The 139,926-nt window shown below is 46.9% G+C and overlaps 6 protein-coding genes, 1 long non-coding RNA gene and 1 other non-coding gene across 9 annotated transcripts; 3 read left to right on the forward strand and 5 right to left on the reverse strand.

The window, feature by feature from the left end:
- The first annotated feature begins 2,384 nt into the window (after window positions 1–2,384).
- Tmbim1 (transmembrane BAX inhibitor motif containing 1) lies at window positions 2,385–18,660 on the forward strand. The gene is made up of 12 exons (XM_048344769.1): window positions 2,385–2,517; window positions 10,566–10,806; window positions 12,644–12,744; window positions 13,497–13,561; window positions 13,691–13,744; window positions 14,246–14,296; window positions 14,892–14,931; window positions 15,231–15,268; window positions 15,454–15,541; window positions 15,816–15,911; window positions 16,676–16,729; window positions 17,284–18,660. Exons 2-12 carry the CDS (start codon window positions 10,605–10,607, stop codon window positions 17,428–17,430), a joined length of 936 nt encoding a protein of 311 aa, XP_048200726.1. The 5' UTR covers window positions 2,385–2,517; window positions 10,566–10,604; the 3' UTR covers window positions 17,431–18,660.
- LOC125350314 lies at window positions 8,697–26,899 on the reverse strand. The gene is made up of 3 exons (XR_007210714.1): window positions 26,889–26,899; window positions 25,689–25,697; window positions 8,697–8,837 (listed from the first exon to the last, which is right to left on the reverse strand). It is a non-coding gene; the product is annotated as an uncharacterized LOC125350314 (long non-coding RNA).
- On the reverse strand, window positions 19,880–22,592 carry LOC125350313 (probable hydrolase PNKD). The gene is made up of 3 exons (XM_048344771.1): window positions 22,389–22,592; window positions 21,394–21,559; window positions 19,880–20,240 (listed from the first exon to the last, which is right to left on the reverse strand). The coding sequence occupies exons 1-3, from the start codon at window positions 22,453–22,455 to the stop codon at window positions 20,051–20,053; spliced, it is 423 nt and encodes a 140-aa protein (XP_048200728.1). The 5' UTR covers window positions 22,456–22,592; the 3' UTR covers window positions 19,880–20,050.
- On the forward strand, window positions 22,787–29,926 carry LOC125350309 (angio associated migratory cell protein). Its single transcript, XM_048344766.1, has 11 exons — window positions 22,787–23,023; window positions 23,492–23,647; window positions 25,201–25,320; window positions 25,854–25,993; window positions 26,220–26,364; window positions 26,579–26,662; window positions 26,763–26,878; window positions 28,152–28,255; window positions 28,402–28,492; window positions 28,651–28,805; window positions 29,423–29,926. The coding sequence occupies exons 1-11, from the start codon at window positions 22,903–22,905 to the stop codon at window positions 29,496–29,498; spliced, it is 1,308 nt and encodes a 435-aa protein (XP_048200723.1). The 5' UTR covers window positions 22,787–22,902; the 3' UTR covers window positions 29,499–29,926.
- A 98-nt stretch (window positions 29,927–30,024) lies between these two features.
- Gpbar1 (G protein-coupled bile acid receptor 1) lies at window positions 30,025–32,730 on the reverse strand. The gene is made up of 2 exons (XM_048344768.1): window positions 32,516–32,730; window positions 30,025–31,328 (listed from the first exon to the last, which is right to left on the reverse strand). The coding sequence occupies exon 2, from the start codon at window positions 31,281–31,283 to the stop codon at window positions 30,300–30,302; it is 984 nt and encodes a 327-aa protein (XP_048200725.1). The 5' UTR covers window positions 31,284–31,328; window positions 32,516–32,730; the 3' UTR covers window positions 30,025–30,299.
- A 7,631-nt stretch (window positions 32,731–40,361) lies between these two features.
- Arpc2 (actin related protein 2/3 complex subunit 2) lies at window positions 40,362–77,020 on the reverse strand. 2 transcript variants are annotated; one of them, XM_048344772.1, is made up of 11 exons: window positions 76,894–77,020; window positions 76,595–76,676; window positions 66,780–66,814; window positions 64,676–64,788; window positions 57,667–57,712; window positions 52,911–53,097; window positions 51,997–52,090; window positions 46,003–46,129; window positions 44,391–44,491; window positions 44,023–44,123; window positions 40,362–40,806 (listed from the first exon to the last, which is right to left on the reverse strand). In XM_048344772.1, the coding sequence occupies exons 2-11, from the start codon at window positions 76,666–76,668 to the stop codon at window positions 40,782–40,784; spliced, it is 903 nt and encodes a 300-aa protein (XP_048200729.1). In that variant the 5' UTR covers window positions 76,669–76,676; window positions 76,894–77,020; the 3' UTR covers window positions 40,362–40,781. The 2 variants fall into 2 exon arrangements, with proteins under 2 accessions (XP_048200729.1, XP_048200730.1); XM_048344773.1 differs by having other exon boundaries at window positions 76,595–76,677; window positions 76,885–76,941.
- On the reverse strand, window positions 60,682–60,813 carry LOC125350925. The gene has a single exon (XR_007210835.1). It is a non-coding gene; the product is annotated as a small nucleolar RNA SNORA63 (small nucleolar RNA).
- A 36,483-nt stretch (window positions 77,021–113,503) lies between the features above and the next one.
- Window positions 113,504–114,669, forward strand: Cxcr1 (C-X-C motif chemokine receptor 1). The gene has a single exon (XM_048345734.1). It carries the CDS (start codon window positions 113,504–113,506, stop codon window positions 114,575–114,577), a length of 1,074 nt encoding a protein of 357 aa, XP_048201691.1. The 3' UTR covers window positions 114,578–114,669.
- Window positions 114,670–139,926: the final 25,257 nt, after the last annotated feature.

The following is a 139,926-nucleotide window of genomic DNA, read 5'->3' on the forward strand; positions in this document are numbered from 1 at the left end:
CCACTGGCCCGGCATTTGCTGGTTGTCTTAAAAAGTCTTAAGGGTTTGTCTGCCTGGGCTGGCTTTGAACTGTGTATCTTCAAATCTCAGCCTCCTGAGTAGCTAAGATTACTAATGTGAACTGTTGGTTACTAAGCTACATTTCTCTCTCTTTTTTTTTCTTTCTTTTTTCTTTTTTTTGTCCAGTCCTGGGGCTTGGACTCAAGGCCTGAGCACTGTCCCTGGCTTCTTTTTGCTCAAGGCTAGCACTCTGCCACTTGAGTCACAGCGCCACTTCTGGCCATTTTCTGTATATGTGGTGCTGGGGAATCGAACCCAGGGCCTCATGTATATGAAGCAGGCACTCTTGCCACTAGGCCATATCCCCAGCCCTCTCTTTTTTTTTTTCTTTCAGTCGGTCATGGGGCTTGAACTCTGGGTCTGGGTGCTGTCCCTGAGCTCTTCAGCTGAAGGCTAGCACTCTACCACTTGAGCCACAGCACCACTTTTGGTTTTCTGGTGGTTAATTGGAGATAAGAATCTCATAGACTTTCCTGCCAGGGCTGGCTTTGAACCGCAATCCTCATATCTCAGCCTCCTGAGTAGATAGGATTACAGGCCTGTGCCACTGGTGCAGGGCTACTAGCCTACATTTCAATGAGAAATTTAATAACTGCTCTGTGACTTTGTAGCCATTTCAGTTTGTGTATGTACATTTTGAGATTTGCACAAGGCTGAACTCTCTTAACCTAATGTGTTCCCATGGTTAAGCCACCTGTGACTAATTGTAAGTAGAGAGTTTAGTTCCCATGTCTATGTTTGCATATTTGTAGTTTTGAGGGTTTTTTTTTTTTTGCCAGTCCTGGGGCTTGAACTCAGGGCCTGAGCACTGTCCCTGGCTTCTTTTTGCTCAAGGCTAGCACTCTGCCACTTGAGCCACAGTGCCACTTCTGGCCTTTTCTATATATGTGGTGCTGAGGAATCGAACCCAGGACTCTTGCCACTAGGCCATATTCCCAGCCCCCATATATTAAGTTTTAAACTTGAAAAATATATTCATCTTAAAAACATGGAATTACTGAGGCTGTTCATCACATATTAATTTAAAATAACATAAAAATGGGGAACAAATGTCCTCTGGGATGAAATTATTTTAGAATTAGCATATCCACTTGCTGCATTAACTCTCTTTGTTTTGGCTGTGCTGAGATCAGACCTAGGGCCTCAGCTAGGCAAGCTCTGTGCCACTGCAAGCTCTGTACCACTGCAAGCTCTGTACCACTGGAGGTATACTCTCAGCCTTGAAGTGGTGCTTGTGGGTGATGAAAAATGTTCATGATACAATGTTAAGTAAGCTGGGCGCAGGTGGCTCATGCCTGTATTCCTAGCTACTCAGGAGGCTGAGATCAAAGGATCACAGTTCAAAAACAGCCTGGGAAGTAAAGTCAGTAAGACTCTTATCTCCAATTAACCACCAGATAATCGGAAGTGGTGCTGTGGCTCAAGTTGAAGAGCATTAGCCTTGAGCTGAATTGCTCAGGGACAGCAACCAGGCCCAGAGTTCAAGCACCACAACCGGAAGAAAATAAAAACCCCACAAAAAGTTAAGTAAAAGGGGGAAGAAGGGGTGTTAAGGCAGGAAATTATGGAGTTCCAGGCCAGCTAGTCCTCTGTCTAAAAAAATAAAATAAAATAAAAGAGGAGGGGGGCAGGGGAGACTGGGAAGTGTGCAGGCCTAGCATACATGAGGCTCTGAGTTTGATTCCTTGGTACCACATAAACCAAAATGTGTGTGTGTGTGTGTGTGTGTGTGTGTGTGTGTGTGAACTCAGGGCTTGGGCTCTGCTGTCAGGCTGGTACTCTACTATCCTTAAGCTATTTGACCCACAGCTCCACAGCTGGATATTTGTAAGGTTCGCTGGAAACCAGCACATGGTGGGAGAAAAGGGACTGTGTTGAGCCAGATGCGGGAGCTGACCTCAGAGGGAGGTAACTGCCTCCAGGTGTGCCAGCTACTTAGGTAACTCAGGTGGGGGCATCTGCATGGGGCCCTCCTGGGAGGGCTTACAATATTTTACAGTGCTGGGCGTGTGTAGGGAAGAGTGTTTTCTTTTTTCTTTTTTGGTGCCCGTCCTGGGGACTGAACTCAGGGCCTGGGTACTATCTCTGAATTTCTTTGGCTCAAGGGTAACCACTCTTACCACTTGGGCATGTTATATGGTACTGAGGAATCGAACCTAGAGCCTCGGGCATTCCAGGCGAGCACCCTACCTCTAAGCCACTCTCCGCGGAGTTCGTGGTGTTCTTCCGTGCTGTGTGTGCCCGGCCCTCTCGGGCTCACGGGCGGGGAGGGTCACCGAGGACCTCAGCGCCCCCTGGCGGCGCCCCGAGGCCCCGCCCCAAGAGGCTGGCTGTCGACAAGGCGGGGCGCGGAGCCCAGCCCAGCCCCGTCCTGTCCCGGACTCCAGGCCCGAGCGCACCCTGCGCACCCAGCGCACCCGGGCACAGCACCGCGCCGCACCGTCCGGAACCACGCAGGCAAGCCGAGGGCCGGGGTGGTGGAGGAGGTCCCTGCGGACTGGCGGGGACCGGGCCGGGGCGGCGCCGCGCCGGGGCGCCCAAACTTTGTTGGCCTCTTCCGGAGTTGGCTTGGGGCGGGCCTGTTGGGCCCTGGGATCCAGAACGCGGATCCTTCCCCCGGCCGGCTCGCGCTTGGCTTTCGGGGGCGCCTCTGGGGGGCACCGGGTGTCTGGATGGAGGCGGGAGCCGGGCGGCGCACCGTGGGCATGGCGAGCTGGCCCGGGCCTGATCCCACGGGTGGCGTGTCTGCCGCGGGGCGTGTCCACCACGCCGGCCCGGTGGGGCCAGCTGTGAGTGGGACGGGGGCTGTCACGGCCCTCGGCCGATGGAGGAGGGGTGGAGCCAGTCCAGAGCTTGGCGCCTGCCCCGGACTGCCCTGCCTGGCCCGCACCACCAGCCTGGGTAGACGGGTGGATGCGTAGCTGAGTGGCGAGGGAGGGGGTGGACGCCCCCAGCCTGTCCACCTTCCAGCCCCTGGACCGGGTTCCGTGGCTGCTGGGAAGAGCCACCCCCCTCACGACCTCTTCAGGTCAGTGAAAACGAAATAGGGAAATGGAGAAAGTGCGGGGGAAGACCAGGAAGGAGCCAGGGAACAGAGGGAGGAAAGAGAGTCTCTCCAGCTGGGGTTCTTCCTAGGCTCCTGCCCATGGGCCGGGGCTTGACCTGGGCACCCTGATCATAGGATGAGTGGGGAGAGCTGGGAACCAGGGACAGAACCCCATGTCATGGAAGGCCCATCAGGTGTCCAGTTCTCTGGGGCTCTGAAATATTCATCCTACTGGTGAGCTTTGGTTTCAAAGCTGGTGCCTTCGGCCTGGCTAGTGGTGGCAGGGGGAGCAGCTGGGGCTGCTTTGTCTAGGTCAAAGTGGGAGCCACTACTTCCTCCTCACCTACCTGCTCTCCCTGTCTCTCCAGTCCTGAAGCCCACTCAGTTTATACAGGCTTATTGGAAGGGGTGTGAACAGTGCCAAAGACTCTGTCTTCTTGTGGCATGACCTCAGGGCCTCACTTGTAAAAATGAACACATCAGAGAGGTAATGATGGGTTCCCTCTGTGCGTTAGGAGAACCTCATGTCATAAGCTAGGGTAATAGCCACCTTGGCTGAGCCTTCTCTCACTTTGCAGACAGAAGCTGTCGATTTCTGAGCACCTCCAACCCCTGAATTCTCATCCTAGGCCCTTTGGAAGAAGTGCTGAGCATGGTGGTGCACATGTGTAATCCTAATGCTCGAGGATGGAGAGTTCCAGGCTCACCTGGGGTACATAGTGAACTCCATGCCAGCCTGGATTGTAGAGCTACAGGGTTTTTGTGGGATTTTTTGTTTGTTTGTTTGCCAGTCCTGGGGCTTGAACTCAGGGTTTGGCCACTGTCCCTGAGCTGCTTTTGCTCAAGGCTAGCACTCTACCACTTGAGCCACAGTGCCGCCTCTGGCTTTTTTCTGTTTATGTGGTGCTGAGGAATCGAACCCAGGGCTTTGTGCATGCTAGGGAAGCACTCTACCGCTAAGCCACATTCCCTGAGCTACAGGGTTTTTGTTTTTACCTCTATCTAAAGACAACAACAAAAGAGCAGAAGCCACAGCAAAGGGATGCATATACCCGTGGGTCTTTAAGAGTGCTGCACTGGGATGACCAGCGTATGGGAACTCACACACCACTTTGAGAGGCTAACATGGCTAACACGTCATGGGCCTTCGGGTTCTCTTGAGAATACTGAGAGGAAATAACCTCTTCCAAGCTAAGATTCTAGGCTAAAATCTAGCATTTGTTTTGAAGTAGGAATGATAACCACAGATCTCCAGTGGTTAGAGGACATTCCTATGTTGGTCATGGAGGAAGGTTGGAGTCTTCCCTCTTAGACTGACCTGTCCTTTTCCTGTTCTATAGAGGCAGTGTTTGGGGCTGCTTCCTGACTCTGTGCTGCTGGAGATTCCTTCAGTGCCATGGCAGTGAATCATGAGTGGAAGTTACGGTAGCAGCAGGAACTGAGGTGGGGTGGGGACCTGTAGCTGACTCCTCCAGTGTGAGTGAGAGTGTAGGTGCATGCCTGCTTCCTTGTGAAGTTTTTCTGAGAGGCAGGCTGGGTAGAAGCACGGGATGAGGTAGGACATGGAATTTTTTCATAGTAAGGTCTATCTGTGAAATACAGGTGATCTGGATCAGCACCACACAGTGTTTGAATATGTGTCCCTGGATGAAAGTTCTGGGCTGGAGGAATGCAAAGCTAAACATAGTTGAAAAGGGGATGTTAGAACAGGACCAAGCCGGGTGCTGGTGTCACACCTGTAATCCTAGCTACTCATGAGGCTGAGATCTGAGGATTCAAAGCCAGCCCAGCAGGACAGTCTATGAGACACTTTCAATAAACTACTCAAAAAAAAAAAAGCCAGAAGTGGAGCTGTGGTTCAAGTGGTAGAGCGCCAGCCTTGAGCAAAAGAAGTTCAAGAGGAAGTGGCGCAGGGACAGTGCCCTGAGTTCAAGCCCTATGACCGAGCCAAAAAAATCCAAACATTTTGCTGGGCATCAGTGGCTCACGCCTGTAATCTTAGATACTCAGGAGGCTGAGATCTGAGGATTGAGGTTCAAACCCAACCCAGGCAGGAAAGTCTGTAAGACTCTCATCTCCAATAAGCTATTAAGAAAAAGCTGGAAGTGGTGCTGTGGCTCAAGTGGTCGAGCACTAGCCTTGAGCAAAAAGAGCTCAGAGACAGCGCCCAGGCCCAGAGTTCAAGCCCTAAGACTGGCAAACAACAACAACAACAACAACAGGACTTTTAACACACCATTGGGGCTTGGGAATTTACTACCAGAGAACACGGATGCTTTCCATTTGCACACTTATCCACTAGTATCTTCTGCCTGACCAGAGGTCTCTGCAGTCCCTGGTAAGCTCTGCTCCTCCATTGCACATAGACTGGTTTAGGGGCACAGGGGGCCATCTGCCTGGATTCCCATGGCTAGCACAGGAGCCTAGCCTCTTGAGCCCTGCCCCATCCTCTTCTCTGCCACATTAGACTATCTCTGCAGGCTGGTGGTGGGGGGAGCAACAGAGGCTGGCCAGAGGACCTTTAGGGCATTATGGGAGTAGTTTGGGAGTTCTGGCCACAGCCACACCACTGCACCATGCCTGTGCAGTCTTAGTGTTAGGGTGCATGTCACCCGCAGCTGGGCTATGTATTCAAAGCCAGAAACTGGTAGGGTGGAGTGGACCTCCCTCTTTCAGATGGGAGGATATGAATCTTAAAGATGTAAAAATCAAGTGTGGGGATGGAAAGCTGCCTGTCCTGACTCATGCACTGGAGTCAGTACCAAAGCCAAGACAGGAATTGGTCTTTTCCTCCTAAACCCCTGCCCAGCATCAGATGACTTCCTTAGGAAATAGAGTGGATCTCAACAGCATACTCGCTCTGCTTCTTCCTGGCCTTTTTGCTCTCCACTGGCTCATCCTGTTCTTCTGTGCTTCTGCTCCAGGCAGGTGTAAAAGCACAGGCTGTGAACTTGAAAGAAAGCCTCAGCTTTGTTCAAACCCATCCACACTGTTTGCCTGCTGTGGGCCTTAGAAATGCTTTTCTTCTGAATTTCAGTTTCTCAGTGACCAAATGGGATCTTGTGTGAGCTTCAGAGGTGTCTTAGTTGCTACTGACTTAGTTTCTTAGTAAGTCCCTACTTGTAAGTGCTTTCCTGCCATCCCTGCCTACATGTGGTTTTCCATTGTGGAGAACTATCTGCCTCATTCCTCTGCCTCTCTCCCCTTCCAACTTGGCAGTTCAGCTGAAAGGCAGGAAAGTTAAACACAAAGGAGGTGATAGGGGCTGTGTGTCAGAGGTGGCAGCAGCCTTGCTAATGGCTTCCTTTTTTTCTTATCTGACTGCTGACACTGCTGGGGTCTCTGCCCCCAGAAACTTGGGGAAGCTGCCATGTTTCCAGGGGTGACTTGTCTCCCTTGGAGACTAGAGCCAGCCCTCTGTGGATCTGGAGAGAGGCCACCTGGCCATGAGACCGGGCTAGAGGGTGACGGAGCTGGGGAGTTGGGGAAGGAAGTAATAGGTTGGCACCCTGAGGTGGAGATCATGAGGAAACTGGGGGGTAGGAGGCTTCTTGCGGCCCCTCCCAAGAGGTGTGCATGCTTGTTCTGTCCTTCTGAGTTCCCAGACAGAGGGCAGAACTGAGAAGGGAATTCCCCAAGCCACGACCAAGAAGTGGGCTGGAACAGGAACTTTCTTGGCTTTGAGGTTTCCTGGTCTGTCAAATGACCAGATGATCTCTCAAGCCCATTCCGGCTCTTACATTTCCATTTTTAGGCCCGCTTCATGTCATTTCTTAATCCCAGACAGGCCAGCCAAAGGGTATAGAGTACATTCTGAACCCCTTGGTCCAGAATCAGGCCCAGACACTGTCTAGTCTATCTCTAATTCCCTTGCTCCTGTGGCTTTGCACTGAGGGAGGAAGAGGGAGAGAAGGAGCTAGTCCGGGGGACCTAGGCACAGTGGGTCGGGTGTGTTGCTGTGCCTGCTGGGTGGGGCTTCCTTCCATGCACACTTTGAGCTATTCTTTCCATTCTGTTCTGGGCATCCGTTCCTGGCAGGCAGGAGGGCAGGCTGCCTGGACCAGTCAGCTGCTTCTTTCTGCCCCTCCCTCCCTCTCAGAACACACACTCCCTCCTGCTGTAATCCCAGTCGCTCCTCCTCTTCTCTTCCAGAGTCTTAACCCTTTACACAGCCCCGGAGAACCAGAGGGAGTGTGACCTCAGCAGGCTGCACATGTAAGGCCATCCTACTGAGGTGCCTGGGGGTGAGGAGCTGCTCCCCCAACTCTGCATGTAAAAACTCTTATCTACCAGTAAATCCTGCTATTTGGGTCCAGAATCCACCTATGTCTACTGCCACTGTAGGATTGCTAGAGAGGGGAGCACACAGATGTAACTGCCAGGACAGGGCAGAGCACAGCTTAACTTTGGTCACAGGCATTATAACGATTCAAACTGCTTGCAGGCATTTGTACCAGGTAGAAGCTGAATGCCTCCTGGACTTCCAGAAAATCTGGGCTCCCAGTGGGTGCCTCGTAGGCCCTCACAGCCACCAGGAGAACGTAGAGGACCTGACTTCTAGGCTTAGGGCTCCTACTCTGTTTTTCTGGCCCCCCTTTCCCAGACTTCCTGTTCCCCGCTGTTGTTCTTCAGCCCTGATGTCTAGGCATGGCTAGGGAAGTGGTTGGCGTCTTCCCTTCCCCTCCTCCCTGGGCGCATGCCTGAGTGGAGGTGTGAAGTGGGAGGACCCTCTTGTAGGCCCTGTGGAAGCTGGGACAGGTGCAGAAGTCACCACCCAGCAGCCCTGGGCACCAGAGACTCCTGCTGAGTGTGGCAGAAGTTGGCACCCTCCTGATTGGCACTGACATGAGAGGTTTTCCTACTTGCACCAAGGACCAGGTAGCTTGGATTGTGTCCTAGCCCTAGGACCAGCTCTATGACAAGGACGGGTCACCATCTCATATCCTGTAGCTGTTGAGTTGGAAAAGGCAGGGGCAGCTTGGCCTTAGGTAAGCGAGTGATCTTGTCTCTGTCTCTGGACCTCATGCCCACAGATGGGAACAGAGCCCACTCTGCAGGAACTGATGGGATGGTGTCCACTCACACCCTGTGTATACCTGCCAGTCTTCACCAGTGTCTAGATGGGAAGCCATGGTAACAGGGAAGGGAAGTTCAGGTAGACCGGACGTATCAATGAAAGACTGTAGTAGAGGGACTCAGAGAGGATCAAGAGTCAGGATTGGGGCTTTACTCTCGACTTCAGCCACCCGAGTGAGGTAGCCCTGGCCACAAGACTTCATTCTTCCAAGTCTCTGTCTTCCTTTGTGAGTGGGAACAGTAACAACTATTTACCCTGCTGGGCCATGTAAGGAGTTAATGATATCATTACCGCCCACTGCCAAAATGCGCTTGGGTCAGGCATCATTCTGAGTGCTCTATGTGTGTTTTCTCTTTAGTGTTTACAACTCTGGGGAGAGGGTGGGTGGCAGTGACTAGTGTCAAAATCATTTTGTAGGTGAAGACACCTGGGCATGGTGAGGTGGGGTGCTTGGTGGTGGTCTCTGGTGCAGCTGAGATGGTGACTGACTCTCTGGGTAAACGGCTTGTCCCAGCAGGCAGGTCTACTGACGATGAGCTCTAAAACCAGAAATGCCACGGGGCGGGACCAGGGAATGCAGGAGGGAGGCTGGTGAATCAGCAGTAGCCTGCTGAGTTCAACCAGACTCTGAAGCCCCATCCCAGGCTGACCCTCCTTCGCTGTGAGTCACATTTCCTCGTCAGTCTTGAAAGAGGGAGGGACGTGGTCTACAAAGGGCAAATGTCACCAGGTAATGGTTACATCATGGTTTGGTGTGGAGCCTTTGGCTCCAGACAAGGGAGAGGCACATACTCTATTCCTTTCTTTCCTCCTCTCCAGAGGCCCCACATATCACAACTACTTGTGGTGATCTTTCTGCCTTTCCATGGTCCTGGACATCTCCCACGCCAGTCACTGGCTCCCATTTCTCTGGGCGCCACACTGCCGTACCACCGCCCCCACATGCTCGCTCTCCTGGTTTCCCCCTCTCCTGATGCAGTCTTGCTCTGGTTCTGTTCCATCTGCCCAGGGGAGATGGAGGAGAGCTTTCCTTCAAATAAACCATTCAGAGACTTGGCCTGCTATTCGATCCCTGCCACCACCCACTCTGAATCACCAGAGTTGTCCTGAGAGAAGACAGGCCTTTATCTAATCCCTGAACTGCACTGGTTGTCCTGGAAAGAGAGGCCGGGCACTCCTGCTTCCAGCAGTGCTGTGAGGGTGGCTGTTGACCTCAATCTGGGGTGTCCTCCCCGTGGATCCTCAAGATGTGTTCTGGGCGATGCTGTGGGCAGGGCCGGCCCTGTCAAGGGGCTCAGACTCTGGAAAGGGCTGCTCCCAATCCAGATACAAGGATCTTCTCCTTAGCTCTGTCCAGACCCTGGATGTCACCTTACCTGGGGACACCATGTTAGGGGATATGTCTTTGTCAGAGAGGAGGCCTAAGGAGAACAGTCCACCAGGAGGGACAAGTGCCCAGCATCCTAAAGAATTTCATTCTGGTTGTGCCACTAACCTGTTAGTTCTATGCTCCCCTGATCCCAACTTTGACACTCACCCCAAATGAGCATTCAGGGTTGTTCAACTGGAAGGTCCCTTCTGCCTGCCACTCAGGCCTCCCACATAGGGCTTGCCTTGCTACAAAGGCCCTTCCTTACAGCCTCTGTTTACTCTCCTCCCAACCAGCCACTGCCCCAGAGGAGACTCCAGAGATGCCCTCCCAGGGGGCTGTCGGGGCCCTGGGAAGGCCAGGGTAGAGAGCATGGGCCACAGGCCACCTCTGTCTATCTGCCAAGCTGCAGCCGTTGTCTAAGGGAAACACAAAGTCCTGCCTCTCACCCACACTTTTGCAGGGCCTCTAGCTTCCAGCTCAGCCTGCCTGGGGCCTGGGAGGGCCTTTCCTCCTGGGGCCTGGCCACTGACTTGTTTTCCTCTTCCTCCTCCCTGCTCTCCTCTTTGAGCCTTGGCGTCACCCCAGCTCTGACTCTCTCTGGCTTGGTGCTCTGGCCAGCTGCTGTGGGGGCTGGGCTGACCCTCCAGAGGGTCTCTGCTAGTCCTGGGCCTCATTAGGTGACCCTGCTTGGGCCATCTAGCCTCTTCCCTGGTTCTGCAGCAAAGCCACCAACACCAGGTTTTTGTCACTGAGAACAGGGAGTTGGGGGTGGGGCCTTTTCCTTGTCTGGCACCCCTGTGGCCAGCAAGCTTGCAGGGAAGGGAGGACTCTGGGGAAAAAAGCTAGTCTAAAGGTAGGAGGGCCAGAGGGGCTAGGTTGCTGGGGATGGCCTGCAGGCAGTAAGGGACATGTGTGGTCTGGAGAGAAACAGGGTCTCTTCTTGGTTGGGACATCCTGAAGGGGACAGGGTAAGCCATGGAGCACTCCTGATGGCTTTGTTTCCATTGCAGATCCTGGCAGCTGGGGTTTCCCTCGTCTCTTGAGTGGCCATGTCCAAGCCCACTGCCCCCCCTCCGTATGAGGACCGTAATCCTCTGTATCCTGGCCCTCCACCTGCTGGAGGCTATGGACAACCATCCGTTCTGCCAGGTGGATACCCTGCCTACCCTGCCTACCCACAGCCTGGCTACGGTCACCCTGCTGGCTACCCACAGCCAGTGCCCCCCATCCACCCGATGCCCATGAACTATGGTGAGTGCCAGAAGGGGGCAGGAGGTGGGGGGAAGGAGGCAGTGCTTAGGGCTGAAGTCACCTCCTCCGTTCATTCTCCTTCTCACCTTCCCCTCTGTCCCTTTCTTCTTGGTTTAGATCTCTTTCCATTTCCTGTCGCCCTCACTTTTTACTTCTCCCTCCAGGCCTCTTCAGTCACTTGCTTTCCCCGGTATTGAGCAAGGAGACTGAGGCTATAAGACACATGGCAGAGCCGGGTGCCGGTGGCACACGCCAGTAATCCCAGCAACTCAGGAAGCTGAGATCTGAGGATCATGGTTCAAAGCCAGCCCAGGCAGGAAAGTCCGTGAGACTCTTATCTCCAATTAACCACCAGAAAACTGGAAGTGGTGCCGTGGTTCAAGTGGTAGAGTGCTAGCCTTGAGCTGAAGAGCTCAGGAATAGCACCTAGGCCCAGAGTGCAAGCCCCATGACTGGGGGGATGGGGGGGGGAGACATGTGGCAGAGGAGGGAGCTACATAGAGGCTTACCCAAGTAAATGTTTCTTAGCAAGTCCCCCCTGCCCAGGTGCCATGTCTTCCTTACGAACTGCTTCTGGACACCTAAATGCTTTTTTGGTTTTGTAAAATATCCTGGAGTTGGATGCATCCTTTTCTATTAAGTAGAGTCTGATTTTTGCAACTATCCCAAGTCATTTAGAACTTCCTTTGGTAAATGTTGAGGTATATCAGGTGAGATTAGGACGTAGGGAGCCTCTTCTCCTGGGGGAACATTGATTTTGTAAGTTCTCGGGTTTGAGTTCAAACCTTCACACTTGCTAGGCAGACACTCTACTACTTGGTTGGGTTTTTTTTTTTTTTTGGCCAGTCCTGGGGCTTGGACTCAGGGCCTGAGCACTGTCCCTGGCTTCTTCCCGCTCAAGGCTAGCACTCCGCCACTTGAGCCACAGCGCCGCTTCTGGCCGTTTTCCGTATATGTGGTGCTGGGGAATCGAACCTAGGGCCTCATGTATCCGAGGCAGGCACTCTTGCCACTAGGCTATATCCCCAGCCCCGGGTTTTTTTTTTTAACTGTATTTTTGTGTGTGTTTTCTTTTTTGGTACTGGGGATCGAACCCAGGACGTTGTACTTGCTAGGCAAGCGCTTTGCCACCGAGCTACATCCCAGCCTGACACTCTACTACTTGAGCTATGCCTTGAGCCTGGGGAGGGGAGGAAGTGATTAATTTTCTATTTTTTTGGCACAGAGTTGAGCCTAGAATTGTACACATTAAACAGGTACTCCACCTCTGAGCTGCATTATGGGTAGATTTTGCAGGTAGTTCCCAAAGAGGCGGCATCCCTGGGATATAGGAGGCCTGCAGCAACTCTAGCATCATGGAGCCAGTGTATGGCAACTCTCACCTGGACGGGTGTTCTGATGCAGAGCCTAACACAGCCCTCCCACATGAGAGTCATGCAGCATGCCCTGGGAGGTGTGCTGAAGTCCACAGCCCTCATCCCATATCCCCTGCGCACACACCCACACCCACATGTGCAATGTTCCCTCCTTTTTTCAACCCTCCATCCCAGAGGCCACTGCTCTGCCAACCCACTCTGCTCTTGCCTGGCTTCCTCAAAGGGTAAGGCACCCTGAATCCTCAGCAGATATGCCGATGGAACAGCTCTCATCTAAGGCAGGCCAGCTGGGTGCTCTGGGGAATCTGCAGAGCCCTAGCTTGGGAGTGCAGTCCTTGCGTAGTAACACCTGTCTCTGGGTTGAAGATACTTGAGCCTTTGTATGAGGCAGTGTCAGCAAAGCTACAAAAGGGAGACCTGTGTCCCAGGTCTCCAGTTGATCCCATGTAACCTGCCTCCAGGCCCCGGCCATGGCTATGATGGGGAAGAGAGAGCCGTGAGTGACAGCTTCGGGCCTGGAGAATGGGATGACAGGAAAGTGCGACATACCTTCATCCGAAAGGTGAGATGGTGGTAGATGGGCAGACCAGTGGCCTTGTGCTAGAGGGGCAGGGAGGGATGGCTGTATTAGTCCTGGCATGGGTGTGCAGTCACATGTAAAAACACTGGCTGACCACCTTCCCTTTGGTCCTGGATGGTCCTCCACAGGTATTCCTGGCTCCTCTAACTCTAATGTCCCTCTCCTTTCCATCCTCTCTTTCTTGACCTCGTTTTGGGAGGGCAGAGTCAGTCTCTGGGTTCTTCCCAAGTGTGGCCTTCTCCAGATTCTGTTCTGTTAGCCAGAGAGCAGCTGGGAGCTGGAAATATCCCACTTACTCCTAATCCATCTTCCCTTGCTCCATCTGCATGGAGCCCTGCTCGGGACAGACACACAACCTGTCCTGCTGAACACTGAATGAGCACAGGCATCACCGGAGGTGCAGGGGCAGCCAGGCAGGGTGAGGCAGTGGTAAACTGAGGCTGGATGCTGGACAGGAGAGGGATACCCTGGAGCAGTTGGAGGGGGACAGAGGAAGCAGTGAACCAGGCTCCCGACTGGGGTTACCTCTACGCCAGGCTCCCATGGGGGAGGAATCTTTGAGTGACCACAATAGGAATAGAACCTTCAAAATGAAAAACTCCTCATGCCACAGGGAAGAGCTAGAACCCCGTATCCTTTGGGCTCCCTGGTTTCGGGCTGGCTGCTTTCTAGGGAGAGCCCAGGGTGTGTGTGTGGGGGGGGGTGGCCCAGACACCTGGCCATCTATGTTCCAGGTCTACACCATCATCTCGGTCCAGCTGCTCATCACAGTGGCCATCATCGCCATCTTCACCTTTGTGTGAGTCCCCGGGCCCCTGCCTACCCTTCCCAGTCCCCAGATCTTGCTTCCCCGCCGGGCTGCCTACACAGCCTGGGCCTGGAGGCAGAGAAGCCATGGTCTGACTCTCTCGTCCTTCCCTGCTCACAGGGAACCTGTCAGCACATTTGTGAGGAGGAATGTGGCCGTGTACTACGTGTCCTAGTAAGTAGGTGCTGTCTCTGCTCAGGAAGGAAGGAGGGAGAGGACAAGGAGGGCTGGCTGTCCTGCAGCTAACCAGCTTTGCTTAGGGCTAGGGTCAAGATGCTCTCTGAGCATCCTTCCCCATGATTAGGGTGGTTCCTAGGCTGGAGAGTGCACCCAGATGAAGAGGAGCAGGATCACAGAATGCCAGGGTAGGGTGGAGAAGGATGGACAGACCGTAATGGCAACTGGTAGCCTGCAAGGTGCTCCCTAGATTTTCTTTAATCGATTTCTGCAGGCTCCCTAAACCTTCTTCTGGTTAACCCCCTGAGTTAGAGCTCTCAGGGCCCCTGACTGTAGAGTAGGAGGGGTGGAGGCTGGGGTCCTCAGGCTGGAGATGGGGAGAGACAGAGAATGTCCTTGCTTCCTGCTAAGTAGCTGGTCCCCAGACTTCTGAGCAGCCACGGGGCTCAATCCCCAGGCTAGCTGAGAGGGCAGCTCATCTCTCTCCTATCTTCACAGTGCTGTTTTCATTGCCACCTACCTGACCCTCGCCTGCTGCCAGGGACCCAGGTGAGTACCACAGGCTTAGGCAGTGAAGAGTGTAGGGGGTGGAACAAGGACCAAGCTTGGGGAAAGTGGGATTTCTCACAGTGGTTGAATGGACTTACAAGAAGTATTTATAAGGATGATGGGGTGATGGCGGCTAATGTTTAATGTACATAAAAGTGCTATGTATGGGGGAATCTATGTAGCTATCAGTCTGATTGGTAGCAACCTGCAAGATATGTAGCATTTTAACTACTTAACAAATAGAGAAGAAGTAAAAAAAAGAGGCGGGGGAGGGGGTAAGGGAAAAGGAAGAAGTGGGAGGGTACAACAAAAACAAAACCAAGAAAGCCCAATCAGGAAGAACTCTAGGCTTAGGGAGGCTGAGCGGAGCAACTTTCTCCCAGTCCCCCAGGTAGTAGAAGGGCTGCAAACAAGACCAAGTTTTTCTGGCCCCACAGGACAGGTCTGTCCTGTGTCCCTGTGTAAACACCTGAGCAGGTACCAAAAGCCATGTGAGGGTCCCCTCTCCAGGAGCAAGGCTTACTCCTACAGGCACAAGAGCCAGGTACCTCAGACTGCCTCCAGGCACATAACCAGGGCTTCTCTTTCTCCTCAGACGCCGGTTCCCATGGAACATCATCCTGCTGATTCTCTTTGTAAGTCTATGAGGGTAGCAAGAAGGCTGTCCCAGTAAGACTGGGGACACCACTGTGGAAGGATGGCTCTGGATAGCTCCCTCCCCTTCCGGCCTCCTGCTAGTGGTCTTCTCAGTGACTGTTCTTTCCAGCTCAATCACATCTCCCCCGGACTCTGGCAGACTACCATGGCTGCCCCCTAGGGCCTTGCTGTTGGCTTTTAAATAGATATAATTTATGGAGGTGGGGATGGAACCCAGGGCTGATTCACCCCAGCCATACCTTCTTAAGAGATTCCCTTATTTTTCTCTTTCCCTCAGACTCTTGCCATGGGCTTCATGACGGGCACCATTTCCAGGTATACTTGGGGATGGCCTGCCACGCGCTTGGGAGGGTGAATGAAGTAAAGGGAATGGGTTGTTCTTGAGTTGGCAGTTATCTGTGGGAGATGGGGCCTGGGAAGGATCCTTCTGGAAGTGGTGAGTCTCCAGTCATCTAATAGCTTATACTTCTGACCTCTCTTCCCTCCTTCTCCCCCTGCAGTATGTATCAAACTAAAGCCGTCATCATTGCAATGATCATCACGGCTGTGGTGTCCATTTCCGTCACCATCTTCTGCTTTCAGACCAAGGTGAGGGTCCGGAAGGCCCTTCTATAGCCAACCACCCCTTTCCTCTATACAGCTGGCCCTTTGGATTTGACACTTGAGCTGGCCTGGGAGGGTCTAGAACCCTGCAGACCTAATCCTCCCCCGCCATCTGCATGTGCACAGCTGCTCACTGTGCCTCTCCTTTGCATGTCATGGTCATTGTCAGGAGGCAGCACTGGGCCTCCCCGGCAGGGGGCAGGGCCAGTCTGGCTGTTATGGTAGTCATCTGACGGTGCCTCTTCCTCCCTTCCTGTAGGTGGACTTCACCTCGTGCACAGGCCTCTTCTGTGTCCTGGGAATTGTGCTGATGGTGACTGGGATTGTCACTAGCATTGTGCTGTACTTTAAATATGTGAGTGTCCCATGGGGATTGGGGCCAGTAGGCCCAGTGCTCAATGCAGACTTCTTGTATACAGCAGGGCCCCTCCTGGACCCCAGGCCCCTAGGAAGGCTCCAGAACATCTCCCTCAGCCAGGAAAGGTGCTATTGTTTTCAGTTAGAGTATAATTCATTTCTCTTTGGAGACAGATGGCCCTGGGAGCCATGGCACCTGGAGCCCTAGACAGGGGCGCTGTCTGATAGCTTAGACCACCATCTGTTCTGGGAGACAGTGGGAAAGGAAATTGAAGGACTGAAGAGATGGGCCTCGATGGAAGGGACTTTGGGAATCCCTCATTCTGGTTCCTTCTTTAGTTCTAGTCATCTGAGGTCAGTGTCCTGACCGTGGGGGAAGGGAGCCCCTCTTTTTCAGCCTGTCCCTCCTGGGATGAGTTTCAGGAACCAGGAGACTGCTCTGCCTGGTCTACTGAGTGCTGACCATAACTCGGGCTGTAACTCAATTGCCTGTACCTTGACTAGCTTTGAAGATTGGTTTGGCTAACGGATGCTATGCTGGTTTTATATGGCCATTGTAGGATGGCCTCTGCTTTTTTTGTCACATTACCATTCTTGATTTCTCCCAGGATCTAAAAAGGCATGATCCAGGCTCTTGGACAGCTAGCTTCCTCGAACTCCCAACTCATGCCCAAATCCCAAGAGCTAAATGGGTCCTGAGGGCCTGCCTTGGTTGTCTTCACTCAGATTTCTAACACTATCCCCCGTGTCCTTCTTCCCCAGATTTACTGGCTCCACATGCTCTATGCTGCTTTGGGGGCCATTTGTTTCACCCTGGTAAGTCCCTGGGTCCTTTGGGAGGGGACAGAGATGGAACTAGATGGCTTGAGAGACAGGAATGGGTGGTTCTCTTTCTTACTGTCCAAAGGAGTCCAGTGACTTTCTAGGATCCCACGGTCTGCCTGCTGCTAGCACATTTGGCAAGCTGTATTTACAGACAACCGAGTGTCTGTCTCTTTTTTTTTTTTTTTTTTGGCCAGTCCTGGGGCTTGGACTGTCCCTGGCTTCTTTTTGCTCAAGGCTAGCACTCTGCCACTTGAGACACAATGCCACTTCTGGCCATTTTCTGTATATGTGGTGCTGGGGAATTGAACCCAGGGCCTCATGTATATGAGGCAGGCACTCTTGCCACTAGGCCATATCCCCAGCCGGTATCTGTCTCTTCTAAACAGAGACCTGCTTGAACCAGAACCTGTGTGCCACCCTGGTCATTAGTAAGTCCCCTAAGTATGCTGCATGGCACACAGGCTCTCAGGACAACTCTGCTGACCAGAAATGAGCTTTGGCCCCTGGGGCCCTGGGTGCTCACTTCTGTTTCCCTGTCCCTGCAGTTCTTGGCTTACGACACGCAGTTGGTCCTGGGGAACCGGAAGCATACCATCAGCCCAGAAGACTACATCACAGGCGCCTTGCAGATCTACACAGATATTGTCTACATCTTCACCTTTGTGCTGCAGCTGGTGGGGGATCGCAACTGAAGCACCCCATTCCATACACCCTGGGCATTCCCTTCCTTAGAGGACTGGGCCCTGGGACTTGGTACTGGTCCTCAGGCCTCTTCTTACCCCTCATGTAATTTGTCCAGTTTCCTTTCTGTCCTAGAGATGGGTGGCTTCTAGCTGTGAATGTATGGGAGCCTGAGGGGTGGGAGTTGCTAAGAACTCTTGTCCTTGGTGGGCCCAGCAGGGACTAGGCTGAAGTTCTGTCTTCTGCTTTCCACACAACACAGCACCAAAGTCTTATGAGCTAGGGATATGTGTGTGTATGTGTATGTGTGTGACAGGAGCTTCTTTTATTGTCAAAAGGGAATATGCACATGGAAGGGCCTTCAAGATGAAGAGATTCCTTTTGCCACAGCACCCTAGGCCAGGTGGCTGGAGCTGCTTTCTCTCCTAAACCCCAAAAAGCCACACATGCCTTGTCCCCAGCCACTGGATGCATAGGCCTCTACACTGAACTCCCTAGGCTTGGCACCTTTTAGATCTAGATGATAGAAGAGCTCTGCACTCAGGGGCTCTGCTACAACTTCATGTTTCAGTAACATGTATATATTGTTTATCTAGATTAAGGGTGGGGGAAGAGAGAAAGCAATGTAGAACACAGGCCCACCCCAGGGCAGTATCTGTCCTGGGCTTCCTTCAGGCTTGGATGGTGGTAGAGAGGAGCCACTGGAGCCATCTGGGTCCTGTTCTTCAAACCTGCTTGAGGGCTGCTGAGATCTTTGCTCTAGGGGCCTCTTTCTCTGCTCAGTTGCTCAGAGGAGAAAGTGGGGGAGGGAGGCTGAAGGTCAGCAAAAGTGGCTTGTAAATCTGGAGTATGACTGGGAATCAGGGTGAGGAGACATGGTAGGAGCAGGGAAAACGCCTTAGCATCTGCTACCTGGTCTGAGAAATTCTGAAGCTCACTACGGTACCCAGGGAGACTTGTGTGTCCTTCCCTCTGCCAACCCATGAAGGACCCTGGGTGGAAAGTGTCCTTTCTCTCTGTTCTGACCTTCAGCTGGCCGGCTTTAGACTGAAGCCCTGACTCCCACCAGCCACTGCTTCCTTTGTAATACAAGTGCCGTGCGCTGGAATGGAGGTTGGGGACAGGAACCACATCAGCACAAGGACATCATTAGACCTTCTCTATCGAGTAGTTGATCCTAAATATATCGCATGAAGAGACATCCATCGAAATGTAATACAGTCCTGTGTTTAGAAGTTAAATCGTGTGGTTCTAGTTTTCTTCACTGGATGGTGGTGGCTCTGGGAGTATCATTTTTTTGTGTTAACAAAGCCATCTTTGTGTTAAAAGCTATCTGTTTATATACAGTTTTGAAGATGGGGTGGGGAACCCCCCTTTAGATCTTTAAAAATCCTTTAAAACCATTTAAAAATCTCTAGCTGGTGGCTCACACCTGTAATCCTAGCTACTCAGAAGGCTGACATCTGAGGATCATGGTTTGAAACTAGCCCAGGCAGGAAAGTCTATGAGACTCTTGTCTCTCTCTAACCAGCAGAAAAGCTGGAAGTGGAGCTGTGCCTTAAGTGGTAGAGTACTAGCCTTGAGGAAAAAACCCAATGGACAATGTCCAGACCCAGAGTTTAAGCCCTAGGACTGACAGGCGTGCATGCACATGCATACACACACACACACCTACAGTCCAAGCCAGGTGCTGTGTATCATGCTTGTAATTCTCCTTTCTCAGGAGGCTGAGATCTGAGGATTGAGGTTCAAAGCAAGCCAGGGTCGGTGAATCAGGGAGATATCTGCAATTAGCCAGCAAAAAATTGGAAGTAGTAGAGAGCAAGCCTTGTGCAAAAGGGAGGCCCTGAGGTCCCAAGTGCACACTGGTATACACATACAAAACCCCCCACAAAACTCTAGGCCAGTCTCTTAGGAATGAGTAAACTGGGCTGGGAATATGGCCTAGTGGCAAGAGAGCTCGCCTCGTATACATGAAGCCCTGGGTTCGATTCTCCAGCACCACATATCTAGAAAACGGCCAGAAGTGGCGCTGTGGCTCAAGTGGCAGAGTGCTAGCCTTGAGCAAAAAGGAAGCCAGGGACAGTGCTCAGGTCCAGAGTCCAAGCCCCAGGACTGGCCAAAAAAAAAAAAAAAAAAAAAAAAGAAATGAGGAAACTAAGTCCAGAGAGATTGAGTCATTTGGACTGGGCTAAGAGCAGTGCTTTTTGCCTCCACACCCTGAATGCTGCTTTTGATTCTCTTTATTATTTGTTTGGAGGCTGAGTGGGTCCCTGCCCTCTTGGCTGCTAATTCTGAGGGCTTGGTCCCCAGGGCTGGGCCTAGGCTTGTTGCTCTTAAGTCTGTGGTTGCTCCTCCATCTGCCAGTAACATAGCCTTTCTGTGAGAGGGAACACACATGAGTAACCAGCCCCGCCCTCTGCCCCTCCTCTCCCAGGGGACTCAGGAACCCAGACCTGCTTCCTTTCCACCACTCAAAAACTTTATTTGCCTTTAGTGGGCTCCTCTGTAATGGGATAGGCAGGGGATGGCAACAGCTTGGGCTTCACACGCCCTCTGGTGGACCTCAAAGGCAATGACCAGAGTTGGCCAATACAGTCAAAACAGTCTAAGGGAGGGTTGCAGTGCTTTTCAGGCCTGAGACCCAGATTTAACTTCAAGGGCTGTGGAATGTTGGGAGGCCCTGAACCTTGGGCTCTCATACTCGCCCATGTTGGACGCCCTCATGTTCTGCCGAGCCTTCATTTGCTTCAAACGGTTCTTGTCCACTTCCCGCTTGGTGAAGATGAAGAGGAGGATACCACAGGGGAAGCCGATGGCCCTAGGGGTGGGGAGATGTGCACGGGATTTGGGCAGGAGCTAAACCCTAAGTCAGAGCTATTGGGGGAAATTAATCCAGCCTTGCCAAATGCATGAATGCTAAGATACCTCTCCATGTCTACTTGTCTTCCATGCTGGCTGCTTGAGGAACCCACACAAATAGATCCTGCTGCTGCCCTGCTTAAGGCTCCACCACAACTCTACTTCCTTTCCCAGTCAAGTCCAAACTCCCAGGCGTGGTACAAAAGGCTCCATGTGGTTCAGTCCCTGCCTGCCTGTTTACTCCTTTTCCCCATGGCCTGATACTTATCAGCATGAACTCTGCCATACCTGAGTACCTATGCATGTGTTTTTAGGCATCCTAGATTTTTTCCTCTGGGGTCTGAGCAAAGGTCTCCTGTGCTTAAATTGTCCTACATCCCTTCCTACATTCACCTCCTCCTCCTCCCTCCCTCCCCACCCCCCTCTGCTATGGACTAAACACAGCATTTCAAGTATGCTAACCACATGCTCTATCAGTGAACTACAACACCAGTCCCTCCCTTTCTTAGCCTGAATAATTGCTACTAAGGGGGGTGCTTCAGACAAAGAACACAAAGTCTCAACAACTGGAGAGAAATCCCAGCCCTGAGTCTTAGTTCCCTTCTCTGGAATGAGAGCACAATATTTATCTCCAAAAGCCTAACATTCCATAGCAAAGTACTGTTACATTCAGGTGTGCTGAAAAAAATGTTACTCTCCCCTCCTTTCCCTTAAATATTGATCAACAGTATGTATAAAGGTCAGGATCAGAGCCAAATAAGATCTAGAACAATATGTAGCTACTATACAATGAATACAACCCATCTTCCATGATCTCAATTATCTAATTACTGGTACCTGGATCTCATCCCAATCTCCCAAAACGGAGGATGAGGCTAGGGAACTAAATCTGAATCAGCTCAAGCTCAGCTTACTCCAAAGAAAACCCCAATTCCACATACTTCCCCACCTCTCTTGCCCCACTTCCCTGAGATTCCATTTGAGGAACCCAGCAATTTTGTTCCCACAACCCTAGAAGATTCAGCTCACCACCTGAAGCAGAGAGGTTTCCAGACCCTGTCCTCCCCTAGATGCGCTTTTCATTAGCGGATGAAGGGGTATTTAAAACTCACCAGGCGAGTCCCACAGCCTTCATGGGATTCTTGGCCCTCTTTCTGGGAATGTATTCCAGCTCAGGGGGCAGAGGCTCAGGCTCCTCCTTGCACTCCGATGAGCTGTGGCTTTGCAGGGCTCTGGTCCTGTTTTGGGAAGCCTTATTAGTGGCTCCTGAGAGGATCCCTGGGGATGAAGGAAAGGAAAGTCAGTCTGGGAAGTGAGGAGAAAGCCAGCAGGGGTAGGGGGATGTGGGGTAAGTCAGGGCTGGGAGGGAGCAGTTGAGATCTGAGTATGCTAAACGGACTGCAGTTCAGAGTAACAAGTGCTAGGGAGAATCCAATAAAAGAAAGAAACGAGAAAAATCGCCATCTAGGTGACACCTTGGGAAGCCACTTCCACGTCACTGCGGGCTCACCACCCTGGTGCCAGGAGAGCCCCAGCTTCGCCATTCTTCATTTCGGACGACAGGATGGGAGGGACTGCGGAGGACCTCACAGAAGACGTAGGAGGGAAATCCGGAGAAAGGTGTTTGTTTTTTTAATATAAAACTGCAGGACTGGCAGGGAGCTTACAGATAAGTCTACTCCAGCCCCCACTCCCCCCCCCCCCCCATTCCATAGAAGAGGAAACCGGAGCCCAGAGACACGAACCGCTTCGCCCAAGGTCAAACCGCTAATTACCCAAGGCTAGCCACCCAAGGCTCCAGAAGCACAGGGCTCTTTCCTCTGCACTGCGGTGAGTGTGAACCACCTGGAGCGCGGGAGTCTAAAGGCTTCCTCCCGCAGCAAGACCCCAGAGCCGTCGTGCCACCCGAACGCAGGGGCTGGGGTGGGGGGGGTAGGCGCCGAAGTGACCTCCACAGAGCGAGCATCTTTCCACCCCCAGACTCTAAGACCCTGCAGAGAGGGGTGGGCAGAAACTGGCGGTCTTGACCCTCGCAATCTCCGGGAGGAATGTGAAAGAAAAGCCATCTCCTAGAGTCCTGCCCTCGCCCTAGGGTCCCTCTCCTTACCCCTGAGGACGCGGGCATTTCTCGCCCCCCGGCCCTTCAACGCCGTAGCTGCTACCACCGCCGCCATGTTCAGATCCCACCCCCCCGTTCACCGCGCTCCCCGCCGGGAATTGTAGTTTGCGTAAGGGGCCTCCCCCGCTCCTTCCGTCCGGCCCACAGACCAGAAACTACACTTCCCAGAAGCCCGCGGGGAGACCCGAGAGAACTACTCTTCCCAGGAGACCCCGGAGGCGCGCACGCTCGCTTGTTTCCCTCCTGCTGGGGGCGGGGCCAGGATGGGCGGAGCTCGGGCTCTCCCGCCACGCCTCTGCCTCGTCTCCCAGCTCTCCCCTGTGATTGGTGGCTTAGCTAATTATCCTCTCTGTCCATTGGAGGGCCGGTCGTCGCTCTTTCTGCCGGGAGTCGCCGACTCCTACTTCCTCTCGGGAGGAGGGGCTCGAGTTCCGCGTCGTCGCGCAGAGCTGACTCTGGGAGGCGTTTGGGCCCAGAGAAGTGGTTCGGCTGCCTGCGCCGCATGGAGTCCGAATCGGAAAGCGGGGCCGCCGCTGACACCCCTCCGTTGGAGACGCTGAGCTTTCACGGCGATGAAGAGATTATCGAAGTGGTAGAACTGGATCCCGGCCCGCCGGACCCGGGTGAGAACTGCCGCTGTCCAGGCCACGGGATCGGAGTTGCTCACCCCTGGCCTCTGACCCCTGCTTCGTCTCCCCCACCCCCACCTCCCTCCTCACCCCACCGGCCATTTCCACCGACCTTGCCTTCCCTCCCCGCCCCCCCCCCCTTGCTTCCTCCCCTACCCCCACACTTAGTTCTCCGGCCTGGCGGGGTGGGGGTTCCCTGACGCCTCCCCTGGTCCGTCCCCTCACACACCCCCTTCCCAGCATGCCCTCCGTCCTCGCTTCCCACCCGGTCGCCGGCCAACCCCGGGTCTTCCCATCTCGCCTGCCCCCTCTCCCTGCCCTCTTCACTACTCCCCTTCTGTCGGAGCCCCCCTCCCCCGTCCCCTCTGACTCTGCCGCTCACCCCAGCCCCGTCCTCCTTCGCTTCTCCCATCTTCCCCAATGCCTTTCGAGCTCCATCTTTTAACGCCGTTCTCCAAGCAGATGATCTGGCTCAAGAGATGGAAGATGTGGACTTCGAAGAAGAGGAAGAAGATGAAGAGGGCAATGAGGAGGGTTGGGTCCTGGAACCCCAGGAAGGGGTAGTCGGCAGCATGGAGGGCCCTGATGACAGCGAGGTGACCTTTGCGTTGCACTCAGGTGGGCGTTTGAGAATCGTGAGACAGTGATGGGGAAAGATGCTGCCCTGTCCTGCTGGCAGGATCTTGTAGTAGTAGATAGGCAGTGTGGCCCAATGGAGTCAATTGAGACACAGGTTCAAATTCTACCTCTGCTAGTTATCAATTTACCACCTTTACTAATCTTCTGGCTCTGTTTTCATTTAAAAAAAAAGTTATCCTTGATGAAAAGTTACCAGGGTGGAAATTAGAGGTAATTTACACTTTAAAAAAAAAGCAACTGTGTGTGTGTGTGTGTGTCTGTGTATTTTGTAGTACTGGTGTTTGAACTCAGAGCATCTGGCTTGATAGATGCTTATCACTTGAGCCATGCCTCCAGGTCATGTGTGTGCACATGCACGTATTCAATTCCTGGGCCTTAGACTCAGGACTTGGGCATTGTCTCTGAGGTGTTTTGGTTTTTTCTTCATCTTTTTCCTTTTTGCTCAAGGCTAGCAGGATGCCAGTTGAGCCACAGCTACACTTAATGTTTTTTTGGTAGTTTATTGGAGATCAGAGTCTTAGGAACTTTCCTGCCTGGGCTGAGTTTGAGCCATGATCCAGATCTCAGACTTCAGCTTCCTGAGTAGCTAGGATTATAGCTGACTGTGATCCTCAGATATCAGCCTCCTAAGTAGCTAGGATTGGAGGCACCAGATACTGGTGCCTAGTTAAAGTTGTTTTTCTCCCCCTCATGTTACTTTGTTGTTGTTTTTTGCCAGTCCTGAGGCTTGAACTCAGGGCCTGAGCACTGTCCCTGGCTTCTTTTTGCTCAAGGCTACCACTTGAGCCACAGCACCACTTCCGGCTTTTTCTATGTATGTGGTGCTGAGGAATAGAACCCAGGGCTTCATGTATACAAGGCGAGTACTTTTACCACTAGGCCATATTCCCAGCCCTGTTGTTAATATCTTTATTTTACAAAGTGAAGAAAGATGCTCTGAGCAGTAGAATAAGTTGCTCAACTTCACAGTACTGGAATCTTGTTTTTTTCTGACACTACCCGGCTTTGTGTTTATTTTTTTGAGACAGTCTTGTTACTATAGCCCAGGCTAACCTGGAACTCAACCATCTTGCCTCACTTTCCCTAATGATGAGACTATAGGAGTATGTTACCGCATCTAGCTAAAAATGTACCTTTTGAACATATTTGTTGTAATTATCACAAACAATAGCTGTTAGAAGAATCCAGTAACGCTATGTTTGTGTCTATTCATACCTAGCCTAGTAACAGCTTATGCTGAGAGCCATAAGTTTGCACATTTATGACTACCTCACGTCCGTGGCCTCAGAATGGGGTGATGAGGGCGAAGAGTAGATGGATCTGCCCTGAGGAGGATTTGAGTTCAGCAGACTTGGGAAAGAATTTCTCCTAACAAGCTGCTTCTTGAAACCCAGAAGAACTTGGATGTGTACCCTTCTTTTTCAGTGGGAAGGATACTACTTTGGGTGAAAAAAGGCGGGCTTCCTTCGGGTTCTGGGGGACAGAACTCTAGGTGGGAGCCTTGTCCACTTACGGAATGTTTGTTGGGACAGCATCTGTGTTTTGTGTGAGCCTGGACCCCAAGACCAACACCTTGGCAGTGACAGGGGGTGAAGATGACAAAGCCTTCGTGTGGAGGCTGAGTGACGGGGAGCTGCTCTTTGAGTGTGCAGGTGAGTGGGTTTGTGTTCCTTTGTATCTGGCAACCGTTTTCTAATCTCTGTTTTGTGCTAGCTCTGGGTTGGCCCGCAGGAACACGGGAAGGTTCATAATGACTAATATGTAGATTCCTGTGCAGTAGGTGCTAATTGGCCAGTGGAGTTTAGGAAAGACTGAGAAGAGGTGACACTGGTGTAGGACTTAAAGGGCAGAAGGAAGGATGTGAGGGTTTCAGGCAGAGGCTCAGGGGACAGAAGAAGAAGTATGGAATGGCACAGGAGGCCTGGGTTTTGACTGGTTGGGGGCAGGCATCAGTGTCTCTTCTGGGGAGATGTGGGGGGTGGTTGGTTCCTAGAGCTGCAGTGAGCTTGAGGCCCACAACCTCTCTTTCCTAGCTGGTCTTTTTAGGAGGCCTCCCACCCAGGTCATGTGTTCTCAGCATTAGGTACGCTATTGCTTTCTTGTGTTTTGTACATTTTTTTGAGACAGGATTGTTTTGTAGCCCAAGCTGGGCTTGAACTCTGTATCCACCTGTTTTTCTTTTTAGGCCATAAAGACTCTGTGACTTGTGCTGGTTTCAGCCATGACTCCACTCTAGTGGCCACGGGAGACATGAGTGGTCTCTTAAAAGTGTGGCAGGTAGACACCAAGGAGGAGGTCTGGTCCTTTGAAGCAGGAGACCTGGAGGTGAGAGCTTCCTAGTGCGATTCAATCCCTGGGACCTCAGGTAGGGGCAAGAGCTATGAGAACCAGTCTTTCCTCTACTGGACAAGCCTGCTCCAAGCCAGCGTACCCAATGCCATAGCACCAATGTCCGCACATGTTCCTGGGAGGTTCCTAATGATCCCTACAGAGAGGGAAGCGGGATGGGGCTCGGGTGGCGCCTCACTGCTGACGGTTCCTCCCTTCGCAGTGGATGGAGTGGCACCCCCGGGCACCTGTCCTGCTGGCAGGCACGGCCGACGGCAACACCTGGATGTGGAAGGTCCCGAATGGTGACTGCAAAACCTTCCAGGGCCCCACCTGCCCAGCCACCTGTGGCCGTGTCCTCCCTGACGGTGAGGGGCTGCTGCCCTGGGCCTCCCTTCCTCTGTGTAGAGGGGGACTCCACCGTCACACGTCCCTGTCAAGGCCGGCAGGCTCAGGCCTGCAGTTAGGCCCCAAGCCACCAGCACCTTTGCCTGACTCTGCTGGGCAGTGTGGGTGCCCTTACTCTCCTTCCCTCCCCCCGCCCCTGGTTGCTGTGTTGAGAGTGTGCCCTCTGGCCCTTAGGGAAGAGAGCTGTGGTAGGCTATGAAGATGGCACCATCCGGATTTGGGATCTGAAGCAGGGAAGCCCCATCCATGTCCTGAAAGGTATCAGAGTTGGGGGGAGGTGTTCACAGGTTTTTTTTGAGGAGGCCTGAGCACCAGAGACAGGACTCAGAGCCTGACCTCTTCTCCTGCTCCAACCTAGGCACTGAGGGTCACCAGGGACCTCTGACCTGTGTTGCCACCAACCAAGATGGAAGCCTGATTCTGACTGGTTCTGTGGACTGCCAGGCCAAGCTGGTCAGTGCCACTACTGGCAAGGTGAGTGGACCTGGAACCTGGCTAGGGCCTTCTGCTTTCCCTTTTTCTTGTATCTGGGGGGGTGTTGAACTCAGGGCCTCCTACTAGTGAGGCAGGCGCTCTACCACTTGAGCCACATATATCTCTGCCCTTTTGCTTTAGTTATTTCTCATGTAAGTCTTGAGTTTTACCAGACTGGCCTGGGCTCTGTCTTCCTATTTATGCTTCCTGTGCATCTGGGGTGATGGGTATATACCACCACATCTAGTCTCACCCTCACTAACATTTTTACCTGGACTGGCCTTGAACAACTGAGACTTCCTCACCTCTGCCTCCCAAGTAGCTGGGATTATAGTTGTGAGTCTCTTTGCCTAGCTCCCCCCCACCCCCACATATACTGCATATACTGTCCCCTAATATACTGCAGTTTGAACTCAAGAGTTTTGTGCTTACCAGACAAACTGATCTTCTATCATTTGAGCTGTTTATTCAAACTGTGGTTCTTTTTGCTTTATTTTTCAGGTAGAATCGGGTACTTTTTTTTTTTTTCTTTTGCCATTCCTGGGGCTCAGGTCTCAGGACCTTTAACACTGCCTCCGGCTTCTTTTTGCTCAAGGCTAGCATTTTACCTCTTGAGCCATACCACCACTTCTGGCTTTTTCTGTTTTTGTGATGCTGAGGAATCAAACCCAGGGCTTTATGCATGTGAGGCAAGCACTCAACCACTAAGCCACATTCCCAGCCCCAGGGTCGGTACTTTTAACCTGGCGTTGATATTGGACCCTGATCTTCCTCTTTAACACTTACCACAGAGCTGTCCCCAGGAGTACTGACCACCACATCTGGCTTGTTTATTGATGTGGGATCTTGATAACTGTTTTGCTTCTACCACCTTCTTCCCAGTTTCTATCTCCTGAGTAGCTGGATTATAGACATGCGCCACCACATCTGGCCTGAGACAAGGTCTTCCTGTATAGTCCAGGCTGGCCTGGAACACTTTGTGACCTGCACTGGCCTTGAGCTCTTCCTCAGTGCTGGAATTCTAGGTGTGTGCCATTATACCCAGCTCACATAACACTCAACATTAACTAATTCACTTTTTTTCCCCCTCCTTTTTTTGGTAGTGCCTGGGTTGAAACACCATGTGCTTGCTGGCAAGTGCCTTACCACCAGGCTATATGTCCGGCCCCAGCCTTGCCTTTCTTGTTCCCCTCTCTGACTCCCCTCCCTGCTGCCTTTCCTCTGTAGGGGACCAGGAACCCACATCTCCTCTGATCTTTTCTCTTGCTGATAGGTGGTGGGTGTGTTCAGACCTGAGACTGTGGCCTCCCAGCCCAGCCTGGGCGAGGGGGAGGAGAGCGAGTCCAACTCAGTGGAGTCCCTGGGCTTCTGCAGTGTGTGAGTGTCCATCAGGACCCCTCCGGCATACCCGAGGGTGGGGAGAGGAGAAGGCGTGGGGGAGGGGCCTGGCCTGGGGGACCGAGGAGGAGGGAAAAGAAGAGTGCAGGGTTTCAGGAACCTTTCTGGTGCTGTTCACTTCCCAGGATGCCTCTGGCTGCTGTTGGCTACTTAGATGGAACCCTGGCCATTTATGACCTGTCTACACAGACACTCAGGCATCAGTGTCAGCACCAGGTAGGACGGTGGGGACCGGGTTCCCAATGGGCGATGATCATGGCTGAAGGGAGCACCTGCCCCGTGCTTGGCTCTCATGCTTGGGTCTTTATGCCTCCCCTGCTCCCACTGAGGAGGTTTCCCCTCTGACCTCCCTCCCTCTGTCGCCCCCGGGGCAGTCGGGCATTGTGCAGCTGCTGTGGGAGGCGGGCACCGCCGTGGTGTACACTTGCAGCCTGGATGGCATCGTGCGCCTCTGGGATGCCCGGACTGGCCGTTTGCTCACCGACTACAGGGGACACACGGCCGAGATCCTGGACTTCGCCCTCAGCAAGTAAGCGAACTGGGCAAGGACTAGGATCTCTGAACATTAGGGTATGGGTGGCAAAATGGGGTGGCAGGGGTTTCTAGGAAAGCACAACCCCCAGGCCCAGTGGTAGCCCATGAATGAGGCAGGAAGGAGTGCTGGGAAGCCTGTGAAGTCACCTCGGATTCAGCACATGTCTGTTAAATGGTTGACAGTGACTTTCCTGGGGTCCCCTTCCCTGGAGGTCTCTCCCCTCCCCTGAACCACAGCTGTTTGTGTTTGCGTCAGCACCACTCTAGGCACTGGGGACCTAGAATAGAGTATGGGAAAGGGTCCAAGTTCTATAGTCCTCTTGTCCCTATGCTTTCCTTTTTTTTCCCTTTCTTTTTGTGCCAGTCCTGGGGCTTGAACTTGGGGCATGGACACTGTCCCTGAGCTTTTGTCCTCCAGGCTAGTACTGTACCACTTGAGCCACAGCTCCACTTTTGGCTTTTTCGGTGCTTAATTGTGGAGGTGGAAGTCTCTCAGACTTTGCTGCCCGCACTAGCTTCAAACTGAAGTCCTCAGGTCTCAGCCTCCTGAGTAGCTAGGATTACAGGGGTGAGCCACCAGTGCCAGGCTGACCCTGTGCTTTCTGTCCACAGAGATGCCTCCCTGGTGGTAACTACGTCAGGAGACCACAGAGCGAAAGTATTTTGTGTCCAGAGGCCTGACCGTTAATGGCTGCTGTCTCTGGTGTGGTGTCTGGTGTGGCGGGGGATGAAGGGAGGATTCTCCTCCACCCCTCCACCACCACCACCAGCAGAGGTGTGGGGTACAGAGAAAAGAGGGGAGGGGGCTCGGACTACTTTGCAACCTCTTCAACTGATCTGTCCCCTCTCTGTCCTTCTCTTGAGACCCACCCTTGTCCTGCGGCCTCCCTCCCTCCCCACCCCTGTCTCCATTGCCCTTCGGGGCCCTTCCGGGGAGGGCAGACCTCTTTCTCTTTCACTTTCCTTTGCTGGTGTGAGCCATGGGGTCCGTATTTGTATGTGGGGAGTAGGTCTTTGAAGTTCCCGTTCTTTCCCTTCCCAAGTCTCAGGGGATGGAAAGGAGGAAGAGATACTAGTTACAGATTTTAAAAATGTAAATAAAATATACTTCCCAGAGGCAGTGTCTGTGTGGATTTTGTGGTGGCTATAGGAACAAGGAGGAGCTAGCGAAGGCCATGTCATGTCAGGGTGAGTTCCTCCCCCAGCACGCGGCTCATGTCATGATGCATCCGCCACCTCCCCAAGTTAAGCGGCAGGGACTTGCTTCTGTGGAGTTGGCATCTCCCCTGGCACACGATCTGTCTGTAGCTTCTTTCCAGGGGCTGCTTCCCATGCCCCTGTTTCTGAGATGGCTACCAAGAACTCTTAAGTGGCCAGAGGAGTTTTATTCCATCTGAGTGGGCTCAAATAGGGGCAGGGCCTTTGATCCAGAGCAGCACAGAAAATAGCTTCGTGGCTGAGACGGACAGACGGACGCTTGTAGGCCTTTCTAGTTCAAGTCCAAGTCCACCCTGCTTTGGGTACTGGGGTGGTAGGCAGGGCTGGGGCCCGGGCTGTCCCTGGAGGCCCTTCCTCGCAGCCATCTCTGGACAGCCAGCCTCCAGGGGGCTGTGTAGCGCTGGTCACCCAGACCCATGGCTATCGGCACAGCCGCTGCACTGGCACTGCCCAGTGAGATGAGGGACAGCAGAGTCCCAGGCCCCAGGGGTGGGCGGTGCTCATAGGCCAATACTGACAAGAGCAGAGTGGCCACGTAGGGTCCCCAGCACAGCACAAACAGCAGCGTGGCTCCAGCCTGTGCCCTCGCCTGCCTCCAGGTGAGGGCCCGGGCAAGGGTGGAGGGCGCGTCACGGCGCACTGCCCGCTCCAGCCGGCGGATGCCCTGCAGTTGGCGGTGGGCAGCCACCAGCACCCGGGCGGAGAGGAGGGTCGCGGCCCCCACCGCGGGCAGCAGGAGGCCGTAGACTTCGAGGTAGAGATAGGGGGCCGGGAAGACAGATTGCGAGCTGCAGTTGGCACCAGGGCTCCAGTGGTTCCACCCCAGGGCAGGCAGGCTGGTGAAGAGCAGGGGGCCTATCCAGGTGAGGAGCAGGGCCAGCTTCTTGCCCCCGTGGGGTCGCAGTGGCTGCAGCACCGCCATGTAGCGCTCTCCGTGCACCAGCAGCAGATTGGCAAGCAGGGAGAGGAAGGAGAAGTTGGGACCCAAAAAGAGAAGGAGGCAGGACCAGTAACCCCGACGACTCTGGATCCACAGCCCGGGCAGCGTGGGCAACGCCAGGCCCGTGAGCAGCCCGGCCAGTAACAGGCTCAGGAAGAAGCAGCCGGCGGGTGGGCTGCGCAGGTGGTGGTTTCGGACGATGCCCAGGGCCAGGAGCAGGTTGGCGGCCACAATGAGGCTTGCCAGGGCCAGGGAGAGTCCCAGGGCACCTGCAGGAATGGGGCCCTGTACCTCCCCGGTGCTGTTAGATGTCATCTTGGGCCTTGGGGTGGGGAAGGCCTGGAGCTGCAGCTGGCATGCCTGTATTGAGGAGGGGGAAAGTTACGATGGGGTCCTACTACTCCTGTCAGGACGGTAGCCTGCGCCGTCATCTAGAGGCTGCAAACCCGTGGACTGTGGGCCACAGCTATTTTATATTCGTTCCCTTGGAAATCAGGTTTGGCAACACTCACATTCTGTGTGGTGGCTGCCACTTGGGCCATTCCTCCCATCCCGGCAGGCAGCTTTACCTGTTCGTGTCTGCCTGCTTCCTGGGCAGCTGTGTTTATGCCTTTGTTTAGACTGAAAGGCGAACACACCCCAAAGCATCCCGTCCCTCTGTCCCACTCATGGAGGTCTCATGATGAACAGGCGCTATCTGGATGGAGTGTGTTGGGGGGGGGATGCCTGTGAGCTAGATCTGGAGCACAAGCCAGGTGTCCTGTGCCTGCACCCCACCCCCACCACACACGCAGCCTGTTCCAGCTCAGTGAACAGCCTCCGGGTAGGACTTCCAGCCCATAAACTTGACATGGTCCACGCTGGCAACAGGCGCTTCCTTCCTGGGAACTCAAGGGAATAAGGGAAAAGGGGGCAGGGAGGTGCGTGGGGCTGGGCCCGGAGGACCGGGAGGAGGAGCTGGTGGGCAGGGCCTGGCCTCTGGCTCTGATCTCTCCCTGTCCCTTCATTGGGATCCTTGGTCGCAGTCCCCCAGCAACATGCTGGGGAGGGGGTGGAAGTGGAGGGGGTCCTGCCCCTGTCAGTAGGGGAGCAGTTGCTAGAGCCAGAGTCAGTAAGGAAGTATTCCTTCTTCCCCTCACTGGCTCCCTCTTCCCTAGGGTCACAGTCAACCCCAGGAAGACAGGAAGGGAAGGAAGATGTTCCCCTTTCCTTCCCCACTGTCTCCAGGCCCTGAAGGGAGGGAGACTGCCTTTCCCCCCTTCCCCAGCCCATTTCCTCTTTCTCAGCCTCCCCGAAAGTCTTCTACCCAGGACATCTCTTCCTCCTCCGGCAGCCCCCAGTTTCTCTTCCTCTTTCCTCCCCACCATTCTCTTTATTAAACCCCATGAGACGTGATCTGTTGTTACTCCATACCAGGCCTGATCTTGGGATCCCTAGTCCTACCCTAGGGATGGGTCCCCTCAGAGTAGCAGGTGCCACCCACCCACATACCCTGGTTGCTCTAACCACGGCAAGGATGGGGAGGAAGTAGAGGACTAGTTACTCACATGGCTGTTGGGGACAGGTGGCACTTGCTAGCCTCTGTGTGTGTGTGTGTCAAGGAGTCACAGCAGTCAGGCTCACAGGGCTTCCAACTGTTTCTGGCGTCCCGGCCACCGAGTGCATGCTGCCTCCCCTCGGGGGACAGCAGGGCTGCTCAGGCTCAGCCGCTGCCTGAGTTGCCTGGGAGGGATGGAGGACTGAGGTTGGCAGGCGGGTCTCAGCCTTGGCCCCGCCCCCAGGGGGTGGGGTCAGGCACATCCTGAATTGCAGCTCCTGAGAGACACAGCTGTATTTCACTGTCTCCTTGGTCCTCCTGTGCTAGTGACCTCCTTCCCAGCTGCCAGCCAAACAGGGCCACCTAGGCGGTGGCCCTCTTCCCTCTGGAAGTCTTCTCGCCTGCCACTGCCTAGCTAATCTGGGAAATGCATCCCAGTTAATGAAAGATGATTGACTACCCCTCCTCACCCCAGCCTCAGCTATTCTATCTACACTCTGTGATGATTACACACACCTTAAAGCAACCCAGTCAGCCAACTGCACAGCCAGTTCCAAACTTCTGGTGGCCCATCCAAGGGGTAGGGGTGTGTGTGTGTGTGTTGGTACTCCTTGGAGGTCTGGAGCCTGGGGAAATTCACTGCCCTCCATCACATTAGAGGGTCAGCTTTGCCTTTCTGAATCTGGGGGTCATCTGCACTTTCCTCAGCTGTTTTCTGAGTTAAGTTCTGGACTGTGTATAAGTTACAAATAGCTTTGAGGATGTGGCTTCCCTCCCCTGCACACCCCTACCAGTACTGGGATTTGGACTCATTGTCTCATGCCTGCTAGGCAGGGGCTCTACTGTAGAAACACAATCCACTAGCTTTTATTTTTTTTTACTATTTTATGTATTTATTTTTGGTGCCAGTAGTAGAACTTGAACTCCTTGCTTATATTCTTACCATGCCTTTTTGTGTGTGTGTGTGTGTGTGCTAGTCCTGGGGCTTGAACTGAGGGTCTGGGTGCTATTCCTTAGCTTTTGTGCTCAAGGCTAGAGCACTACAACTTGGACCACAGCTCCATTTCTAGCTTTTTGGGTCTTAACCAGAGATGAAACGTCTCATGGACTTTCCTGCCTAGGCTGGCTTTGAACTATAATCCTCAGATCTCAGCCTACTGAGTAGCTAAGATTACACACTAGAGCTACCAGTGCCAGACTGACCTTTTCTCTTAAAATTGGTGCTCTACTACTTGAGCCATACTTCCCACTTCCAGATTTTGCTGGTTAATTGGAGATATCTGAGATTTATCTTCCCTAGACTGGCTTCAAACAGCAATTCTCAGATGTGAGCCTCCTGAGTAGCTAGGATTATAGATGTGAGCCACTGGTGCTACATGGTTTTTTGATGTTGTTTTTTGTCAGTCATGGGACTTGAACTCTGCCTGGGCACTGTCTCTGAGCTCTTCAGCTCAAGGCTAGCACGTTCTACCACTTGAGCCACAGCACCACTTCCAGATTTCTGGTGGTTGATTGGAGATAAGAGTCTCATAGACTTCCCAGGCCAGGCTGGCTTTGAACTGTGATCCTCAGATCTCCGCCTCCTGAGTAGCTAGGATTACAGGTGTGAGCCACCAGGGTCCAGCTTTTTTTTTTTTTTTTTTTTTGATAGGGTTTTGCTTTGTGCTCAGGCTGGCCTGGATTGTGATCCTTTTTGTGCTTCCTCAGTAGGATGACAGACATGTGAATCTCATCAACTTGTGTGTGCTCATTCTGAACCATCATCTCCCCATACCTCCCACTTCCCTAGTAATTAGGATAGTAATTAGGATCACAGGCTGGTGCCACTATACTTGCTGGCCAGATGTGACCGTTGGCAAGCTACTGCTGAGCTTGTCTTCCCACCTGTTAACTGGGAGCAAAAGAAACTACCTTTTGGGGTGGTGGTAAATGTCAGGGAATTATGGTTACCGCAGTGCTGGACAGCAGTGAGGCAAAGTCATCTCAACAAGTGACTCCTCCCTCTATGGTGGGTAAGAGGCGGGCACTGGTGCTAGAATGAGAACTTGCTGCAATCCCATTCTTTAAGCTGTGTGAACTTGGGCAAACTTTTCTTTTACTTGTTTCCTCATTTGTAAAATGGAGTTCCAAACTGTAGTCACGTGTATGCACGTGTGCATGCGTGTGCACGTATGCACGGGCACTGAGGCCTAAACTCAAAGCCTCTCACTCTTGCTTGACTTTTTTGTTCAAGGCTGGTGCTCTATCACACCTCCACTTTTGGCTCTTTGCTGGTTAACTGGAGCTAAGAGTCTCTCGGATTTGTTTGCCTGGGCTGGCTTTGAACTGGGATCCTTAGATCTCAGCCTACAGAGTAGCTAGGATTAGAGGCAAGTCACTGGTACCTAGCATGACAGCTAATATTATCATTAGTATCATTAGGGATTCTGCCTCTTTATACGTCGTCCCCTCCAAGAAGCAAGAACTCTGTTGAGAGTCATCCTATGAAAAGGGAACTGTCACTTCTCCACAGGAAAACTGAGGAAGGGGAAAGGAGGGCAAGCTCCGGGCAGGGGAGTCCAAGTGCAGCTTTGGGTGGAGGAGAAGCTAGCCATATCCCTTAAGTCTAGAAATGGGAGGAAATAGATGGAAGTTGAAGCACGAAAGCTGGAGCTGGAAGCCAGGTGCCTGTAATCCTCAGGAGATTGAGATACAAAGATCGCAGTTCCAGGGAGGAAAGTGTGTGAATCTTATCTCCAATTAGGATATAAAGCAGCAGCTTGAGTGGCAGAACACACAATGGCAGAGCACAAAAGCTCAGGCCCAGAGTTCAAGCCTTGGGATTTGGGGGGTAGGGGGGAAGATGGGAGTTGAAATGTGAGAAACACCATCCTCAAAGGCATTAAGAGGCCAGGCACTGGTGGCTCACACCTGTAGTACTAGTTACTCAGGAGACTTGAGGTCTGAGGATCACAGTTCAAAGCCAGCCTGGGTAGGAAAGTCCATGAGACTCTTATCCCACCAATTAACCACCAGAAGACTGGAAGTGGAGCTGTGGCTCAAAGTGGTAGAGTGCTAGTCGTCAGCAAAAAAAACAACAACTCGGGGACAGCTCCTAGGCACTGAGTTCAAGTCCCATGACTACCCCCCCCCCCCGCCCCTGAAAACAAAGCAAGACTTCTGTGGGCTCTTAGGATTTGCCAAAAGGGCTGGAGGGCTCAGGACTCTGGCAGTCACCTCTATACCATCATTGGGGACCTGGGGAAGCAGGGTTTCTTTCAGCTGGGACAGGAAGCCTCTAACCCAGCCTCCAGCAAGCTAGCACACAGCCTCCAGGCTCACACGGTCTGGTGGGGCAGAGGTCAGAGGCTCTGGAAGAGTTCAGCCTGGGGTCTGGGCAGAAACCGTGTGGGGCCCCTCAGATACTAGACTGCCAGGAGTAAACAGATGGCTGTTTCCAGCCCTGGCCTCTTCCCTGAGGCATACAGGATGTCTGTTTCTTCTTCACTTCTGTCTAAACACTGTGTGGCATGACGTGTGAAGGCGAGTGGGAGCCTGGGTTCTGTCCCCCTTTTCAGCCCCTTCTTCCTTACCAGAAAGTCTGGTTCTTCTCCGAGTCTGGAACTGACTCATCATCCCTGGCTTCTTCCTTCAGCCCACAGGACTTCGGTCCAAGCTTTCAGTTGACCCATCGGTCAGCCATGTTTTGGCCTGCTGCTGTCTTCCTGGGGAACATTTGTTAGGTGCCCAGTCCAAACTCTGGTCCAGAATCCTCCTGGGCCTCCTCAATCCACTGCCATTCACTTATGCATTTCTCTGTGCCAGGGAAGGCAGGTGAGGTATCCACTCACTTATTCAGGACCAGGGAGGCACCAGTGGGATGAAGCTTTCTAGACTCTGGGTGGTTTTCCACTGTTGCTGCTCAACAGGTTTAGACAGGATTTCGCTAGGTAGCCCAAGCTGGCCTAGAACTCACACCTCCAGAATACTCGATTACAAGTGCTTGACAGTCTACTCTTAGGAACTAGAGTAGATGAACACTTCAGATCCTGTGACAGAGATTGACCAGAATCCTGACAGAAGAAATCCTGTTCTCTTGTGAGGTCTACATGGCCGGATTGCGCTTTGGCAGCTCAGTGGCAGAGCACTTGTGTAGTGTGTGTGGCAACATCCCTGCCCTCTGACCCCAACAGATGGCTGTCTGGGTCAGTCATTACCTTAGAGGTACAGAAATGGCAATATTTTCACTTACCCTCAGAAGTGTGCAGGATTTGGGAAGATGGGGAGATTATTTGAACTCCACCAGAGCCAACAGGACCTCTGATTAGGCCTGAGTTAGTAGGTCAGGATGGGCACTCGACTGTTGGCAACCAAATTTAAGCTCCCACTCTGATGTCACAGCAGCAAGAGGTGTTTCTTTTCCTGGTTTCAACACCCTTTCCCCTTCCTGTTTTTTTTTTTTTCTGTTGGTTGTAGGGCTTGAACTCTACGCCTCGGCACTGTTCCTGAGCTCTTCAACTCAAGGCTAGTGCTCTACCACCTTGAGCCACAGCACCTCTTCTGGTTTTCTGGTGGTTTTATGGACTTTCTTGCATGGCCTGGCTTTGAACCGAGATCCTCAGATCTCAGCTTCCTGAATAGCTAGTATTACAGGTGTGAGCCACTGGTGCCCGGCTCCCCTTCCTGTTGTAATCTCATTTCCAGCTAAACTGTTAGCTTGTCCTGACCCCACACATCATCCAGAGCTGGGGATTCCTTCCCTTTCCAGCAACATCTTTCCCTGGCAGTTAAGGCCACCAGGCAGAAAAAAGCACTACTATCCTAAAGGAGGCCTAGGAAACCCAAGACAAAGGAGGCTTGCCTTAAATTACACATCTTTTCTGGTCCTATCACTTCTGATCCCCTTGAGTATATAATATAGAAAAGGAACTAAGAGTCATTCATTCACTCATTCATGCTGCTTCTGGGGCTGGATTGCAGGACATTACATTCTCACTTGGCTTTTGTTGCTCAAGGCTGGCATCCTACCACTTGACCTACACCACCACTTCCAGATTTTTTGCTGGCTAACTGGAGATAATGCATGAGGTGTTGGGTCCTATCCCTAGTGCCACAAATGAGTGAGTGAATAAATCAAACTCATGTCTGTCTATGTATGCTGTGACAGCATCTTATTTATTCTCTTCCTTTAAAAACTTGTGAGACAGGGGCTGGGGATATAGCCTAGTGGCAAGAGTGCCTGCCTCGGATACAAGAGGCCCTAGGTTCGATTCCCCAGCACCACACATACAGAAAATGGCCAGAAGCGGCGCTGTGGCTCAAGTGGTAGAGTGCTAGCCTTGAGCGGGAAGAAGCCAGGGACAGTGCTCAGGCCCTGAGTCCAAGGCCCAGGACTGGCCAAAAAAACAAAAACTTGTGGGACAGGTAGTATGTCCAACTACAAAAAAAAGCCCAATGAAACTTTTGTCTCAGAAAAAGCAACTTGGTGTCATGGAACTTTCAAATAGCAGAACTATATTCAAACCAGTCCCTCTCAAACCACTTGTTTTTGCCAGTCCTGGGGCTTGAACTCATGGCCTGTGCTCTCTATGCTCAGGCTACTGCTCTACCACTTAAGCCATAACACCACTTCTGGTTTAAAAAAAAAATATTTTATTGGAGATAAAGAGTTTCAAAAACTTTCCTGCCCAGGCTGGTTTTGAACTGTGATCCTCAAATCTCAGCCTCCTGAGTAGCTGTGATTACAAGCATGAGCCAGTGGCACTGGGTTTCTCAAACTTTTTTATCTGCACAGCTCAAACTCAAAGACATTTCTGTCTCCCAGGTACAGGTGACTTTAGGGCAGGGAAGCTGGACAGTAATGGATACTAAGTCATTTTTCCAGCCCATGTTTCTCTGCACAACCACTTCCTGCCCTCCCTCTTGTTCCCCCCTTTAAGCCTTCAATGGAGTTATAGCAGACATTTCTGCCCACAGAGGAGTATCCTAAGAGCCCCATGAAATTCAATGTGTCCTGGAAAAAGGTGAGAAGGATAAATCTGGATAAATCAAGCCTCATGTATATCTGGTGCCGATAATGCTTCTTAGGGTTTACTACTGGAAAACAGTTAATGGGGATGGAAATGTGACTTAGTGGTAGAGTGCTTGCCAAGCATGCATGATGCCCTGGGTTCAATTCCTTAGCACCACATAAACAGAAAAGTGCTCTTGAGTGCTGTGGCTCAAGAGGTAGAGTGCTAACCTTGAGCAAAAAGAAGCCAGGGACAGTGCTCAGGCCCTGAGTTCAAGCCCCAGGACTGACAAAAAAACAAAAAATACGGTAATTTTTAGGCCTTTTGTTTTCCTCTAAATTTCCTAATTTTGGGGCTGGGAAGGTGGCTTAGTGGTAGAGTGATTGCCTAACATGCATGAAGCGCTGGGTTTGATTCTTCAGTACCACATAAACAAAGTCAGAAGTAGCACTGTAGCTCAAGTGGTAGAGCACTGCCTTGAGCAAAAGCAGCTCAGGGACAGTGCCCAGGCAGAGTTCAAGCCCCAGGACTGGGGAAAAAAAAAAAAAGTACACACACACACACACACACACACACACACACTATGTATCTTAATTTTGAAACCACTTGGCTTTGCCAAGTCAGAACTCTGACTCCTACTACTGGTAAGATAGCAGAAGGGGTTCCCATCTACTAAGGGGTGAAGTGTTACAGCAGCACAAGCTGTGGTCCCCAACTCTCTTAAGTAACTCATGGGGTCTCAACGCCTTCTATTTAGCCCCATTTTCACTTGCTGATATAGGTGGCCAGGGGAACTGATGAGCTTCACACAAGCCCATTTCACTGAAATAAAATGAAGTCTGGCTGGGTGCTGGTGGTTTATGCCTATTACCCTAGCTACTCAGGAGGATGAGAGCTGAAGATGGCGGTTCGAAACCAGCCCAGTCCATGGAACTCTGATCTCCAATTCATCACCAAAAACCTGAAAATGGAGCTGTGGCTTAAGTGGTAGAGTACTCATTTCCTGACCGTGGTAACTGTAACCCCTCTGTAATCACCTTTATTATAATAAAAAAAATTAGCTGGTGTCTGAAACAAAACGGGAAAGCAAGAAGGCACATAACATCAGGACAAGCTTCAGACCAGGTGAATCCTAAAACTCTCCAGATAGTATTTTACTATTTACTTTGGGGATCAGCATCCTGGCTAGGGGACAGGGTGCTCAGCTAGACTCTCTACTGTTAGGGTGGCATCTCCCAAAGTGAGCTTTGTGCAGTAAGCTTTGGGGATATTGTACGAGTGAGATGAACTGTGGATGAACTGTGGCCTGCTGGTCTGCATTAGCTCCACCCCTAAAACCCTCTGATGTCCTACAATACCACACACACCATGGAAGACAGTTTTGGAAATGCCATATATTATTCATAATAAAGGAAGCCATAAACACTAATTTGTATGTCACCATTAGGAAGTTTTTCCTGGCCAATGAGGACAGGCTTTAAGTCTCAGCAACCAAGCTTTATGGGAAGCATGTTCAGGTTTATAGCTTAGATACTGGTCATGGTGACCCATATCTGCAACCCCAGCACGTGAGGGGCTGAGGCAGGAAGGCTGAGTATTCAAGGCCAGCCTGAGCTACAGTGAAACCCTGCTAAAAGAGAAAAGAAAGGGAAAAGGGCAAGGAGGGAGAGGGGAAAGGGAAAGGGAAGAAGAAAACAAACAGGCATATAGCTCCCTAGCTGGATGTTCTTTCCTCTAAGTGGGAGCCGCTGCTGACCACATGGGCTCTTGAACCTATGACCTGTCCAGCTCAGGCCTGGAGGTTCAAGGCCACTGCAGGTCTACCCTTACTTTTTAGATTCAGTCTAGAAGCCCAACAAATTCTCATTTAAGATAGAAAGATTTTCTTTATTAATGACCCCAACCGTATTTCTTTAGATACAGGAGTTTTGAACTCAAATATTTAGAAGAAAACAAGATTGCATTATCTTGCAATTCATTACCAGTAACATATTGCAAAGCAAAACAGCTCAGAAAAGAGGGTGGGAGGGAAGGGGAACAAGGGAGGATAAAAGAAAAGGAATTAAATTGATCAAGTGGAATTCTTTTTTTGTTTAACTCTTGGAACTATGAAGTCCTTGCAAGCACAGCTCGTTTCTGCAGATTATTTTCCAAACGTGTACAAAATGGAACCCAAATGGAGACTCCCTTAAGAACCTGGAGAGGTGCAACATGAAGGGCTACGATTATCCAGTGGCAAGCGGTCCAGCCTTCATTCGCCAGCGCTTCCTCCTCTGTTCCCAAGAGTTAGCGGGATGAAAACGTCTTCCCCCTTTAAAAACAGAATAAGAGTGAAGATTGGTTTTCCCTTTAAAAATAGAGTAAAAGTGAAGATTGGTTTCAGTGGCGCTTTCCTTCTACCCCACACACCTATACTGGTAGTGGGATATCAAATGGACAACAAGCAAAGAGAAAGAGATCCCCTAGGCAGAGCTACTGTAACCACAGGGCACAGAGAAGATCCAGCCTTTATAGACTGGTTTTTACTATGCTACCCTGTTTTGTACTTCCAAGTGTTAGCTAACATCTGTGCTAGGTCATAAGGACATCAAATGTACCTTTAAATTATTGGCATTACATTGTCCATAATTTCTAGATGGCCCTGATGAACCTAAAATTCAGCTACTTAATTAGTGTAGTCACAACTCAGGCCCCTCCTATCCAGCCAATCCTGTTTAGATAGCAGTTCCTTAGCCCTCCCCTTTCCTTAAGGAAGGGCACTCAAAGCAATCTTTACAACTTCCAGGGTGGACAGGCACTGGTGGCTCATCCCTGTAATCCTAGCTGTTTCAGGAGACTGAGATCTGGGGATCACAATTTGGAGCCAGCCTAAGCAAGAAAGTCCGTGAGATTCTTAACTCCAAAGGAGACTCTTATATACCCAAAAAGTTGGAAGTGGAATTGTGGCTCAAGCAGTAGAGTGCCAGCCTTAAGTGAAAAAGCTCAGGGACGGGCTGGGAATATGGCCTACTGGCAAGACTGCTTGCCTCCAAAAAGCTCAGGAACAACATCCAGGCCCTGAGCATCATAGCTGCAAGACTAGCAAAAAACAACCAACCTCCATAGTGAAAGACTTCCTGGTGTCATGTGGTAACTCACTCTGGCTTACAGAACACTTGCCTAGGTCTGGGATCCTGAGCTGTGGGAAATTGCTACACCCATTATTTCCCCCAAAGGGACTGCTTCCCAAGGAAGGACCCTGTAAATGATGTTGAGTAGACAGCAAAGATAAGGGCCATTTTTCTCTCCCAAGCAAGCCTTTGATTGCCTTTCCCCTGAGGTGGAAAGGCGAGTCCTGAGGGGTGCTCACTCTCAACGTCAGACTCAGGGCCTGGCTTCTCACAGCAGGCCCACCACCGTATTACACCTGTCCACACAGTATAATTCCTCCTGCTCAGAAGCCCTCCCCTCCTCCTGTGGGAGGCCTGGCTGCTGCTCACGGTAACCCCTACTCATCATTAGTAACATGGCCTTATTTCCAGAGTAGATGTGGCCACTTTCCTCCCTCTTTTCTTTTCTGAGGCCTACCCTTGCCAAAGAGAGATCACAGAATTGAAGACAAAGTTGTTCTAAGTCCCGGCATGGGATGGTTTGTTCATTTCAAGGATTCATCTTTACCCAAGCCCCCCACCTCCTCCTCAATCAGGACAGCAAACTATTCCTGCTGCCCACTCCCATCCCTTAACTGACCACCAAGGCCACATGCTGGTGGGTGGCACAACGCCTGAATAAACAAGCAGTTGTCAGGGCCAAGTTAAGGCAGGTACCCAGTCCAGCCTTCCTGTCTGTCTCATTTTAAGGCTGCCTTCTGGCTCCCCCACCTCCATGTGTTTTTTTTTGTAGCACTGATATTTGAACTCAGGGCCTGCTCAGGCTTTCTATGTTGGCCTGAGCTACACTACACCTTAAGCCTATTTTGTGGCTAGATATTTTTAAGGTAGGGTATTACTTTCTGCCTGGCATATGCCTGAGCCATGATCTACCTTTTTGGCTTCCTGTCACTACTAGGACCACTGGTATGAACCACTGCGTTGGTCTTTCTTTTCATGAAGATGGGGTCTCACAGACTTTCCTGTTGCAGATGGCCTGCTACCTTGATTCTTCCAATTCAGCCTTCTAAGTAGCTTGGAATGACAGGTAAGTGCTCAACTATAAGTTGAGAAGGGGTTTTGTGAACTATATTTTTCCCCCCCAGGCTGGCTTTGAACTGTCATCTTTCTGTTTTCATCCTCCCAGGTAGCTAGGATATAGGTATGAACCACTGGTGCCCACTTTGGTTTCATTTTTTTAAAGACAGTCTCATTAGTGTTGCCCAGGACCTTCCTACTTCTGCCTCACAAGTAGGTCACCTACAGGCAAGGGTCACCTGGCTTCTCTGCTTTGATGGTTGACTAGGGTAAGCTTCCTTTTGGCGGTACCCAGCTGCCAGTTCCCCTGGCCACTACTCAACTGCTGTCCTGATCCTGGCCCCTAAAACTGGCATGAAATCAGCTTCCTCACACTTGAGGTCACCAGAGTGGTGCTTGGTGAGAAAAACATTGCTGTGATGAGCAAGCAGGGAAGGGAAGGGTGGAAGCAAGGATGTGAAAGGCGAACAAGAGTATGTGAATCCTGGGCACATCCCTGTGGGCACCTTATTTGTTGATATCCTGATGTTTGAGGATATCCTACGAAGCTGCCACTTGACATGGCTGAACACCATTAGGCTCTGGATGAAAGCACAGAACTAATAATAGAAAGGCCTCTACCAAAGTCAGGGATGACTTCCCCTGCTTTGTTTAGCTGCCTGATGTCCCTATGACCAAAAACTCTCACCAACTGTTGAGCATTCAGTCAGACACTGCTCATCTTTTCAAATGGCGGCAGAAACTAACCTGGTTGTAGGGGCTTTATATGCCAGGGGAAGGAGCTTGAAGTCTACCAAAGACAACTTCCAGGCCTCTCCTCCATATTGAGCCACACTGCTTACATACAGTTCTGCTCAAGGTTTTCATCCCTGACTAAGGCAGCCCTCCTCCCCAGGCCATTTTCCTGCTGGGAAGTAGAGCAGGAAGGAGGGAACACTTTGAGAGTGGTTCCAGGTCCAAACACAACTAAATGTCTTTGAGTCATTTTCTCTATTTCTCCAGGAACAACTAGAGGACAATTCAAATCCAAAGAGCGTAAACTTTTCTTCTCTCTCTCCTTTTTTTTGTCTGTCATGAGCTTAAACTCTAGACCTGGGCATTGTCCCTGAGCTATTCAGCTCAAGGCTGGTGCTCTACCACTTGAACCACAGCGCCACTTCTTTGAACCTTGAGACTCGATCTCAGCCTCCTGGGTAGCTGGGATTACAGGTATAAGCTACCAGACCAGCTACTTCACAGGAATCCCCATACTGCTGGCCTCACTCATGGCATTGCCCAGACACCTGGAGGGCCAGGATACCAGTACTCACTACTTACTTCTGGTTTAACTAGGAAGGAGAAAGTGGTCTTGCTCTACTTACGTGATTGTTTTCATTTCTTTTTTCTCAGCATCTGGGCGTGCACGGTTGAGCACCTTGAGGAAATCTGATGTTTTTGCCCGCATACGTGTGTGAATATAGGCCTGGAAGCAAACAAAGCCGTCATGGGCTACAAGACAACTTTGCTTTCATTAGCAAAAGCCACTGGGAAAGCATGGGAATATACTGTGGGAATGGACCCAAGTTACCACATAAGGGAAGCAGGAAGGGGAAAGAGGTGACTATGTGCTCTCTCTCTCTGATAGTACTGAGAATTGAGTGGAGGCCTCAAGTCTGCGAGGTGAATGTTCTATCACTGAACTATATTCCTGACCACGAGCTGATTCTTGAGGTGCTGGCAGGCTCCTCACCTTGGAGCACTTGATGTGGTAGTGCAGGTAGTCCCGGAACGTGTGGATCAGATTGATGGTATTGTCTCGAGCAGTGGCATTGGTGTGGCGAGGGAACAGCACTGAGGGTGGAGGAAAAAAAGGCATCAGGAGAGCTAGAAGAACAGTGTCCACAGTCAACCTCCCCCTCCTCCTTCATATAGGCAATGTTCTTGCTTTGCCACTCCCTCAACTTGGACAAGGTTTTGTCTTTTGAGACAAGGAGGTAGTAAACAGCATGGTCAGGGTGATGCCAATAAGCACTTGGTAGAAAAACAGGGTACGACCCTGAGCAATTAATTGGTCGAGGCCTGGGATTTGTGGCTGTTTGTCATCACCTACTGGCATCACCTTTGCAGTTAGGCAGACCCTGTGACCTTAATAAATAAGGAAACAAAGCTGCTTGCTCTATTGCATAGAGTATGCATTCCGAGAAACTAGATTCCACTGAATACCCAATACACTTGCTGTGAAAAACAGACCCTAGGGTTTAAGAGCTAGAACCCTGGGGCTGGGGATATGGCCTAGTGGCAAGAGTGCCTGCCTCGGATACACGACGAGGCCCTAGGTTCGATTCCCCAGCACCACATATACAGAAAACGGCCAGAAGCGGCGCTGTGGCTCAAGTGGCAGAGTGCTAGCCTTGAGCGGGAAGAAGCCAGGGACAGTGCTCAGGTCCTGAGTCCAAGGCCCAGGACTGGCCAAAAAAAAAAAAAAAAAAGAGCTAGAACCCTTTAGACTGGCCAAGCTCTGACCACCTACAGACCTGCATCTTCCCTTTCTCCCAGGCTTTTTGTATTCTACTCACTGGTCAGACACTGAGTTCTATGAGGTTTCATTAAAATGAAAAAGAATAAGAAGGAGTAGGACTCTTGCGTTAGTTTGTCCTGGGCTAAATAGAACATTAGGATAGGAAAACTATGTTTTAAACAAGTTAAAATGCATGTAACTGTAGGTTTACCATGATTTCATGTACCATAAAGAAAGAAATGTTGTCAAGTAAATTGTGACACGCCATGAGACGAGCACTTCAACTTCAAGGGTAGTAACTATGAAGGAAAAATGTATAGCTTATATTTTTAAAATATGGTAAGTCACCTCATTTATTACCATAAAGGTGGTACATCGTCAGCTCAAAGCTACATTAAAACCTCACAAAACAAGCCATTTTAGTGGCATTAGGTGTGGGGCGGGAATGAGCTGCAGCTATCATTATCTACTAGCACACAAGGCTGATGCAACTGAAGAAAGAAGAGAGTTAGCAAATCATGGCTGAGCTAGGCTGACAAAGCAATACCACCCCCCCCCCCAGCAGTACCAAATGAGAGAACTCCGTCCAACTGACATTAGAAGTGACCCCTTTTCCCTTTAAGACTTTAGAAAAAAGGGCATTACTGGCCCAAAACAGCACCTGGCCTACTCTGTAATCTGTACCCTGTGATAAGCCGTCCATGATCACAGCAGTGGCAACAGGAAAAAGATGGCAGGGCTGCCTTTATCTACTTAACATGTTTAACCAAGAAGGCCCAGATTTTGCCACTCTGCGTTTGTGAACTCATCAAGTCTGTTGGTGTGGCAACTGCATCCAGCTCACCGAAGGTGATGTAGCCGATGTTGTCGCCCACAGCGGCATCTGTGTCTTTCAGCTCCAGAGGAGGTTCCCTGTGGCTAAAAAGGACCTGGGGGGCTGTGTGGCTGGCTCTGCGTCCTTCTTTGAACTCCTGCAGAGAAAAAACAAAAGCTGATGTAGCATGGGCAGCAACTTCTATTACAGGTTTGCACTATGTGCTGTGACCTTGTAGCCCTCTGGACCAGCAGATGGTTAAAAATAATACAAGTGCTGGCTGCTATCCGTGCACCTTAGGTTCAAAAGGAAAGATTGCTGGGCACCTGTGCCTCACACATGTAATCCTAACTACTCAGGAACCTGAGATCTCTTGAGTTTTGTGGTTCAAAGCCAGTCAACAGCGAAGTCCATGAGAGTATTATGAAAAAGTCCATGAGACTATTATCTCTAACCACACCAAAAAGCTGGAAGTAGATCTGTGGCTTAAGTGTCTATAGAGCACCAGTTAAGTGAAAAAGCTAAGGGACAGTATTCTCAGTCTGAGTTCAAGCCCCAGCATCAAAAAGCACACAAACTGTATTATAATAACAAACTGTATTTATAATAGCAATAATTTTTTTAAAAAAGTTAAAAGTAAAAAAAGCAAACAAAACAAAAAAACCCTAGAGCAATTCCAAGCCATTCTTGGGTGCGGAGGATATAGAGTTGCCTTAATGTACATAAAATTGGTGTGTGTACCAAAAGTCTGATCTTTCAGTTTTTTGGGTTTTTTTTTTTTTTTTTGGCCAATCCTGGAGCTTGGACTCGGCCTGAGCTCTGTCCCTGGCTTCTTTTTGCTCGAGGCTAGCACTCTACCTCTTGAACCATTGCGCCACGTCTGGCCTTTTTGTTTATGTAATGCTGAGGAATTGAACCCAGGGCTTCATACATGTGAGGCAAGTAGTCAACTGCTAAGCCACATTTCCAGCCCTGATTTTTAAATTTTTTCTGTGTGTGTGTGTGTATTAAACCTGGGGCTTGAACTCAGGATCTGGGTATTGTTCCTGATCTTTTGTGCTTGAGGATGGTGTTCTACCATTTGAGCCATTCCTCTACTTCTGCTTTTTTTTTCTTCTGACAGACCTGGGGCTTGAACTCAGGGCCTGAGCATTTCCTGGCTTCTTTTTGCTCAAGGCTAGCACTCTACCTTTGAGCCACAGTGCCACTTCTGGCTTTTTCTGTAAATGTGGTGCTAAGGAATTGAACCAAGGGCTTCATGCTTGCTAGGCAAGCATTCTACCGCTAGGCCACATTCCTAGCCCCTACTTCTGGCTTTTTTTTCTGGAGGCAAGAGTCTCAAGTCTCATTTCCTGCCTAGGCTGGTTTTGAACTATGTGATCATAAGATCTCAAGCCTCCTGAGTAGCTAGGTATTACAGGCATAAGAAACTGGCAGCCAGCTAAACTCTGGCTCTTAAATGGCCATGAATGATATACTAGCAGCTTCTTTTGCTCAATGTTAGTGCACTAACACTTGAGCCACAGCGTCACTTCTGTTTTTTGAGTGGTTAGAGATAAGAGTCTCACAGTGACTTTTCTTCCCAGGCTGGCTTTGAGCCGCAGTCCTCAGATCTCAGCCTCCTCACCTCAGCAGCTAGGATTACAGGTGTGAGTCACTAGCACCTGGCACACCAGCATTCTTTTTAAGAACTCAGCACCTATCACCCTTAATTTGACCTTTCCAAATGAAAAAAAGCAGACCATTCCTCCTATATTCTTATCCCAGACATCAGGTTCTCATAATTCCCATATACCTATATATACAAGTGATACAAAGGACCTCTCTCAATGCAGACCCCAAAGAACAGAGTTTCCAGCAATGCCAGTAATAGGGTAATTAAAATTCTCCTGAGACATGGCACAAGTCTGACAGCAAACTCTGGACAATATGTACTCATCTGCTGTTGGTGGGAGGGCAACATGGCCTATGGAGAAGAGGCTGGCAGTTATCTACCAAGATTATGGATAAATCCAGCGTTCCCAGCTCCTCAAACTGCTACAGATATACCCACACATGTAAACAGGCAGAAAGGGTCCTCAAAATACCATCTTCACAACTGCCTCAGACACTGTTTTGTCCACAACAATTCTTATGCATTACACCTCTATCTCCAGAAGCCTAAGGGCTGGTCCCATTGCTTTTCATAGCATGAGCATTGAAACACCACTGCCTATCAGACTTTCTCCAGTGCTCAGTAGAGTCTAGAAAGACAATACACCAGTGCCCAGCACCATAATGGAAAATGAATTTCTGTCTTCCCCCAAAGGCAGCAAGCATCCCTCAAAGTCTACTATAGTGACCACGAACAAGGAATTTCAAATTGTTCTGAGGTCACTGCTTCCTGTGCTAATAAGTATTCATTCTTCCTTTCTCTTAGAACATAAATTTCTAAGCCAGGCATGGTGGTGCATACCTATAATCTCAGCACTTGGGAGATTGAGATGGGAGAATTCCAAGGCCAACCAGGGCTACATAGTGAAAACATATTTCAAAACAAACACGGGGGAGGGGGGGAGGGGGAAGAGGTGTGAGAAGGTGCGGGTGGCTGACACCTATAATCCTAGCTAAGGAGTTGGAAGCCAGCACTGGCAGGAAAGTCCATGAAACATATTCGTGACCACCCCCCCGACCCCCCAATCCTGGGGCTTGATTGAACTCACTGTCCCTGAGCTTCTTTTCTTCAAGGCTAGTACTCTACCATTTGAACCACAGCACCACTTCTGGCCTTTTCTGTTTATGTGGTGCTGAGGAATCTAACCTAGGGCTTCACGTGTGCTAGGCAAGCACTTTACCACTAAGCCACATTCCCAGCCCCATGAAACTCATTCCCAATAAACCACCAAAAAAGGCAGACGAGGAGCTGTAGTTTAAGTGATAGAGCAAAAAAGCTCACGGATAGTGCCCAGGCCCTGAGTTCAAGCCCCAGGACCAGCATCAAACAAAGATGAGTTGGGGTATGGTTCAAGTGGTAGAGTTCTTGCCCAGCAAGCTCAAAGCTTTCAGTTCAAATCCTAATACTTAAAAAAAGTATCATGGGGCTGGGAATGTGGCTTAGTAGTAGAGTGCTTGCCTAGTATGCATGAAGCCCGGGGTTCAACTCCTCAGTACCACATAAACAGAAAAATCCAGAGTGGCACTGTGGCTCAAGTGGTAGAGTGCTAGCCTTGAGCAAAAGCAGCTCAGGGACAGGGCCCAGGCCCTGAGTTCAAGCTCCAGGACTGCCCCTCCCCAATATATATATATATATATATTGAATGACTTATTTTGGGCGGCAATCCACCAGAAGTTCAATTTCTATGGTAATTCTCAATATATTACCCAGCCTCTAGATCTAGAAGGGTGGCAGGCCGATGGCTAAGCCATCTAAGCCCAACCTTTTCACATTCCTAGACACCACATAGCTTACAGAGCACTAGGACAGTCACTAAGTGGAAACACTAGCAGTGTGCGGAAAAAAAGCAAGGTAAGTGTCCAACCACTTGGACTTAAAGGTAAAGTTTAAATGCACATGCAAAAAGATACACATATTGTTCTACCAAACAAATCTCCAATAAACTCTTCAAGATTAAGAGCTGGGAGAAGGGAGAGGCAGGGGAAAAATGAGGAGGTAACAAGTTGGGTAAGAAATGGACTCACTGCCTTATGTATGAAACTGTAACCCTCTATACATCACTTTGACAATAAAGAAATGGGAAAAAAAAAAAAGCAAATGCAAGTTTTTTTTTTTTTTTTTTTTTTGGGGGGGGGCAGTGCTGGGGCTTAAACTCAGGGCCTGAGCACTATCCCTGGCTTCTTTTTGCTCAAGGCTAGCACTCTACCACCTGAGCCACAGAGCCACTTCTGGCTTTTTCTACATATGTGGTAATGAGGAATCAAACCCAGGGCTTCATGTATACGAGGCGAGCACTTTACCACAATAGGCCATATTCCCAGCCCCAGCAAATGCAAATTTTAAAGCTCAAAAAAAAAAATTTAAAAAAGATTAAGAGTTGTTTAAAGTATAAAAATAAGTTGTTTTCCTGGAATGAAATGGAACAAGACTGGTAAGAAATTCAGCCAAATCTAATCATAGCTTTTAAAATTAGCTTTTCGTTTGGATTTAGCCCAATTTCTGAGCGACTGTGTTGAATTAATTCTGAAGGAAAAACTGATGAAATGGCTGTCTCTAGAGGCTTTACTTTTAGGTCCCAACAAATTGTGTATGTTTGTTTATATCCAAAGTTCAATATTATCAAATGCTAAAGTGTCAATATTCCAATTTCTGTGCAAAGGGATTCCCAAAATACTTTATTAGTTTATCTAGCCAAAATACAAAGCCACTAGAGATGAAGTGAATTGTAAAGATCATTTTGAAGATGTCCCTAAGTCACTTAGAAGGATATATATATAGACAGCAGACAGACAGACCGACAAAGATAGATAGCTATCACTATGGTAGGCATGGGTATTTTCCAACTCTTATTTGGCAAAAGATTATTTCAGAATTTGAAAAAAAATCTCATCCACCTACCAAGGAACAGAATGAAAATACGAAGTTCTAAAAAATTAACCATTGTACTAGACTGAATCAGTTAACTCATTTTAGAAGTCTGTATGCCATCTGACCAAGGAGCCCTCATGTTCTAGAGCCAGGAACTGGCTAGCAGACAAGATGACACAGTCAGAATAGGTACGAGCTGAGCCCAACTACAGAAAAAATCCAGTGAAAAAGTGTCCTGACAGGAATGTCCTATTAGTCTTCCTAGCAGCTAAGCTTCTTTGGAGGAAGGCACTGTACGGTGGGTGACTCAAACTTGGGCTTTCCCCTCTCAGGGCAATAATTCCATCTAATATAATTTTCCATTTCAAAATTTGCTATAGATCATTCTGAAAAAAACCAAATCAGGAACAGAACTTGCTACAAACCTGAACAAAGAAGCTGTCAGGAAATGTGACTAAGTTTTAAGTCAAAAACCTCATGGTAACCAGGCACTGTTGGCCCATACCTATAATCCTACTTGCTCAGGAGACCGAGATATGAAGACTGTAGTGCAAAGTGAGCCTGGACAGGACAGCTTGTGACACTTTCTTTTTATGTTGATCAAGGGGCTTGAACCCAAGGACTACGTGCTGTCCCTGAGCTCTTTTACTCAAGGCTAGCAGAGTACTCTACCACTTTGAGTCACAGCTCCACTTCCAGTTTTCTGTGGGTTAATTGGAGGTAAGTCTCAGGGACTTTCCAGGCCAGCTGTGAACTGCAATGCTCAGATCTCACCCTCCTGAGTAGCTAGGATTACAGTTGTGGGCCACTAGTACCTGGTTACCATGAGGTTTTTGACCTAAAATTTAGTCACATTTTCTGATAGCCTCTGTGACACTCTTATGGCCAATTAACCACCCCCCAAAAAGCTGAAAGTGTACTTGTGGCTCAAATGGTAGATCACTAGCCTTGAGCACAAAAGCTCAGGGAGCCAGGCTTTGAGTTCAAGTCCAGGGCTGACATAAAAAAACAACCAATCAGTCAACAAATCCTCGGTAGGAAGAATACTCGATATTACACCATAATCTAGAGTGTTTAACAGCATCCAAATGGTCTTCTCATCCTGTCCTGTGAAAACGCCAGAACCAGGCATAGGAGTATGACTCCAGTAGTAGATTGCCTGCTGAGCAAGTACAAGGCTGAGTTCAAACTCTGGTACTACAAAAAAGGTCAAAACCACTAAGTGAAAATAGAACACCCAGTGAATGTTATTAAATCCTCTGTATCAACAGAGTGACTGGTTCTCTTTTCCTTTCTTGGGGGGGGGGGCGCGCGGAGGGGGAAGGGGATACCAGGTCAAGGAACTCAGCCCAGAATGGCCTCCAACACTCAGAGTGCTCTGCTTCCCAAGCATCTGGATTATAGGCATGTGCCACCATACATGGCTTGGTTTTCTATTCTGTTTAAGGTGCATTTTGGTGCACAGGCATAAAATCATTCCCCACCCCATGTCTGTTCCATACCTGCATGAACACCTTTCCAATGACCACATCATCATCATCCTTAAACACTGTGCTGAAGACTACTGTGACTCTGTCCTTTTTAGATTCAACATACCTGTGGGGAAAAAAAACAAACAGGAGAATTAAGTACCAATTTAGAACAGGGTTTTACAAGTGAAGTAGAAGGCTAAATCCTAAGTTTCTGAACCCATAAAACAAGGGTGTGCCAGAGATCAGGTCAGAATAAAGGAAATCCCAAGAAGTAGGAAGTAGAAATGATCAAAGTGGATTTCATTAACCTATAAAGTATGACACAAAATCTAAAGTTAAGTGTTTTCAGAACAGCACTTAAAATAATTTTTTTTTTTTTTTGTGCCGGTCCCGGGGCTTGAACTTGGGGCCTAGGCATTGTCCCTAAGATTTTCTGCTTAAGGCTAGTGCTCTACTACTCGAGCCATAGCTCGATTCCTAGTTTTTTTTTGGGGGGGGGGCGGGGGGGGAATAACTCGGAGATAAGAGTCTCAGGCTTTCTTTGCCCAGGTTGGTTTTTGAATTGTGATCCTCAGGTCTTAGCCTCTTTAAACAGCTCGGATTGCAGGTGTAAGACACCAGTGGCAGAATACCACTTACAAAAAACATCATTTCTTAGTACACATGAGATTGGTGGAGGTAACTCAAGAATTTCAATAACAGAATTCATTGTCAGTCTCTGCTGTCCTATTACAAGGATACTCTTGTTAACACAGGATTCAGAAATTTCTTTTATCTTTTGTCAGTTTTCAAGAGCAGAAGCAGTCCTATTTCTTGCCAGTACTATGTCACGAGAAGAGCATTTCAGAGGCACTCACACAGGAGGGTTTCAGGTTTGACTGCACTAAGTGCCACCCCACTGAGACAGCCACAACTCCAGCTTGAGAAGCATATTTCAAACTCACATGGTCTCATCATCCCTATAATGGATAACAGCCCTGTTTTCTCCTTCCTTGCCCTCTTCTTGGAACTGGAAGTATTTTTCAAAGACAGAGGCAAAACAATTTCGCTTCAACATGCCAGCCTGATGCACAATGGAATCCTTGGAAGCAGGCAGATTTTCAAGGTCATATAGCAAAGAAACATTGTATCCTGGAGGGAGAAGACAAATTACTTAGAAGTTACTGGATACATCAGAATGTCACAATAAAACACCTTTTGTGCAACTAACCCTACTAAAGATCTTTTGGAAAGCCTCAAATAAAAACTAATTTCTGAAGCAATCCGTTTCTATAGACAATTACACAAAGCAGACTTTTCAGGTTCTGAGGACATATCATTTTGTTTCACCATCACTTATCTACCTCATACAGCAAAATGAAGCAAAACAAAAGCTTAGTGTTTGTAAATATCTACAGATAATAAATACTAAGCAAAAATCTGAATCAGTATTATCAATGATTGATTACAAATAAGGAATATGAGGAAGTTATAATCTAGGAACTTCTAATTAGGAGTTCAGTGTTTCAGAGAGGTCTTTTTTTCTTCTTAGTTGCTTGTGTGGCTTGAAGCCAGGGTCTGAGCACTGTTCCTGAGCTTTTCTGTTTTGTCCAAGGCTAATTATCTACTAGCCTTGAGCCACAGTTCCACTTCTGACATTTTGGTAGTTAACTAGAGATAAGAGTGTCAAGGATTTTCCTGCCTGAGCTGATTACAAACCTTGATCCTCAGATCTCAGACTCCAGAGTAGTTAGGATTACAGGTGTGAGCCACTGTCGCCCAGCTGAGCTATCCACTTTTCTCAGATGGTTTAATGTACCAACATAGTCAGAAACTGGGCAGCTTAAAACACAGCCACTTACATGCCACCACAAATCCTTTCTAAGAGGAGGCCGAGTAGAAAACCCAAAGTTCATAATATACTTCTTTAGTAACTTTTATTTGACTACACTGTAATATTTTCAAACTTACTCCACGTGAGAATATTCAATAAGGATACTGGGGCTTGAACTTGAGTCTTGTGCTCTTGTTTAGCACTTGGTGCTCAAGGCTAGAACTCTACCACCTAACAGTTCCACCTCTACCTTTTTGCTTGTTAACTGGAGGTAACAGTCTCCCAGAGTTATCTGCTTGGACTGGCTTTGAAACTGGTTACTCAGATCTCAGCCACTCATTCCAGAGTGGCATGAGCCATCAGTGCAGTGCCTGGCAGTGTGACTTTATTTTAAAGGGAAAAAAGGCTCAAAGAAGCAGTGACTTGCTAAAATGCAGAACAATACATGGGTAGAGGCTATTCTACTTTAAGCTGAACAAGACAGGGTCTATATTCTGGCCTCAATACCATATGACTTTGGAAAATTACCTAATCTTTACAATTTCCTCATCTGTTTAAAATTAAGGGTATGTAGACAGGGGAGACTGTTGTGGGCATTAGAAGAACATAAAAAGCCAGGTGCCAGTGGCTCATGCCTAGCTACTCAGGAAGCTGAGATCCGTATTGTGGTTGGAAGTCGGCCAGGGCAGGAAAGTCCATGAGACTCTTATTATATCTCCAATAAACAGGTTAAAAAAAAGCTGGAAGTGGAGGTATCACTCAGGTGGTAGAGTACTAATCTTGAGCACAAAAACTCAGGGATAGCACCCAGGCCCTGAGTTCAAGCCCTAGGACTGCCACAAAAAAGGAAGAGAAAGAGAGAATAAAAGAAAACTTAAGGGACTGGGAATATGGCCTAGCAGTAAAGTGCTCGACTCGTATACATGAAGCCCTGGGTTCGATTCCTCAGCATCACATACATAGAAAAGGCCAGAAGTGGCACTGTGGCTCAAGTGACAGAGTGCTAACCTTAAGCAAAAAGAAACCAGGGACAGTGCTCAGGTCCTGAGTTCAAGCTCCATGACTGGCAAAAAAAAGAAAACTTAAGGTGGGCATGGTGGCATATGCCTGTAATCCAAGAATTAGTGAGGCTGAGGCAGAAGGATCCTGAGTTCCGGGCCAGCCTGAATTACAAAGCAAGACTCTTGTCTCTAAAGGAAAGCACCTGAAACATAGTAGGTTGTCAATAAATAGGGCAGAACAGGGATGAAATCCAGGTCCGCGGATCACTAGACTACTCTGCCTTGTCTCCTGTAAGGCATGGTGCCTATGAACCTGAACTCCAGGAAACAGAGTTCAGAACACTTGGTTACATATCAAATGATTAACAGTGCCCTCAAACCTACAGATGCTTTTGCAAGAGCATCAGTATACCTCTGAGGATTACGTCACATTCTAAGCAACTGACAGGAACACTTTTTACCAGAGCTCTAATGATTTCACGCTTCTAAATATTTCAAACTTTTATACTACTTTATTATTTTTCGAAGAGCATTCCGAAGACTTTTTGTTGTTGCTGTTGATCTATCCTCTTAGAGGATGAACTATCTAAATCTTTTTTCCTAGATAATACGTGGCACCTTTTTGCCATTTTTTAATATTTGGGTACCCGAAAGCCAGATAGACAAATAAATGGCTATATGAAAATTAGATTCCTGGGCGCTGATGGCTTACACCTATAATCCTAGCTATTCAATAGGAGGCTGAGATCTGAGGATTGTGGTTCAAAGCCAGCCTGATCAGTAAAGTCTGTGGAACTCCTATCTCAAATTAACCACCACAAAACCGGAAGTGGTACTGTGGCTCAAGTGGTAGAGTACTAGGTTTTGACCTGAAGAGCTGGACGGTGTCCAGGTGCAGAGTTCAAGCCCCACAACTGGCCCCTGGCCCCCCACCCCCACAAAAAAAGAAAATGAGATTTCAAGAAGAAAATGGAAGTTTGCTGTGTTTAAGTCAAATAAAAGTACAGTTAATACTTGGCCTTAAGTGATACTTCTGCTATGAATAGAGAACAATGAGCATGAAGAAAAATAGCAATCTAGTATGGCTGCATGAATTTTCAAATTTCCTAAGTAAACCCATCAACAAACAGAGATGCTACTATGTTCAAATGTCAGACCACATTTGTACAAACTCATTACAATCTGGCAATATCTTTGCTTCGATAGGAGGGTAAAAGAAAGATCCACTGACAGAAACATAATCTATGTGCCAGGATCTCAGTTGTGACAAGCATAACCAAGTTCCACTATGTACTCTAGATCTGTGATGTACAGCACTGAGACTTGAACTCCAGGCCTTACTCTTGTTTTTTTAAGTGTACAGTTGGCACTCTACCACTTGAGCTTTGCTTCTACTTCTAACTTTTTGCTGATTAATTGGAGATGAGCTTCTCATTGATTTGTCTGCCTGGGCTGGCTTTGAATCTCTATTTTCAGATCCTATCCTTTTAAGTAGCTAGGGTTATAGGTAGGACTACCAGTGCCCAGCTGTTGTTTATTTACTTAAATTCTTTTTTTTTTTTTCCTCAGAGCTGAGGACTGAACTCTAGGCCTTGCGTTTGCCAGGCACACGCTGTTCTGCTGAGCTAAAACCTCAGCCCCTTACTCAAATTCTTTGACTCCTATAAAAAAAAACCAAAACAAAAAAAAACCCTACCGTGTTATTTACTTCTTTGCTGTTGTTTTTTCATGTGGGAGCTGGGGTTTAAACTGAGGCCTGGGTGCTGTCCCTGAGCTTTTTGTGCAAGGTTAGTACACTCTACCTTGAGTCACAGCTTCATTTCTGACTTTTTGGTGGTGGTTAATTGGAGATAATAGTCTCACAAACTTTCCTGTCTGGGCTGGCTTCGATCTGGATAGATCCTCAGATCTCAGCCTCCTGAACAGCTAAGATTACAGGCCCAAGCCATAGGGGCCTAGCTTATTTTACTTTTTTATTTCTATGGGGATTAACATATTTCTATATTATTTATAGACTGCTTTCAAAGTTTCCACCCCAAATACCCCTGGCAACAAGGTGCACTGCAAGGCACCTTTATTAGAAGGAAACAGAAATCCAGGGGAGGGGAAGAATTCTAGCATGGGTGGTGAGGCAGTGTCATGTGACCATGGAGCACCACAGTGCATGCTGATCAGAGACAGAGGAGCCTTCCTTTTCACAAGTCTGCTAGACAAGGCCCAAGAATATTTAAGTAAAGAACATGTCCAAATGGTCTTGCTAGGTCATTCTCACTTTGGAGACCCCACTAAGTGTCTCAGAAATGGAGACGTACATTAGAGGGGTGAAATGCTGGTCACCTTTAAAGTAGTGTAACATAGTTTGCTACTCAGGGATGGAGCAGTTCACAGCCACTTCTTTAACTATGAATGCAGAGATCCTATATTATGAGGAATCAATTTAAAAAAGGAAAGACAATTTTGATATTTGAAATTGTAATAATAGTGTGAATATTCCTCTTCTCCAAATATACACTGTACAGAAAAGGGTGTTATTAGCAGCTGTGAGTAGGAGTTTACATTTGTTCAGTTCTCTCAAGGGCATTTTAATCACCATGATCAAACAAAGGTGGCCCTCTAGCTGAGCGGTTAAGTCAGTCATTTTTGGCAACATCAAATATAGTTGAGTAATGACACATTAATTCTGTACATCACACTGGGTACCACATGCAACAAAACAGAGCCCCTAATAAGCTGTATTTATGGAGGGAGTTGAATTGAGAACTGGACTCCTAAAGAGATATCTGGAAAGTGAATAATGTTTAAATGAAATACTTTGGACACAACAAGATTAGAACAAACAGGACATGTTTCCATATCATTCCACAGTTGTTCACATAAATTACATACCTGATTCTGGGTTTACTAAGAAGCTCCCGTACACCCTCTTTAGTAACTATAAAATTAAAGAAAAACAAAAGTTAATCCAAAACCCATGGTTAACCTGTCAAGTTCCCCCTAGGACAGCATTTTTCTTAAACTTTCATTTGGGGGCTAGGAAACCAGAGGGAGAAGTGGATTTATCTAAGTCATTATACTGGTCCTTCATAGAATGGGATTAAACTTCAACAGATTAATCATCCCACTCAATGCTTTCTGTTCTCCTTGGGATCCTCCACAGTACCCAATCATTTTTTGTTTTCAAAGAGAAGTATGACAACTATAAGGGAAAGGATAGATTATGTTAGTTATCAACTAAAGATAGGCCGAGCCACCAGCCCCGGCGAATGAAGAGATAAAAACAATTGCAGGGAACAGATTTCTGTTAGTTTGCTAATCCTGTAAGCTTTGAAGTATCTTAGCTCATAAGCAGCTTTAAGGCAAAATGATGGATAAAAGGATCTCAGTCAACTGTTAATACTGGTGACTTGAGACACTACCTCGTGTTTTCCCAAACCGACACACACAGCTGGTTACATTCCAGCCTTTTGAAGTAGATAAAAAAAGAAAAGAAAAATCCAGTCACACCTTCCTATTTTTTTTCTCTGCCAGAATAACTGCTTCACCTCGTGGAATTTGCTGGACTGACATGAAGTCTTACTTTGAAAAGTAAACATCCGATGTAAATGTTCTAAGTAATATATTAAACAGTGGAAAGGCAGTTATTGGGATGTAGAAACAAACTGTGTTAGTCACTGACAACCTAAAAAAGCTTTCTGGAGTTTAGCAGTCCTGGTATTAAAAATGAAAAATACCTGGGCGCTGGTGGCTCACACCTGTAATCCTAGCTACTCAAAAGGCAGAGATCTGAGGATCCAGGTTGGAAGCCAGAACAGGCAGGACAGCCTTAACTTCCAAAAAAGCTGGAAGCTGTGGCTCAAATGGTAAGAGTGCTAGCCTTAAACAAAACAGCTCAGGGACAATGAGTGCCCAGGCCTTGAGCTCAAGCCCCAGCACTGACACAAAAAATTAAAATAAGGGCAGGGGATATGGCCTAGTGGCAAGAGTGCTCGCCTCGCATACATGAAGCCCTGGGTTCGATTCCTCAGCACCACATATATAGAAAACAGCCAGAAATGGCGCTGTGGCTCAAGTGGCAGAGTGCTAGCCTTGAGCAAAAAGAAGCCAGGGACAGTGCTCAGGCCCTGAGTTCAAGCCCCAGGACTGGCCAAAAAAAAAAAATTTAAAATAAAGAATAAAAAATAGACATATTTCTGGGCAAGGTAAGAAATCTTCTAATGTCAGCACTAAAGAGGCTGAAGGATCACCAGGACAGAGCTAGTCTGGAATACTGTCTCAAATAAAGCCAAACCAAACAAAAACCAGGCATGGAGTATTTACTAGTGGCCCTCATTAAAAATTTGTAATGAAGGAGGGAAGGTGTCAAGGTAAAACTAGAGCCAACGTACTAAAATTCAGTAGTACAGAATGCAAGATTTTGGTCTTTAAGTCAATTTCTAATATTCCCTCTCAACAAACGCTTTTAGTCGATGTAAGTTATCAAATTAAAAATGAAAGACAGCTGGGCCCTGGTGGCTCATGCCTGTAATTTTAGCTACTCAGGAGGCTGAGATCTGAGGATCTTAGTTCAAAGCCAGGCAGGGCAGGAAAGTCTGTGAGACTCTTATCTCCAATTAACCACCAGAAAACCAGAAGTGGTGCTGTGGCTCAAAGTGGTAGAGTGCTAGCCCTGAGCTGAAGAGTTCAGGGACAGTGTGCCCAGGCCCAAAGTTCAATTCCCATGACCGATAATGAAAAAAGAAAGACATATGCTTCTATCTTTAAAAAAAAATTATGTATTTTATTACCTTTCTCTTCAATTGAAAATTATATAGACAAAAGGAATCATATTAATAATAAAAGACAACCCAATAAAAATGGGCAAAGGAACAGACATTTCCAGATAGAAAATTTACAACTGGCCAATAAGTACATGAATGTCATCAACAAATCAAAACCTCAAAGCTGCTATCTTAATATTAAGTTATATACGCTTGTTTAAAATAATTTCAAGGGGCTGGGGTAAAATAATTTCAAGGGGCTGGGGATGTGGCTTAGTGGTAGAGTGCTTGCCTAGCATGCATGAAGCCCTGGTTCGATTCCTCAGTATCATACAAACAAAAAATGCCAGAAGTAGATCTATGGCTCAAGTGGTACAGGGATAGCCTTGAGCACAGAGAGGCTCAGGGACAAAGCCCAGGACCCGAGTTCAAGCCCCAGGACTGGCAAAAAACAAACAAACAAACAAAAAAACTAAATAATTTCAGTAGTCAGAGAAACACAGGCAGTGCTGGGTCCAGCTCCATGCAAGCCGGACAAAAGCATACAAAAGCATACAAATACAAGCAATAACCACACACAGGAATACCAATATTTTCTATGGCTCTAGGGAATATTTAAAAATAACAAACAGAAATAAATCATACATTTTATGTTTCCTATGAGAAAAAAGCTATCAAATGGTAAAGTTCTTCATTCATCTCCAATCTATTTTTTTTTTTTTTTTCTAATGGTGGAGACCAAACCCAGGGCTTTGTGCATGTTAAGCTAGTGAGTGCTGCCCCATCAAACTACATCCCAGAGTGTAAGACTTAATTGCTTGCAAACACATCTATTGAACAATCATTTCATAATATTCTATGTATTGGTTTATTTTAATTTTTAAAAATTTGTCAGTTGTAGGGCTTGAACTCTGGGCCTGGGCACTGTCCCTGAGCTCTTCAGCTCAAGGATAGAGTTCTACCACTTGAGCCACAGCACTACTTCCAGTTTTCTGGTGGTTAACTGGAGATAGAAGTCTCATGGACTCTTTCCTGTCCGGGCTGGCTTTGAACTGTGATCCTCAGATCTCAGCCTCCAGAGTAGCTAGGATTATAGGCATGAGTCACTGGTGCCTGGCTTATTTTTTATTTTTATTTTCACAACATGTATGAGACCAAGCGTCCCTGGCTGCTATAGGGGTGTAGCAGACAGGTATAGTTAAGAAACAACCTTAATTTGAGCAGGGGGAACGACAACACAGCACTTAACAGCTATATTGTAGTCTAAATCCTGCTGGATTTAATTGTTTTTCTATAGTTGGAAAATATTTCCAATCTGCAAAACTTGGGATACTAGCATGGCCCTCATCATGAACTCATGATCATACTTCCTTATATAAAGGCAAAGTGTAGCTCCTGGTGCTGACCACACAACCACCAACAGAAATCTCTTTCACAAAAGAAGAGCTAAAGGGAGGTTTCAGGTAATAGCGTTTCAAGGTCAGATTATTAGTAGTATACAGAAATTTGACATTCAGGTGTCCTATATACTGTAACAGTTTTGGAAAAAAAAACTTGTGTATCCACAAGAATTTTAACCAGCACACAATTCTGTACTACAAGTATTACTGGTACTTGAACAAAGGGGAAATCAAGCCAGATGCCACCTGTAATCCTGGATCCGAGATTCAGTATTTGTTTGTTTGTTTTTTGCCAGTCCTGGGGCTTGAACTCAGGGCCTGAACACTGTCCCTGGCTTCTTTTTGCTGAAGGCTAGCACTCTGCCACTTGAGCCACAGCGCCACTTCTGGCCATTTTCTGTATATGTGGTGCTGGGGAATCGAACCCAGGGCCTCCTGTATATGAGGCAAGCACTCTTGCCACTAGGCCATATCCCCAGCCCCGAGATTCAGTATTTGAAGGTAGCTTGGGCAGACAAATCTAAGAGACGCTTATCTCCAATTAACCAGCAAAAATCTGAAGTGGAGGCATGGCTCAAGTGGCAGAGTGCCAGTGTTGAGCAAAAAAGCCCAAGGCCCTGAGTGTAAGCTCCAGTACCAACATCAAAAAGGTGAGGGTGGGGAGGGAAAGAGACCAGATGTGGGAGAAACTGCGGCTCTTCAATGAATTCCCTACTTGCTAAGACAATAGTGATATGCATGAAGTCAACATAATCAGCCAACATTTTCCTGCTACTTCATTTGCATATTTTTTTCTTTTTGAGGCATGGTTTTGCTACTGGGTAGCCAGCCCAGGCTATACTGAATTTAGGATCTTTCTGCCTCAGTTTCTCCACACCCATGGGTCTACCTGTACTTTAAATCACAATTCATTTTTTTTAAACTTGTGCCTCTGTTCCTAACTAGATACCAGAAGATGGGTGGAGAAGACCTAATCATTCCTTACTATTAGATCTTCCCGACCTAGCAGCAGAGACCTTCAGCCTCTAAAAAAGGCTGGGTGACAAAGTAATAAGCTTCCTGTGGTTATCACGGGCTGGCCACTGTTTAACCAACCCAGGGAACAATTAACTGAATGTCTGCTCCAGCACAGTGAATGTTACCTACTCCACCCACTTGGGTGGGTGTGTTAGTTCTTTGACCCAAACCATAGCTCCAGGAACTGCAATGCAATGGGAAAGTGCAATGCCTATGTGCCTCTGATGATATAAAATAGTATTTATCAAAATAAGCTGAGGAAATGAGGTCTTTTCTTTGTTGCTGTTTTGTCTTTCTTTTCTGTCTTGTTTGCTCTTTTATTTGTCTTTAAGAGGCTAAGGGGTGGGGGCACAGAAATGGAGGGGCAAAGAAGGGGTGAACAAATGAAGCAGTGGTACTCACTAGACATTATGTTGAAAATAAACTATAGAATTTGTAGGTGGGGATGGGAGGGAAAAAGTGGGTGAAGGAAAGGATTACACTGTCCAGAAAGAAACGTACTAATTTACCTGACTTATGAAACTGCAAACCCTCTGTATATCACCTTTATAATAACAAAAAACAAAAAAAATGTGATGTGTTCTGGAGTTCCACTGTGAGCAAAGCACAGAATGGAAAGATTAAAGGCATTTAAAACCAGGTATGGGGCCTACCCAGGAGGCTGGAAGGAGCATCAGGAGTTTGATACTAGTCTAGACTGCACAGTAAGACTGCCAAATCTACCAACCAATCAATCATTCTAACATTTCCTTCTCCTTCCTGCAGAATTATCATTGCACCTAGATCCTTAAAAAGAGAGGACTAAGCTGGGTATCAGTGGCTCACACCCGTAATCCTAGCTACACAGCAGGTATGTGATCTGAGGATCACAGTTTAAAGCCAGCCAGGGCAGGAAAGTCCCTGAGATTCTTATCTCCAATTAACCACCAGAAAACTGGAAGTGGTGCTGTGGCTCAAGTGGTAGAGTGCTAGCCTTGAGCTGAAGAGCTTAGGGACAGGACAGTGCCCAGGCCCAGAGTTCAAGCCCCACGACTGACCAAGCAAGTAAAGAAGAGAGAGAGAGAGAGAGAGAGAGAGAGAGAGAGAGAGAGAGAGAGAGAGAGAGAGAGAGAGAGAGGATTACTGTCTAGGAAAATAATTACACAACTTTGTAGTTGTCTGTTCAAATGTTTAACACTTCTTTTCAGGCAGTAATCCTGAAGTTAATCAAGAGGACTTCCTGCATAGGCCAGTTTCCTTATACTCTTTATCTGGTAAAGAAGAGCCACCACTACCGTTACACCTAATAGTCCTTCATAAGCTTGCAGGAGATTAGGTCTTCCTTTTAAAAGATTCCCCCTTTTTGGGGGCAAGGTACCCAAAATTCAAAAATTCTAAATGTTTCTTTTTTCTTGAGCTGAGGGAGTAAGTATATCATCTGCATCTGAAAAACTGAGGAAGTGGTTCTATGTCATTGGGTATTCTGACATATCTAATTTTAGTTTTATGACAAAAAAAATTGTCAAGCTTTTCATCATACTACTTGATAGCTTTCCATTACATAATTTTTAAACTATTCAAAATTACTACTCTTTAGAAAGAAAAAGAAATGGCTGCATATCTTCATTCAACAGATTACAGTCTAGTTTGTTAAAACTAAGATATTTGAAAACTGATTCAGGAACTGAGTCATACTTCCTGCTTTGAGACACAACCACAATGTGAGCATACTGGTGTAACAGTATTTTCTTTCTTCCATACATGGCTTGTCCCAGAGCAAATACAGTTCAACAGGAACCAAACCAGCTTCTTTGGCTGTTGAAAAGGCCAGTCACAAGGCATAACCATCAACGTTTCACAAGGCCTGGACATCCTGTCTTATTTTCCCAAAGGTAGTAGTAAGGAAGAAATGTGTCAAGGGGCCAGTTCTAAGGAACACAAATTTAGCAGAGCACCGGTGGCTCACACCTGTAGTCCTAGCTATTCAGGAAGGCTGAAGGCTGAGAATCGTGGTTCAAAGCCAGCCTGGGCAGGAAAGTCTGTGAGACTCTAATCTCCAATTAGCCACCAGAAAACCAGAAGTGATACTGTGTGTGGCTCAAGGTAGTATAGTGTTAGCCTTGGGCAAAAAGAGCTCAGGAACAGCATGCAGGCACTGAGTATAAGCCCCACAAGCAACAACAACAGCAACAACAAAGCACTAACTTATGAAACTATAAAGGGAAGTTACTTGTGCCTAAACTTTTAGAGTGAAAACTTAGATTATAAAATCCTAGTAAGTCATAGTTATATTCCTGACTCATTGATGTCCTAAAATAAGAACAGAACCTCTTATTTTTACAATAGCTATTTTTGTACTGGTTAACAAAATATTCTCTGCTATTTAAAGAAAAGCTAAGTTATTTTGTTCCAACTGTTTATAAAATATTGGTAGCTATGTAATTTGGAGAAAAAGGTAAAATCCCTTAAAGATATTGATTAGGTTATTAAACTTTGATTACAGAACATCTTTATTTGTCCAAGCAGGCAAAAGGCAAGCAGGCAAAAAGCCAAAATCTTTTCTGGGAAGCATTTCTTTTCATGGTTATAGGAAATGAAGCCAAGAGCCACTGGCTAGGTGAGCAAGCAAGCTGTATAGTGGATGGTGTCTGTGACTTAGTGCTAGATTCCTCTGTGGGAGGCAAGCTGCCAACAAAAGCTGAGGGAGAAGTAAACGTCCTGGGAAAATGATGCAGAACTTACCTCATCAGCTCCATGTGCCTGAAGCTCTTTGTAGAATTTTAAAGAAATACTGACCATCACTTTTGTTTTATCTCCATTAGGATTTGAAATATGATAGAGGACTCCATCAAAATCTGCAAGAAAAGCAAATAAAATTACTTACCCTGGAAACAGGGAATCATCTCGCTAAGCACTTACCTTAGAGCAGGCTACAAGAAAGACCTCTGTTACGAAGACATTTGTAATACAACTTTCTATTTTTTAATTTCCTGTGTGAAGTCAGCAAAAATACCTCTAGAAATGCATAATGTCCTTCCTCTGTTCTTTCCTAAACTTAGAAGGCTACTATTTTTACCTTAACCATAGCTTAGTCCTAGAACTTTACGTGGCTTTTATTGCTATGTATTTTATTTGTTTATTATTTTTTAAGTTTTGGTGCCCCAGGACTTGGACTAAGTCTGGGTACTGTCCCAGAGCATTTTTGCTCAAGGCTAATACTCTACTACTTTGCACCATAATGCCATTTCTGGCTTTTTGGTGGTTAACCAGAGAGAGTTGTATAGACTTTCCTGCCTGAGTTGGCTTTGAATCTCGGTCCTCAGATCTCAGCCTCCTAAGTAGATAGGATTACAGGCATGAGTCACCAATGCCTAGCTTATTGATGCATTTTTAAAATTAATAGGGGCTGGGGATATAGCCTAGTGGCAAGAGTGCCTGCCTCGGATACGAGGCCCTAGGTTCGATTCCCCAGCACCACATATACAGAAAACAGCCAGAAGCAGCGCTGTGGCTCAAGTGGCAGAGTGCTAGCCTTGAGCGGGAAGAAGCCAGGGACAGTGCTAAGGCCCTGAGTCCAAGGCCCAGGACTGGCCAAAAAAAAAAAAAAAAAATTAGTAATTTACTCTCCTGTTATTATAGAGGTGATACACACAGGCAATAAGTACATTTACATGTGTCAGGTAATAAGTATATTTCCTTTCATAGGATGTCATCTATTTCCTTAAAGATGACTATTTATTGGCCAGTACTGGGGCTTCAGGCCTAGGCACTGTCCCTGAGCTTCCTTTGATAAAGGCTAGCACTCTACCACTTGAGCCACAGGACCACTTCCAGCTTTTTTTCTATTTATGTGGTACTGAGGAATCAAACCCAGGGCTTCATGCATGCTAGGCAAGCACTCTACCACTAAGCCATGTTCCCAGCCCCAAAGAGGATTATTTTTAAAGAAAATAACCATAGTACTGTTGTCATGCTTAAACTTTTTTTTAAATCAAATGTCCAGTCAACTGTTGAAATATTACTGTCTCAAAAGAATTCTAAACACAACTGTCTTTGAGTTAGGATCCAAGACAGATACAATATATATGACTATCTTTTAAATCTTTTGTAATCTTAGGCCTCTCTTTCCTGTACCACACCGTGGATGATTCAGTCTGGGTCTTTTCTGAAACAAGGTGCTAAGTTCCATCACTTAGGGAGCTAGAAGGAGAGTCATGGGAATCATGAGAACTGTGGCATTGTTAGTCAGTAAGAGGGGACGCGGATGTTATCTGTCCTTGGAACTACAGGTGGTACTTCAGAACTCAGCAATTTCCTAAGATAATCTAATCAAACACTCCAGTTTATAGAGGGTGGCTACACAATTCCTCAGAGTTCACACACCAAGTCATAGGCACCAATTCTGCATAGCAATGGAGGGCGGTAGCATCTCTCTGATTTGATAACTGGAGAGGGATGTGAGGGGCTATTACAACACTCCTGCTCTGGTACTAGGCAAATTTAGATGATGGCTGCTAGAAGATAGCATTATAGGACTTTCTGAGTAAAGAGACAGTACAACAAAATGAAACTAAAAGATTATAAGGTCACCTCACACAGGTGACCTGATTCTAAAGTCAGTTGTCAATAGACTAAATGTACAAAATTAAGTCACCTAAGATCCCAAACAGACCATCATAAGTTTTCTATTTTATATGTATGTATGTATGTACATACACAAGTGCATACATACTTTGTTTAGAATCAGCCTTGTGCTTGCTAGCTAGGCAAGAACTCTTCTCACTTAGGCCCTTCTGGTTTTTTATATTGTGCTCTCTCATAATATGGTTACAATGAAGAGACTTACCTGCAAATGTTACTTCTACTGCTTCTGGTTTGTTTCTGTAAAACAAACAAAAGGCCCTTAGTTAAGGTAACTATACTGCCTCTTGCTTCCAGGAGGACTTGGGCAAGCTCCTAATCAGAGCATTCTGTATAAATGTTAGGTTTGTTGCCAAAGAGAATACACAATACATTTTCTCATGCACCTGAGACTTTGGACTTGTTTAAAGTGGAAGGTAAGCGATAGGTACAGCTTTTTGGGTTTTGCCAGCTGTTAGATCTCCTGCCATGGTTAGTACTCACAGGAAATTCTCAATTCCTTGAAAACATGATACATACACAATTGCACATGTGAACCACACAAGATGCCATCTTTTTTTTAATGTCTCCCCCACAGGACACAGGTGATGGTAGGTGATACACTGGCAGGAAAATGGCTAACTACAATGTAAAAATATTTTTGATGCCAGTACTAGGGTTTGAACTCAGGGTATGGGCACAGTTCTTTAGCTTTTTCTGCTCAAGGCTAGCACTCTGCCACTTGAACCACACCTGCACTTTTTTTTTTTTCCGGTGGTTAATTGGAGATAAGAGTCTCATGGACATTCCTGCCCACTCTGGTTTCAAATTGAGATCCTCAGATCTCAGCCTCTAAAGTAGGGAGGATTACAGGAGTGAACCACCAGCTCCTAACCAGAATGGTTTTAATTTGCTTAAAGCGTAAGGATGACTAGAGACTACAAAACAAAATAGCAAGTGCTCATCCATTTCAAAGGCCACTGCAAGTCTTTCTACAAATCTTTCCCTCTTCCTTATACAACCAGCCCTTTCTGGTTCTACTTTAGTCTTGTCATTCTACTTCTATACCTACCTAGAAAATAGCATAAAATAACACTGTAAAATCACTGAAAACAATCTAAACATATTTTCTAACTTTAGTTTTTTTTCATTAGGTTTTTGTCTGGGGACCAATGAACATCCTTATACCCTTGTTTTTTTCACCTCATCTATAAAATGGGAGGATACGAATGAATCTACTCATCTCACATAAGTGCCACAAACTTTCTGTGTGGTTCCTGGCTTGGTGTGGCACATATACTTCTATGTGACAAATGCTACTGACTTATTTTTGTGGTACTGGGACTTGAATTCAGCTCCTCAAACTTTGCTGGGCAGGTGTTCTAACTGGTGAGTCAGGCCTCTAGTCCTGATTTTTGTTGGTTATTTTATGTATGTATGTATGTATGTGTCAGTCATGGGACTTGAACTCTGGGCATGGGCTCTGTCCCTGGGTGCTTTACTTGAGCCATAGCGCCACTTCATTTTCTGTTGGTTAATTAGAGATAAGAGTCTCACAGACTTTTCTGCCTGGGCTGGCCTTGAACCATGATCCCCAAATCTCAGCCTTCTGAGTAGGCTAGGATTACAGGTGTGAGCCACCATACCTAGGTTGTTGGTTATTTTTGAGATAAGATCCTGCTTTTTGCTTGAGCAACACTCATCTACATTAGGCTTCCTGTACAGCTAGGATATTAGGCAGAGCCCCTGTGTCTAGCTCTTCACTGACCTAAACTGAAAGTTCTCTTAAATTTTCTGCCTGGGCTGGCCTATTAGCTGTAAACCTTCTAATCTCAGTCTCTCAAGATGCTAGGATTACTGATGCTGTCAGTTCCTGGCTATGTTGTTGTCTTAGAAAGTACACATATGTTCTACATATAAGCAATAATGGCCAATTAGCCAAGCAAAGAGTGCTTACTTCTTTTCCCTCAAAGCCAATAGCAGGGAGAAAAATAAAAATCTACCTCAGGGCAGGTGCCCTATGCTTAAACCACGTCTCCAAATGTGTGTGTGTGTGTGTGTGTGTGTGTGTGTGTGTGTGTGTGTGTGTGTGTGTGTGTAAGTTTTGGCAAGTATTTACTTTAGTATAATAGGAAATGGGAGTTAAGAGACTCGAACTGTACTTTGTTTTATAGGCTAATACACAAGATGTACACATTCCACATTTGTTTGTGTCCAATTTGCTCAAGACCTCGAAATCCAGCATAATGTATCTTTTTTTACTGTTCTCTCTGCCCCCTGTAAAAAAGACACTTGTAAAAGGAATCAAGGCTGAACAGGCTCTCCAGGATTGTTGAAAAATAATAGAAAATTTAGTATGGTTTATGACGTAAAAAGCTGATGGGGACACTAAGCAGCATCTTTTAAGGAAACTGGCTGCTATTAAGCACAAAACAATCAACTTATATGAATCATACACAAAGTTCCTCACTGCTTCTTCAAAGCCATCCATGTGTGATTTAGGACATGGACATCTTTTCTGTAAAAATGAAGGATCAAGTGAATTTATGGAGAAGCAGTGAGTTCAGAACACAAGGAAAGAGCTAAATTGCCTCTTCAAAACTGTAACCAGGAAACAAAGGCAATGAATAGTCAGCAACCATTCCTCACCTCTAGAAAACAAGAACACATGTTAAGCAATGATAATTACTCAAAAGGCTGTCAGCACAGAAAAGTCTGTTTTGACTTTATCTCTAAAATACTTAGCAAAAAGCTGGATTACAGGTGTGGCTTAAGTGGTGAAGTACCAGCCAAACAAGTTTGAAGACCTGGATCCAAGCCAAGTACCAGCAAACAAACAAACAAAACCAAAAAACATACAAAGAAACAAACAATATTCTATGGTCCAGCTGAATGAATTATTAAGGGGATGGTTGATAAAGGGAAGCAAGCATGGTAGCACATTTTCCTGAGGAAGGTTAGCTGTGCTGGAGTGATAGAGTTGACAACAAGTCCATTGCACATAACTTAGCAGGTAGTTGCATTGTTTTCTTAACATCTAGGCTTTAATTCAGTCAAAGGTTGAGTTTCTCCCTTTTTCACTTCATCAACAGACCTGAGAAAAATCAACTATACATAAAGCAGCTGAGGATTCCAAGCAAAAAACATTCTGACTTCCAAGTTGTGCATTTTTCTAAGTACCAAGGACCCAGAGCACAGATCCCTGCTGGTAAAAATTGCTAAGATCAGTCCTAAGTAGTTTGTTGCATGACTTGGAATTGTCTACCAAATCATTGCCATTGGCCAGGAGTTTGGCCTAGTGGTAGAGTGCTTGCCTAGCATGCGTGAAGCCCTGGGTTTGATTCCTCAGCACCACATAAACAGAAAAGGCTCGAAGTGGTGCTGTGGCACAAGTGGTAGAGCACTAGCCTTGAGCAAAAAAAAAAAAGCTCAGTAACAGTGCCCAGGCCCTGAGTTCAAGCCCCAGTACTGGCAAAAAAAAAAAAAAAAAACCTGGTCTGGGAGTTTGAGGCCTAAGAACTCTATACCCAAACAAAGAGACTGCTGAGTGTAAAAGCATACCATTATGGGATCATTTCTCAATCCTCAGCCCAAGTGCTTTTGTGCTTGCTGCTCCAGAGGGACAGGTGAAATTTTGGGGGGGGAGGGGAAATGTACCATTTAAAAGGCCAAAAAGAAAATGGTCCAAAAGATAAAGTAGTTATTGTTATTTACTGGCAATGTGATGCAAGGCAATGTTAACTTGAGCCTGTGTCTTAAGTTCCTCTTTTTTTTTTTTTTTTGCCAGTCCTGGGGCTTGAACTCAGGGCTTGAGCACTGTCCCTGGCTTCTTTTTGCTCAAGGCTAGCACTCTACCACCTGAGGCACAGCACCACATCTGGCTTTTTCTATATATGTGATGCTGAGGAATCGAACCCAGGGCTTCATGTATACAAGGCAAACACTCTACCATTAGGTCATATTCCCAGCCCCTTAAGTTCCTCTTTTATAAAAAGATGACAAACATTCACCTCACAAAGCAGTTGTGAAGCTTAAATGAGATGCTAGATATGCAGCAAAGTTTCCTAACCAGTGTCTCAAGACCAAAGTACAGATATACTGAGAAAAGGATTCCCACAATCCTTAGAGTAGCCAGTGGGAGGACCTTCAAGACAGACTTACACAAATGCACACACAAACATGATCAGGCTCTGTTCATATTTGTACCATATGATAAAGCAGGCCAGGAACCACAGTGATGGAAGCCTGATATAATCCTTAATACACATAAGTTACTCAAAGTTAGCTCATAAGAATCCGAGTTCTCTAAACAGTAAATGGCATCTAGCAACTTACACAGGCGCATTTTGAAACTAAATGGTAAAGTACGCACAGTGCTTGGTTCACAGAAATGATGAATAAATGAGTTTTTCTCCTCTCAGATGAGTTAGAAGAGACTATATTTTTAAAGCTGTGGGTGGGAGAGGTTTTGGCATTCTAGTAGCTCCAGAATCAGGAACAGTTCAGTCAGTAATAGTACTAGGAAAAATAGGACTCCTCTTAGCATCAGGCAGCTGTAGTGCCTGGAATTCTAGAACAAGCAAGCCAGCTGGACAGTCCTTAGTTATTGACTGAACTGCCAAAGACACTAAAACATACTCCATTCAGATTGGCTTCAAGAGACATTGATATCCTTTAGGAATTTTTACATGTCCTTTTTCTAAAGAAGCTTCTAGAATGTCAATAGTCACTCAATAAAGGGCTACTGGCAACAGTATTATCCAGTTCTTTTTTCATAAGGACTTTGGAATTTTTGCTCCTGCATGCATCCTAGGATGCAATTCTTCAATGGAAATACAATCATCATAGCTTCTATGTCCTAAAGTAGCAGGACTGTTGAGCTCTGCTCAAAGGTTCCTGGTTATTCTCTTTAGATGGTTTACAAGCCTCCCATCGTTCCTTCTGAGCAAAGACTACAAAGTGGATCCTATTAGGTTAGAGGAGATCCTCCTCTCTCCTAAGCTCTATGTTAAAATGTGGAGAACAAAAAGAATTCCAAGAGCTAACTCACACTGTCAGATAAGCTTCTAAAGAAAACAATCATTCTGTCTAGCTTCATTCATCCTTCAAGAAAGGATGTACTGAGCTGCTTCTACATAGAGGATGATGGGGAAATGAAAGACTGAAATTATAGAGCTAGAGACATCAGTTAGTTGAATGTAGTTCTGGGGCTTCACAGCCCAAATGGCCCAAAGGAGACCAAAGCACAGGGAGTAAAGTGCAAACTCTAACACTCAGTAAAATGACCAACTAGATCTTGCCGAGTCAGATACTATAGTCTGCTTCTTCTATATGCTTAAGCAATGTCCTAATTCTGAACCATTTTCAACCAGTCTGTCTCTCTGAGGACAGATGCAGCCGATTTGGGAATGAGAACAAGGTATCAGCAAGACTTAATTTATTCCTTTCTCAAATTTTTCCTCCCACAGTCCTCATCCGCCCCAACTGGCACTGCTTGCTTGCTTAGCTTCCCTCCTCCTCACAGAACCACAGCTCCCCACAATATATGCACATGCTGTGGCAAGAAGCCAGGGGGCACTTGAAATCAACAGCAATTCGCATGACAGCATTCCCTCAGTTCTGGACTACATTCTCTAGCTAAGTTGACAGACCTTACTTCTGAAGCTGAAAAGATTCTTGGTGTATATATATGGTAACAAAAGAATTAATTTGCCAGATTACTTCTGCTTTAATTATGAGACTAAGAATTTCTAAATGAAAAGAATGCTGTTAAGACTTGAGCATGTTATTTGTAGTGTTGAGTGTAGGCTTTTTTTTTTTTTTTTTTTAAACTGGTCCTGAGGCTTAAATTTGAGGCCTGGGCACTGTCCCTGAGCTTTTCTGCTCAAGGCTAGTGCTCTCCAACTTGACCACAGCCTCATTTCTGGCTTTTTGTTGGTTAAGTGGAGGTAAGAGTCTCATGACTTTACTGCCTGGGCTGGCTTAAGCCATGATTCTCCTAGCTCCGCCTCCTGGGTAGGTAGCTAGGATTATAAGCATCAACCACCTGAATCCTGACAGTGTAGCTTTTTAATACATCACTCGCTCTTGGTTTGCAGCCAGAAAACCAGTCTACTAGTAAGTATCCCTTTGTGAGGATACCTACATGGGTAGCTGGAAAAACTAAGATAAATATTCCCATTTTTGTGTGTGTGTGTGCTGGTACTGGGGCTTGAACTTGGGCCTGGGCACTGACTGTCCCTGGGCTTTTTTTGCTCAAGGCTAGTGCTCTACTACTTGAGCGACATCTCCACTTCTGATTATTTGGTGGTTCATTAGAGGTAAGACTCTCAAGACTTTCCTGCCTGGGCTGGCTCTGAACAGCAAGCCATACTCAGAGATCTCAGTGTCCTGAGTTGCTAGGATTACAGATGTGAGCCACTGGTGCCCAGCTCGAAAGTATTCTTAAACAATGATGAGACTATATAATGAGAGCTGGGGAGGTTCCTCAGTGGGAGAGAGCTTTCTTCCTGCCTGTGCAAAGTCCTAGATTAGATAGATACCTAGCATTGCGGGGAGGGGGGGGGGAACTCATGCTTCCATTTTCAGTACCTGGATGGATGCTGCTCAACAGACTTTTTTGTAATCACGGAAATGTCTACGTGTGCACAGTCCAAACATAACAGCTACTAGTCACACGTGGCAACTGAACACTAGAAATGCATCTATTATGACTCAGGAACTAAATTTTAACTTTACTTCATTTCAATTTATATTTAAGTTTAACCAGCCACATACAGCAAATGGCTATAATATTGGACATTGCAGAGCTGGAAGGTGCACTCTGGCAAAGGCGGCAACAAACCATAATTTCCTCAACTGGCTCATTCTGAGAAGTGTAAAAAGCAGGGTGGAGCAGACCTCTCCCAGGAGGTTCCCACGCTGGCAAAGCCATTCAAATCTCAGTTTCTTGTCCAAGCTACCCCCTTTCCTTAAGTCTTTCTTGATTCCCACCCCCAACCCAGCGCATCCCTTAGTGCCTCCATAACTGTGCTAATAGGCTCTCAAAAAGGCCCCCTTTTCTCCACTGCTGTCTAGTGCTGAGCACAGCCAGAACCCTGCATGTTTTTGATGAGCCTATCAGTGATCTTGCCAGTTCTGGTGTAGCCATGTGCCTGAATTAAACACTTAACTGCTTCACTGCCTCACTTGATAAGACATACCTGGAAGCTCACACTTGCTTGGTTGGAATCAAGCTTCTGCTGGGTATTACATTTGCAATCCTAGGCTAGAAAAGTTCTACTTTACTAGGCACAATATCACTTGTCTGTTTTAATTTTTTATTGTTATTATAAAGTTGATATACAGAGGGGCTACAGTTACATAATTTAGGCAAAGAGTACATTTCTTTTTGGACAATGTCACCCCTTCCCTCACATTCTCCCAGTCTCTCCCTCCCATCACTGTCTGTTTTTAAAGATTTTTAAATTCTCAGTAGAATGTATTAAGCTCATTTATTGAAAGTCGTATCTCAAAGGGGAAAGATTTGAATAAAAGACAAAACTTACCAACCCCACCCATATTCAACTCTGTTCACAAGATGTATTTTTGCTTAAGAAAAAAAAAATCCCTGGGAATTATAATTTATGCCCTCCAGATCGAGAGCCTACTTTAATCCCTCTAAAATGGCCAAGTGCTTTTTTGCTTCTTTGAGATATGGTCTCACAATGCAATCCAGGCTTGCCTGGAACTACCTCTGCCTCAGCCTCCTGAGTGCTGGTATCTGCTGGTCCTGGGGATTGAACTCTGGGGCTGGGTGCTGTTTCTGAGCTTCTTTTGCTCAAGGCAAGTGCTCTACCCCTTGGGCCACAGTGCCGCTTCCAGCTTTTTTGAGTAGTTTATTGGAGCTAAGAGTCTCACAGACTTTCCTGCCTGTGCTGGCTTCTAACTGTAATCCTCAGATCTCAGGCTCCTGAGTAGCTAGGATTATAGGCAAGAACCACCAGCAGCCAGCTTTCTGCTACTCTTAAGCAGAATCCACCGCCCCCCCCCACCGCCCCAAGTTAAATAAAGTTCTGAGTAATGTTTTACATTTTAGTCCTAAGTTATTAATACAGAAGTAAATGTGAAAATACTTCCACATTAAAAGGCATGCCTGTACTTGAAAATATATAGCTACTTATCTTGTAGATCAGCTTATAACCACCCAGGTCTCATTCCTTGCTCGTCTGGACATGAAAATGTATTCAGATCAGTTGTGAAAATGCAGAAGTCATTTCAACTTCCTCCTATATGCTACTGCTCAAACCAAGTACATAGTAATCACTCAAAATAAAACCCTGGGATGATTCGCTTGAATACTTAAAATGCAAAGAAGTGGCAAGAGAGGCTAAAGACAAAGAAGTCATCTGAACATACCAGCAACTGCAGCCCCTGGCAGGAAGCAGTACCTGCTTACTGCATAAATTACTTCAAGGAAAGCAATGCTTTATCTTACAGATAAAATCTGTGACCTTATAAAACAGAACTGTGTGTGTATTTGTGTGTGTGCATGTGCGCCTGCACAGGGCAGGTACTAGGGCTTGAACTCAGGGCCTGGACACTTTCCCTTCAGCTTTTTCTCCAGCTCAAGGATGGAGCTCTATTACTTGAGTCACAGTTCCACTTCCGGCTTTTGGGTGGTTAAGTAGAGATAAGTCGAGATAAGTCTCAGACGTTCCTGCCGGAATGGAATGGTGATCCTCAGATCTCAGCCTTTGAGTAGCTAGGATTACAAACATGAGCCATTGAGACCTGGCTAATGTGCCTCCCCCCACCCCTTCTTCCTTCTTCTTTTTAATGCTGTAAGCAACAGTTCATTATAACCACTCAGAAATTTCCCCGCTATCAATCTTCTCCCTCTGTGGATCTCCAAGTACTTCCTTTCCTTTTTCTAGTTCCTAGTTCACCAGAAACAGTTTGCACTTCTTTCCCAACTGTGAAATCAAGATGTGAAGCCCCATCCTCACAGATGGGGAAATGAGACAACAGGACTAGCCACTGGCCTCTAAAAATTAGAAGCTAAAATCCAATTCCTGTTCATGTTTTAGATATTAGAAAAGCCAACAGCTGCCAGGAAGGAGGCTTGCTTTGGGTTTGACAGAGAAGGCTGCTTTTGGAATATGTTCCAAGCCCATCTTTTAAAAGGCCAATGTTAAAAAAGGCTAAGAACTTCACAGATTCTAGAGGCTGAGTATGTATCTGGTCCAGGATTACCACAATTAAAAAAAAATTACAGATTAAGGGTCTCTCATAAGAATTTTTTTTTAAAGGCAGCCGCCAACTAGGTAAAAGCTAGTGGGTGGAGAAAAATCGTTACAATCTCGGGAGAGAGATAAGGAGGGTGTGGATGGACTATTCGCTTTACTAGAAGAAATATAAAACAAATGACCAATGTCTCTCACAGTAGGGAATGGGGAAAGGGAAGCTAGAGAGATAGATGGATTTCCCCTCCTGGCAGGGTCTGCTTCCAGTCTTCCCTCCGGCTCCTTCGAGGGGAGGTGGGGGTGGGAACGAAAGCCGGGTAGGGTGAAGGGAGGTGTTGAGAACTGGGCCTGCATCTTCCACGGCGTCCTCGGAATTCCTAAATACTCCTGGCAACTTCACCCCAGATGGGAGTCTCTTTGGGTTTGCCACAATGACAGGGAACAGCACCGAGAGGTGGTCCTAGTACCCCCAGATGGCTTTCCCCGGCGTGAGTTCCGGTCTGGGCTGCCCCGACATCCTACAGGTCCCCTGCCCTCTTGGCAGGCACGCTCCGGTCCCCGCGGCTTCCGCATCCCAGCTCGGAGCCTCTCCCCACGCATCTCTGCCCCTCACCCCACCGCGCCCAGTCGCCTCCCACGTCTACCCGAGCCGGGCAGCCGGGACACCCTGCCAGATCCATTCGTCTCCCTCCTCCAGGTCTGGGGTCGGGGGGGGGGGAGGCGGCCGACCCCAGGGCCGGGGCCGAGGTCAACTCCCGTCTTCCCGCCCCCCCCCTCTTCCCACCCCCCGCTGCCCCGGCCCCAGACGCGCGCTCACCCGGCAGCCGCGTTCTCGAACTTGAGCGCGAGCGTCTCCTCGATGATGCGGTTGTTCACCTCCAGCAGGATCATGGCGGCGGCTGCCCCGGCAGGGGAAGGAGACACAAGGGCGGGTGAGGGTAGGTGAGGCCGGGGAAGGACGGCGGGAGCGGCCCCGCTGCCCCCCGAGGAGGGCGGCTGGGTGGGGTAGGAGCCGAGGGGGAGAAGGGGAGAGGGACCAGGGTGGGGAGAGGGAGAGGCCGCGCGCGCGGGCCCGAGCACACGCCGGCTGCGGAGACACCCACTCACCCCACCGACCTGGCCCCCGAAGCCTGAACCCGCCCGCCGAGCCGCCGCCGCCGCCGCCGCCGCCGTCGCCGCCGCCTCACCGACAAGCCCGGTCCCCGCCCAGCCCCCGGCTCTAGCCGGCCACTTCCGCTCTCACACCCACTTCCGCTCGCCGCCCGGACGCGCGGCCCCGTGGCGCCATTTCCGCTCCGAACTCGCGTTCACGCGCACGTAGGCGCGTCCGGCGGGGCTTGAGGGGAGGAGGAGAAAGTACAGGGTGCCTCATGTGCGCATGCGTGGTGCCGCCCGCCTGCCTCCAGTTTCCCACAGATCTCTCAGCTCCTCAGTTGCAAACGCTAGGGACCTGCTACAAGTGCTTCCTCCACTCCATGGGTGTCTCCCAAGATTTGCCTCAGACTAGCTGCTCTTTCCTGCATGTCTTACAGTCCGGATTCCACCCTTCTGTGGGTGTCATTTCAGAGACCCCGCAAGAAGCCAGTAACTGGGTCAGGATTTCATGATTCTCCCCAGGAGGAGTGTCTGTTGTGGGGGCCCCTTCAATCTATGCTAATGGTTGAATATGAAGTAGTCTTGGTCGGCACTGAGCATACAGCCAGAACTGGACCTTGAGACCAAGAGTAAATGTAATGATGACCATGACACCTACCTGCCTGGTTCGGTTTTACATACTTGCTTTTAGTTGCCTTTATTTGGTGGCACAGAGATTTGAACTCAGGGCCTCTTGCTTGCTAGGCATGTACTCTACCACTTGCATCATGCACGCCCTCATCCCTTTCTTGTTTTAGTTTTCAGCTAAGAGCCTATGTTGGCCTGGACCAAGACCCTTTAAACTTGTGCATCCAGTAGAGCCAGCATCACAGGAGGAAACCCAACACTCCAAGCTTGTTGACTGAGATGGAATATCACTGGGTTGTTTTTTTGTTTGTTTGTTTTTTGTGGGTTTTTCTTTTTTGGCAGTCCTGGGGCTTGAACTCAGGGCCCTGAGCACTGTGCCTGGCTTCTTTTTGCTCAAGGATAGCACTCTACCACTTGACCCATGGTGCCACTCCACTTCTGGCTTTTTCTATTTATGTGGTGCCAGTGAATAGAACCCGGGGCTTCATGCATGCTAGGCAAGCACTCTACCACTAGGCCACATTCCCAGCCCTGTCACTCAGTTTTTACCCAGGTTGGCCTTGGAGCATGATCCTCTAAATCCTTACCTCCCAAGTAACTGGAATTACAGGTGTGAAGTACCACTTTTGGCCTTAGTTGACTTTAAAAAAAAATCACAAAATTTGGAGCTCTATAAAAGCTATTATTAGACTCCTACTAGCTTTGCTAAAAATATCACCTCTGATGTATAGTCCTGATAATGGCTTCCCAGGTTGTTTTACAGGAACTTTCACACAGCTTTTGTCTAGCTTTAGCTGGTTGAAGCCGGCCACAGATGTCTTTCACTTAGGGTAACCTTTTGCCTTCCAAGGGACCAAAACCCGGAGGATACATAAGCCACTGCTGACCCCTGAAGAGCCATGAAGCTGGGTTTGCATGTGTATACCACAGATTGTTTTACTTCCTTTTTCCAATCACCTTTCCCCAGCCAGCCCTTAAACATCTTGCTTCGTTAGCCCATGGATAGCCCCACATCCTTTACTCATGGATCTGGATTTGAGATTTGTTGTCCAGTCTCGATGCTGGGCTCCTGGGGAATGAACTTCTCAAAACAGATCTTATGATGATTGGCATACTGCACAGAAGACAAGACAGGCCTGTTTTGATCTCTACTATCAGCAACTCAGTAGGTAGCATCTCATCAAGCGAGCATCTACCCCAGGGTAAGATTATTTGGGAATTAAAAAAAAAAAGACACCTTAATTCTATAATTTCACATATTTTCAGAGATGACTTTCACTATGACAGGAAACTGGGAGAATGTGTGTGTGCGCACGCGTGTGCGCTCACGCGCCTGCACAGGTGTGGGCGTGTGATTCACAAAACCCTTGGCCCTCATCCGGGCCCTGTCTCTACCCCCGGGGAAAACAGATTTCTTTACTTAGGGGCCGGAAATAAGGTCAGCACCTATAGATTCCCCTCAAGTTACATGACTGTGTTTTAACGTTAATGTCTTTGGACTAAAATGATGCATGTAGTTTTGAAAATCTTTACATATGACACTAAAAGCACTTGTGAAGAAGAAAAGCACTCGTCACAGGCAATATCCTCAACTCTTTCACAAATTCATTCTGATATGTACATTAATATTTCCCCATTCTTCCTTGATTTGTTCATTTTAAGCTTTATCTGTTGGTTTTGTGCCATGGTAGATAATTTCTCTATCACTTCTGACACACAGTTATGAATTTAACTTATTATGTATGCAAATATTATTCACTGATGAGCCAAGAAGAGTGAGTTGATTTATACAGCCCTTCATTTTTCCTAGAGTAATTATTGTTATTTTTACTATGATTTGTCTGATTTTCTCTATAGGCAGTTGGTTCCCCATTCTCCAAGTTGAAGACTGTCAAACAACCTAGCAATATTTTCCATATGCATAATATATGAGTTTCATCTTTTCTTCCTCTCAGGTCTTTCTTCCTGAGCCTTCCTCACTCTGGTTTCAGTCTGCCTACTTTGGAGACTTGCATTACAAAAGTTACTCTAGGGGGCTGGGGATATGGCCTAGTGGCAAGAGAGCTTGCCTTGCATACATGAGGCCCTGTGTTCGATTCCCCAGCACCACATATACAGATAGCGGCCAGAAGTGGCGCTTTGGCTCAAGTGGCAGAGTGCTAGCCTTGAGCAAAAGGAAGCCAGGGACAGTGCTCAGTCCCTGAGTCCAAGGCCCAGGACAGGCCAAAAAAAAAAAAAAAAAAAGAAAAAAATTACTCTGGGGTTTTCTTTCGTTACTATTCTGGACTGGTTTTGCTCATTTCTGGGATGCCCAGTCTTCTTCTTTCTTAGTTTACTTTGCTTAAACACCACTCCTAATAACTTTCTAAGACAGGGACATTTAGCCCAGTGTGGAAGTATACACTTGCAATCTCAGAATTTAGGAGGCTAAGGCAGGAAGATCATGAGTCTGAGATTAGCTTGGGTTAGTTACATAGTAACTTAAAAGAAAGCCAGGTGTGGTAGTGCAGGTCTAGTACTAGAAAGGTATGGTAGGAGGATTGTGAGTTCTATGCCAGCTATAAAACTAAACTAAACAATCCTCCCACTCACAAATCTTTGTGTATTTTAAAATCTCTTAATTATACCCCGACATGTGATTTGTAGTTGTGCTGGATATTCTAATTGGAAAATAATTTCCCCTTTTTATTAAAAAATATGTAAGTGCTGAGTGCGGTGGCTCTCGCCTGTAATCCTGGCTATTTAGGAGGCTGAGATTTAAGGATCTCAATTCAAAGCCAGCCCGGGCAGGCAAGCCCATGAGACTCTTATTTCCAATTAACCACCAGTAAACCAGAAGTGTTGCTGTGACTCAAGCGGTAAAATGCTAGCCTTGAGCTGAATAGCTCAGGACAGTGCCCAGGCCCAGAGTTCAAGCCCCATGACCTACAAAAGAAAAATAAAAATAATATGTAAGAATGTATGTACGTACTTAATACCAGACTAGGGCTTGAACCTAGTGTTCAGGTACTGTCCTCAAGCTTTGTGCTCAAGTCTAGTACTCTAGCACTTCAACTACAGCTCTACTTCTAGTGTTGTGTTGGTTAGTTGGAGACAAGGGTCTCACAGACTCATTCTGGGCTGGCTTCAAACTGCAGTCCTTAGATCTCAGCTTCTGAGAGACACTGGCATCTGTCTCCGACTTCCTTTTTATTTTGAAGATACCACTCCGTTCTCTTCACATTTCTAAGCTTATACAAAAAAGTTTGATTTTTTTATTTATATTCTTTTTTTTTTTTTTGGCCAGTCCTGGGCCTTGGACTCAGGGCCTGAGCACTGTCCCTGGCTTCTTCCCGCTCAGGCTAGCACTCCACCACTTGAGCCACAGCGCCGCTTCTGGCCGTTTTCTGTATATGTGGTACTGGGGAATCGAACCTAGGGCCTCGTGTATCCGAGGCAGGCACTCTTGCCACTAGGCTATATCCCCAGCCCTTTATTTATATTCTTGATCCTTTTGGATGATGATTTGTGTGTGTGTGGTGTGTGTGTGTGTGTGTGTGTGTGTGTGTGTGTGTGTGTGTGTTATGCCTGTCCCTGGGGCTTGAACTCAGGGCCTGAGAACTGACCCTGAGCTTTTTCATGCTCAAGGCTATCGTTAATTGGAAATAAGAGTCTCACAGGCTTTCCTGCCCAGGCTGGCTTGGAAATGTGATCCTCGATCTCAGCCTCTTGAGTAGCTGGGTTTATACTCGAGCCACTGATGCCAGCAAATTAGAGGACTTAAACAAAACAAAAACACAGTTTCTTTTTGTGGTGCTGATGATTGAACCAAGGTTTTATGTAAAATAGCCTTCTAGATCCTTTCTATATAAAAAATCTAGTCTCATAATAACCCAAGTATAGGGTTATTTTGGTTTCCAACATAGCATGTTCAGCTATTTATCCCTCCCCACTTAAAAACAAACAAGCACAGAAGTAATGGTTAAACAGTAGGCAGGATTCCTAGCCTGATTTTTTTTTTAAAGATAGGCAAGATTTAACTAACAATTATGTTAGGAAAAGGAAAAGTATTCCAACCCATTGTTGCGGTACTATATGAGTTTTAGGCTTAAATCCAGGAGGAAGTATTGGGGCAGGGGATGAGAATTGTATAATTAAACAGTCGTGGTCAAAGTGTAGTTGATGATTACATTGGTTCTCCTCTAGAAGAATAACTCAAACTGACACAAGTCCTGATTGCTCCAGGGGACCTCCATAGGCAAGAGTCGTCATTTGCGAGCATGTGCACGTGTGTGTGTGTGATCTATTTGCTGAACTTCCTGTTGCATAGGGATAGTTTCAGTCCTTTGTCATAAAGATGCTTATCAATCAGTCCTGTTCTTGCGGAAATCCAAAGTGATTTCAACAGTGGCTCAGGAGAAAAAAAAAGAGGCAAACATAGAGCCAGAGAGGGACAAAATGGAATTCAATTTGCCAGTCATCAGTGTCCCTCTTCAAATTTCTACTGTTAATGATCTTTCTATGACTATGCCTGGAGTTGAAGGCCAATAGTTCTGTTCTTCAGTAACTACTTCCTGCTGAATGGGAGACCTGGACAGAGTCAGAAAACTTTGTTTCCTGTGCCTTTTCCAGGGAATGCACTGGAGACATTGTGAAATGTGGCAGGAAGAGGCTTTAGTCACTCTTACCTTTGTGCCTTCAGCCTTGGAGGCACAATTGAAATAAGTTAGGAAGCACTAGGTTTTAAACAGCTATTCCTTTGGTTAACAACCTATGTGCAGAGTTAAGCAGGAGTCTGAACCAAAGTTTTAAGACAAAAGAGCACACAAAAAAGAAAGAAAGTCAAAGTAGGACACCAGGTTTTCATCCTGCTTTTTAAACTTGTGGGCCCAACTGAGAAGTCAATGATTTTTAGCCAAAACAGTTTCAAAATTTCTAATTTCTCTGAAATAAGTTTTTTTTTAAACCCTTTGGGAGTTTCATAATGATATGCTTGCAGTAACTTTTTATAGTTTGTTTTTGTTTTGTCCTGAGCATACTATCAGGAATGGAAACTGGTATTTCTAGGAGGAATTTCATTTCCTTTTATGCATTTTCTTTAAGAATGCCTATTATAGCCCGGCACCAGTGGCTAACGCCTGTAATTCTAGCTACTCAGGAGGCTGAGATCTGAGAATTGCAGTTCAAGGCCACCTGGGGCAGGAAAGTCCGTGAGACTCTTATCTCCAATTAGTCACCAAAAAGCTAAAAAAGTAGAGTGTGGCCCAAAGTGGTAGAGAACAAGCCTTGATCACAAAAGATCAGGGATAATGCTCTAACTTCAAGCCCCAGGAGCAGAAAGAGAGAGAGAGAGAGAGAGGAGAGAGAGAGAGAGAGAGAGAGAGAGAGAGAGAGAGAGAGAGAAAAGAAGGAAGGAAGGAAGGAAGGAGGAAGGAAGGAGAGACTATTTGTTTTTTTTAAATTTAATTGTGAAGGTAATATATGGAGGGTTACAGTTACATACTCAAGTTAGTGAGTACATTTCTTGTCATATTTGTTACCCCCTTCCTCACTTTTCTCCCACCTTCCCTCCCCCCAGGATGCCTATTATTTGAAAGTTAGGCTTTCTGGATGATCCTTTAGTTTCTGTTGCTTTAAGATTTTCTCTTTTTTGATGGAATAAGGGATTAAATTCAGGCTTCCTGCTTGCTAGGCAGGTGATGTGCCTCTAGATCTTCTCTTAGCTTTTAATAGTATTTATTGTATAGTGTTATTGTATCTTTTTTTGCTGGATTATCAGGTATCCTGCTATCCATTATCACACCAACATTCTGACAAGTATTCAGCTCTAAATGGTACTGAATGCCTCTGGTAATACTTCTAGTAGCATGCCTTTTGCAAACCTGTGACTAAACTGGGTGTGGTAGTGCATACCTATAATCCCAGCTACTCAAGAGGTGGAGATAGGAAGATACAGGTTTGTGTATAGCAAATCCTGTCTCAGGAGACAAGATAGGAATGAGATCAAAAGTACAAGATACCTATTTGAAAAATAAGCTAAAAGCAAAAGAATTGGAAGGGTGAGTCACATGATAGAATGCTTGCCTGGCAAATGTGAAGCCTCAAATGTAATATCCAGTATCCCTTTCCCCTCATGCTCCCCAAAAATGTGAAGAAATAGGTCATATTAATAATATATAAGTAGCCAGGTGCTGGTGGCTCATACCTGTAATCCTAGCAACTCAAGAGGCTGAGATTTGAGGATGGCAGTTCAAAGCTAGCCCAGGTAGGGAAGTCTGTGAGACTCTCTTCTCCAATTAATCACCAGAAAACCAGAAGTGGCTCTGTAGCCCAAAGTGGTAGAGCACTAGCCTTGAGATGAATTGCTCAGGGACAGTGCTCAGGCCCTGTTGTTCAAACCCCCAGTGACAAAGTAATGGACAATTTAAAAAAACACACAAAGACACACGCAAAAAATGTGAACAATAGCAAGGTGCAGATGTACTCACTACAAACAACATATATAACATGCCAGAAAACCTCTCAGCCTTCTGAACTTGGTTGTGTGTAAGTATTCCCAGAGTAGACTGAGCAGGAAAGGATTTTTCTTTTGAGTTCCTCTGACTTCCACTCATTCCTTTATAGCAGCCATGTTTCCACCGCCTTCACCACCATGTTGCAGTATATAGAAAATTAACCTCCAGAGGTGGGGTCGGAGGAAGGGGTGTGGGTGGGATGGTGGGGGGGGGGGGGCAGGAAAGGGCAGACTCAGTGGACTGCTGAGGGCCCTGGAATTCTACAGACTTCCAATATGGATTTTCAACCAGTCCCTTCCATTTCTTTATCTAGCTTTGGTCTATTTGCACGTATGATTCATTGAACAAATACCTTTGTAACTGCCACCTAGCTTTCTTGAAATTTAACATTTATAGTTAAACTTGCTTTAGATCTTTCAAACATAAAATGTAATTGAATCATCTGTGAGCCCCACCCATTCTATCCCTCATTCTGACATCTTTATATAAAATAATATAACCAGTACCCTGCAGGAGGTGTTTATATTTCCCATATTTTTACTCTATACCTCCCCCCCCCACTTTGTCCAATGAGGGGCTTGAACTCTGGGCCTGGGTGGTGATCCCTGAGCTCTTCAGCTCAAGGTTAGTGCTCTACCACTTGAACCACAGTGCCACTTCCAGTTTTCTGGTGGTTAATTGAAGATAAGAGTCTCATAGACTTTCCTGCCTGGGCTGGCTGATTCTCAGATCTCAGCCTCCTGAGTAACTTGTATTCCAGGCATGAGCCACCAGTGCTGGGCTTACCTATACTTTCATTCCATATATATATATATATATAATATATATATATATATCCATAAGTATGTATGGTTTATTTCCTATGATTTAAGCTTTTTGTAAATAGAAACAGTATCATATTGCATATCTCCATTTGAAAATACTCTTTTAAGTCTCCTCCCTCCCTCCCTCCCTCCCTCCCTCCCTTTCTGCTTGAATTCAGAGCCTCTCACTCCTTTTGGCTTTTTTGTTCAAGGCTGTCGTTTACCACTTGAGCCATAGCTCCATTTCTGGCTTTTTGCTGGTTAATTGAAGATAAGAATATCTACGGGCTGGAGATATAGCTAGTGGCAAGAGTGCCTGCCTTGGATACATGAGGCCCTAGGTTCGATTCCCCAGCACCACATACACAGAAAACGGCCAGAAGCGGCGCTGTGGCTCAAGTGGCAGAGTGCTAGCCTTGAGCGGGAAGAAGCCAGGGACAGTGCTCAGGCCCTGAGTCAAGGCCCAGGACTGGCAAAAAAAAAAAAAAAAAAGAATATCTAGATTGTTTGCCCAGGATGGCTTTGAACAGTAATCCTTAGAGCTCAGTCTTCTGAGTAGTTAGGATTATAAGCATGAACCACTAGGATCTGGGTGTTGGTGCTGTTTTAACTTTACATCTCCTTGAATCCCTGAGACAATAGGGATTCTAAGAAGCACATGCTCCTATTGGTCCATTTTGTAAATGAGGAAACAGATGCTGAGATGCCTGAGAATGCATGTGATATTACGCATTTACATAGTGGTTGAGCAGGGACTTAGCACATGTTGCTAGGCAGTTTTGTATGCAGTACCAAATGCGATAGTTTTGTATTTAGCTTTTTTCTTCTCATAGTTGAGTATGACTCAAAGTATCATCCTTGCTCAGTACTGAACCACTTGAGCCATGCTTTTTTTTTCTTACTTTCAGCTAGAGTGGTTACAGTTTTGACTGAAGCCAGACTCAGGTAGCAATCCTACTACCTCTGCCTCTGAGGTTGCTGTGGTTACTAGCATGAGTCATCATACCAGCCTGGTGTGTGTGTGTGTGTGTGCGCGTGCACATGTGCGTGCATGTGCCAATCTTGGGGCTTGAATTCAGGACCTGGATAATGTCCTGAGCTTTTTACCTCAAGGCTAGCACACTACTATTTAAGCCATAACTCCATAACTCCATTTCTGTCCATTTGCTGGGTAATTGGAGATAAGAGTCTCACAGACTTTCCTGCCTGGGGTGGCTCTGAACCATGATCCTCAGATCTCATCCCTCTTGAATAGCTAGGGTTACAGGTATGAGCCAACCATGTCAGGCTGTATTTAGCTTTAGTGTGATAAAATTAGGAAGGAGAACATTAGATCTGTTATTATCCATTTTAAAATAATGTCAATAAACCGCTTGATTATACATTTATACTAGCTGGGTACCAGTGGCTCATGCCCGTAATCCTGGATATTCAGAAGAATCTGAAGATCACAGTTCAATGTCAACCTCAGGCAGTAAGAGCAGGAAAGTCCATGAGACTCTTCAATGAACTACCGAAAAAAGCTGGAAGTGGAGCTGTGTCTCAAGTGATAGAGTGCTAGCCTTAAGCACAAAAGCTCAGGGACAGAGCCCAGGTCTGAGTTCAAGCCCCAGAATCAACAAACCAACCAGCAAAAAAAACATTTATCCTGCTGCACCCTGCTGGCCATGTATAAACTGTTCTAAAACAGCCAGAAATGTGTTAAGTTCAATGATAAAGGCTGGAAGTGGTTTGGGGGTTGGAAGTATTTGGTAGGCTGATTTGGAAGACTAAATGGAGCTTTCTGTTCTCCTCCTCTTCTTCCTCCCTCCCATTTCCTCCCCCTCCTCCCTCTTTTCTCCTCCTGCCTCCCTTCTCCCTCCTCCTCTCCCCTCTCCCTCCTCCTCTCCTCTCTTCCTCTTTCTTAGTGTTACTGAAGTTTGACTCAGAGCCTCATACTTGCTTACTCACAAGGGACACACCACCACTCAGAACCATGCTTAACTGGAGATGGAATCTTGAGGACTTTTCTGCCTGGGCTGGCTTCCAACCTTGATCCTCAGATCTTAGCCTCCCGAGTAGGTAGGATTACAGGCGTGAGCTGCCAGGACCTGGCTTACTTTCACCTGACAGCCTCAGCTGGAGGTGTCATCAACTTAACATCACTGCTTCTATCAAGGGGGTCCCTTAGCACAGCTCTTCCTTTTCTTCCTGGTTCTTAGTATTTGAGACTCTCATCTTGGCTGCTGCTAGTCCTGGGTTACTGCCTTCTCTCTTGGCGTTCTCTTACATTCACACTTCTGCCAAGGGGCCTGTACAAGGTGTGCCTGACAAGGCAGAAGCTGGTGAACTGTGCTGTATTCCTCCTCACAGCTGTGAAACGTTGATATTTATAAAGTGCTAAAGGGAATACCATACCAGCAACACCACTCTTCAAAAACAAAGGCGAAATGGAGACATTTCCAGGCAAATAAAAGCTAAGGCAGTTCATCACTAGAGTATCTCCTTGTAAAGAAACACTATGAGGAATCCTTTAGGCTAATACAAACTGGATCCCAACACACACGCACACGTGCGCGCGCGCACACACACACACACAACACACACACACACACGGCAACCTGAAGCCCTGTGAAGAAATAAAGATTACCGGTGAATAGACACTATGTAGGTAAACATGAACAACAGCGTTACTTTATTGTTAATATAATCATCTCATTTTTTATGTGATTTAAAAGTGAAGTGCAAGCTAGGCACTGGTGGCTCATCCCTGTATTCCTTGCTACTCAGGAGATCTGAGGCTCATGATTGGAAGGCAGCCTGAAGAGAAAAGTCCATGAGACTCTTAGCACCAATTAACTAGCAAAAAGTCAGAAGTGGAGGTGTGGCTCAAATGGTAAAGTACCACTTGAGTGAAAAAGCTAAGAGAGGGGCTGGGGATATAGCCTAGTGGCAAGAGTGCCTGCCTCGGATACACGAGGCCCTAGGTTCGATTCCCCAGCACCACATATACAGAAAACGGCCAGAAGCGGCGCTGTGGTTCAAGTGGCGGAGTGCTAGCCTTGAGCGGGAAGAAGCCAGGGACAGTGCTCAGGCCCTGGGTCCAAGGCCCAGGACTGGCCAAAAAAAAAAAAGCTAAGAGAGAACTCTCTGGCCCTGAGTTCAAGTCTCAGTATTAGCAGAAAAAAAAACTAAATAAAAGTTGAATGCATAAAACAATAACTGCTAATCTATGTTATGAGCACACAATGTATAAAGATCATTTGTGACAATAACATCAGAAAAAGTGAGATGGAGCTGGGTTGGTCAAGAGTTAATGTATGTTATCAAATTTAGCTGGCATCAATTCAAACCACTTATTTAAGTTGATGGTGTCAATTGCACTCCTCATAGCAACACTGAGAAAATAAGTGTAAATAATAACCATGAAATTGAAAACACACACTAGAAAAATCAAACACAAACAAGTGTGGTGGTATATGCCTGTAGTCCCAACACTTGGGTGCTGAGGCAGGGGGACTGAAAGTTTAAGCTCAGCTGGCACTCCACAATGAGACCTTGTCTCCAAAACAAATGCAAAATAAGACAGAATGTGACTGAATGTGGTAGGCCTGGTGTATCACATATATCATCCTAACTACAACAGGGAAGGCCAAAAAATAGGCAGATTGTGGTCCAGGCATGGGCAGAAGGCATGGCTAGGTGGTAGAGCACCTGGCTAGAATGCATGAAGCCCTGAGGTCGAAACCCTACTATTACTAACAAGAGTAACAATGAAGGGAAAGCAAGAGAGTTGGAGGAGCTACACTAGTAACTGAAATATAAATTTTAAGTGAAACATGGCTATAAGAAACAAAGATATGGGCTGGGATTATGGCCTAGTGGCAAGAGTACTTGCCTCCTATACATGAAGCCCTGGGTTCGATTCCTCAGCACTACATATATAGAAAACGGCCAGAAGTGGTGCTGTGGCTCAGGTGGCAGAGTGCTAGCCTTGAGCGGGAAGAAGCCAGGGATGGTGCTCAGTCCCTGAGTCCAAGGCCCAGGACTGGCAAAAAAAAAAAAAAAAGAAAAGAAGCAAAGATATATGTTATATATGAATTATTTAGAAAATATGATAAATTATGTGTGTGTGTGTATATATATATATATATATATATATATATATATATGCCAAACAATATCCTCCAAATACATAGAAACAAATACTGATAGAATTGAAGGAACAAACAGATACTTCTACATTAATAGTTGGAGACTTCAACATTTTCAATAATGAATAAGCTAGGTGTGTGTGTGTGTGTGTGTGTGTGTGTGTGTGTGTGTGTGTGTGTTGGGGGTGCCTGTAGAATCAAGATAGGATGCTGAGATAGGAAGATCATTTGAACCTAAGATTTCAAGATCAGCCTGGGTAATGTAGCAAGACCTGTCTTAAAGTAAAAAGAACTGTAAAACATTATAAACTAGTAAGATCTGACAGACTCATATAAACCATTCTGCTGAACAACAGAAAAACATGCATTCTTCTCAAGTGTACATAAAGCTCTCTCCAAGAGAGACTGTGTTAGGCCATAAAACAATTCTCAAAACATTTAAAATAGAAAAATCATACAAAATATCTTCCCAACCAGAATGGAATTAATATAGAAGTTAGTAATAAAAGGAGAACTGAAAAAATTAACAAATATGTGGAAATTGAACAACATGCTCGTAATTAATTTATAGAAGAATTAATGTCCATTCGTTTCAGACATTTTCAGAAAACAAGACAAACTTTTCCTAATAGGCCATATAATTACTCTGATACCAATATCAGATAAAGATACCATGAGAAAAGCACAGAAAGGATTATATGCTATACTCAAGTGGAATTTATTCCAGAAATGAAGATTTGCTCAATATAAGGAAATCAATTAACATAATACAACACATTAACAGAATCAGAGAAAAAGTCATGATCATTTCAATAGATGCAGAAAAAGAATTTGACAAACTTCAGCATATTTTCTGCATAAAAGTTTAGAAAACTACCTGTGCATGGTGGCGCATACCTGTACTCCTAGCACTTGGAGGTAGAGTCAGGAAAAATTTCAAGCCTGAGGCCAGCCTGGGTTACATAGAAAAATTTGTTTAAAAAACAAAAACAGGCCAAGCACCAGTGGTTCACACCTGTAATCCTAGTGACTCAGGAGGCTGAGATCTGAGGATCTCAGTTCGAAGTCAGCTCGCAGAAAAGTCCCAGTGAAGCTGGGTGCTGATGGCTCACACCTGTAAACCTAGAGACTCAGGAAGGTGGGCGCTATGGATGATGGTTCAAAACCAGCCTGGGCAGGATAATCTGTTAGACTCTTATCTCCAATTAACCACCTGAAAACTGGAAGTGGCGCTGCAGCTCAAGCTGATGAGTTCAGGGGCAGTGGCCAGGCCCAGAGTTCAAGCTCCACAACCCATTTAAAAAAAAAAAAAAAAAGAAAGAAAGAAAAAAGAAAAGTCCCTGTGAGATTCCTATCTCCAATTAACCACTCAAAAACCAGAAATGGCATTGTGGCTCAAAGTGGTAAAGCTCTATCTAGCCTTGAGCAAAAGAGCTCTGGGACAGCACCCAGGCCCCAAGTTCAAGCCTAACGACTGACCAAAAAGAAGAAAAAAGAGCAAAACTAGAACCCAAAAAAGCAAAGCAAAACAAAACAAAGCACACTTAGATAAACCAAAAATTAGAGGGTACTATGGTTGGGCGCCAGTTGCTCAGGTTTGTAATCCTAGCTACTCAGGAGGCTGAGATCTGAGGATCACAGTTCAAAGCCAGCCAGGGCAGGAAAGTCCATGAGACTCTTATCTCCAATTAAGCACCAGAAAACCAGAAGTGATGCTGTGGCTCAAATGGTAGAGTGCCAGCCTTGAGCTGAAAAACAGGGACGGTGTCCAGGTCCAGAGTTCAAGCCCCAGGACTGACAAAAAAGAAAAGAAGGTGCTATGGTTTTGATGTATATGTACGTCTAAAATGTATAAGATGCGACCTAACAATGTAATAGAATTCAGAATTAACAGAGGTGGTTAAATCATGAGAACCCTGCACTCATGAACAGTCTAGATCCTTTGGGAGAGCTCCGAACTCGAGATTAGGTAGCCCTTTTCGTCCGTCTCTTTTTATATGAGGATGCAATTTTTGTCTCTTTTGCCCTTTCCCATTATGTGAGGACTCCATCCACAGGCTCAGGCCTGTAATCCTAGCTACTCAGGAGGCTGAGATCTGAGGATCCAGGTTCAAAGCCAACCCAGGCAGGAAAGTCCGAGAGACTCATCTCCAATTAACCACTGGAAACTCACATGGTCTAATTGACAAACTTAACAAAGTATGACAGCAATCAAAACAGTATGCGGCTGGCATGAAAATAGATGTATACAAGCTAATTGAAGTGGGTTCAGATTCTAACAATAAATCAAAGTATTTAGGGCCGACTGACTTTTTGACAAGAGTGTCATTTAATGGGTGGAAAAATAGCCTTGTGACAGGACAACTGGATCTGCAAAATAGTTGTGTTCCTATCTAATTCTTGTCCTTTGATTTACACCCAGGGCCTTTGGAATGTTAAGTACAGAGCTCAATCCCTGAGCCACACCTCTGACTTATTCTCTACAAAAACGAACTCACTCACATTCAATCAATAAACTAAATACAAGTGCCTAAAGTAGAAAACTGTAAGAAGAAAACATTTGGGTAAATTTTTATGACCTCAGATCTCACTTAAAAGCTATAAGCAACAAAAGAAAATGAAAGCTACATCTTTTTTTGTGTGTGTGTCAAAATTAAAAGCTAGGGCTGGGGATATGGCCTAGTGGCAAGAGTGCCTGCCTCATATACATGAGGCCCTGGGTTCGATTCCCCAGCACCACATATACAGAAAATGGCCAGAAGTGGCGCTGTGGCTCAAGTGGCAGAGGGCTAGCCTTGAGCAAAAAGAAGCCAGGGACAGTGCTCAGGCCCTGAGTCCAAGCCCCAGGACTGGCCAAAAAAAAAAAAAAAAAAAAAAAAAAAAAAAATTAAAAGCTAGCAAGAGGCATATATAAGCTGTTCCTCCAAACCTGACATGAGTCAGTCAAGAACTGCCATTTGGTGTAGTCAGCTGAACAGCGAAGCTGCCTAACACAATGACTTGCATTTACAGGAAATGAAGAATTTATTCATTTGTTGCTTGAATAACTTAATACATTCCAAGAAGACTGCTTGGTAAAATCACATATATTGAACTTTTCAGTTTGGCATAAAAGAGGGGCCCGACACTCACTTTTCATTACTAGATGATCAATTTCTCCTCATCTTTCTTGAAACAAATGCTGAAACAATGCCAAATGATTGGCCTGCCTCAGGTGCTTTATGCCTTGGCCCGGTTCTGCTAGGGGGGGCAGAAGAAGATGGGCGATTCAGTTTGTGAAGATGTGAATTGAGGACAGCTTGCTCTGAGATGGGTGGAGATGGGATGTGGATATACTCAAGCATTGTTTCAGTAACGGAATCGAAAGGTCTTACGATGGACTGGACAGATGTTGTACTAGTTCTTCATGCTGTGTAGCAAAGCACCACAACTGCAGAAACCTTTAGGAGCACCCACTTACTATCTTGTAGTGTCTGTGGCTCAGCAAGCCAGCCATAGCTTGGCTGGGTCCCCTGCTCAGGGACTCACTAGACCCATTCACATGTTGACTGGCTGTGGTCTCAGTAGAGGCTCAGTTGAGGGTAAGATTTCTTTCTTTTCTTTCTTTCTTTCCTTCCTTCCTTCCTTCCTTCCTTCCTTCCTTCCTTCCTTCCTTCCTTCCTTCCTTCCTTCCTTCCTTCCTTCCTTCTTTCTTTCTTTCTTTCTTTCTTTCTTTCTTTCTTTCTTTCTTTCTTTCTTCTTCTTCCTTTCTTTCTTTGCCAGTCCTGGGCCTTGGACTCAGGGCCTGGGCACTGTCCCTGGCTTCCTTTTGCTCAAGGCTAGCACTCTGCCACTTGAGCCACAGCGCCACTTCTGGTCATTTTCTGTATACGTGGTGCTGGGGAATTGAACCCAGGGCCTCATGTATACGAGGCAAGCTCTCTTGCCACTAGGCCATATCCCCAGCCCCTAAGATTGATTTCTAAGCTTCTTTAAATCATTGGTAAAATTCATAGACTTATCATTGTAACACTGCAGTTGTAACTCATTTTTCTTCTGCAGTTCAAGGCCACCCACATTTCCTTAAACAACATGATGCCTGACTTCTTCAAAGATAGCCAGGAGTCTGTCTCACTCCAGCCTATTGGGATGGAGTCTGATAGGTCATGATGTAACCATGAGAATGTCATCTTTCCATAAAACATAATCTAAAAAGGAGCTAACCAGGCGCTGGTGGCTCACACCTGTAATCCTTGCTCTTCAAGCAAGGCTGAGATCTGAATATTGCAATTCAAAGCCAGCCCCAACAGAAATGCCCCTGTAAGACTCGTATCTCCAATTAGCCACTCAAAAACTGGAAGTGGCTCTGTGGCTCAAATGGTAGAGCACTAGCCTTGAGCACCAAGAGGCTCAGGGATAGTGTCCAGGCTTGAGTTCAAGCCTTACAACTGACTAAAAATGTGTATGTGGGGGGGGGCTGACTGATAGCTACCACCTGGTCACATATTCCATCAGTTAAGTCACAGATTCTCCCTTGGGTAGGCTTAAACCAAGATGTGTGTGCATGTGTGACTCTACAGGTTGAATAAGACAGGTAAAGTGTTAGCTGTCAAGCTCAGGTTTCTGGCCTGACCAGGTGGGTGTGGAATTGTGCCGTTTATTGAGAGACAGCATGGAGGGCCATGTTGTTTGGGGGAGGACCTTGAGCTCAGTCTTGCTGTGTGGCGTTCAGTTACTAAGCGATGAACCATGCTCGCTGTGCTATTCACTCTAGACCCCAGTGCCCACTGTGGTTCTCCACAGGCAGCAGGTGCTCAGCAGCGTGGAGTGAATGAATGCGTGACAACTGCAAGCCACTGAAGCCGAGCTTGTGAGGAGGCCAGGATCCCCCAGAGGCCAGGCCTGACTGAGGTCTCCCTGAATGGCACATTTTCGCAAGTCATTGGTGCTGGGTGTTCACGCCTGTCATCCTAACTACTCAAGAGGCGGAGATCTGAGGATCCCAGTAAGCCAGTGGCAGGAAGGTTTGTGAGACTCTCCAATAAATTTATCTCCAATAAGTTACTCAGGAAAAAAGAAAAAAGCCAGAAGTGGCACTGCGCTTCAAGTAGCAAAAGAAGAAAAGAAGGGGGAGGAGGAGGAAGTTGTCATTGGTGCTTGTGCTGTGATCCCCACTTTGTCTTGGATGAGGGGGTCTAGAGAGGAGGGGAACTGAGTTCTGGGAGGCCCAGCACCAAGAAGTGAATTCAAAGGGGACCTGCTGACAAAGGTCGCAGACGTGAGGCCTAAATGCTGTGGCGCAGCAGAGACGGAACTGGAGGCGCTCACAGGGCGAAGCATTTGGTGGGATGTGGGGTTCAGCAGCTAATTTCATGGATGGAGGGATAGATAGTTGAGGAGATGGAAGGACAGGAGAGGGTTCTTTCTAGATGTATCGATGGAGGGGAGGGGAAGCTAAGGGAGAGCTAGAGAGAGATGGGCCATGAAGATGGGGTCCCTGAGACAGAGTCCTGGACACTCAGGACTGGATGGGCCCTCCTGGTCTGAGGAAAGAAGAGGACCTTGTCTACCTGGCTCCTGGGCCTTCTTTTGTACAGCTTTCTCTATTGGGGTTTTTAAAATTTCTTAATTGTTATTATAAAGTGATGTAACAAAGGGGTTACAGTTAGGTAAATCAGGAAGAGTACATTTCTTTTTGGATAGTGTTATCCCTTCCCTCACTTTCCTAGATTTTCACCTAGATCTCCACCCACAAGTTGCATAGTTCATTTTCTCTTCTTCTTCTTCTTCTTCTTCTTCTTCTTCTTCTTCTTCTTCTTCTTCTTCTTCTTCTTCTTCTTCTTCTTCTTCTTCTTCTTCTTCTTCTTGCCTTGATGGGGCTTGAATTCAGAGCCTGGGGACTGTCCCTGAGCTCTTATACTCAAGGCTAGAACTCTACCACTTGAGCCACAGTGCCACTTCCAGTTTCTGAATGGTTAATTGGAGATAAGAGTCTCACAGGGACTTTCTGCCCAGGCTGGCTTTGAACTGCAATCCTCAGATCTTAGCCTCCTGAATAGCTAGGATTCCAGCCATGAGCCACCAGCACCTGGCTAAAGTGTTATTATTATTATTATTTTTTTATGGTCATGGGGCTTGACCTCTGGGCCTGGGCACTGTTCCTGAGCTCTTCAGCTCAAGGCTAGCGCTCTCTCTGAAGGGTTCCTTTTATAATTGAATGCACACACATCCATGAAGCTGGGGATTGAGGCTTGCATGAAGGAACTTCCTGCTTCTGCTGGACCAGCGATGTCCCCTGGCCTGTGTTTCCCCATCACTCCCTGCCCATAGCTCCTCTACGTGGACATGGCAAAAGACTGGTCAGTAGTCTCCAACTATTCCTCAGGTAGACAGGCAGCTTTGTTTTGAAACATTTCCTGCTAGTGAGGCAGGAAGAGAACTGCAGAGGGGAGAGACAGCAGCCACAAATGACTGTTTGACCCCCAAAAGCCTGCCAGAGTAGGAGTAACTCAGCCCGCAGGGACCAGCTGCACGCCAATGCCTTTTCTCGCAGGATGATCTTTTCTGTCATTGCTACCAGCTCCATTTGCACTTCAGCTCTGTATAGAGTTTTGCACACATTTTAAGGTGAGTTTTTTTTTCTCCCTCCTTCCCTTCCTTCCTTCCTTTTTTTTTTTTTTTTTTTTTTTTACTATGCGAGGCTGGGGCTTGAATTCAAGGCCTGGGCATTGTCTCTGAGCTTTTCTGCTCAAAGGCTGATCAGCTCTATCACTTGAGCCGCAGCTCCAATTCTGGCTTTTTGGAGTTTAATTGGAGATAAGAAGCTCATAGACTTTCCTGCCTTGGCTGGCTTCAAATGGTGAGCCTCAGATCTCAGCCTCCTGAGTAGTGAGGATCAAAGATGTGAGTTACCTGGCTAAAGTTTTTTTCTTTTCTTTTTTGTATTATATATAAGAGGCCAGGAGTAGTAGAATAAGTTGCTCACTGTCATAGGACTAGAACTCCGGTTTTCTGACAGCTAGTATATTCTTCCTGCTGTCTCTATCTTTAAAGGGGGAAGTGTTTGTTCCTTAAATAGCAGCAAGAGGACAAAGGGAATAAATAGATGAGAGATAGAGTTTCCTCTGGGTCCTGTCAAAGTCACCCATTAGCTGTCCCTGGATTACATCAGAAGGCAGGAGGGCCCCTTTCTCTGGTAGGTTTCTGGGTTTGGAGAGTCAGAGAAGTTTAGTTCTCTGCTTGAAGTAGTTTATTGTGATCACAACTTCCCGTGGTAAGTCATAGATGCACGTGCGAAGCACCATTGACCTCAAGAGCATCAGGGAACGGTGGCCCCCTGTCCTTGTCACTCCTGCGTCTCCTTGGTGAGCTCAGCTGTCCATGGTTTTGTCACCAAAAAATACTGTTGGTGTACCCATCCTCAGAGCCAATGTAGGCATGGTTTCCTGCTCTAGCTGGCACTTTCCTCTCCTCGTTTGCTTCTCTCTCCCCTCCATCTCTCTCCTCTCCTCTTCCCCTCTCCTCCTCCTTTCCCCCTCACTCCCTCTCCTTTTCCCTCCCATCCTGCCCTCTCCCCATGCCAGTACTGGGGCTTGAATTCAGGTCCTTGAGCTCTTGCTGAGCTTTTTTGCTCAAGGCTGACACTCCACTACTCGAGCCCCTCCTCCACTTCTGGCTTTTTGCTGGTTAATTGGAGAGAAGAATCTCACGAATTTGTTAGCCAGGACTGGCTTCTAACTGCAGTCCCCGAGTCTCAGCCTCCTGAGTAGCTGGGATTATAGGTGTGAGCAATCACATCTAATTACTGGCACCTTATTATTATTATTATTATCTTTCGTGTGTGCTAGCACTGGGGCTTGAACTCAGGGCTTTGTGCTCTTGCTCTGTTTTCTCACTCACCGCTGGTGATCTTGACCATACTGCCAGTTCCCTGCTCCCCCTCTCTTGGAGAACATCCAACCAGCCAGCCAGGCAGGAAGTCTTCAGCCAGGTGTGCCAAGTGGCATCACATTGCAGCTCTTTTCCACATGTCCCCCCCCCTCCCGCCCCCGCCACAGTGTTTGAGCGCTGGCATCCAGAACATGCTCTTTCCCCAGATGTTAGAAACTGCCGACAGCCTCTCAGGTTGTCCCTACATTCCTCTGTACACACACACACACACACACACACACACACACACACACACACACACACACACACTGGGCCTTGAACTCAAGGCCAGGTGCTATCCCTTAGCTTTTTGCTTAAGGCCAGTGTTCTACCATTTGAACAATACCTCTCCTTCCAACTCTTTGGGGTTAATTGAAGGTAAGAGTCTCTTGGACTTTGCTGCCCTGGAAGGATTCAAACTGTGATCCTCATTTCAGCCTCCTAAGTAGCTAGGATTACATGTGTGAGCCCGCCCTCCCTCCCTCCCTCCCTCCTTCCCTCTCTCCCTCCCTCCCTCCCTCCTTCCTTCCTTCCTTCCTTCCTTCCTTCCTTCCTTCCTTCCTTCCTTCCTTTCTTTCTTCCTTCCCTCCCTCCCTCCCTCCTTCCCTCCTTTCCTCCTTCCTTCCCTCCCTCCTTCCCTCCCTCCCTCCCTCCCTCCCTCTCTCCCTCCCTCCCTCTCTCCCTCCCTCCCTCCCTCCTTCCTTCCTTCCTTCCTTTCTTTCTTCCTTCCCTCCCTCCTCCCTCCTTCCCTCCTTTCCTCCTTCCTTCCCTCCCTCCTTCCCTCCCTCCCTCCCTCCCTCCCTCCCTCCCTCCCTCCCTCCCTCCCTCCCTCCCTCCCTCCTTCCTTCCTTCCTTCCTTCCTTCCTTCCTTCCTTCCTTCCTTCCTTCCTCTCTTTTTCTCTTTCTTTTCCTTCATGTGCTGGTCCAGGGCCTTGAGCGCTGGGCCTTGGATGCCGTTCCTGAACTGTTTTGCTGAAGGCTGGCACCACAAGTCTTCACTTGCAGCTTTTTGATGGTTAATTGGAGGTAAGAATCTCACAGAGTTTTGTTCCCAGACTGGCTTCAAACTGTGATCCTCAGATCTCAGCTTCCTGAGTAGCTAAAATTACTGATATAAGCCACCAGCATATATATAATATTTATATACTATGTAACATGTATAATACAATATATAATATGTATAATTAATATAATATATATAATATACTAATAACATGAGATACACATATATGGTAATACAGCATTTTATATACATGGTAATATATAGGGATATATGGAGAGCGAGAGCGAGCGAGAGAGAAAGAGAGAAAGAGTCCATGGTTTCTAGTTCAAACTTCCCTAGTCAAGGCAGGTCACAGAAGCTTTTCTTCCCAAGAGGATCTCAGCAAGGTTTATCCTTTTGTCCCGGAGCTGGTCCTTAAGAAACTCTGTGACTTACCCTTGTTACACATTAGGTCATAAGATCCTCAGCCCTACAGGCACCCAGCCCACACCCTGGGGGAATGCTTCCTCTCCGAGAGGCCAAGAATCCCCACAGACAGGCCTTGCCGGGTTCCCCTCCGTCTGGTCTGCTAGCACTCATGCTTATCCAGTGACGTGTCCACAAAACCCCAAAGGACAGGGCTGGGGACTGTTCTGCATGGCTGAACGCCTGGAGCCATCTGTGTGCGCAGCCATTTTTGAGTCCAAGTCAGAGAAAGACATACTCAATCCCGCATGTCTGTATCAACACACCAAATATGTTACCAGAGAGTTTAAGGCAGCTAAACAACTTTAGCCCTTGCATCTGGCAAGACTTGCTCATTTTAAGTAGAAGTGATAGCTGGCTGGGAATGTGGCTTAGTGGTGGAGTGCTTGTCTAGCATGCCTGAAGCCCTGGGTTCGATTCCTCAGTACTACAGACGCAGAAAAAGCTGGAAATGGCGCTGTGGTTCAAGTGGTAGAGTGCTAGCCTTGAGCAAAAGAAGCTCAGGGACAGTGCCTAGGTTCTGAGTTCAAGCCTCACAACTGGAAAAAAAAAATTGAAGCCAGCCCAGGCAGAAATATCTCTGTGAGACTCTATCTTTAATTAACCACTCAAAACCTGGAAGTGGAACTATGGCTCAAGTGGTAGAGCACTAGCCTTGGGCAAAAGAGCTCAGGGACAGCACCTAGGCACTGAGTTCAAGCCCCATGACTGCCAAAAAAAAATGTTGATTAGAAAAGAAAAGGAAAGCAAGAATGTGGCGCAGACTTGCCTTCTGATTTCCTTATTCTTTTGAGGTCTCCCTGCCCAGGTAAGAGATTGGGGCCAAAGATGCTTTTCTTTTGCTGGATCCTATGAAATGACTGAAAGCACTCTAACTTTGTATCCGTGCCCTTTGATCAGAGCTATTCTCTATCGCACTCAACTTTGAAATCACCCTGGGCCCCAAGAAAGACCAGATTCATGGATAAGCAGTTCTGTGTGGAAAGCAAACTGCCCTTCACACAAGTAATGTCTTCTTATCATCTTCAAACAGACAGCCTCGAACGCAAGCGGGTCACCTTGTTCCTGATCGGTTCCAATAATAAAATCATAACTTCTCTGGAACTCCTCCAGGGATAAAGTCTGAGCTGAGGGTCACCGAGGCCATACCTGGGCTTGATTTGACCTATGCAGACCTTCTTCCCTATGCAGACCTTCCTCCTCCCTTGCCTCAGCCTCCCTGTGGGACCTAAATCCACTGTCTGTACCTCTGAAAACACCTGCTGATGTGCTGTCTTCCCATGGCTGCTATGGAGTAAATCTGCTCTCTCAGCCCTTCCCCAGGTCTCTTTATTTGACCTGGGGGTGGGGGTGGGGTGGCCAGATCTCTCCCTCCTCCCCTCTTCAACCCCTCTGTGCACATGCAAGCACATCCACTGAGCTAAACAGGCAAGTCTGATTTTTTTTTTTTCCCCAGTCCTGGGCTTGGACTCAGGGCCTGAGCACTGTCCCTGGCTTCCTTTTGATCAAGGCTAGCTCTCTGCCACTTGAGCCACAGCGCTACTTCTGGCCGTTTTCTATATATGTGGTGCTTGGGAATCGAACCCAGGGCTTTATGTATACAAGGCAAGCACTTTTGCCACTAGGCCATATTCCCAGCCCCTCACCGAGCTAAACAGGGGCCCACATCTGATTTGGAGACCAGAGGCCAGAGCAGAAGGAATACTGAGAAGGGTGGAGCCCCCCACTGGTAGCTCACATTTGTAATCCTAACTACTCAGGAGGCTGAGACCTGAGGACCATGGTTTGAAGCCAGGTCAGGTAGGACAGTCCATGAGAGTCTGATGTCCAATTAATCACCAAAAAGCCAGAAGTGGAGCTGTGGCTCACAACAGTAGAGGGCTAGCCTTGAGCAAAAAGCTTAGGGAAGGGCTGGGAATGTGGCTTAGCCGTAGAGTGCTTACCGAGCATGCATGAAGCCCTAGGTTCGATTCCTCAGCATCACGTAAACAGAAAAAGCTGGAAGTGGTGCTGTGGCTCAAGTGGCAGAGTGCTAACCTTGAGCAAAAGGAAGCCAGGGACAGTGCTCAGGCCCTGAGTTCAAGCACCAGGACTGGCCAAAAAAAAAAGCTAATCTAAGGGAAGTACCTAGGGTTTGAGTTCAAGCCCCAATATCAGCACACATGTGCACACACACACACACACACACACACACACACACACACTGTATATCAGGAACTATTTCACATGTTTAAAAAAAAACCATTAAAAACTATGAAGGGCTGGGAATGTGGCCTAGTGGTAGAGTGCTTGCCTAACATGCATGAAACCCTGGGTTTGATTCCTCAGCACCACATAAACAGAAAAAGCTAGAAGCGGCGCTGTGGCTCAAGCGGTAGAGTGCTAGCCTTGAGCAAAAAGAAGCCAGGGACAGTGCTCAGGCCCAGACTCCAAACCCCGGGATTGGCAAAAACAAAAAGCAAACAGCAAGTAAACAAAACCTATGAACAGTCTTCTCTCCCCTTCCCCCTGTCAATCTGCTCGGTTCCCCGCTTCAACCCCTTCACTCCCAGTGTCGCCATGCACGGGTTTGTTTTCACTGTAACTAAGGGTGCTGCTTTGGCCGTGGGTCTGTCAGGCTGCCTGTTGACTGTGCTAGCTGAGCTACATAGAGTAAAGCTTGGTACAGTTGGCCGTGTGTCAGAGAAAAGAAATAAGCCTGTGCCTGACATAAAAGTATATTATAACTCTCCAGAACCTTGCCTGATGAATATGTAAGAGGATACTACCAGAGAAGGAGGTTGTTCTAGCCCAATCTGTGACTTGATCCTCTTTGGGGACTGAATGTGTGTGTTGACATATGTTGAAGTCCTAAATACTCCAAGTAATCCATGTGCCGAATGTATGAGTGGGATGGTGTTAGGGGATGCAGCCTTTGAGACATACTTAGAGGTTTAGTGATGGTTAATTATTATTATTATTTTTGGACACTGGACTTTGAACTTAGGTTTTTGCACTTATTAGGCTGGTACTGTACCCCTGGTGCTCTACTACTTGAGCCACACTTGCAGCTCTGCTTTTTCCAGGCTATTTTGGAGATGGAGTCGCATGGATTTTTCTGCCTTGGGCTGGCTTTGAATCATGATCCCTCGGATCTCAGCCCCCTGCATGGCTAGAATTACAGGTGTGAGCCACCAAGTGCCCCACTAGAAATGTTTGACACTTTGAGTCAAAATAAATCCTTTCTTTCTTTCTTTCTTTTTTTTTTTTTTTTGCCAGTCCTGGGCCTTGGACTCAGGGCCTGAGCACTGTCCCTGGCTTCTTCCTGCTCAAGGCTAGCACTCTGCCACTTGAGCCACAGCGCTGCTTCTGGCCGTTTTCTGTATATGTGGTGCTGGGGAATCGAACCTAGGGCCTCGTGTATCCGAGGGCAGGCACTCTTGCCACTAGGCCATATCCCCAGCCCAAAATAAATCCTTTCTAACCCTTAAATTGTTAATGCCAAGTATCGTGTCACATGGAAAGAAAGCCTGACTGACAAGAGGTTCAGATGAGGTTGGGAGGCAGTGTCCCACAGTGGGATCAACATGCTAGAAGGAGAAGAGTTGTCCACGGTGGCTCAAGCCAATACTCCCAGCCACTAGGGAAGCCTAAGCAGGAAGTAGCCATTGCGGGATAGCTTAGTCCTAGGAATTTGAAGTTGACCTTGGCAACCTATGAAGACTTTTTCTGTGTGTGTGTGTGCGCGCGCGCGCGTGCGCGCTGGAGGTGCCTTGAGGATGCTGAGAAAATGCTCTGTTGCTAAGCATTACCCCCAGTTGAGATATCCCTAATTCCTTCCTTTCTCTCTCTCTCATTTCCCTCCCTCCTTTTTTCCCTCCCTCCCTCCCTCCCTCCCTCCCTCCCTCCCTCCTCCCCCCCTTCCTTCAAGTTGTGTAAGTGCATGCTGGCTGGTTTGGGGGCTTGAATTCAGGGCCTTGTGCTCTCATTCCTCCTTCTTTTTTTTTTTTGGCCAGTCCTGGGCCTTGGACTCAGGGCCTGAGCACTGTCCCTGGCTTCTTCCCGCTCAAGGCTAGCACTCTGCCACTTGAGCCACAGCGCCGCTTCTGGCCGTTTTCTGTATATGTGGTGCTGGGGAATCGAACCTAGGGCCTCGTGTATCCGAGGCAGGCACTCTTGCCACTAGGCTATATCCCCAGCCCCTCACTCCTCCTTCTTAAAACTGGTGCTTTATTACTTGAACCATGCCTCCAATCTGGTATTGTGTTGGATAACTGGAAATGGGATCATTTGGATTTTTTTTTTTTGGCCTGGCTTTGAACCAGGATACCCCCAGTCAAAGAAAGGAAGAAAGGAAGAAAAGAAGAAAGGAAGAAAGGAAGGAAGGAAGGAAGGAAAGAAGGAAAGAAGGAAGGAAGGAAGGAAGGAAGGAAGGAAGGAAGGAAGGAAGGAAGGAAGGACAGAAGCCAGGTGCCAGTGGCTCATGCCTATAATCCTAGCTGCTCAGGTGGCCAAGATCTGAGGATCATGGTTCAAAACTAGCCTGGGTAGAGACATCTGAGCCTTGTTATCTCCAATTAACCACCAAGGCCCAAGTGGAGCTGCGGCTCATGTGGTAGAGCGCAAGCCTTGAGTGAAAAGGATGCACAATAGTGCCCAAGCCTTGATTCAAGTCCCAGCGCTTGTCTCTCATGCACCTCTCCTCCCCCTCTCCCAGAATGGAAGAAACCAGAGCTACCATCCCTTCCACATGCGGACACATGAAGAAGGGCAACCCTGCTCTGAGCCAGGCCTTCCGGGCACCAGAATGGTTCCTTCTGCCCTCCTTTGCTTATTTCCTTCCTTCCTTTCTCCCTTTCCTTAGAAACAGCATCTTGCTATGTAGCCCAAGCTTGGACGTAGCTCACACTCTGCCCACATCCTCTTGGAGCTGGTATCATGGGCATACATCACTGTAGTCTGCTATTTTTCTGTTTTGAAGCCCTTGGTCAGTAGTATTATTTTTTTTATGGTGACCTGAGCTGGAAGATCCCAAAAAACTGTAAGGAAACGGATGAGATTTTTCAGTTGTCTGAAACTTGCTTTCTGTATACATCTTAATTTGTGTTGTTGGGTAGGTCCAAATGTGCTGTGCTTGAAATGGTTCAGGCCTATCATTGCAGTACTGGGGAGGCTAAGACAGAGAGATGGTTAGCCTGGGGCTACGCAGTGAGATCTTAGGTTAAGGGAAAAAGAAAAGAAGTGGAACAACTAGTTGGAACAACTAGTTAAAAGGAAAAGTCTGTGGGCTGGGCAGGGCGATTGGCCCAAGGGACAGGAATCTAAATGTTTGAATTCTGCATCAATGTCCATAACGTGTGAGCACAGGTGGGTGAGAGAGTTACATAGCTGCTTCGAAACCCTACTCACACTCTGGCCATTGCTTGATGCTGACCTGGAGGACTTCTGAGAGGACGAACGTACACCGAAGAGTTTCAAATCTTAAGTTGCCCTTTGGTCCTCTTATGTGTGCTGCCTAGCCCATGATAGCATTGTGCTTTTCTATGGGGTACCCGGGATGGGTTCTCTCTTCCTTCCCCGTACTGGAGAGGGAACCCAGGACGGCCCTCATGCAGCTTTTTCTGCAAACTTAAGCTGCACATCTGGCCTCCTGGGGATTATTTCCTGGGCCCTCTCCAGTTACTTGGTTTGCTTAAAGGCAATGCTGCCCCCTCCTGGAAAAGCCTTGTAATGACACCCAAGGCCTCCCCTTTGCTCCATATCACGCGTATTACCAGAATAGCTCTGCTTTGCTTAATCAGAGCTTCTTACAACCAGGTGAGCTGACTTATTCCGCTAGTGGGAATTCCCAGAGGCCGAAGGCAAGTGAGACACAAGAGGAAAAAAAATTGCCGGTGGACCTCCTAGTTTCTATCAATAGAACTTATCTTCCTTTGTTTAGAGTTTCTGCAACCACTTTAAGGCACCTTTCACTGCTAGGCTGTCTCCTAGGGTAGCTTGGATATGATGGCCGAATAGATAAGGATGTTGGGTCCTGCTGGTGCTTACAGTCTTGAGAAGAGGGAGAGAGACAGCAAACGAACGCTCTGATAAGCAAAGTATGAACGAGGTTAGCAAGGGATGAGTGCACTGGGGACAATGCTTAAAACAGACTGGAAGGGACAGCAGGAAGGTGTGGGTGGGAAGCACAGCTGAAAACAGCTTGACAGGGTGGGCGCCAGGGGAAGGTAGTGCGTAGTATGTGCTCAAGGTGAGAGGGTCTAAGGAAGGAGTTGGTTTCAGCAGAGACAACAGATGGTAAATGTCCAAGGTAGACGCGGAGACCTTAGGCAGACTAGGAGGATTTGGCTAGAGGTGCTCTCGGTGGAACTCGTGTTGAAGTCACAGCCCCCAGGTTACCGGGCTGCAAGCTTGTGTGGAATTAGGTTTGTTGTGAAGGGGGGAATGAAGAGTTAAAAGTAAACCCCATTTTCAGGCAGCCCCCGTTTTGTTGTCTGAGCAAACCCAGGGCAAGCTTATTAGGGCCCAGCCGGTCAAGAATTCTAACTGCCTGGGAATGCTTAACTCTAACCTCCCCCAGAATGTCTTGAGCCCTGAGCCAATCAGATTTGTACCCGTAATCTTGCTTGCTTGAACACCTGATTGTTGTAACTTTGTTTTTTGCCTTTATAAGCCCTGTGTAATCTCAGCTCGGGGCTTCCTCCTAACCTCCGCTGTGTCGGTGGGTAGGACGAGGCCGGGGCTGCGGCCCCGCTTGAATAAAGCCTTGCCTTACTTTTGCATTTCGGAACGTCTGAGTCTCGGTGGTCTTCTTGGTGGTGGTTTCGCGACTTGGCATAACAGTTGCAGATGTGATTAGCTGAGATAAAGTCATTGGAGGGGAGGGCCCCAATCTAATAAAACTGGTGTCCTGTAGAGAAGGGAGGGATATATTTTTTTAAACAGGTGCTTCAGCTGCTGTTCATGGACATAAAGGTGGGCTGTGTAGCCACAGGCCTGCAGCTGCTACAGTGGGAACTCAAAGGGGAAGTTCTTGTTTGACAGCTGAGTGGCGTGCAGGGCAGAAGAGTACAGGGCATGGGTGGGGAGGGGGAGGGGTATTATGGGAAGCAAGGGCCAGCCAGGGCTCATCAGTCTGCCTACACTGGAACCACAACCCCATGCTCTAAGCCCTACTTTTCCTTTTTCCCTCCCTCCCTCCCTCCCTCCCTCCCTCCCTCCCTCCCTCCCTCCCTCCCTCCCTTTCTTCCTTTCTTTTTTTTTTTTTTTGCCAGTCCCTGGGCTTGAACTCAGGGCCTGAGCACTGTCCCTGGCTTCCTTTTGCTCAAGGTTAGCATTCTACTCTTGAGCCACAGCGCCACTTCCGGCCTTTTCTGTTTATGTGGTGCTGAGGAATCAAACCCAGGGCTTCATGTATACGAGGCAAGCACTCTACCACTAGGCCATATTCCCAGCCCCTCTGGACATCCGTTCTATGGGAATGGAACCAACTACACAAGGAGGAGTCGATGACCACTTGCACTAGAAGGGAGAATACATGCAAACACCTACACTCAGGGAGAAGACAATGCAGAGAGGTGGCCAGGGACTGTATAAGATGTCTACAGGCCAGAGAAGGCCAGGGATTGCCAGCAAACCGCCAGGAGCTGAGGGGAGGCAAGGCACAGGCTAGACTGTCCCCAACCCTCAGATAAAGAACCAGCCCTGCGGATCCTTTGTTCTGGGACTTGGACTGTTCAGAACTGTGAGACAGTAACTTTGTGTTCAGTTACTCCGTTTGTGATGCGTTGCTAGGGCAGCTTGAGCAAACAAAGTCAGGCTGGTAATGAAATGGAGTTGCAGCTTGCAGCAGAGGAAGAGGGAGAGAAAGACAAGGTCTCCAAGGACGTTTAACTCCTTTAGCTTTTCTCAAATTCACTCATTTAGGGTTGAGGTGTGGTTCAAGTTTTCTAGTTGTGTAGCAAGCACAAGATCCTGAGTTCAAACCCCAGTACTGACAAAAGAGGAGAAAAATAAAAATGGCTGAATTCACTTGTTTACACAAACTGGGATTTATTTCCAAAATTCAAGCATGAGCTAGTATGTACCAGCACAAACGAGTAAAGCAGAGGCAGCATTTGAATCATGGTCTGGCTTCAAAGCAGGGATTTCTAGATCCTTCACAAGGATTTCTGAATCTCTTCAGGACAAGTGCTCGTGTGGCCACTTTTCAAGATTCTTCTTAGTGGACTGGAGGCATGGCTCACTTGCTAGAGTGCTAGCCAATGCGTGAAAGTGGCAGATAGGGCTGGGAATGTGGCTTAGTGATAGAGTGCTTGCCTAGCACGCATGAAGCCCTGGGTTCGATTCCTCAGTACCACATACATGGAAAAAGCCAGAAATGGCTCTGTGGCTCAAGTGGTAGAGTGCTAGCCTTGAGCAAAAGAAGCTCAGGGACAGTGTTCAGGCCCTGAGTCCAAAGCCCAGGACTAGCAAAAAAAGAAGATAGGTACTAAGTTCAAATAGGTACTGAGTTCGAGTCTCAGTCTTGGCAATGAGGAGAATTTACTGCCTCAGGGAACCGACAAATCCCCAGGGAAGATGGCAGGGGCATGGTTGGTTCGGGCTCCATTTCCTGGTGGTTCTCTCAACTCTGCCTTCCTCCCAGAGGGTACTTTGGCTCTTTAGACTTGTATTGATTCTCACCGTTGCAATATGGCTGCCAGCTGTAAGGAGATGACACATTTGCTTTCCCCGGGGCATTGAACAAACACCTGAGCTTTGGCTCATCTTCGGTCACATGCTGACCCCGGCATAGGTCCCTGCGGCCATGGAGATGTCACAGGGAGAGAGGAGAAATCCTTCTTTCTTCTGGAAGAAATTTGAGGACATGCCTAGGCAGGTACCTCAGCTGACAGGGGCAAAAAAGGTCCATTGTATTGTGTTACTCAGATCACATTATCATCATTATTAATATTAGTGCCAGTACTGGGGCTTGAAGTCAGTGCTTCACACTCTCCAGAAGTCTGTTTCACTCACAGTTGGTGCTTTGTATCCGTTGAGTCACACCTCCACTTCTGACTTTTCTGCTGTTTAATTGGAGGTAAGAATCTCTTGGATTTGTCTGCTTGGGCTGGCTTTGAACCTGGATCCTCTGATCTCAGCCTCCCGAGTAGCTAGGACTGCAGGTGTGAGCTGCGACTCCCCAGCTGCTCACATCATCTTGCCTCGGAGTCTCCCTACTGAAAACAGAATGTGTCAAGGACAATGTCATAGCAAAGAGACCCCCAGCCTCCCGGCCTTCTCGTTTTGCCAGTTGACAGGACTGTAGGTTGGACCTGTCAATCATGTTTGTGGACCGAGTGCTGTCTTAGAGTAGAAGGAGGCTTTCCTACTGGGAGTATTATAAGTCAGAGTGAGAGGGTATAGAGTCACGCAGGGGTGGGCTGATTTACCGGAACCTTTTTCAATGGAAAATTGTATTTCCAGCTTATCTCTGGGTGCCTTTCCTCTTCCACCGGCGATAATGTGTTTTCCTACTACCAAGTGATTCTTTCCACCCTCTGTCCTCCAGATGTAGCTTCCTGTGGGGACCTAAGCCCTCACGATTGCCACCCTGTGCTTCCCCAGTGGGCCTCTAGGGGAGACCAGACATATTTCCACTGTCATTTGTAGAAGTAGACAGGAGTGGACAAACCCTGGTTCATCCCAGGGCTTAGAGAAAGCCCTGGAAACTGGGTTCAACACAGGGATGCACAACCCAGTGGGTTGCTTGCCAGTGCCTGGCTGGCCTGCCAGTGCTGCCCCCTTGTGGCGAAAACTCTTCCCTCTTGAGGAGCTTGGCTTGCTCTCTAGGTGTCCTTTGTTCTAGGTACCCCCTCTTTTTCCTTCTACCTTTCCAGTCACCATTTTCTGCCCCACGAGCAGCCTTATCTCAAGATGTGTGTGTGTGTGGGGGGGGGAGGGTGAGTAAAGATTCCCTCCCTTCTTACCCATCAGATTCAAAGAGACATTCGTCAGTAACAAGTAGTGTAACTCCTGGGTAATTGTCTCCTGACACTTCCTATCATTCTCCCATCCCAGACAACATCACAATAAAGTTGAAAGAAAAAATGACACCTTTCAGCACCACCCCCCTCCACCTGCACCTGCACCAAAGCAAAGCTGAACAACCATGACCAATATGGCTTTTGAGGGCACAACTGTCGGAATCAGCAACATGGAAATTTTGACATTTATGGAAGGGACAAGATTGACACTTAGATAGGGTGGCTGCATACAGCAGAAGAGGCTGGGCAGAAGCCATGCAGCCTGACTACGGAAGAGAAGCTGACAGACATGCCTGAGGCGTGCACGTGTGTCCCCACGTGGTGGATTCTAGATGCTAGGAGTGACCTGTGCTCCACGACTCCCAAGAAACAAGTCATGTTCTCCTCCTCCAACTGTCGTTGAGGACTTGGCAGAGGAGGTGAAGACAAACTGGGGGAGTTTTATTTTATTTTATTATTATTATTATTATTATTTTTGCCAGTGCTGGGGCTTGGGACTCTGGGCCTGAGCACTGTCCCTGGCTTCTTTTTGCTCAAGGCTAGCACTCTACCCCTTGAGCCACAGTGCCCCTTCTGGCTTTTTCTATGTAGGTGGTGCTGAGGAATCGAACCCAGGGCTTCATGTATATGAGGCAAGCACTCTACCACTAGGCTATATTCCCAGCTGAAACTGGGGGAGTTTTATTTTTATTATTTATTTATTTATTTTGGGCTTCAACTCCAGCCTAGACACTATCCCCTTAGATTTTTCTGGCAAGGCTGGCGCTCTGTCACTTGAGCCACAGCTTCATTTCCAGTTTTTTTTTTTTTTGTTAATTGAAGACAAGAGTCTGTTGGATTTGTCTGTCCAGGCTGGCTTCACACCTTGACTTGCAGAGCTCAGCCTCCTGAATCACTAGAATGAGGTTGTTTTCTAGTGGCTCACAGTGTAGGGGCAGAGCCTGGCCTGTAAACCTATGATTACCACACAGCTGGGTTCTTGTTACAATGGAGAATGATTTAAATGACAGAGGAATAAAGCTAGCAGACAGCTTGGGCAGCTTCCCAGAGAGGCTGTCCTTCATTACCGAGAGGTGAGCAATATTGACATGGACCCCCTAGTTTTCTGTGTGTGACTGTCCCTGCCCTGATGGTCTCCCTGCCCTCCAGTCAGGCTCCAGGTGTGGTCCATGTTCGAAGCCCAGAGCTACCCAAACGGACTGGTGATGATGATCTGAAAGAGGGGGATTGGGTTTTTCCTCTAATTCTCGACCATGCTAAAGAAGTCTAAGATAGGCCAGGGTGCTGGTGGCTCATGCCTGTAATCTTAGCTACTCAGGAGGCTGAGATCTGAGGATCAAGGTTCAAAGCCAGCCCAGCAGGAAGGTCCCTGAGACTCTTATCTCCAATTAACTACCAGAAAACAGGGAATGGCCCTGTGGCTCAAATGCTAGAGCGCTAGCCTTGAGCTGAAGAGCTCAGGGACAGGGCCCAGAGTCCAAGAGTTCAAGCCCCACAACCTCCTCCCCACTCCCCCACAAAAAGTCTACAATAGAATTTAAAAATTATGTGCTTAGCCAAGTGCCTGTGGTTTGCACTTATAAGTCTAGTTCCTCAGGAAATGGAGCTATGGTTCACGTGGTAGAGTGTCAGCTGTAGGTAAAAGTGAGAGACTTTTTTTTCTTTCTTTTTTTTTTTTTTTTTGTCTGTCATGGGGCACTCTAGGCCTGGGCACTGTCCCTGAGCTCTTCAGCTCAAGGTTCGAGTTCTACCACTTGAGCCACAGTGCCACTTCCAGTTTCAGGTGGTTAATTGGGAATAAAAGTCTCATGGACTTTTCTGTCCTGGCCCACCCCTGGGAGGGCTCCATGCAGATGACCCCCCCACCCCCCACCCTGCCTGTTTTAAGTCTCTGCCCAGTACCTGCATTACCTGGGTAACTGGCACACCTGGAGGCAGCCACCTCCCTTCACCTTGCCTCACCTCCCGCCCCTGCCCTAGATAAGGTTTGGCCCAGCCATGGGCTAGCCCTTCTCTCCTGCATGGGCCATGCATCCATCTTGGCCACAGGCCAGCAGTTCAGGAATCAACTTTCCTCTCCTGCCTGAATACTGCGTGATATTCTCCTTCTTCGGCTACCGACTTTAATAAACCTTACACTGAGTAGCTGGGATGACAGGTGCCCGGCTAAGAGACTTTCTTTATACCAGCTTGCCCCTAAGTCTGTGATGGAGGGCTTCACCGTACAGCCTTTGCTAGACAAAGACGCATCCTTTATTTAGCCTCCATCCTCACCAGCAACTTTGCACACTTTTGAAGGCGACCCACTGGGGAATGTGAGGATAAACAAGTGGAGGCACCTTCAGGAAATGTAAAGCGTGAAAGTGATCGTCCACGAATGGGGAGTTCAGACAAGACCCCCCAACCCCAGCTTCTCACCAGGAGGCTGGGCTGGGCATAGGGATGCTGGAGATGCTGATGCCCAGAATTCTATGACTTAAGCTGTTCACCAAATACAGGCAGTGGGTGGGGCTCTGCGGGGAGGCGTGGTCTGGTGTGGTTTCTCTGTTTCCCTTTATTCATCCAGTTCCTCTAAGAGCTAAGTCACTCTGGTCTGTGGGCCTTGGGCTCAGTGGTTGAATTCACCTGGCTGGTACCTCAGGTAGGAAGCCATCTCTGTTAGCCAAGATTTTCTTTAAGGGAGGGAGGATTGATTGGACTGGACTGGAAAATTCATTCGTTTCTCTGGGACCTGGGTTTCTATCTCCTCCCTGGGACCATGTATTCAAATCTGGCCTTCATGGTTATAAAAGATGACAAGGAGGTCACAACTTTTTCACCCTCTCTCTCTCTCTGTGTGTGTGTGTGTGTGTGTGTGTGTGTGTGTGTGTATGTCCTTTGGTGCCTGAGCATTGTCTCTGAGCTTTTTAGCTCCACGCTAGTGTCCTACCACCTGAACTACAGCTCCATTTCTGGATTTTTGGCGGTTCATTGGAGAGCAAAATCTCAAGGACTGTCCTGCCAGGGCTGGCTTTGAACCTCGATCCTTAGCTATCAGCCTCCTGAGTAGCTAGGATTGCAGCCACCAGTGCCCAGCTTTCCTTTTTATTTCTCTCCTGTAGTAGGCAGAGATCAACAGTTCTCTAATTTGATGCTTTTCCCTAAAATGTGGTTTTCTGTCAAAATGCAATCACCGGCAGCGAGTGCAGATCCTCAAGTGTGTGGATGTGAATGAACTTGCCGAATGGCAGACTGGGAAAATGGAAATCTCTAGGGACAAAAGGCCCCAGGGAAGACCGTGCGGGAGGCACCGAGGCCTGCACATCTGGCAACTTACATAATAATAACGATAATGATGATGATGGTGATGATGATGAGAATGATGATGATGAAGATTTGCAGATGTTTAGGAGAAATCTCATGGGCCAAAATGGAGACTTGTCCTCTCCAATGCTTAAACGTCCTTCTGACGCGGCAACCGATAATCTTTTGATAGTATAATGGTGTGAAAGTATACCCATCTGACCATTCTGTTTTTCATTTCCATTATAGGAGTCAATAAATAAATTACATGAGCTCCTCAGATACATACATTTAAGTAAATCATTCATTCAAATAGATTTTTGTTGTGTTTAGTCATGGGATTTGAACTCAGAGCTTGGGCACTTTCACTCAAGGTTGGTGCGCTACGATGTTGAGTTTATGGTTTTCTGGAGGTTAATTGGAGATAAGAGTCTCACAGACTTTCCTGCCAAGGCTAGGTTTGAACTGAGATCCTCAGATCTCTGCCTCCTGAGTAGCTAGGATTACAGGGTAAGCCACTAGTGCCTGGCTCAAATAATTTAAACACACAATTTAAGCACACAAATAATTTTTAAAATAACTTAAATAACAATTAAAATAAATAATAATTTTATTTGAATTTATAATTGTTTATTCAAATAAATAAATTACAGGAGTTCTTTATTACAAATAGGCTTTATGCTAAAGGTCTTTTGCCAGTTGTTGAGTAACATAATTTTCTTTTGGTGCTGGTGCTGAGGCTTGAACTCAGCTTAGAAACCTTAGCTTTTCTTTTTTTTTTTTGGCCAGTGGGCCTTGGACTCAGGACCTGAGCACTGTCCTGGCTTCCTTTTGCTCAAGGCTAGCACTCTGCCACTTGAGCCACAGCGCCACTTCTGGCCGTTTTCTGTATATGTGGTGCTGGGGAATCGAACCCAGGGCCTCATGTATACGAGGCAAGCTCTCTTGCCACTAGGCCATATCCCCAGCCCCAAACCTTAGCTTTTCATTCAAGGCTAGTCTACCATTTGAACCACAGCCCTACTTCTGACTTCTTGTGGTTAATTGGAGATAAGAGTCTCACTGTCTTTTCTGCCTGGGCTGGTTTTTAACTGTGATTCTCAGATCTCAGACTCCTGAGCAGCTAGGATTACAGGTGTGCCTGGCCAAGTAATATGGTGTTCTAAGTACATTTAAGGTAAGGCAGGCTAAGCTATGATATAGGTTAGGTGTATTGAATATGGTGTTCTCAAATTATGACGTGTCTCTGTGGGCTTCCTTGTAAGTAAAGGAGCACCATTCAGTTTAGTGTAATTTGTCACTGTCACTTCCTTCTCTCAGTAGATCTTTCTTTGTGCTGATATTATTGGTGCTTGAAAATCAGGGTCTTGCACTGTTTCTTGGCTTTTTAATTCACAGCTGGTACTCTAGTACTCGAGCCACCAGCTCCTGGCTCTCTTAGAGTTTTAAGAGTAAATAAGATTCCAGTAGCACATAGGCATAATAAAGTAGAAAGAGAGATCTGGGAGAGGTTTGTCTCTTCCCATTTTGCTGACTATTGGCCCTGTCCTGAATGTATAAATCCAGCCTGGTCCTCCCACATAAATATCTGTCATGGCCAGAGTGGGAAGAGAGAGAGAGAAAGAACTGGGGGTTACAGCTGAGCCAACCAAAGGCAAAGAAAGATGTTTTCCCTGCAGTCTATTTTATCCCACTCAGGCTGGGCCTTGGACTTTTGGAAGTTAACACTGATAAGCCCACTTTCAAAGAAGCTCAAGTTGAAGGCCAAGTGTGTGTGTGTGTGTGTGTGTGTGTGTGTGTGTGTGTGTGTGTGTGTGTAATATCCAGTTGCCAAAGCCACAGAGAAGCAATTGCCCCGTAACTAAACCACATTTATTTTTCCCTTCAAATCTTTCAACTAGATTTCACCATGGCCCAAAGTAGGGAGTTTACCATCACTGCTGATGATCTGGATTATTTTGAGGATTACTATGAAAATTTCACTGGCCAGCCAACTACTGAATATGATTACAGCCCCTGTACAAAAGACCCCATGATCATCAACAGGCACATTGTAGTTGTCATCTATTCCCTGGTGTTCCTGATAAGCCTTCTGGGGAACTCCTTAGTGATCCTGGTCATCTTATATAGCCGGGTGAGCCGCTCAGTCACCGATGTCTACCTGCTGAACCTGGCCATAGCAGACCTGCTCTTTGCCCTCACCTTGCCCATCTGGGCAGTTGCCAGGGAGAAAGGCTGGATTTTTGGCACACCCCTGTGCAAGGTGTTATCCCTCTTGAAGGAAGTTAACTTCTACAGTGGTATCCTGTTACTGGCTTGCATCAGCATGGACCGCTACTTGGCTATTGTCCATGCCACACGTACACTGACCCAAAAGCGTCACTTAGTTAAATTCATATGCCTGGGCATCTGGGGACTGTCTTTTATCCTATCCCTGCCCTTCTTCATCTTTCGTGAGACCTATAATCTCAGAAACTCAAGCCTACACTGTTATGAGGTCTTGGGCAATAATACAGCCAAATGGCGAATGGTGTTACGTATTCTACCCCATACCTTCGGCTTCCTCCTGCCCCTGCTGGTCATGCTGTTCTGCTATGGATTCACAGTACACACTCTGTTTAAGACCCATACCGGGCAGAAGCACCGCGCTATGCGGGTCATCTTTGCTGTGGTGCTTGTCTTCCTGCTCTGCTGGCTGCCCTACAACCTGGTCCTGTTGACAGATACCCTCATGAGGACCCATGTCATCGAAGAGACCTGTGAGCGCCGCGATGACATTGACCGGGCCTTGGATGTCACTGAGATTCTAGGTTTCCTCCACAGCTGCCTCAACCCCATCATCTATGCCTTCATTGGCCAAAATTTCCGCAACGGATTCCTCAAGATCCTTGCTGCCCATGGCCTGGTCAGTAAGGAGTTCTTGACACGTCATCATGTTCCATCTTACACTTCTTCCTCTACCATGGTCCCCTCAAACCTCTGACAAGCACCACGGAATGAAAATCTCACCCTCCAAGGAAAGAATAACCACCACCCCAAGATTGCATGCGTGTGAGGCAAGTCTGCTCTGGGCAGATGCTACTGGGTTGGGGGAAGTTGAGGACTGGAGTCTTCAGACTCACATCTACCTTCTGAGGAAATGCTGAGAGACTTCCTGTGCCAGGCTTCCCACTTCCCTGAACTGGAACGTCACCATTAATGCTGAGAGACTTCCTGTGCCTGCCTGGCTTCCCACTTCCCTGAACTGGAACATCACCGTTTCTGTTGAATTCCGGCATCTTGGATCTCCCACCTGGGCAACCAGAATGCTTCTGTCTTGTAGCTTGACCTTAAACATTAAAGAATTGGGGCTGACAATAGTTTCCTTTATGGGCTGGACCTTCCCGTTGACCCTCTGCAGACCTCACCGCAACTGCTGAGCATATTCTACTCAGGTTCTAGCTATAGTAGTTCTGTGATCCGAGCTCGTGTCTCAAAGTCACTGTATGTGCTGGAGACACTAGGCTGGCTGCTACTGCGAGATCAAGCCACGAGATGGCTGTGTATTAGAGCTGTACCCTTAGGTACTGCAGATAGACAAAGCATGTTCAGGAAGCCAGACCCCTTGAGAATCCCCCCTCTTGGTCAGCCTCACCGACAGGATGATGCTGTGTGCTAAGTCCCTGCTAGCCATGGATCAAATGAGACCAACAGCTTTAGCTCTCACCCTCCTAGAGCATCAGCAATGTGATTGACGCCAGCTGTCAATCAGCTGGATAGACAGCTCTCTCCAATAAAGTTTGTCTTCTCTGTTTGTCCCTGTGGAATTGGCTTGGGGGGGGGGGGTGACCCAGAGTAAGAGATGTGTGTGGGTAGGCTGGTTGTTCCTGAAGTCCAAAGGCATTTCTAGGCTGATGAGCGGGTCCCTGGGATCTCACCCCTGCTAGAATCGTCTCTGGTGGCACAGTCTCATGATCAGCCTTGCAGTCTAGGCTGAGGAGGGTCCCTTTGCCCATTTGTAAAAGGAAGGATCCTGCCGAGAGTCTCAGCTTCATCTCCACTTAAACATCTCCCAGGTCTTCACTGGATCTCTGAAACAAATAGCTTCCTCTTTCCTTCCTCAGAACCAGTTATTTCTGCAACTGATTTTTCCCCTACGAAGGCAGGAGCCCTCTGTTTTGTTTACTCTACATCCTCGGTGTCTGATACATTCTTGGAACCCAATAAATGCCTTCAGTAAATAATTATTGTATGGATAAATTGTATTAAAAAAGGCTCATTTCACACCATCTGCTCAGAGTACCTGTTTCTTCTCACCTGTCCACTCCCCATATTTCACTCACCAAGTTTGCCCATAGGGTTTCTTTTTATTTCATGTGTAGCTGTGTAAAAATGCTACAAGTCAGTATGGAAGACATCAGGGTTCCTTTGATTGCTTGTGCCAGAAAAGTGAACCAGCTTAAAGGAAAACAGAGAAAGTGTTAATTTATGGGAAATAGGGTCATATTTTCTCTAATTTTTTTTATTAGCACGTCTTAGTTGTACATGGGGAGGGGTGTTATTTTTTAAATTAAAAAACCTTTTGTCGGTTGAGGGGCTTGAACTCAAAGCCTGGGCACTGTCCCTGGTCATTTTGTGCTCAAGGCTAGCACTAGATCACTTGAGTCACAGCACCACTTCTGGTTTTTGAGTGGTTAATTGGAGATAAGAGTCTCACAGGGGCTGTTCTTTGAACAGGCTGGCTTTGAACCATGATCTTCAGATCTCAGCTTCCTGAGTGGCTAGGTATGAGCTATCAGCACCTGGCTCCAATTATATCTTTCTATTTCCTTTTCCAAGCATTTTAAAATTATCTTACATTAATTTTACAGAGAGGTATTTCACTACCATGTTTCCATGCACATTTACAATCTAATCCAATCTATCTCCTAAGTAGAGTTTTCATGGTGACATTTTCGTATATATATATAGTATGCTGATTAAACTCATTCCCTCCATCTCCTTTTTCCCCTTCCTAGCAGATTTTTCAGTAGATTTTATTATTATCTTTTCATATATGCATATATATGGAATATATATGCATATATCTTTTCATATATGCATATACTTCAACCGTTTTCAATATTTGTATTTTCTTTAAATAATTGTACAAAGGGGTTTCAATTCACCATGCCAATTTATGAGTACAATACATCCTGATCAATGTCACCCCTTCTATCATTTTCCCTAACTTCAACCATATTTACCCTCATTCACATCACATTCTTCTGTGCTTTGACGTGGTTGGCCTTAGATTACCATCCACTCACCTACCTCTCCCTTGGAGCTGGAGCACAGCCAGGCTTGTTGATTGAAGTGGGGTCTTGTTCCTTCCTTTTGCTCAGTCCGGCTCTGAAACCCAACCCTCTCAATCTCTGCCTCCTGTATGGTTGATATTACAGTTGGATAGTGCCACACCCAATCTAAAATGGCGACACAGCTATCCACATCCTTGGAGCTGCAGGTTCCAGCCTCGACCTCAGTCTAGACTTGTGGTCAAGTCACCTAGAAGCTATCAATAATTTTGCTAGGTGCCTGCCTTTTGCTATCATTTGAATGTGGGGGAAAAGGGCCGAGAAATGGGTTTTGCTATTCAAAACATGGAGTCAAAGGACTTTGAGCCTGTTAGTGCTCAAAACAAGAGACCATAAGTGTAATGTTGAGGACATCCACTTGCAGACTTGCCTTAACATCTAAAACACAGCTGGGTTCACATCTGATTTTGGCTATTCAAGAGGCTGAGGTCTGAAGATGACAGTTCAAAACCAGCCTACACAGGTGAGACTCTTCTCTCCAATTATCCAGCAAAAAGCCAGAAGTGAAGGCATGGCTCAAGTAGGATAGTACCAGCTTTGAGTAGAAAAAGCTAGAAAATCAAGGTCTTGAGTTCAAGTCTCAGCATCAGCAGAGGAAAAAGAAAAAAGACATGGTATTTTTCCCCCTGTACTGGGGCTTGAACTTAGGGCCTGGGCACTGTCCCTGAGCCTCTTTGTGTTCAAAGCTAGCACTCTACCATTTGAACTACCAAGCCACTCTTGGCCTTTTCTGCATAGTTTATTGGCAATAGGAGTCTCACAGACTTTTCTGCCCCTGCTGGCTTTGAACGGCAATGCTCAGATCTCAGCCTCATGAGTAACTAGGATTATAGGCCTGAGCCTATAATTTTATTTTATTTTTGGGGGGCAACAGCAGTACTCAGGGTCCAAATTTTGCTCTCTAGGCTCAGGTGACAAAGGCTCCTAAGACTGGGGCATTGTTGGACTAGTCTGTAGTCTTCGTGAAATGAAGCCACCATTGTGTCAAAGGATGATAAGATACTCTGATACTCTCTTGTTTAAAGATGAGGAATTTAACAAGAGAATTAAAATGTAGAGCTCTGCTAGCTAGCACAAAGCCCTGAGCAGACCTCTCCTTTCCCAGCCCCCAGTCCCTAAAAACTTAGAGATCTGAATGAAAGAAGGATTAGGAGGACGGCACAGGAAGAATGTAGGATGATTTACAGGTCCTGGTGAAGAGGCATGTGGTTTAGTAAAAGCAGTTTTAATAAAATCTGTAATTCCTTTTCTTCTGCTCAATGGTGAAGGAATTAGGGTGCCAGCCAATCTGGCTCTGCACATTTCCTGGGTAGGGAATTTCTAGTACTGGAGAAATGTAATGGCTGAAATATCCGAGCACAAAGTACCCATTGTAGAAGCCTAAAGGTAGAAGCATTGTAAAGCAGAAGGACAGGGAAAGCCAAGGCAGAAGTTAAGTTTTGTCTTCTTTCATAGGCACCTGACAGGGCTTTCCTGTCAGATAATTGCGCAGAAGAACCCTTTCTCCATAATCTCTTGGCCTTTTATTGTTGTTTTTTTTTTGTTTTGTTTTGTTTTTTGGCCAGTCCTGGGCCTTGGACTCAGGGCCTAAGCACTGTCCCTGGCTTCTTCCCGCTCAAGGCTAGCACTCTGCCACTTGAGCCACAGCGCCGCTTCTGGCCGTTTTCTGTATATGTGGTGCTGGGGAATCGAACCTAGGGCCTCGGGTATACCGAGGCAGGCACTCTTGCCACTAGGCTATATCCCCAGCCCTGGCCTTTTATTGTTGTTGAATTCACTGTGTAGCCCAGGCTGGCCTTAAAACTCCTGCCTTTGTGTCTTTGTTTTGTTTTGTTTTGCCAGTCCCAGACCTTGGACTCAGGGAATGAGCACTGTCTGTGGCTTCTTTTTGCTCAGGGCTAGCACTCTACCACTTGAGCCACAGAGCCACTTCTGGCTTTTTCTATACATGTGGTGCTGAGGAATCGAACCAAGGGCTTCATGTATACGAGCAAGCACTCTTGCCACTAGGCCATATTCCCAGCCCCTGCCTTTGTCTCTTGAGTGCTGGGATTGCTGATGTGCACCACTATGCCTGGCATTTGGATGTGGAAAACTTGCCCCCTAAGTAATTCTTCTTGAAGACTTTATTTATTTATTAACTTACCATTCCTGGGGCTTGAACTCAGGGTCTGGGCACTGTCCTTGAGTTTTTTGCTCAAGGTTAGTGTGTTACCACTTGAGCCACAGCTCCACTTCCAGCTTTTTTGGTGGTTAATTAAGGACAGAAATCTCAGACTTTCCTACCTGGTCTGGCTTTGAATTTCAGTGTTCAGATCTCAGCCCCTTGAGTAGTTAGGTATGAGACACCAGCACCCAGCTGCACTTTATTCTTTCTTTTGTGTCAGTATGGGGGCTTGAACTTTGGGCTTGGGTGCTGTCTCTGAGCTCTTTTGTTTGAGGCTAGTGCTCTACTACTTGAGCCACAGCTCCACTTCCAGCTTTTTGGTGGTTAACTGGCAACAAGAATCACTTGAACTTTGCTGCCCCAGCTGGCTTTAAACTGTAATCTTTAGATTTCCACATCCTGAGTTGCTGGGATTACAGGCATGAGTTATGCGTGCCCAGCCTGTGGTTTGGTTTTAATTGTCCTGCACCACTGGGATTAACTGTGTTCTGATGTGATTCCCTATTGGGGGAGAAGCTGAAACGGGGTGTTAGACCTGACTCAAACCGCAGGAGGCCCAGGAGACATGGTGAAGGGAAGAGAAAGGAGATTTATTCCATGGAAGCCACAGGAAGATAGCACATCAGTACAACTTCAGCCATCTTCAGCTGTCTTCGGGGGTACAAACCTTTGCTTTAGCTTTAAGTAGATAAGATAACTGGGCGGGCAGGGGTGAGTGGAAAAGTCCCAGTGTGGCCTGGTGCACCATTTGCGTGGGTCTTTGTCTCCAGGGGTGTTCTGGAGAAGTTGGTATCATTGTGTCACGGGAAGGGAACTAGTCAGTCACTGTGGACTAGAAGCCATGCTGGTGGGTAGCTTCTGGCTGAGCTCTTCCGAGCAGTTTTGTCTTTTACCACAAGATGATAAGAAGAAGATGACATTGCCTCTCTGAGGGGCAGTTTGACTTCTGCCACAGGGTATTTATCGGTGAATCTTGAAAGGGACTTCAGAAGGAGAGTGATTCAGAGCAAAGGGTGTACATGTATGTGTGTGTCTGGATACCCAACTTTTATCCTCCTTTTAGTGCATTCCTAAGTCCAGCAAAAGCAGCTTTTTAATTGCTTCTTGCAAAGTGATAGCTGAGAGTCCATGCCAATGAAACCCTTTGGCCAATTCAGGCATTTTGGCCAAATTCAGGAATTATAGTAACTCTTAGTATGGGCTTACATGAAACTCATTCTTAAATTTATCCTGCCTATCTGGTAAATGATGCTGTACTATTTCAAAGTAATGTTCAGACCAGGCGGTCCCTAGTAGCTCATCCCTGTAATCCTAGCTACTCAAGAGGCTGAGATCTGAGGATCATGGTTTAAAGCCAGCCCTGGCAAGAAAGTCTGTGAGACTTATCTCTAATTAACCAACAGAAAACAGGGAGTGGCACTGTGGCTCAAAGGGGTAGATTGCTAGCCTTGAACAAAAGAGCTCAGGGACAGTGCCCAGGCCCTGAGTTCAAGCCCCATGGCCAATAACAACAAAATACTGCTCAGGTTGTCTTGTTAAAAGTTGTGATTGCCTAGTGGCAAGAGTGCCTGCCTCGGATACACGAGGCCCTAGGTTCGATTCCCCAGCACCACATATACAGAAAACGGCCAGAAGCGGCGCTGTGGCTCAAGTGGAGCCACTAGCCTTGAGCGGGAAGAAGCCAGGGACAGTGCTCAGGCCCGGAGTCCAAGGCCCAGGACTGGCCAAAAAAAAAAAAAAAAAAAAAAAAAAAAAAGTTGTGATTGCTGGGTGCCAGTTGCCAGTGGCTCATGCTTGTAATCCTAGTTACTCAGGAGGCTGAGATATGAGGATCATAGTTCAAAGACAGCCTGGGCAGGAAACTCCGTGAGACTCTTATCTCTAATTAACCACCAGAAAACTGAAATTGGCACTGTGGCTCAAGTGGTGGAGTGCTAGCCTTGAGCTGAAGAGCTCAGGGATAGTGCCCTAGGGTTCAGGCCTAGAGTTCAAGCCCCACAACCCACTAAAAAAAAAAGTTGTAATTTTGCAAAATGGCAACAAGTAAGTTACAAGGAAATACAGAACAAAAGAAACAAGAGAGGGGCTGGGGATATGGCCTAGTGGCAAGAGTGCTTGCCTCGTATACATGAGGCCCTGGGTTCGATTCCCCAGCACCACATATATAGAAAATGGCCAGAAGTGGCGCTGTGGCTCAAGTGGCAGAGTGCTAGCCTTGAGCAAGAAGAAGCCAGGGACAGTGCCCAGGCCCTGAGTTCAAGCCCCAGGACTGGCCAAAAAAAAAAAAAAAAAGAGAAAATATTTTAAAAGGAACTGAATGCTAGGCCCTAGTACCTCAAAACTATAATCCTAGCTACCTAGGGGGCTAAGATCTGATTGCAGTTCGAAGCCAGCCAGGGCAGGAACATTTATGAGACACTTATCTCCAATTAACCACCCAAAAGCTGGAAGTGGAGCTGTGGCTCAAGTGGTTGAATGCCAGCTGTTAGAGAAAAAACTAAGTGACAGTGCCCAGATCCTGAATTCAAGCTCCAGTATTGTTGCTATAGTTATTTCCCATGAGTTGGATTGTAAATGAAGAATCAGAAATGTAGAAAACAAAAGACTTAGAATAGCCAGGGCTAGAATTTTGTAAAACGGTTTAGCAAAAGAAAAAACCGTTATTTCCATTATATAAAACAGTTTTAGAATAATAATTATGATGGACAGCATTATGTTAGGATCTTCATACTGTAATTATTCCTTTACAGATGCACTTAAATTCTTAGTGTAAACAGTCACATGCATACACATGCATATGCACAGACACACACACATGTAGAGACATACACACAAAATGTTTAAATTAGGCATGCTCACACCTATAATCTGTAATCTACTCTGGAGGCTGAGATCTGAGAATCAGTTTGGAGCCAGCCTAGGTAGACAAAACCTAGACTCTTACTTTCCATTTAACCAGCAAAAAGCTGGAACTGGTTGCATAGTTTAAGTGGAAGACCATCAGCTAGCTATGAGAAAAAAAGCCAAGCCAGATTGTGAGGCCCTGAGTTCAAGTCCCTCTACCCCTACCCCAAAATAAATTATAGGTGCTTGGGATTTCTACTTATGCACACATAAAATAACTTTTAAAAAGGGCAAAAATGGAGTGAATTACCTTTAGGAATTCCAGCTACAGATTAAGTTTTAACCCGTGCTGTGTTTTAGGAGTTATTTGTTGGAGGCTTGTCTGAACCAAGAATCCTATAAGGACAAGTATTTTGGGTTAATTTCCAACCAGACAGTTGTAGCAGATCAGACTTTTACAAAGTCAATAGTCACAGACTAATAGACAAAATAATACATAAAATCAACTACATGAGTTCAGATTGGGCTTATAGAAAATAAACATCCTTTTGTCTTTTTTTATTCTTCTGAAGTAGACCAGTTGGCTGGAATTCTCCCTCCCTGCCTTTCTTCCTATTATTAAGTAGTTATACCAAGGGGTTACAATTCCAGAAGTCAGGTCATGGTTATAACGCTTCTTGGTCAATGTCACTTCTTTCAAGATAAACTTTTCATTCCCATGCAAATCACAACAGAGATCTCTCTAAACACAAACACCCAGATTTCTCTATGTATTTTGCATCTCTTCTCTGCTAAATTCTAACACAATGTTACAGAATTCAAATTTCCCTGTCAGGAAAGCAGCAGAAACCCAAATTAGTTAAAATGAATCAAAATGCTCAGAAAAAAAATCCCCCCCCCCAAAAGAAGAAATCCAAATATCTATCTGCTATATGATACATATGCAAATTAGTTCTTTGCTAACCAAGGAAAACTAAGGATCAGACTTCTTTGCCTCAGCAAGTAATGTTTAAAAAAATCAGCTGATGGCTGGGAATGTGGCTTAGTGGTAAAGTGCTTGTTTTTCATGCATGAAGCCCTGGATTCGATTCCTTGGCACCACATAAACAGAAAAAGCCGGAAGTGGCGCTGTGGCTCAAGTGGTAGAGTGCTAGCCTTGGGAAAAAAAAAAAAAAGAAGCCAGGGACAGAGCTCAGGCCCTGAGTCCAAGCCCCAGGACTGGCAAAAAAAAAAAAAAAAAAAAAAATCAGCTGATGTTGGCTGGAGTGGAAAGATAAGAAAAGTTTATTGAATAAAAGAAATGATAACTGCGGTGTGGAATTATTTAATCTTTCCTTTCCATTTGAGTCAAGATTGACTTTCTGTTGATGCTTAAGGGTAATATTTTTTTCCTGTGCCTGGCTTTCTAAGGTTGTAAGAGATGAGGTCAAGAAAGAGATTTTCCATCTGGGAATTATTAAGTAAAAGAGATTAAAAAAAACCCACACAGGCAGATGTAACATATGGCAGATAACATGGGCCCTGTCTTGGTACTTCTTGTTATCATAGTGCCTTGGGCTCCTACTCAAGCACTTCTTCATTGAGAAGTGGGCTGGGAACATGGCTTAGTGGTAGAGTGCTTGCCTAGCATGCATGAAGCCCTGGATTCCATTCCTCAGTACCATATAAATAGAAAAAGCCAGAAGTGGTGCTGTGGCTCAAGTAGTACAGCAATAGCTTTGAGCAAAAGAGGCTCAGGGACAGTGCCCAGGCCCTGAGTTCAAACCCTAGGACTGGCCAAGAAAAAACGAGTGTGAGAAATAGGACCTAGAAACCAGCAAGTAGTCCATTATAGCACTCACGGGGTCCCTTCTTATTTCTCTTTTGGGTGAGTCTCAGCTGTTCTGACATCTGGTTGGATCACTGTCTACTTCACCCTAAGGGAAGGGTGCCTGTCTCCTGCATGGGTCTTCTCCAGGCTGGTTGTCTCCGTCAGGGCAGCCATCTCTGTCTCCCAGGCTTTATAGGAAGAAGAAGGAAGCATTGTCTCCATCAGGCAGCCATCTCTCCCTATCTGCCTGGTCTTCCTCAATCAGTTGTGGAGTACCTAGATTGATTTCTGGCTTGCCTATTGTGAGCAGTGTTGAATTGACCTGGGTGTGTGGGTATCTCTCTTGGATGTTGACTCACGCTTCTTTGGATGCATATTGATAATGGTCTAGCAGGAGCCGCAGTAGTTCTATTTTTGGCTTTCTAAGGAACCACCATTCTAACTTCCATAGTAATGTTGCCAGACCTTGATATGAGGAGGCTATTGGGCCATTATTTTAATTGTGGGTGTGGTGTGACCCTCCTGGGGATTGAGAATGGAATTCTATAGCAGGGGAGGGCATTTCCTGGTTCCCCCTTTTCTTGCCCATGCTCACAAAACTGGGGTCTCATTCCCACTCCCTGCATGCTTTAACAAAAGTTTTAATCTTTTTTTGTTGCTGTTATAAAGGTGATGTACATAGGGGTTATAGTGACACAGGTCAGGTAAGGAGTACATTTCTTTTTAGACAATGTCCCCCCTTCCCTCACTCTTGCCCAGTTTTTCCCTCCTGTACACCCACAAGTTGTAGAGTTCATTTCCAATGTAGTATCTAGTGAGTACCATGGCTGCATTTGTTTACCCTTTGTCCCTCCATTTTTCTGTCCCCTCTTCCCTTCCCAAAGACAGATAAACAAACAAATAAGACCAAAAGAAAAGAAAATGAAAACAGCAATAAAGAAAAACTATCCTCTTGCTCTTACTGCATTTTTTTTTTTTTTTTGCCAGTCCTGGGGCTTGAACTCAGGGCCTGGGCACTGTCTCTGAGTTTCTTTTGCTCAAGAATAGAACTCTACCACTTGAGCCACAGCTCTACTTCTGGCTTCTTCTGTTTATGTGGTGCTGAGGTATCGAACCCAGGGCTAGGCATGCTAGGCAAGCACTCTACCATGAAGCCACATTCCCAGCCTCATATAGCATTATAGCATTCTTTTTTTGGCCAGTCCTGGGGCTTGGACTCAGGGCCTGAGCACTGTCCCTGGCTTCTTTTTTTTGCTCAAGGCTAGCACTCTGCCACTTGAGCCACAGCGCCACTTCTGGCTGTTTTCTGTACATGTGGTGCTGGGGAATTGAACCCAGGGCCTCATGTATACAAGGTAAGCACTCTTGCCACTAGGCCATATCCCCAGCCCCTCATATAGCATTCTTAATGTCTATCTTCCTTCTCCAACACCTTAGGCCACCCCAGAGAGAACTCTATCAGGCTTCAGGACACAAATGAGGGTGCACAGGGGTCTAATGAAAGTATCCCCCCTTGAAATTTTGATTTGTGTTGCCTTGAATTCTTAGGTCAGTTTGTGGAAAACCAACATCTTGCTATAGGTTCTCCTAGCCCACCAGTGAGCCTAGTACCTGCCTACATTTATTTGGATCTCCTTTAATTCTTTGAGAAGAATGCTTTAGTATTTGGTACCTAGATCTTTACATATGTTGCTAAATTTATTCCTGTTTTATGATTCTCTTTTTGGGTGGGATTATTTTGTAAATGCTAACTTTGAAAAAAATTACTTTCCAGTTTTTTTTAGTGGTGTATTGGAATATAATTGTACCAGGTACATGACATTTTTACTTAATAGTCCAGACCTTTAGTAAATTCATTTTTGTTTAAATTTTGTGGGTTGGAGATGTGGCTTAGGTGGTAAGAGTGTTAGCCAATGAATGGAACCATCAGATCAAGAGTTTGAATCCTGGTTTGAACCAAAACAAAAGTAGAAGAAAGTTTTTTTTAAAAAAAAACTTTTTTGGAGGTTAGGGATTGTAGCTCAATGAAAGAGCCCTGAATTTAGTCTTCTGCTCTGGAAAAAAACCCAAACGATTATTTTGTGTTGATAACTATACAATCACGTTATCTGAGAATAAAGATAGTTTTATTTCTTTCCTTTTTTATTTATTTATTTATTTTTGCCAGTCCTGGGCCTTGGACTCAGGGCCTGAGCACTGTCCCTGGCTTCCTTTTGCTCAAGGCTAGCACTCTGCCACTTGAGCCACAGCACCACTTCTGGACATTTTCTGTATATGTGGTACTGGGGAATTGAACCCAGGGCTTCATGCATACGAGGCAAGCTCTCTTGCCACTAGGCCATATTCCCAGCCCTTCTTTCCTTTTTAAAAAATTACATTTCTTTCTCTTGTCTTACTTGATTTTTCAGCGCTGTAAAGAAGTAGCAAAAATAGACATTTTGCCGTGTTTCTTGGTCCTTCTTTTTTTTCCCCCTAGGCATGTAGCCCAGGTGGACCTCTAACTTGCTATTAACTTAGACTAGCCTAGAACTTGTGATCCTCTTGGCTCAGCCTTTCAAGTTCTGAGATTATAGGTAGGAACTACCATGCCTGGTGCTGCCTTGTTCATGATCTTAAAACATTCAGCTTTTATTAAAGATGCTGTTGGCTCTAGATTTTTCACAGAGACACTATCAGGTTGAGGAAGTTCTTTTCGATTCCTAGCTTTCTGAGAATTTAAAATTTTATATTAGGAGTGAGTATTGAATTTTCCTTCCTTAGCAGGTGCCAATGGTTCATGTCTGTAATTTCAGCTACTCCTTTCCTTAAAGATGAACATTTTAAAAGTTTTTCTTCTAGTGGACTTAAAATGTCAACCTGGGGATTGGGAGTGGAATTTGGTGATATAGCACTTTCCTATTTATTTTTTTTCTTTTTTTGGCCAGTCCTGGGGCTTGGACTCAGGGCCTGTGCACTGTCCTTGGCTTCTTTTTGCTCAAGGCTAGCACTCTGCCACTTGAGCCACAGCGCTACTTCTGGCCATTTTCTGTATATGTGGTGCTGGGGAATTGAACCCAGGGCCTCATGTATTTGAGGCAAAGCACTCTTGCCACTAGGCCATATCCCCAGCCCCAACTTTCCTATTTTTTTTAAAAATTTTTTTTTCGCCAGTCCTGGGGCTTGTACTCATGACCTGAGCACTGTCCCTGGCTTCATTTTGCTCAAGGCTAGCATTCTACCACTTGAGTCATAGTGCTGCTTCTGGTGTCTTCTATATATGTGGTGCTGAGGAATCGAACCCAGGGCTTCATGCATGCTAGGCAAGCACTCTACTACTAAGCCATATTCCCAGCCCGATACAGCACTCTCCTATCATACACAAGGCCCTGGGTCCTTGGAGGCAGTAGGAGACTGAGATGTAAGGATCAATCACAGTGCAAAGCCAGCCTGGATAGGAAAGTCCATGCAACGCTTATCTTTAATTAATCATCAGAAAGCCAGAAGTGGAGCTATAGTTCAAGTGGAGCAGAAAACTTCAAGATAACGCTCAGAGGCTGGGAATATGGCCTAGTGGTAAAGTGCTCACCTCGTACACATGAAGCCCTGGGTTCGATTCCTCAGCACTGCATATGTGGGGCCCGCCAGCCCGCCTGTCCAAAGCCTTGCATCATTAAGAGGCGGTTCTAGCTGGTCCCACCTGTTTTCTCAGCCCTGGAGCCACGTGGCTGTGCCTCCCAGGTCCAGAACCGGAAAGGCGGCTCTAACTGGCCCCGCCTCCCAGCCTCGGGACCACGTGTAGCCAAGATGGCCGCTGGGGGTGAACCTGGAGGCGGTCCTGGAGGAGGTCCCTTGGCTCTCCACCCTTGACGGACATCCCAGGCCGCCAATCATAGCCCCTAGCTGGTGTGCTACACCCCTCCCCTCCCTGCTGCTCTGTAGCCTTTAAAAATGTGGTTCCTACCTGAATAATGCGGAGACTGCGTGACATCCCCAGAGTCGTCTGATTGTCCTCTAATGTAAGGGGGCTGGGTGCAGGCAGTTCGCGACTGTTTACCTTATTTTGGCTCGCCCCCGTTGGGGTACATTCCCCTTTCCCGCTGGCCAGGAGAGCGCTGGGTGGGGCGAAGGACCCCGGCAACATATATAGAAAAAAGCCGGAAGTGGAGCTGTGGCTCAAGAAGTAGAGTGCTAGCCTTGAGCAAAAAGAAGCCAGGGACAGTGCTCAGGCCCTGAGTCCACGCCCCAGGACTGGCAACAAAAACAAAACAAAGGTAACACTCAGGGCCTGAGCTCAAACCCCAGTACTGGTGTGTGTGCACGTACCCACCCACCCACACATATCTTCTTTTCTCTTTAAGAGACCAGGCTTGGACCCAGACAGCCTGGTTTAAAATCTCAGTTCTGGCTGGGGGCATGACTTAAATGGTAGAACTCCTGTCTAGCAAATGCAAGGCTCTGAGTTAAAAATCTTAGTTTTTCTAATATATATGTATATATACACACACATACACACTATATATATATATATATGCACATGTATATTATGCCCGCATATATGACCAAGGATGGGTCATTTAACCTCTCTCTGTGTCCTTGTACAATGTGGACAAGAGTAAAGTAAGGCACAGCTCAGCTCACTGGATTGAATTCTTGAGGATGAAATTAAATGCAGGTCCATCGGGGAGCCCGGCCCTTCTTCAGTCTAGACTTGCTTCAAAGTTGGAGCAGAGCCAGCTCTTTCAGGAAGACAGCCCTGTTGTTTACAGAATGGGAACCACAGGAGAGGTGCGTTCTATTGGGCAATGTTTCTGTTTGGCAACACATTTTCTTCTCACATCGGAAATGACTGGATTTCTTCAGAGGTCCCTTCCCACTTACCTTCTGACTTCTAGGCCCCTCATTTGAGCCTGGCTAAAAGAAAAAAGGTGGTCATTCTGGGACAACACGAGGTTTTCATCCCCAGCACACACATACACGTGTGTATACAACATATATGTACACACTGAGATTCACAGAAAGCTGTCAAGGCATTCCCCAGGTGGACTTTCTTTCAGTGCTGGAGATTGGACCCAGGGCCTGGTGTGTGGTAGGAAAGTGCTGTATCACCAAATTCTGAGTTCTCAGGTTGACATTTTAAGTTTAGTAGAAGAAAAACTTAAAAAAATGTTCATCTTTAACGAAGGAAAATGAAGAATGAGAAGGGACCTATGGTTTTTACTTATCTGCAATTTGAGTTTTCACTGATTTTCTTTCATGATGTTGGAGTAAGGAGGTATACCCTAAAGTGCACACACACACATACACACAATGCTTTGCTAGGTAACATACTGGCCAGGAGCTGGTAGCTCATGCCTGTAATCATAGCTGCTCAGGAGTCTGAGACTTGATGGTTGAGGTTTGAAACTAGCCTGAACAAACAATGCTATAAAACTCTTATCTCCAGTTTACAGGCAGAAAGCTATAAGTGGATATGGCTCAAGTGGTAGAGTGCCATCCTTGAATGAAAACGCCAAGCAAGAGCATGAGGAGTTGGGTTCAAGTTCCACTACTAACACAATAAAATAAAATACATGTCTAAGGTCAAATGCAGAAGAGAGGAATGGAAATCTCTAAGGGGTAAAAATGATCAGAGAACTTAGAGATATTTGCACTTATGTCACAGGGGCTGAAGCCACAGGAGCCTAGAAAGATGTAGGGACTTCTACTGTACTTATGAGTCTGTAGGTCCCACATGAAACAGACAGCTGCTACCAGACTCCTTGCAAAACATCTGGAATGAGAAAAGAGGTGGCCTATCCTTGCACGAGGAAAGAAAAACACCAAGTAGCTATGACACCTAACTCCCAAGTAGCTTGTTCTTGGGAAAAAGAGGAACATTCCAGAATCTCAAGTCTGAGGATCCAAAGCTACTATTTGGAATGGTATGGAAACCTGGGATCAAGAAATAGCACTAATAAAAATTCTCTAAGCTATTTGACAGAAGCTCAGGCTGGCCTTGAGACCTTGAAGAAAGAAAGAAGAAAAGAAAGAGGGAAAGGATTAAAAAAGAGATAAAGAAAGAAAGAAAAAGAAAGGAATGAAGGAGGGAAGGGAGAAGAGAGGGAAAGAGAAAATGGAGGATTAGATGAACATATTTATCTATTTATTTTAAAAGTCCTCTAAAAATGGGCTGCGGGTGTAACTCAATGGTAGAGTACTTACCTAGCATGTACAAGGCTAAGAGAGAAATGCTCTCAAAATGACGCCAACGGGATAGTTGAAGGCCTACTCTCTCAAGGTACAAGCACAAAATGCTGTGGAGATCCTGACAGCCCAGCAGAACTGTCTCCACACATTCCCACAGGTTACTAGGCAGGAACCAAGCAACTAGGTTACCCAATTATATAACAACTGGCTCCTCACACCCATGTTTGGGCTGGGCCCTTCATATGCTATAGAAATGAAATTCAGAAAACCTGAGTGGAGAATGTGAAGATGAGAAGTGTGTACAACTTCCTGTCGGGCGACTGGGAAGAAATCACTCTATTTGAGGGTTCCCACGCGCCACTAGCTAAATCAGAGGGTTCTAATTAAACAAGAGGGAATGAAAGGAAAGACTTAGTGGCTGTGCCACTTGAAGATTTCAATTTCCCCTTCCATGAACTGTGGTCTGATTAGGTAAGGTCTGCTCCAGTTCTAAGAAGATGACACATCTTAAAGCAGAGAGTCTACAGAGCTGTGCAAATGCTGCCTGAACTTTGCTCAGGTTGTGAGATTATTCGTAACTAGCTCCCCTAGGGAGGCCAGTTCTTGGTATGAGGCTTAAGGAGGCCAGTTCTTGGTATGAGGCTTGTAGATAGCTGCTGAATGAGTCTTCAGTGAAGAGATCTTGGAGCCTCCCTCCCATGCCTTTCTTCTCTTTGCTTCTCATCTCTCCTTCTGCCCCAATGTTTAGTCTCTGTCTTCCCAATCTGTCACAATTTCATTTTGTTAGAGCATAGAGATCCCTTAGAAAAGGACAAGAGGCTGGGAAGGTGGCTTAGTGATAGAGTCCTTGTCTAGCATGCATGAATCCCTGGGTTCAATTCCTCAACACCACTGTAAACAGAAAAGGCTGGAAGTGGTGCTGTGGCTCAAGTGGTAGAGTGCTAGCCTTGAGCCAAAGAATCTCATGGACAGTGCCCAGGCCCTGAGTTCAAGCCCTAGGACTGGCAAAAAAATACAACCCAAAAAACAACAACAACAACAACAACAAAAAACACCAAAAAAACAAAAACCCCAGTAGGGAAAGAGTTCCTGGATTTGGGGAACACTTTTCTTCCAGTAATTAGGCATGTGATGAAGATGGGGTTTGTGAAATTGTTACTTTGCTCCCAAAGTCCTATTTCAGACTTACAACTGGGAGGGTCTCTGTCATTCTTTATATATGTAGGGCATTTCCCGTGGTATTAACCAACAGATGTTATTTGTACTTCTTTATTTGTTGTTGTTGTTGTTGTTGGTCGGTCGTGGGGCTTGAACTCTGTGCTTGGACGCTGTCCCTGAGCTCTTCAGCTCAAGGCTAGCACTCTACCAGTTGAACCATAATGCCACTTCTGGTTTTCTGGTGGTTAATTGGAGATAAGAGTCTCACGGGCTTTTCTGCCCAGACTGGCTTTGAGCTATGATCCTCAGATCTCAGCCTCTTGAGTAGCTAGGATTACAGGCGTGAGCCACTGGTGCCTGGCCAAATTAAATTTTTTTTTTAATTTTAATTTTTTTGTGCCTGTAAAAGGGGTTGACCTCAGGGCCTTTCATTTATTTGGCTTTTTAACTCAGGACTGGTACTCTATCACTTACGCCATGCCTCCACTTCCTAACCAACAGATGTTAAATAATCATTACTTGCTGATAATTGAAGAATTATTATATGTCTAGGCACCATGAGCAAAAAGCACTTTTTTTTTTTCCAGTCCTGGGGCTTGAACTCAGGACCTGGGTGGGCATTATCTTTGAGTTTCTTTTGCACAAAGCTAATGCTCTCCCATTGGAGCCAGAGCTCCACTTCTGGCTTTTTTTGTTGTTATTTATTTTTTGTGTTTTGATAGTTTATTGGCAATGAGAGTCTCATGGACTTTTCCTGCCTGGCCTGACTTAAAAAAAAAAAAATTGTCAAAGTAATGTACAGAGGGGATACACAGTGCGTACATTTCTTATCCAATTTGTTACTTCCTCCCTCATTCTCCCCCCCACCTGCTTCCCCCCACCAGCCTGACCTTTTCTTTTATTGTCTAAGTGTGATACAGAGGGGTTACAGATTCATATGAAAGGCAGTGAGTACATTTCTTGTTCTACTTGTTACCTCCTCCCTCATTTCCCTCCTCCCCTTCCCCTCTCCCTCCAAGAATTGTGCAGTTGGTTTACACCAAATGGTTTCTAAGTGTTGCTTTTTGAATGGTTTGTCTTTTTGTTCTTTTTCAGCAATCCTCAGCCTCCTGAGTAGCTACGATTATAAATGTGGACCCAGAAAAAAAGAGCACTTTTTAATCTGCATTATTTTATTTAATACTCATTAAGACCTTATGGAGGAATGATTACATGTTTCTAGGTCAGCCATTTTTTTTAAGGCTAGGTAGATTTTTTTTCCAAAGCGTATGGACATGTGTCTACTTGCAGCCTTACTGTGAGTCCAAAATTTAAGCCAACATCTTCTTGCCCTAAATCATTTGTCCCCTTTTTAAGCCTTTTGTCTAAGCTAAGAGTTAAAAAATCCTTTCGACTCCCTCCTTCTTTCTCACTATCCCATCCCCTAACTGACAGGCAAATCCACTGATAGTCAAATCCTATTGGTCTTCACTCCTGTTTCTTTTTTGTGTGTGCCAGTATTGGGCTTTGAACTCAGAGCCTTGTTCTTTCCTTAGCTTTTTTTTTTGTTGTTCAAGGCTAGCTCTCTACCACTTCAGCTACACTTCCAGCTTTTGCTGATTAATTGGAGCTAAGAGTCTCTTGGATTTGTCCTCCAGGGCTGGGTTTCAACTGGGATTCTCGGATCTCAGCCTTCCGAGTAGCTAGGAGGGCAGGTGTGAGCCTGGAGACCGCCCCCTGGGTCTCAGTTCCAGACTTTTCTTTCCTCCAGATCTGTCTATAGGTATGAGAGGGTAAAGGTCAAGGGCACAGTCTTGAGTCTGGCTGTTTTAGACTCAGTCTTGAGTCTAGTCTCATCTTTATGGGACTGACAACTTGAAGGGTGGCTTCCTGGTACAGAGAAGAGGTTAATGAATGAGAGGTTGAGTCCATCATTGTAGTTCATGATCTCTGGCAAGTACTTGCCCACCTGCTCTGGGCCTTCAGTCACTGGTCACAAAGGGAAGTCAAGCTTCACACTCCCTCCCACCGGATTGTCTAGGCTCTGGCAAGGCTGTTCAAGGCAACTACTCACACAAGCGGTGAGTGGAGAATGAAAGGAATAATGGGACTAACCTGCCTGTATGTAGGTGACTCAAAGTGAATTAATGGGTCTGGAGGCAGCCTTGACACCCAGTCCCTAGATTCTACCATGTTTTGAGACCTCTGAGCCTTGTAGAAACTGTTTGGCAGCCAGGTTTGTTTTATTTAAATTTTTTTTTTTACTGGTCCTGGGGCTTGAACTTAGGGCCTAGGTGCAGTCCCTGAACTCTTTTGCTAAGACTAGTGCTCTACCACTTTGAACCATAGCCTCACTTCTAGTTTTCTGGTGGTTAACTGGAGATAAGTCTCACGGGCTTTCCTGCTCCAGTTGGCTTTGAATTGGGATCCTCAGATTTCAGCCTCCTTAGTAGTTAGGGTTACAGGCGTGAGCCACCACTTTGGCTTTTTGCTGAGGCAAAAAGGTTTTGCCTGGGATGGCTTTGAACAGTGATCTTCAGATGTCAGTCTGTGATCTGAGTAGCTAGGATTGCAGGTGTGAGCCACCAGTTCCCTGGTATTTGTTTTTCTTTTTTTTAAAAAAGTTATTATTAAGTAGTTGTACAAAAGAGATTCCATAAGTCAATGCTTCTTGGTCAATATCACCCCTTCCTTCCTTCTCCTCCATCTCCCCCATCCCTACTCTCAAGTTACATACTATTTGTTTTTCAGTAGTGGGTGTTGAACTCAGGGCCAAATGCTTGCTAGGCAAGGGTTCTATTCACCAGCCTGGTTCATACATTTTTTGGAGATGAAGCTGGGACCTTTGGCAAGCGTGGAGTTGGGCAGGGGCAGCAGAGGTATCTGAAATGTCAGGTCCTATGTAACAAAGTCCTTTGATAGTGCCGGACATCTGACAAAGTCCTCCGGAAGGGGCAGCTGGAATGATCACTCTATGGGAACAGAGAACATAGGGAGTGTAGTGATGCCTAGCCCAGTTGCTTGGTCCTTGCTTGGCACAGAGTCAGCATTGACAGGAAGCTGGCCTTGCTGTTTATGTCAGGGCATACATCTAACACCATATTTTGCAAGCCCCTGTTGAGAAATCCCATCCTGTGTCACCGGGAAGGTGTCTGGTGCAGGTTCCGCATTGGGCTTTGTGTGTGTGTGGGGGCGTTCCACCTGGGAGGGGTTCCCCATGTAAGACTGCCTGCCTTCCTTTGGCTAGGAGTCAGCAAGAATTGGTCTTGAAAATGTGTGTAAGGGGAGAGAGACAGAGAAAGTAGGATACATACCCGATGAGGAAAAAGATCACACGCATAGGTTATTATTATTCTTTGTGCTGGTGATGAGGCTTGAGCTCAGGGTTCTGGGTATTGGCCTATAGCTTATTTTCCCCTGGGGCTTGAACTCGGCCTGGGCACTGTCCCTGAACTTCTTTTTGCTCAAGGCTAGCACTCTGCCACTTGAGCCACAGCGCCACTTCCAGCCTTTTCTGTTTACGGTGGTACTGAGGAATCGAACCCAGGGCTTCATGCGTGTTAGGTGAGCACTCCACCACTAAGCCACATTCCCAGCTCAGCCTATAGCTTCTTAAATGTTTTAAAAATTGCTATTATAAATGTGATGTACAGATGAGTTACGTTACATAAGTCAGGTAAAGAGTACATTTCTTTTCCGACAATGTCACCCTTTCCCTTGCTCTCTTCCAGTTTTCCCCTCTCCTATAGCTTTCTTCATTTAAGGCTGGAGTGCTACCAGTTGAGCCACAGTTCTGCTTCTAGTTTTTAATGTGGTAATTGGAGGAGTAAGAGTCTCATGGACTTTTCATCCTGGGCTAGCTTTGAAGAATGGTCTTCAGATCTCAGCCTACTGAGTAACTAGGATTACAGACGTGAGCCCCAGGCACCTGGCTAAGTTTGAGTCTTGACCAGAGAGCTTTAGATCTCTGCCCCACCCCCACTAGCTTAACAGACTTGATGGGCCTGGGGCCGTATCCTACCTTGAGCCTGAGGTAGCCACTTGGATGTCTGCCTGCTCTTCCTTTGCTCTGTCTGCTGCCTTTTCTGTGCTCCGTGGTGGTAGGGGACTGACTTAGGGGATCTGCCTCAGTGGACCTCCTTGTCCTTTGGTGTCTGGGCTCACATGAAGGGAATCCAGGTAGAAAGTCAGGAGGGGCTCGGCCAGTGGGAACCCTTATAGCAGACTTGAACCCAGCCAAAGGAAGCCAGGTAGGAGACCCTCCCAATGGGAAATCTGGCAGGTGAAGCATCAAGAACTTAAATAGAAGATATGCAGTCAGGGCTTTCATTCCGTCAGCCTTATCCCCACTAGTGGCTGCTGCTGGCACCAAAGCTGCCCTTGATCATACTACCCTCTGGGTTCCTGTGAGGGTTTCCTGGAGCGCAAGGCCCTGAGTTCAAGCTCCAGTACCAACACACACACACACACACACACACACACACACACACACACACGACAACTTGGTGCCCCTTCCTTCCTTGAGCGGTCAGTAAAACGTCACCTGAATGTCTGCCATAACAAGTTATTTTCATTTGTGGCTGCACTTGTTTGTGTGGATGGTTTATACAGAATTATCTTAGCTCAGATGGAACTTTCAGATCTCCAGGTCATGGGGGGCCTTTCCTAGGCAGCAACCAGGTGTTTGTGAGGCTTGGGAAAGTCAGTGCACGGCGCCAGTCACTGCTGTGTGTGTGCTGATCTGCTTGATGTGTTGGTGCAGACCCTTCAAGCGTGTGTTCGCGTCTGTGATGCAGGATACCATCTTCCCCAGCAGCCCCTCCACATACTAAATTTGAACCAACTCAGATGTCAGTGTGCCCTGAAGGCTTCCCTTGCCTGCTCATCCCTCACATCGTGCCGGATTTTTCCTTCCAGGCTGTTCTGAGGATGTAGGTTTGAGGTAGGAAGTTAGGAAACCTGATGGCAGGGAATGATGGCTTGGATGTTGATAAAAATCACGTTCCCAACTGTTGATGTGGACAGAATGACCTGTGACACAGAGCAGAGCTATGCTGAGCCCCGGCACCCACAGCCTGGAGTCTCAACGTCTGGATCTAAGCACTCCCCCGCCTGACACGTGAGAGGAGTTGGTGCTGCAGATCTCAATCTCCAGTGGTTAAAGACAGAAAATCCACTTTTCTGGAGCTTGCCACCTCCATAGTCAGGTTCCCAAGAACTTCAGGTCTTGAGATCGCCAGTGTAGTGCCTTTAGTCTGACCGTCCTTCTATCTGGAGAGTGTGTGCTGTCCATTGCTTTGCACTCAAAAACTTGCTCCCTATAATCCTAGCTACTCAGGAGACTAAGATCTGAGGATCATGGTTCAAAGCCAGCCCAGGCAGAAACATCTGTGAGACTTATCTATAAGCTGGAAGTGGAGGTGTGGCTTAAGTGGTAGAGTGCCAGCCTTGAGTGAAAAAAACTAAGAGATAGCACCAAGGTGCTGAGTTCAAGCCCCAGTCCAAGCAAACACATACAATAAACTGTCCTTGGATTCTTTCTCAGATGAGACCAAAATTTTCTGACCCCTGGACCAGTTGACACTGATAGCTTCAGGCCCCATTCCAGAATCAAAGCTAAGAGGTCACAAACAATTCCCACTGTTCCACAGAGCATAAGGTCAAATCCCAGATCCCTGTTTTGTGGCTCTGCTTCTAGGATTGAACCCTATCAGTTCTGCCAGACTTTGAACTTTGTGTTGGGTTCGGATGGTCTCTATCTGTCCTGTCTGTTAGCTCAGAGTAGGGTAACTAGTGTAACCATGCTTCCACAACTGTGTTCCTCAGCCTCACCTGATCTTTACCATGGAAACCCAACAACCCCAGAACCAGGTACCTGAGCCCAGGTCCAGACAAAGTGGACAGGGCCTACTTGTATGAATGCAATGCCCTGAGAAGGTAACATAGAATTCCACACCTGGTGCCTGACATGTCATTGTCACAAATGCAAAGTATCTGATTCAAAAATGAGCTGAATCCAGGCACTGGAGGCTGGTGCCTGAAATCCTAGTTACTCAGGAGGTTAAGATCTGAGGATTGCAGTTCAAAGCCAGCCTAGGTAGGAAAGTCTATGAGACTCTTATCTTTAACTAACTACAACAACAAAAAACCAAGCCAGAAGTGGAAGTGTGGCTCAAGTTGTAAAGTGCTAGCCTTGAGCAAAAAAGTTCAGGGATAGCACCCAGGCCCTGAGTTCAAGCCTCCCATAAAAAGAAAGAAAAGTAAAAGAGCTGACTGAGTCTCTATCCTGTCCAGCCATGGATTTTGGTCAGGTTGCTTTTGCTCAGCACTCAGTTTCCTCAAGTGTAGTGTGTGTGTACGCGCGCACCTGTGTTTGTGTGCTGGATCTGAGGCTTGAACTCAGGGCCTGGGTACTGTCCCTGAACTTTTGTGCTCAAGGCTAACGCTCTACCACTTGAACTACAGCTCCATTTCTGGTCTTTTGATAGTTAATTGGAGATAAGAGTCTCACAGGCTTTCCTGCCCATACTGGTTTTGAACCACGATCCTCGGATCCTAGTCTTCTGAGTAGTTGGATTACAAGCATGAGCCACTGGCTCCTCAGGTATATTTTGAAAATGTTGTCTTGGTGATCTTTAGGTCTCATAGACTCTAAATTGTGGGTTAGCATGGCTCTTCATGGGAGTGTATGTCCAGTGGGTTTGAATGTGACCTATAAACTGAGAGTACTACTTCTTTTCCTTTTTAGTCTAGAGACTGAACTCAGAACCTGAGCATGCTAGGCAAACACTTTCCCACTGAACTCTACCCCCAGTCACTGGGGGTTATTTCTCAGTGTCTGCTCTAGAAGACTAGAGGCTGTTTTGATTTTTTAAACAAAGGAAGCCACTGTTGCAAAAATTGGGGATGGTGGTGGGAAAAGCATCATAAAATCTGGGAGATAAGGGCTGGGAATGTGGCTTAATGGTAGAGTGCTTGCCTAGTATGCATGAAGCCCTGGGTTCAATTCCTTAGTACCACATACACAGAAAAAACCAGAAGTGGTGCTGTGGCTCAAGTGGTAGAGTGTGAGCCTTGAGCACAGAGAGGCTCAGAGACAGAGCCCTGGCCCTGAGTTCAAGCCCCTACACCAGCAAAAATAAGTAATTTTTTTTAAATTCTGGGAGATAAAGACAAAAGATTTTGGCACAAGTTGGAGAAAATATCTCAGAATCAAGAAAGGCCAGTTTGGTGTAAGCGGATTTAGACAGAGTAATTTAGACAGAGAAGCTCTGGTTTCAAAATGGCAGGATCTGCACTCAGGAATGTGGTAGGGAAGAAAGGAGTGGGATTTGCCGTATCCCAATGGTGGTTTAGTCTGTAAAAATGTTTTGTGTGAAGCTTGGCTAGAGGTGGGGAGCGGGGAGAAGAGGAGGAAAGAGATAAATATCAACAGAATTCACATAACTTCTGTTCAATCTCAGCTTTGTTTTGTTAGCTCTGGCCTCTTTGTATCTCCTCCCCTCCTCTCGCGAGAGTTCCACTGGAAAACCATGTTTCCTCCAGGGGGCCTTGTCATAGAAACAAAGAGCAGAGATCTGGGACAAAAGGCGAAACTTAATTTGGTCTCCTCTTATGGAGTCTTTGCAGGGAGCTGTGTGGCTGATCCAGCACCTCATCCTACTGGAAACAGGATTTGGTGAATATGGGTCCTTGTGCGTTTCCCAGAGGCAGCTGAGTCAGTTAGCACAGTGCCTGGGCGCATAATGTGCACAGAATAAGCGGCTATGACCACACTGAGTCCTGTTTGCTGGAGGCAATGAGAAAAACACTTTCATGAGGAAGTTCCCTATTCTTGAGTCCTCTAGTCCAGGTGTTTGCTCCTGCCCTGCTACCACCTGCTTGGCCGAGTGCTCAGATCTGGATGGCCTGGTAACCATGGGAATTCTGGCCTTCTTATTTTCTTACTTACTTAGCAGGCTGCTCGGAACCAGAGACCTCTGTGGAACCAAGCCTTATGAGCCCTGGGTGCTGTTGAATCCTAGTCACTTCAATAAATATTATAGAAGGAAGGACTCAAATCCAGCAAGCATTGTTATCTCCTCCTCTTCCTCCTTCTCCTTTTCCTTCTTCATACTCTTCTTCTTTTTCCTCCTCCTCCTCTTCCTCTCAAGGTCTGGGTACTATCCCTTAGCTTTTTCACTGGAGGCTAGTACTCTACCACTTGAGCCATTGCTCCACTTCTGGCTATTTGCTTTTTAGTTGGAGATAAGAGTCTCTCAGATTTGTCTGCCCAGGCTGGCTTTGAACCGTGATCCTCAGGTCTCAGCCTCATGTGTAGTGGGAGCTACCAATGCCTGGTTTGTATTTCTTCTGAGCGACTGATTATAGTCTCCCCTACTCAGCACTAGCTCTGCTTTAGGGCTCTCTTGTCACTTCTTGACTGAAGGGGAGGAGGGAAGTATTTTGGAAGGAAAGAGAGGAGGGTGAGGCAGACTTTGAGGAGGAGCTATGTTTGAGGATGGGAGAGCACCTTGCTTTCATAGGATCACTTCACTCCCTGAAACTATGCCCGATGCTGTTGACTACCATTTTACCTGAGAACCTGGGGATCCAAAGACGCATTTTTTTCTTTGGGACCCACATTTGGTAGTGGGAGGTTTGGGCTCAGTGTGTGTGTGTGTGTGTGTGTGTGTGTGTGTGTGTGTGTGTGCGCGTGTGCGTGCATTGGGGGAGAGGCCAGTCTTCATCCCAATCCCAACTCTCTCTTTAGAGGCAGTGCAGGGCTTTATTTTCAGAAAGGCCCTTCCTCACTGGGGAATCTCTGCGCACCCTTGCTCAACTTCTCTGTCACAGTTGGCATGTTTTTGCTTGGAGATAATGAAATAAATGCTCAA

This window comes from Perognathus longimembris, chromosome 4 (genome assembly GCF_023159225.1).
Source record: "Perognathus longimembris pacificus isolate PPM17 chromosome 4, ASM2315922v1, whole genome shotgun sequence".
Taxonomy (NCBI): Eukaryota; Metazoa; Chordata; class Mammalia; order Rodentia; family Heteromyidae; genus Perognathus; species Perognathus longimembris.

What these genes read in the sequence shown, in the direction of transcription:
- Tmbim1 (XM_048344769.1), top strand. Translation starts at nt 10,605, where the DNA reads ATGTCCAAGCCCACTGCCCCCCCTCCGTATGAGGACCGTAATCCTCTG. An exon ending in GACATACCTTCATCCGAAAG is followed by an intron (nt 12,745 to 13,496) that starts GTGAGATGGTGG and finishes TCTATGTTCCAG; the next exon opens with GTCTACACCATCATCTCGGT. An exon ending in TCATCCTGCTGATTCTCTTT is followed by an intron (nt 14,932 to 15,230) that starts GTAAGTCTATGA and finishes TCTTTCCCTCAG; the next exon opens with ACTCTTGCCATGGGCTTCAT.
- LOC125350313 (XM_048344771.1), bottom strand. Translation starts at nt 22,455, where the DNA reads ATGGCGGCGGTGGTAGCAGCTACGGCGTTGAAGGGCCGGGGGGCGAGA. An exon ending in AAATGCCCGCGTCCTCAGGG is followed by an intron (nt 21,560 to 22,388) that starts GTAAGGAGAGGG and finishes CTTCATCCCCAG; the next exon opens with GGATCCTCTCAGGAGCCACT. An exon ending in AAGGCTGTGGGACTCGCCTG is followed by an intron (nt 20,241 to 21,393) that starts GTGAGTTTTAAA and finishes CCCCACCCCTAG; the next exon opens with GGCCATCGGCTTCCCCTGTG.
- LOC125350309 (XM_048344766.1), top strand. Translation starts at nt 22,903, where the DNA reads ATGGAGTCCGAATCGGAAAGCGGGGCCGCCGCTGACACCCCTCCGTTG. An exon ending in TCCCGGCCCGCCGGACCCGG is followed by an intron (nt 23,024 to 23,491) that starts GTGAGAACTGCC and finishes TTCTCCAAGCAG; the next exon opens with ATGATCTGGCTCAAGAGATG. An exon ending in CCCCATCCATGTCCTGAAAG is followed by an intron (nt 26,663 to 26,762) that starts GTATCAGAGTTG and finishes GCTCCAACCTAG; the next exon opens with GCACTGAGGGTCACCAGGGA.
- Gpbar1 (XM_048344768.1), bottom strand. Translation starts at nt 31,283, where the DNA reads ATGACATCTAACAGCACCGGGGAGGTACAGGGCCCCATTCCTGCAGGT.
- Arpc2 (XM_048344772.1), bottom strand. Translation starts at nt 76,668, where the DNA reads ATGATCCTGCTGGAGGTGAACAACCGCATCATCGAGGAGACGCTCGCG. An exon ending in TTCGAGAACGCGGCTGCCGG is followed by an intron (nt 66,815 to 76,594) that starts GTGAGCGCGCGT and finishes TTTGTTTTACAG; the next exon opens with AAACAAACCAGAAGCAGTAG. An exon ending in AGGCACATGGAGCTGATGAG is followed by an intron (nt 57,713 to 64,675) that starts GTAAGTTCTGCA and finishes TTAATTTTATAG; the next exon opens with TTACTAAAGAGGGTGTACGG.
- Cxcr1 (XM_048345734.1), top strand. Translation starts at nt 113,504, where the DNA reads ATGGCCCAAAGTAGGGAGTTTACCATCACTGCTGATGATCTGGATTAT.